We start from the raw sequence: 141,814 nt of genomic DNA, 5'->3' as shown, positions 1-141,814 counted from the left end.
AGCCTGGTCTACAAGAGCTAGTTCCAGAAGAGCTAGGGCTCTTTGTTACACAGAGAAACCAGAAAAAGAGAGAGAGAGAGAGAGAGAGAGAGAGAGAGAGAGAGAGAGAGAGAGAGAGAGAGAATGAATCTCAGAAGGAACTTTAGACTTTAAACATTGTGGAGACTGTGATAAACTGTGGAGACTTTTGAAGTTAGACAAAATCCATGTAATATTATGGTGTTGTCATAAGCTTTTGGGGACCAGGGATTGGAATGTGGTGGTAATAAGCTCATAAGTGTGGCACTATTCCGAGGTATAGTTCTGTTAGAATAGGTATGACTTTGTTGGAAAAAGTATTTCACTGTGGGTGTGAGTATGTGGTCTTCCATATGCACATGCCATGCCCAATTGCTAGGTTTACTTCTTGTTTCCTTGTGATCAAGACATAGACAGCACTATGCCTGCACGCCTGCCTGCTTCCAAGTGCATCACCATGATGATAATGGTCTGAAGTTCTGAACTGTAACCTGCTACCTCAAAAAGATGATTTCCTTTATAGGAGTTGCTGTGGTCATGGTGTCTCGTCACAGCAGTAGAAATACAAAAGAAAACACTACCTAACAAAGTAAGCAGAGTGTAAGCCACATAAATAAAGGACTGAGTTCATTCCTTCTGTTGAGTAAGCAGGAGACAAAACAGAATTACAAAGAAAAAAAGCAGATAACTTCTACCCTTCATCTCTTGAGAGGTTCGTCCTGACTTCATTATTGTCAAAATAACAAGAAATCTATTTTCAAAGTGTAGTAATGATGGAAACAAAGAATTTAATCAGAGGGCAAGGATGGCATGGCTCCATCACATGACACTAGAAATAAAACATTTTGTGTAGAGTTGGTGTAGGAGTTCCTTCTGTTTGTGTGTTGCTTTCATTGGTTAATAAATAACAAAAACTGCTTTGCCCTGATAGGGCAGAACTTAGGTAGGAGGAGAACACAGAACTGAATTCTGGGAGGAAAAAAAGCAGAGTAAGAGAGAAGCCAGGGTTCCTCCAACTGAGACAGATGTCGCCGGTTAGCATCTTTACGGTAAGCCACTGCCACATGGAGATATACAGATTAATAGAAATAGATTAAATCAAAATGTGAGAGATAGCCAATAAGAGGCTAGAGATAATGTGCCAAGCAATGACTTAATTAATACCATTTCTCTGTGATTATTTCAGGCCTAAGATAGCCAGGTAGCTGGGATGAACAAGTGCCCCCCCCTTTACAAGATATAGTACTCTGGAATGACTAGACTTTCTCATTAATATTGTGACAATCAATCACTATTTTATGAGATCTATGGATTCTGATGGGAAATCAGATCAAGGTTGTAGTACTAATAATAAAATCCTAGAGACAGAAATTGGGGTTCAACCTGAAAAGCAGAAAAGCAGGCAACTCACTAAAGAAGTCTTACCTCTACCAAGGCTTGATGGCCACAGACTAAGCAGACCAAGCCTCTCTCTCCTCTCACTTTTATGACCTATACTACTGGGATTAATTATGTGACTCTCTAGTACTCGGATTAAAGGTGTGAGGCACCACTACCTGGAATTGCTTGTGCATTGGTCTTGTGTAGTCCAGGGTAGCAATGAACTCTCAGAGATGTTTTGTCCTCTGAATCCCTAATCCTGGGGTGGGGGGGAGATGTGTTCCAGCATTATTTGAACTTTAGTGGTTTAGCTATGCCTCTGGTCTTCAGGCAAGATTTATTTATTAAAATATAAAAAATATAACTTAATATTGGTTCTTATGATACAATTATGATGAAGCTTCATCCTCTGAGGCCCACAGAGGTTCCTCACATGGCCTTTGTTGCATTGGAAACAGAACATCTTATTAGAGCCTCTCAGTGCCAGTAAGGGACCACATCTTTTAAATCTGTCAGTTTAAGTTGAAAGCAAAAGGAATTGAATACTCTTGATACAGAGATGATGAGGATTGGAAAAACCAAATGTTGATACAGAATTAAAGGTCACAATTCTCAAGGCCATTAAAGAATCCTACATAACTAATCAAAACCAGTCTCCATAACCCAAGGAACCAGAAATCTTCCTGAGTCTATCATTTTCTTTCCCCTTATTTATTATTACCATTGAGGGTAAAAGGTCTTTGTCATGGGTTGAATTTGATATATCCTCTACTGTCTCATATGCTTGATCCCTTGTGCCCCTTAGGCAGTTCTGTTTGAGTAATTAGGAAATTCAGGGATGTGTGGCCTGGCTGGAGGTGATTGGTTTTTAAAATCCCTGGGAAACTATCAATATAGTGGTAACAGCTGCCTCACACTCTTCTGTCAGGGCCAGAAGCTGAACCCAACACTAAGCCAAGCCTGGCAGTCAGAAAGCATAATACAAGACAACCTCTGCCTCTCGAAGTTGTATTTTGACATAGATTTGGGAGGAGCCATGAAAAGAACTAGAAAAGAGTGAAGGATTTTGGCTAGCTGTGATTGGTCCACAGCTTGTATGACCTCACAAGGAGCCACTATGAGGAAAGACTGTCCCCAGCCTATATAAGGGAGCAGCTTGGCCTGGACCTTGTCCTTATACTGCAGCAAAGCTATTTGTAAGCTAAAAAGCAGTGGGACTCAGACTTTTGTTCTGAGAGAATTAGTACTGCATCCGTCTTTGGAATTGAACATCGGTGATCGCCACTGACTGGAACACAGTGAGTTTGTTACCTGGGGCACTGGAGTGGAGGAACAGTTGATATTGCAGTATAGACTTGGGTTTACTGTTTGTAGTTTTGGATTTACTTTGTGAATTTACTTCAGATTTTCTCTTTTTATTACCAACCATTTTCTACTACCTGCCAATTTATCTTAGCCATTTTGTACATTGGTTTATTTCTAAACCTAAAGCTTTTGTCAGTACATATTAGCTTTAGAAAATAGTTTGACTATACCATGCACTTGGACCCAACTCAATAGTTTTGCTCCTTCGCACAGCATTTCATTTGCCTTATGAATTCCCTTATCATTGTAAGACTCATCCTCTGGCACAATCCTACTCATAAAAAATATGAATTTGGACATCTTGACGAACAACACATTTCCTAATGGCATCACAGTGTTTAGGACAGGATACCATATGATTCCCATAACTGGGATTTAATAAAAAAGGACTGTGTATCATGAATAAAGAAACAAGGAGGTCTGCAGCAGTCAGAGTCACTAGAGAATTTGAGGTTCTAGGTGGAAGTAATATTGACAAAGCCCATGTGTCCACTGTCCAGTGAATAACCACATCACTAACTCGGTTCCGCAGGCAGCTCACTAGGTCTATTCTTGGTGTTACTGCTATTGTCCTTATACTCAAAATGTTCTCATTAAAATTTGTAAGACAGAGATTATAACACCATTTCATATCTCTGAATTCCTGGTCTCAGCAAGGGGGTGATATCTGGGAAGGATGTGAAACAGCTGGGTGGTAGAAACCAGAAGGAAAAATTGGGTCATTACAGGAAATGGAACCCAGAACAGCCATGCAAGCATGCTTGAGATCCATCTTCCCAAGTCTCCATTCATGCCTTTCCTATGCATTGTGAGCCAGAGAATGAGTGTAGGACTTATAGAAATGATGTTTCTTCTCAAAAATTTGGTCGCAGCCAGGGAGAAAGAAATGCCATTCTGGGAGATAGAAGGAGGAAAAATTCTTAGGTTCTGAATAGCATGAGTACTTTCTTGCAATGACCTCACTGGATACATTGTGAGGTCTTGCAGTCCCCGCCCATTGAAGGCATTGGCCAGTCTGAGTCTTGTCCTCACACTGCAGAGAAGGTGTTCACTTGTTGGTTTCAGGGAATTTGGACTCAGAATTTGGGTCGTGTTCACAAGGTTATTATTGATCACTTGGAAACAGACATGTTGATCTGTTATTTATTTATTTATTTATTACAGATTTCTACCTCCTTCCCACCACCGCCTCCCTTTTCCCTCCCTTTTCCCTCCCCATCCCCCAATCAAGTCCCCCTCCCTTGTCATCCCAAAGAACAATCAGGGTTCACTGCCCTGTGCGAAGACCAAGGACCACCCACCTCCATCCAGGTCTAGTAAGGTGAGCATCCAAACTGCCTAGGCTCCCACAAAGTCAGTACGTGCAGTAGGATCAAAAACCCATTGCCATTGTGCTTGAGTTCTCAGTAGTCCTCATTGTCCGCTATGTTCTGCGAGTCCGGTTTTATCCCATGAATTTTCATACCCGGGCCAGCTGGCCTTGGTGAGTTCCAGATAGAACATCCCCATTGTCTCCATGTGTGGGTGCACCCCTCATGGTCCGGTCCTGAGTTCATTGCTTGTGCTCTCTCTCCTTCTGCTCCTGATCTGGACCTTGAGATTTCAGTCCGGTGCTCCAATTGTGGGTCTCTGTCTCCTTTCATTGCATGATGAAGGTTAATATTCAGAAGGATGCTTATATGTTTTTCTTTGGCTTCACCTTTTTATTTAGCTTCTCTAGGATCACGAATTATAGGCTCAATGTCCTTTATTTATGGCTAGAAACCAAATATGAGTGAGTACATCCCCTGTTCCTCTTTTTGTGTCTGGCTTACCTCACTCAGGATAGTGGTTTCTATTTCCGTCCATTTGTATGCAAAATTCAAGAAGTCATTGGTTTTTACCGCTGAGTAATACTCTAATATGTATATACTCCATACTTTCTTCATCCATTCTTCCATTGAAGGGCATCTAGGTTGTTTCCAGGTTCTGGCGATTACAAACAATGCTGCTATGAACATAGTTGAGAATATACTTTTGTTGCATGATAGGGCATCTCTTGGGTATATTCCCAAGAGTGGTATTGCTGGGTCCAGGGATAGGTTGATCCCGAATTTTCTGAGAAACTGCCATATTGCTTTCCAAAGTGGTTGCACAAGTTTGCATTCCCACCAGCAATGGATCAGTGTACCCCTTTCTCGACAACCTCTCCAGCAAAGGCTATCATTGGTGTTTTTTTATTTTAGCCATTCTGACAGGTGTAAGATGGTATCTTATAGTTGTCTTGATTTGCATTTCCCTCATCACTAAGGAAGTTGAGCATGCTCTTAAGTGTCTTTTGGCCATTTGAACTTCTTCTGTTGAGAATTTTCTGTTCAGCTCAGTGCCCCATTTTATAATTGTGTTGATTAGCCTTTTACGGTCTAGTTTCTTGACTTCTTTATATATTTTGGAGATCAGACCTTTGTCAGTTGCGGGGTTGGTGAAGATCATCTCCCAGTCAGTGGGTTGCCTTTTTGTCTTAGTGACAGTGTCCTTTGCTTTACAGAATCTTCTCAGTCTCAGGAGGTCCCATTTATTCAATGATGCCCTTAGTGTCTGTGCTGCTGGGGTTATACGTAGCAAGTGATCTCCTGTGCCCATGTGTTGTAGAGTACTTCCCACTTTCTCTTCAATCAGGTTCAGTGTGTTCTGACTGATATTGAGGTCTTTAATCCAGTTGGACTTGATTTTTGTGCATGATAATAGATATGGATCTATTTTCATTCTTCTACAGATTGACATCCAGTTTTGCCAGCATAATTTGTTGAAAATGCTCTCTTTTTTCCATTGTATACTTTTGCTCCTTTATTGAAAATCAGGTGTTCATAGGTTTGTGGTTTAAAGTCAGCGTCTTCTATTCAATTCCATTGGTCGACTTCTCTGTTTTTATGCCAGTACCAAGTTGTTTTCAATAGAGTAGCTCTGTAATAGACTTTGAAGTCAGGGATGGTGATGCCTCCAAACAGTTCTTTATTGTATAAGATTGTCTTGACTATCCTGGTTTTTTTTTTCCATATAAAGTTGATTATTGTCTTCTCCAGATCTGTGAAGAATTTTGATGGGGCATTGATTGGGATTGCATTGAATCTATAGATTGCTTTTGGTAGAATTGCCATTTTTACTATGTTGATCCTCCCAATCCAAGAGAAAGGGATATCCTTGCATTTTCTGGTGTCCTCTTCAATTTCTTTCTTCAATGCCTTAAAGTTCTTGTCAAATAGATCTTTCATTTCCTTGGTCAGAGTTACCCTAAGATATTTTATGCTATTTGTGGCTATCGTGAAAGGTGATGCTTCTCTGATTTCCCTCTTTGCTTCCTTATCCTTTGTGTATAGGAAGGCAACTGATTTTTTGGAGTTGATCTTGTATCCTGCCACATTACCAAAGGTGTTGATCAGCTGTAGGAGTTCTTTGATAGAGTTTTTGGGGTCGCTTAAGTATACTATCATATCATCTGCAAATAACAAAAGTTTAACTTCTTCCTTTCCAATACGAATCCCCTTGATCCCGTTATGTTGTCTTATTGCTATTGCTAGAACATCAGGCACAATATTGAAGAGGTATGGAGAGAGTGGAAATCCTTGTCGTGTTCCTGATTTTAGTGGGATGGCTTTGAGTTTTTCTGCATTTAATTTAATGTTAGGTGTCGGCTTGCTGTAAATAGCTTTTATTATATTTTGGTATGACCCTTATATCCCTAATCTCTCCAAGACCTTTGTCATAAAGGGGTGTTGAATTTTGTAGAATGCTTTTCAGCATCTAATGAAATGATCATATTGTTCTTTTCTTTCAGTTTATTTATTTGGTGGATTACATTGATTTGCATATATTGAACCAGCCCTGCATCTCTGGGATGAAGCCTACTTGATCATAATGGATAATTTTTCTAATGTGTTCTTGGATTCGGTTTGCCAGTATTTTATTGAAAATTTTTGTGTCGTTATTCATGAGTGATATAGGCCTGTAATTCTCTTTCTTGGTTGGGTCTTTGTGTGGTTTTGGTATCAGGGTAATTGTAGCTTCATAAAAGGAATTTGGCAATGACTCTTCTCTTTCTGTATTGTGAATTACATTAAGGAGTATAGGTATAAGGTCTTCTTGGAAGTTCTGGTAGCATTCTGCATTAAAACCATCTGGTCCTGAGCTTTTTTTGGAAGGGAGATTTTTGGTAACAGTTTCTAATTCTTCACGACTAACAGGTCTATTTAGATCGTTCAACTGGTCTTGGTTTAGCTTTGGTATATGGTACTTATCTAAAAAAATGTCCATTTCTTTTGCATTTTCCAGTTTTGTGGCATACAGGCTTTTGTAGTAAGATCTAATGATTCTCTGAATTTCCTCTGTGTCTGTGGTTATGTCCCCCTTTTCATTTCTGATCTTAGTTTTTTGTGTGTTCTCTGTCTGTCGTTTAATTAGTTTGGATAGGGGTTTGTTGATCTTATTGATTTTCTCCAAGAATGAACTTTTTGTTTTATTGATTCTTTGGACTTTTTTCTGAGATTCTATTTTGGTTTTTTTTTTTTTTTTTTGGTTTTTCGAGACAGGGTTTCTCTGTGGTTTTGGAGCCTGTCCTCGAACTAGCTCTTGTAGACCAGGCTGGTCTCAAACTCACAGAGATCCGCCTGCCTCTGCCTCCCAAGTGCTGGGATTAAAGTTGTGCGCCACCACTGCCCAGCTGAGATTCTATTTTGTTGATTTCTGCCCTCAGTTTGATTATTTCCAGTCTTCTACTCCTCCTGGGCGCGTCTGCTTCTTTTTCTTTTCTAGAGCTCTCAGGTGTGCTGTTAAGTCCCCAATGTATGCTTTCTCTGTTTTCTTTAAGTGGGCACTTAGTGCTATGAACTTTCCTCTTAGCACTGCTTTCATCATGTCCCATAGGTTTGAGTATGTTGTCTCTTTATTTTCATTAAATTCAAGGAAGACTTTAATTTCTTTCTTAATTTCTTCCTTGACCCAGGTGTGGTTCATTAGTTGACTGTTCAGTTTCCATGAGTTTGTCGGCTTTCTGGGGTTAGCATTGCTGTTGCCTTCTAGCTTTAATCTGTGGTGATCTGATTAGACACAGGTGGACACTGATTTTTTTTGTATCTGTAGAGGTTTCCTTTGTTTCCTAGTATGTGGTCAATTTTCGAGAAGGTTCCATGAGCTGCAGAGAAGAAGGTGTATTCTTTCCTCTTTGGGTGGAGTATTCTATAGATGTCTGTTAAGTCCATTTGCTTCATTACCTCCAACAATTCTCTTAATGCTCTACTAGGTTTCTGTTTGATTGACCTGTCCATTGGTGAGAGAGGTGTGTTGAAGTCTCCTACTACTAGTGTGTGTGATTTGATGTCTGCCTTGAGTTTAGTAATATTTCTTTTACATAAGTGGGTGCTTTTATATTAGGAGCGTAGATATTCAGGATTGAGACTTCATCCTGATGAATTGTTCCTGGTATGAATATAAAGTGTCGATCTTGATCTCTTCTGAGTGATTTTAGTTTGAAGTCTGTTTTGTTAGAAATTAGTATGGGCACACCTGCTTTTTTCTTAGGACCATTTGCTTGAAAAACCTTTTCCCAATCCTTTATTCTGTGTAGATGCCTGTCTTTGTGGTTGAGATGTGTTTCTTGTAAACAGCAGAATGTTGGATCCTGTTTTCGTATCCAATCTCTTAGCCTATGCCTTTTTATAGGTGAATTGAGACCATTAATATTAAGTGATATTAATGACCAGTGGTTGTTTACTCTGGTTATTCTTGTTGTTTTTGGTAGTAGAGTTTGTGTGTCTCCCTTCTTTGAGTTGTGCTGTTGAAGGGTCGCTAGATGCCTGAGTTATTGTAGGCAGTGTTGGCAATGTTGGATTCCTTGGACTGTGATTTTCCTTCTATTACTTTCTGTAGGGCTGGATTTGTGGCTACGTATTGTTTAAATTTGTTCTTATCCTGGAATGTCTTGTTTTCTCCATTGATATTGAACGATAGCTTGGCTGGGTATAGTAGTTTGGGTTTGCATCCATGGTCTCTTAGTTCCTGCAGTACCTCTATCCAGGACCTTCTGGCTTTCATGGTTTCCATAGAGAAGTCAGGTGTAAGTTTGATTGGTTTACCTTTATAAGTTACTTGCCCTTTTTACTTTGCAGCTCTTAATATTCTTTCTTTAATCTGTGTATTTTATGTTTTGATTATTGTATGGTGAGGGGATGTTTTTCTTTGATCCAGTCTGTTTGGTGTTCTGTATGCTTCTTGAATACTCAAAGGAATATCTTTCTTTATGTTGGGAAAGTTTTCTTCCATAACTTTGTTAAAAATATTTTCTGGGCCTTTGAGCTGTGACTCTTCTCCTTCTTCTATCCCTATTATTCTTATGTTTGGTCTTTTTTATTGTTTCCCATATTTCCAGAATGTTTTGTGATGAGAATTTGTTGTTTGCTGTTTTCTTTGGTCAGTGTGTTTATTTTTTCTATCATGTCTCAGAACCTGAGATTCTTTCTTCTATCTCTTGTATTCTATTGATTATGCTTGTTTCTGGAGTTTCTGCTCATTGACCTAGATTTTCCATATCCAGCTGGTCCTCAGGCCTGCGTCCTGGTGTCTAAGCCGCTTGGGCCTGTGTGCCGGTGTCTCCACCGCTTGGGCCTGCGCGCCACCTGTCCAGACATGTTGATCTGATTAGACCAAAAGAATTTGTGATTCTTTCCTGGATTGTTGGCTTTTATCTATATCTTTTGAATGGTGTTTGAATTAATTTGTGCTTTCAAATTAGTTTCTTGTTTTAAACCATGCTTAATTCTCATCTTAAATGAGCATGATACTTTGACATTTTTAAAATATTCTTTTCTGATTTTAAGTCTTCACTAGATAATTACAGAAAGTAAGCCTCACTATGGTGTGCGCTGTCAACACCCCAGCACGATTCCATTCTCCAAGCTATGTTGAGCCCCACATGTCATCTATTCTCTTGATGACCTTCCTGAATAGCCATGTCCCATTCACCACAAAACAAAACCATGCCATCTCAACTAGAGACAACCCAACACACTGCTATGTTCAATGAGGCCTACCACCTTTTAGATCCATCCATATGAATTTAAGGGAAAAATTGAATATCAGGTGTGGAGAGGTGATGATGTCTATCCTAGTGAGTTCTTAGAGAACTTACAGGCACAGTGAAAAAACCACTGACGCAGTTCCAACCTCAAGACCCAAGTCCCTAGTCTAAGTCAGCCCAGAGTTCCTGAGTCTGTCATTTTTCTAACTTGGGGCTTACCTAAGAGTTGAAAATGTCCTCAAGGTTTGATGTGAAAAGCCTTACAATTCCTCATGTGCCTGAATGCTTGGTCTCTAGGATGGAGTGCTGATTGGTTTGGGAAGTCATAAATCAATAAAGCACTAGAGCATCAAGAGGTATTAGGTGACTGGACGCAACAAGGGATTGCCAAAGCCATGGAACCAGTTACTTCAGCTGCATATTCCCAAGGCCAACTTCCCCATCTCCTCCATCTTCCATGCCTCTGCTGTTCTCAGAAGGCATGAGACAAGGGAGTCCTTATGCCCCTTAAGTTGCATTCTGTTAAAGAAATGTTCACTGCCATGATAAAAATAATGCAGTCGCTCTTATTAGACAGAGAAACTATCTTGGGTTACTCCTTGCTGTTACTGGTCCAACCTTGGCAGTAACATAACTTGTCCTTTGTGAGAAATGATAGGAATTTGTTCCTAAAGGACATTCAGTGCATCCTGCAGCTGCAGAGAAAGTCATGTTGGATAGAGAGCATTTGTATCTAGCATCTGTCCTCATACACTTGGGATTTCCCAGTCTCATGGACCATGACATTGGGAGATTTCTTCTATGTTGCCATGAGGTTCATATTCTGTGCAATCTTTGAAGTCACAGAGTCACTGCTGGTGTCTGAGACATTGATTTCTGCTTGTTCCCATTTGACAGTTTTTTTCTAAATTTGGTCATCCCTTTTCAAAAATTTTGTTTGGCCATGTGATACTATAATTTCTTTTGGGGTTTGTTGTTTTATTTCAAACCTTAACTATGAAAAGTAGAAAATCTGTCTTGAGACATGTATCTATACATATAGTGAGCTGAGCATGGATCATTTTCAGCTGCTGTGTTATATTGCAAAAGCCCCTGGCATGTGCTTACTGCACTCCCCTTTTAAGAATCCACAAACACATCCACAGCTCTAGTTAGCACAAGATATGTCTGGAACTTGCACAGTACATCCGAAGCTGTGTCCATGTGTATTTCAGAAAACTACATTTCATTCGTTGTGAATGAACATGGACTCTTCCCGCTAAACTTGTCTCTTAACTGATGATCAGTTTTTGTGTGGATTAACCCCTAGTACTCATTGCTGAACATACTGAGAACATGAGGTATCTCTAATGTGTTACTGAACAGTGTTGAATAGGGAATCTCACTTCAGATGATGGGCAACAAGTACATAATATTATACATTTTGACTGTGTGTATTTGAGTGTGCATGTAAGTTTGTCTGTGTCTGGGTTTGTGTTTTTGTGTGAGTGTGTAAGCCCACAGTGTGCACAAATTTGTGTGTGTGTGTGAGTGTGTGTGTGTGTGTGTGTGTACATTCACTGTTTTGGCATCAGGGTACTACTGCCATCTTAGAATGTTTAGAACGATCTTTTTGTCTCTGGTAAAGCAGCTTTTGAGGATGAGTGATCTCCATTATACAGAAAGACCTATTCTCTTTCAATCTTGTACTCGTATGGATCTTAGCATATTTTATAAGCTCCTGAATTCCTCATCATACTCAGGTGCAGCAGTGGGAGGCAGCTGCTATTGCATTATAGGTAGCTTCTTATATCTCTGTTTGTGTTGGCTTTGTGAATTAAGTAATCTCTTTGAGGATTGTCAACACAAAGTTTTCTCACAGCTCCTAGAGTTCCCATGGATCTTACTCATCTCTTTCCTGTCTCATATTTCAATAATATGTGTCTTCCTTTGGGGGGTTCATATCGAGGGATGACATTTTGATCATCCTTTCAAAGGACCAGCTCTTTGTTTCAACTGCCAAGTGATCTCTAGCTATGTTCTTTCTTATCCTTTCTCATAACAGTTTTGAGGCTGGAATGTTGTGCTTTGTTTGTTTGCTTTTTGCATCTTTGACCACCAAGATGCGTCATTAGGATGTTTGTGAGACTTTTGATTTCTTGACGTACAAACTGATTGACAGAACTTTGTCTCCTAATGTTGATTTTGCTTTTTTTTTCATTTCTAGCATCTTATTGCAGAGCCAATCCCCACCAGAAAAGGTGGAGGACATGGCAGATGAAGTGTCCTGGGTCCATCTCACTGATGACAGTTTACAGTCTTCCAAACAATCAGCGTCGGAGTACTCTATTTCAAGCCTTGTCAACACAACCTGCTCACTGACTAACATAGTGGCAGAAGAGAACTGTGACACAATTTTGCCAAATAGATTTTATGAGACCTTAGCCAAAAACGACGCCCTTTTTCAGAAAAATCATATCTACAGGTGGAAAAGCAAATATCATCCACAGGTCTGCTACTCCAGGAGGCTCTCTCTTCATCTCACCCTCCCTCACTTTCCACTGAGGAGAAGGTGGAGTGAGCTGGCTCTGCCAACCTTCATGACAGAACCCAAAGTAAAGAAAGGCCAGGAGGTAAATGAAAAAACTAGCAAGGGTTTCTCTAAGTCCAGCTCCCCTGATTTATACATCAGATCTTAACTCACCTGCGAATTCTGCCCCACAGGGTGCTGATATGAAGGCAGAAAATGCTGCAAACAAATCATTTGAGGCCACTAAGATGGAGGACATCACTTATACTAACACAAATTTAGATGTGTTAGAGATCGTGGAAGACATCAACGAACAAAAAGATCTTGAAGGAGATGTTCCTGACATCACACAGAACAATACCACCTGTTCCGACATCAACCACCTGAACACAAGGGATATCCTTTATGCTGTGTCCCCTCCATCCCCTTCCCAGCATGAAAACGACTATGAAATAGTCGAAGACGTTATGAGGAGGGTGTTACCATCAAAATCTCCAGACGAGCAGCTCCAGAAAGCACCCATAGCTGCCAACAAGCACACTAGAAGGGGCTGTAAGTGTGTCAAAGGGAAGATCAAGAACTTGTTTGTAAGGCTTTCTTGCTGCCTTCCTACCCGAAGCAGAGAGTATACAACATCTAGGTAAGGATAACAAGGACTGGGAAATGGAGATCCAAGAAAATGATGTACTTGGATGACAAAATTAACATTTGTCTTTGATATGTTCTTCGCAAGGCACTTTGCCACAGGCAGGCATCAGCCATTTGTAGGATACGAACGTTAAGATATCCGGCAACCTAGAAGTAGCTTTCACAGTGATGCCTGCTCATGAAGAGACTGGGGTGGTTGAGACAGAAGCAGACAGCAGAGTGTGTTGGCAGGGTCTGGGGTGCAGTGAGACAGGAGGAAGGAGCCTTTGTGAAAGGGACAACAGTTTAGGAAGGAAGAATCTTATGGAAAGCTCTGGCACCACAGAGCAGATTTTTCTTTTTTTTCTCTTTCTTTTCTTGTTTTTCTTTACTTTCTACATTTACTTCAACTTTTCTCTTTTCATTACCAACCATTTTCTACTATCTATGCATTTATCTTTGCCATTTTGTACATTGGTTTATTTCTAAACCTTAAAGCTGTTGTCAGTACATATTAGCTGTAAAATTAAAGCATTCAACAACTCACCAGCTTTGTTACTTCCCACAGCATTTCCCTGGTCTGATCAATTCCCTTATAATTGTAAGACTCTTCACCAGCCACCATGCCATACGTGAGACAAAATATGGCTGGGAATCTTGAGGTACAACACATTTTCTATGACATCGCAGTGTCCAGGACAGGCTACGAAGCCTATGATTCCCATAATTGGGAGTTTAATAAGAAGGGAACGGACTGTCACTAGTTTAGAAACCAGGAGGTCTGTGGCAGTCAGATTCACTAGAGAACTTGAGGGTCTAGGTGAAAGCAATATTGACGAAGCCCATGTGTTCACTCTCCAGTGAATAACACATCTCTCACTCAGGTCAGCAGAAAGCTCACTGAGTGCATTCTAGGCATTACTGCTGTTTTCTTTAGAGTCAAAATGTTCTCCTAAACGATCTAATGATAGAGGTCTAACACTATCTCATCATCTCTGAATTCCTGGTCACTACAGGGGGTGCTATCTGGAGAAGTTGTGAAACAGTCAGGTAGTAGAACCCAGAAGGAGAAATTGGGCATTACAGGAAATGGAACCCGGAACAGCCATGCAAGCATGCTTGAGATCCTCATTCCCTGGTCTCCATTCGTGCCTTTCCTGTGCATTGTGACCCAGGGTGTGAGTGGAGGACTTATGGAAGTGATGTTGCTTCTTCTAAGGACTGGGTCACTCTCAGGAAGAAAGAAATGCAGTTCTGGGAGACACAAGGAAAAAAATTCCTTTTGTCCTGAAGAGCATGAATGCAATGGACAGATTGTGAGGTCTTGCAGACCCTGCTCATTGAAGGCACTGGCCAGTCTGGGCTTGCCTTACACTGCAGAGAAGGTATTGCCTTGTTAGCTTTAGGGAATTTGGACTCAGAATTTGGGTCAAGTTCACATGGTTACTTTGATCACTTGGAAACAGACATGTTGATCTGATTTGACCAAAAGGGTTGTGGTTCTTTCCTGAATTGTTGGTTTTTATATATATATTTGAATGGTGTTTGAATTGATTTGTGCTTTCAAATTAGTTTCTTGTTTCAAACCACCTTTATTTTTTTCTCTTAAATGAGTATGATTCATTGACATTTCAAAAATATTCTATTCTAATTTTAAGTCGTCACTAGTAGGAGATAATTGCAGAAAGTAAGCTTTACAATGAGGGGCACTGTGAATATACCCCCAGTTTGATTACATCCTCCAATCTTTTGTTGAGCCCCAAATGTCACATATTCTCTTGATGGCCTTGTTGAATAGCCATGTCCCATCCACCACAAAACAAAATTTCAATTAGGGACCTCCCACCACAATACTATGTTCAATGAGGCCTACCATCTTTTAGAGTACATCCATGTAAGGGTAAGAAAAAAATGAATATCTGGAGTGGAGAGGTGATGACGTTTATCTTAGAGAGTTCTGAGAGAACTTATAGACACGGTGAAAAAAACCACTGAAGCAGTTCCAACCTCAGATAATGCAGACCCAAGACCCTAGTCTAGCTCAACTCAAGAGTTTCTGACTCTATCCTTCTTCTGACTATGGTGCTCACCCAAGACTGGGGGAATACATCCGCAGGGTTTGATGTGAAAGGACTCACACTTCGATATGGGCCTGAATGCTTGATCTCTGGAATGCTGATTGGTTTGGGAAGACAGAAAACATTAAAGTATTGGAAAGAAGCAGGAGGAATTAGGTGACTGAATGCAGCAAGGGCCTGCCAAAGCCATGGAACCAGTTCCTTCATCTTGCCAGGTCAACTTCCCTAGCTCCTCTATCTGCCATGCCTCCCCTGTATTCAGAGGGCATGAGACAAGGGAGACCTTTTGTCCCTTAAGTTGCATTATGTTAAGGATATGTTCACTGCCATGATAAAAATAATGCAGTCCTATTATTAGACAGAGAACCTACCTTGTGTTACTCCTTGCTGTTACTGGTCCAACCTTGCCAGTTACATAACTTGTCCTTTGTGAGAAATGATAGGAATTTGTTCCCAAAGGACATTCAGTGGTTTGGACTTGATTGTGAAGCTGAAGAGAAAGTCATGTTGGATGGAGAGGCTTTGTATGTAGCATTGGTCCTGATACAATTGGGATTTCCCAGTCTCTCGGACATTAACATTGGGAGTCTTCCTCTCGTTGCCATGAGTTTCATGTTTTGTGCAATCTTTGAAGTCACAGAGTCACTGCTGGTGTCTGAGACATTGATTTCTACTTGTGCCCATTTGACTTTTTTTCTAGATTTGATCCCTTTTTTCAATTTTGTTTGGCCATGTGGTACTATAATTTCTTTTGGGGTTTGTTGTTTTATTTCAAACCTTAACTATGAAATGTAGAAAATATGCCTTGAGACATGTATCTATGAGCATGGATCATTTTCATCTGCTGGTTATATTGCAAAATCCCCTGGCATGTGCATATTGCACTCCCCTTTTAAGAATCCACAAACACATCCATGGCTCTAGTTAGCTCAGGATATGTCTGGAACTTGCACAGTACATCCAATGCTGTGTCCGTGTGTATTTCAGAAAACTACAACATTTCATTCTTCATGGAAGAGTATGGACTCTTAGTGCTAAACTTGTCTGTTAACTGATGATCCTTTTTGTGTGGACTAACCCCTAGTACTCCTTGCTGAAGCCCTGAGAACATGAGATATCTCTTAGGTATTCTTAAACAGTGTTGAACAGGGAATCTTATTTCAGATGATGGACATCAAGAACATTACAATATACATTTTGTGAGTGTGTGTAGTAGTGTGTGTGTTTGTGTGTCTGTGTATGTGTGTTTGTGTGTGTGCACCCTCAAATGTGCATGAGTGTGTGTGTGTGTGTGTGTGTGTGTATTCATTGTTTTGGCATCAGGGTACTACTGCCATCTTAGAATGTTTAGAAAGATATTTTTTTTCACTGGTGAAGCAGCTTGAGGATCATTGATCTCCATTGTTTTTAAATACAGCAGGTATGTTCCTTTATGCAATCTTTGGTCCTGGCTCTCCTTATACGGAAAGACTTATATTCTTTCAATCTTGTACTCATATAGATCTTAGCACATTTCATAAGCTCCTCAATTCATCATCATAACCAGGTGCAGCAGTGGAAAGGCAGCTGGTGGTGCATGTTTGGTAACCTTTTACATCTCTGTTTGTGTCTGGTCCATGAATTTAGCAATATCTTTCTTTGAGGATTGTCAACACTTTGGAGTACAAGGTTTTCTCACAGCCCCTAGAGTTCCCATGGATCTTACTCATCTCTTTCCTGTCTCACATTTCAATAATATGTGTCTTCCTCTGGGGGGTTCATGTAAAGTGTTGTCAGATTTGTTCATCCTTTCAAAGGACCAGCTCTTTGTTTCAACTGCCAAGTGATCTCTAGCTATGTTTTTTCTTATCCTTTCTCATAACAGGTTTGAGACTGGAATGTTGTGCTTTGTTTGTTTGCTTTTTGCATCTTTGACCACCAAGATGCATCATTAGGATGTTTGTGAGACTTTTGATTTCTTGACGTACAAACTGATTGTCAGAACTTTGTCTCCTAATGTTGATTTTGCTTTTTTTTTCATTTCTAGCATCTTATTGCAGAGCCAATCCCCACCAGAAAAGGTGGAGGACATGGCAGATGAAGTGTCCTGGGTCCATCTCACTGATGACAGTTTACAGTCTTCCAAACAATCAGCGTCGGAGTACTCTATTTCAAGCCTTGTCAACACAACCTGCTCACTGACTAACATAGTGGCAGAAGAGAACTGTGACACAATTTTGCCAAATAGATTTTATGAGACCTTAGCCAAAAACGACGCCCTTTTTCAGAAAAATCGTATCTACAGGTGGAAAAGCAAATATCATCCACAGGTCTGCTACTCCAGGAGGCTCTCTCTTCATCTCACCCTCCCTCGCTTTCCACTGAGGAGAAGGTGGAGTGAGCTGGCTCTGCCAACCTTCATGACAGAACCCAAAGTAAAGAAAGGCCAGGAGGTAAATGAAAAAACTAGCAAGGGTTTCTCTAAGTCCAGCTCCCCTGATTTATACATCAGATCTTAACTCACCTGCGAATTCTGCCCCACAGGGTGCTGATATGAAGTCATTAGAGACACCCAAGTCAGCAGAAAATGCTGCAAACTTAACATCTGAGGGGACACACAAGGACGCTAAGGTGAAGGCCACCAGAAACCTTTTTCGAAGGTTTTTCTGCTGCCTCTGCATGCCAAGGACAAAAGAGACAACATCCAGGTAAGGAATAACAAAAGAATGGAAATTGCACTTTTAAGGAAATGTGGTGGGTGAGGCCAGTTAATCTCTTATGATTTGAGCTGACTTTTCGAAGGCACTTTGCCCATGGCACTTTGTCTCCTAATGTTGATTTTGCTTTTTTTTTTTCATTTCTAGCATCTTATTGCAGAGCCAATCCCCACCAGAAAAGGTGGAGGACATGGCAGATGAAGTGTCCTGGGTCCATCTCACTGATGACAGTTTACAGTCTTCCAAACAATTAGCGTCGGAGTACTCTATTTCAAGCCTTGTCAACACAACCTGCTCACTGACTAACATAGTGGCAGAAGAGAACTGTGACACAATTTTGCCAAATAGATTTTATGAGACCTTAGCCAAAAACGACGCCCTTTTTCAGAAAAATCGTATCTACAGGTGGAAAAGCAAATATCATCCACAGGTCTGCTACTCCAGGAGGCTCTCTCTTCATCTCACCCTCCCTCGCTTTCCACTGAGGAGAAGGTGGAGTGAGCTGGCTCTGCCAACCTTCATGACAGAACCCAAAGTAAAGAAAGGCCAGGAGGTAAATGAAAAAACTAGCAAGGGTTTCTCTAAGTCCAGCTCCCCTGATTTATACATCAGATCTTAACTCACCTGCGAATTCTGCCCCACAGGGTGCTGATATGAAGTCATTAGAGACACCCAAGTCAGCAGAAAATGCTGCAAACTTAACATCTGAGGGGACACACAAGGACGCTAAGGTGAAGGCCACCAGAAACCTTTTTCGAAGGTTTTTCTGCTGCCTCTGCATGCCAAGGACAAAAGAGACAACATCCAGGTAAGGAATAACAAAAGAATGGAAATTGCACTTTTAAGGAAATGTGGTGGGTGAGGCCAGTTAATCTCTTATGATTTGAGCTGACTTTTCGAAGGCACTTTGCCCATGGCACTTTGTCTCCTAATGTTGATTTTGCTTTTTTTTTTCATTTCTAGCATCTTATTGCAGAGCCAATCCCCACCAGAAAAGGTGGAGGACATGGCAGATGAAGTGTCCTGGGTCCATCTCACTGATGACAGTTTACAGTCTTCCAAACAATTAGCGTCGGAGTACTCTATTTCAAGCCTTGTCAACACAACCTGCTCACTGACTAACATAGTGGCAGAAGAGAACTGTGACACAATTTTGCCAAATAGATTTTATGAGACCTTAGCCAAAAACGACGCCCTTTTTCAGAAAAATCGTATCTACAGGTGGAAAAGCAAATATCATCCACAGGTCTGCTACTCCAGGAGGCTCTCTCTTCATCTCACCCTCCCTCGCTTTCCACTGAGGAGAAGGTGGAGTGAGCTGGCTCTGCCAACCTTCATGACAGAACCCAAAGTAAAGAAAGGCCAGGAGGTAAATGAAAAAACTAGCAAGGGTTTCTCTAAGTCCAGCTCCCCTGATTTATACATCAGATCTTAACTCACCTGCGAATTCTGCCCCACAGGGTGCTGATATGAAGTCATTAGAGACACCCAAGTCAGCAGAAAATGCTGCAAACTTAACATCTGAGGGGACACACAAGGACGCTAAGGTGAAGGCCACCAGAAACCTTTTTCGAAGGTTTTTCTGCTGCCTCTGCATGCCAAGGACAAAAGAGACAACATCCAGGTAAGGAATAACAAAAGAATGGAAATTGCACTTTTAAGGAAATGTGGTGGGTGAGGCCAGTTAATCTCTTATGATTTGAGCTGACTTTTCGAAGGCACTTTGCCCATGGCACTTTGTCTCCTAATGTTGATTTTGCTTTTTTTTTTCATTTCTAGCATCTTATTGCAGAGCCAATCCCCACCAGAAAAGGTGGAGGACATGGCAGATGAAGTGTCCTGGGTCCATCTCACTGATGACAGTTTACAGTCTTCCAAACAATTAGCGTCGGAGTACTCTATTTCAAGCCTTGTCAACACAACCTGCTCACTGACTAACATAGTGGCAGAAGAGAACTGTGACACAATTTTGCCAAATAGATTTTATGAGACCTTAGCCAAAAACGACGCCCTTTTTCAGAAAAATCGTATCTACAGGTGGAAAAGCAAATATCATCCACAGGTCTGCTACTCCAGGAGGCTCTCTCTTCATCTCACCCTCCCTCGCTTTCCACTGAGGAGAAGGTGGAGTGAGCTGGCTCTGCCAACCTTCATGACAGAACCCAAAGTAAAGAAAGGCCAGGAGGTAAATGAAAAAACTAGCAAGGGTTTCTCTAAGTCCAGCTCCCCTGATTTATACATCAGATCTTAACTCACCTGCGAATTCTGCCCCACAGGGTGCTGATATGAAGTCCTTAGAGACACCCAAGTCAGCAGAAAATGCTGCAAACTTAACATCTGAGGGGACACACAAGGACGCTAAGGTGAAGGCCACCAGAAACCTTTTTCGAAGGTTTTTCTGCTGCCTCTGCATGCCAAGGACAAAAGAGACAACATCCAGGTAAGGAATAACAAAAGAATGGAAATTGCACTTTTAAGGAAATGTGGTGGGTGAGGCCAGTTAATCTCTTATGATTTGAGCTGACTTTTCGAAGGCACTTTGCCCATGGCACTTTGTCTCCTAATGTTGATTTTGCTTTTTTTTTTCATTTCTAGCATCTTATTGCAGAGCCAATCCCCACCAGAAAAGGTGGAGGACATGGCAGATGAAGTGTCCTGGGTCCATCTCACTGATGACAGTTTACAGTCTTCCAAACAATTAGCGTCGGAGTACTCTATTTCAAGCCTTGTCAACACAACCTGCTCACTGACTAACATAGTGGCAGAAGAGAACTGTGACACAATTTTGCCAAATAGATTTTATGAGACCTTAGCCAAAAACGACGCCCTTTTTCAGAAAAATCGTATCTACAGGTGGAAAAGCAAATATCATCCACAGGTCTGCTACTCCAGGAGGCTCTCTCTTCATCTCACCCTCCCTCGCTTTCCACTGAGGAGAAGGTGGAGTGAGCTGGCTCTGCCAACCTTCATGACAGAACCCAAAGTAAAGAAAGGCCAGGAGGTAAATGAAAAAACTAGCAAGGGTTTCTCTAAGTCCAGCTCCCCTGATTTATACATCAGATCTTAACTCACCTGCGAATTCTGCCCCACAGGGTGCTGATATGAAGTCATTAGAGACACCCAAGTCAGCAGAAAATGCTGCAAACTTAACATCTGAGGGGACACACAAGGACGCTAAGGTGAAGGCCACCAGAAACCTTTTTCGAAGGTTTTTCTGCTGCCTCTGCATGCCAAGGACAAAAGAGACAACATCCAGGTAAGGAATAACAAAAGAATGGAAATTGCACTTTTAAGGAAATGTGGTGGGTGAGGCCAGTTAATCTCTTATGATTTGAGCTGACTTTTCGAAGGCACTTTGCCATGGGCAGGCTTCAGTCATTTACAGGACTTAAACATTAAGGTTTCTGGAACCCCAAAAGGAGCTTTCACACTGAATCCTATTCATGAAGAGACTAGCATAGTTGAGACAGAAGCAGATAGCAGAGGTTGCTGGCAGGGCTTGCGGATGCAGGGGAACTGGAGGGAGAAGAGCTTTCAAAGGGACAACAGTTTAGGAATGGAAGAAGTATGTGGAGAACTCTGGTTCCTCAGTTCAGCTTTTTGCTAAGTCTTTCTATGTCAATGTCACTAAAACAGTCCTTTGTTCATCTCTTTTCAAGGGCTGACGATGCGGCCCTGACCCGGGATTCCTAAACCCCGGGTCTGTGTTCGGCCTGGTTGGGGCATAACAGTTTCTGGAGCAAGCCAGGCCAGAGCATGAAAGGAGGTGTGCCCCAAACATCTACCTGATAGACAGCTCCAGCCACCAGGGCATGAGCTCTGTACCCCTCCTCTCCTACTGGGTGCAAGGGTGAACTTCATTTGTTCCCAGAAGAAGTAGCTGGACATAGAAGCCTGTCACATCATCATGGGCGATGACGAGGCATCCATCCTGCTTCAAGTCCACATGAGAAAAGTTAAGTGTCCCAGATGACTCTGGGTCCCCATCTCCTCCTCCCCTCACTTCCATCAACAGAATCAATGAGCACCTGTAAAGAAGCGCTTGCACACTTTCCTCTTAGGTGGTAAGGAGGCACAGGAAGAGGAGGGGGAAGGAGGAGTGGGGAAAGTGGGACATGTCAAAGGATAAAAGCAGTGAGAGAGGGCAGAAGAAAGGGCTTGCATCTGGATGGGGAGGAGGTGATTTATCCAGAGGAAATTCCATTCTGAGAGCAGAAAAGTAAGGAATGAATGTGTGGGTGGTGACAGGGTCCACAACCAAGAAGGAGAGGAGCAAAATTCCCCTGAAGAGGAGGTTAGGAGCGAATGGTGCATGTGTACCCCGAGAAGACGACCCTATCTTCTTCATGGGTTCCAGCTTGCTCCAAGCTGCAGCAGGTGAGTGCTGCCTGAGAAATCTGTTCTTGTCCTGAGGTGCTCAGAGAGGGTGTGGCTGCAGAGAAGAGAAGCCACATGTTTTCAGGAGCCTCTTCTTCTTTCTGCTTGACCGAGTTCAAGCCTTCATCTTTCATGCCCTAAGGTGCTGTTGTCTCAGCCAATGATTATTCAGACAGATAAATTTGATGTCCCCATGGGGGATTCCTTGACTTTGAGTAAACAGCAAGATAGGTGTTTGTACTAGAAATAGGTAAACAGTGCTTAAAAGGACTGGGAAACATCACTGCCCAGAAAAAGTCAACAAACTTGGAACATCTTTGAGCCCAGGGCCATCATCAGGCTTTAGTTTAGAAGGAAACCTGATTGCCAAGGAGCTGCAGATGATGGCCAGTGGTATGGTGTGCAGCCTTGTTGAGGGAGCTGCCTGCAGTCTTCTGCCGACCATACATATATGGAGCATCTTCCTGGGTCACCAGGGGCAAGCCAGCTGACAAGCTTTTCAGGGGTCCAATCTTGAGATCAGTCAGGTGTAGTGAATTCGTGTCCAATGTGCATCTCCTTGTGGTAGATGATGAGTTTCTGTATCATGGTCTTGATGTACACCAACCATCCCAATTGTGTGCTCTCCTCTGCAGAGGCCAATGGTCCTGTCCTGGTGAATGGGAGTATGGTTCTTTGTGACAGTTTATCAATTGTCCGGAATCCACTTCATTGGCTACATCATGTAGATGAAATCTTGACCGAGTCCTATATGGTGCCCTGTTCACCCCAGTCATAATAATAGTCAGTGTTAGTACAGTCAGTCATCATTTTATTCTAATAATTCCTGCCATTATATGTTACTTGATTATTTTTATTATACCCTTGAACATTCTTTGTTTTATTGATTTGATTATATTGTGCCAAGTATGATTTGTTTAATGATCTAGTCTATTTGGAGTTCTGTATGCTTCTTTTACCTTAATAGGAAGCTCAATCTTTAGGTTAGGGAAGTTTTCTTCTATGATTTTATTGGAAATAGTTTCTGTTTCTTTGACTTTGCTTTCTTCGCCTTCTATTCCCCTTAATCATGGACTTGGCCTTTACATAATATCCCAATTTTTCTGGTGCTTTGTGGTGGAAATTTTATTAGATTTAACATTGTTATTGACTGGGAAAACAATTTTCTTCTATCTTGTCTTCAATGTCTGCGATTTTTGCTTCTATCTCTTACATTCTGTCAGTAAGTCTTACCTCTAGGATTCTTGCTCCAGTCCCTTACACTGTTTCCAGTTCTCCCTTGGTTCCACTTGTCTTTATTGAATCTTTTTTTTTTCATGTGTACCCTTGACCTGTCTTCTTCATTCAAATCCATTGTTTGTGTTCCAAAGATTTCATTCATGTCCTCCTAAGGTCCTTGACCATTCTCATAATAGCTATTTTGAAGTCCTTGTTCTGTGTGTCAGCTGTTTGCCTTGCTTGGGAACTACTGAAGTCCTACTGATGAGCTCTAATGGAGACACACTGTTGGGCTGTTTTGATTCTGTCCTCATGCTGACATCCAGCCATCTGGGCTTAGAAAAATTTCACTTCCAGTAGTTGATATCTGGTCTTGCCTGTCTGTTGGGTAGGTTTTTCATTCCTTAGTTTCTGTTGCCCTCACAGGATTTCTGGAGGGGGTGTGGTGGCTGTGGGTAGCCTTTAGAGAGTGCTCTGAGTCTCTCCCAGGTGTGGCCACTGGTGGTTGCAGGTGGGCAGTGTTTCTAGTATTGGGAGATTGCAGGAAAGAGTAGGATGAGCTAGATTGGCAAGTGTCTCAGCAGATACATAAGGAGGGAGAAAAGTTTGGTCAGCCATCTGGATCTCTAAAGTCCTTAGGGAGTTGGATTAAGAGGTGAAATCACATCCCTGTCCAGCACGTGGTCTTGTACAGTCTTAGGGATGAGACTGAGTGTTTGAAAATGGAGGACGGAAAGGAGAGGAAATATTGCCTATTTGCTTCCATGGTCAGCATGGGCTGCAGTGACAGACTGTCTCCAGTGAAGGAGACCAAGACAAAGGAATGGGATGAAGAGAAGGCTGAGAGAGAGGATTTGTTTACTCCAGGAATGGGGACAGAAAAAGGAGAGTCCAGAACAGGTGGCCTGCTATAAAGCTGGGAATAAGACTGGGGAACTGGGATTGGAGGATGAGAATGAGATTGAAGTTCACCTACTTGCAAGTGTGTCTAGGGACATAGTGTCTCTGGTGTTGCTGGCTGAGATAAAGTGGTGGGAATTGGATGCAGTGGTGTAGGAGAAGAATGATGGATTTGAAATTTGTACATCGACTAGCGAAACATACAGACACTGGAAGTGAGTGCAGGAATCTCATAAATGAGTGTCTGATCATGTATGGGGCAGACTATTGTATAGGCGAAAAGTTGAGACTGTAGTGCAGTAAATTCATTTGATAGTTACTGGAATATGTTCCCTGAATAATGAATTCTTTGAGGAACCCCAAATATATATATCTTTGTGGTAAATCACATACCAATGAAATAATCTGATGGCATTCTCTGTGGGAAAGTTAACAATGTGTTATTTCCTTTTATTTTTGTAAGAGTGTTAAAGATGTCTTCTGGATGTGGCAATCTTTTCAGAAGATCAAAGGATATGATCTAGTAGAATCCAGCTGGATTCTGATGCCTGTGTTCTGTGGTGACTAATGATCCTGTTAGAGCTCACCCTGTGCTCACTGAGGAGACTCAGCAGTGCTGTCCTTCTGTCCTGTCAGAGCCCAGGGTGAAAGGAGTCAGCCAGAGCTGGTGATTACTGCTATGACTCCCCAAAACTGAAATCCTACCTAGCTACTCCTCAGGCTCCCATGGAAGCTGAGCTTTAGCAGCAGGGCTCACAAGGGTCTTGGCAGCCTCAGTGGAAACATTCCCAAAGGAAGAGCCACTTCTCTGCAGGGGCGGGAAAGGAGGCCTAGGACAACCTGGACTCCCTGAGGAGAACTTTGGTCTTGAACTGCTTCTTTCTCACTGCAGGGCAGGGACAGGCATAAGAGCTCTGCTGTCACCCTGGCTGTATCTGCATCTGAAGCACAGATCACTACTACACTTTACCACAGCATCTCATCTACCATCTGTTCGTCTCTATTACTGCAAGGATCCTTTCCCAGTCCATCCTGCCCTCTGCTTCTTGGCTAACATTGCCTGCACCTTGATCATGGAAATCAGTTCCATTGTCTCTAGGGTACAATGAGGTAAAAAAGTCAAATATCTGTTCCTCATATCTCCTTGGATACCCCTATGAGTCAATAATAACCAGTCCTGTAAGAAATATTAAATGATCATTTTTCTTGTCAAATACTATAAAACAAATGCTGTTTTTCCTTCAACCCTGAACACTCCTGAGCCTTTTAGACTTTCTTCCTCCATTCCCAATGTCCCATTCTAAATGCCCACTTCTCTTCAAGTGTTAGACATGTTCTTCCAGACAGATGGAACCAATTTCCTTTCCTTTTTTAAAAAAGAAAACAGAATATCTATACATCCAGTGACCTCCTCTTCTCTTTGCCTTCTTCACTGTTCATAATTCCTTTTCAGACTAGCTCTACTGTGCATACACTGTGAAGTTGGACCTCAGCTCATCCAAACAACTACTTTCCTTCCTTTGGTCATGGATAATAGTGTTAACAGGGATAAAAAGTACAGCTTACTCTCCAGGTATGCTTGCTCTGCCACTTCTGTGAGCATCTATTCTCCTCATTAGAAGTTGCATCAGTAAGATGCTTTAGTGGGAGTGGTGGTCTCTTTCTTTGTGTTCTCAAGACCACTTTTAACAGACTCCAGCTCTTTCTGTGAATCTAACTATGCATCAGGTAATATAGGCACCGCACACACCTTTGGGTTGTGGCCCGGTGGTGGACCTGGATATTACATTCAAGTCTGGCACAGGTGAGTTTCTCAAGATGACAGAGACAAGAGAAACAGTGCAGGATACTCAAACTCCTGGGCCTCGATCCATCTCCACATCTGCAACAGTATTTGTCTACACTGCTGCCTTTGTACACAGCTTCTGCTTACAGTATCTTCTATTCGTTCACATTCAATGATTCTAAGTGATCATAAAATGCCAATAAAACAGACATCAAGGTTATGATTGGTTTACTAATCCAAGTACTTTCCATTGAACCTATTGTTTAAAGGGAATCCCATGGAGTTGGCATTTTTCTCTTAAATATAGAAATATCAGCCTGTGCTTGGTACATTTTACTAATGGAAAATGATTCTGGAAAGCTCTATGCCTGAATACACTCCTGTTTCCACATTATCTTGTGTCATGTGGTTAATATATCACTAACCCCTAAGTGGGTCCTTGAACCTGCTTTCTTTCCTAAGTCACGGTCTACGACGCATCTTGTACCCTGCACCATCTCCTCTTTTGGCAACGCCTGCTTACTGCATCACTGCTGCACCTTCAAGATCTGTCCCATTTCAGCCTTTCCCTGGTTCTCAGCTGTTGGACTGTATCAGCCTCTGGCAATGCATTCTTCAAGGCCCCTTCTGTGCAAGTTCAGCCCATTACATCTATCAAAGTAGGGTGTCTAATGTCAGAAGAAACAACAGGCAGCATTTTGGTTAAATATCTCTTGAACACATTAACACATTTGCCTGAAAGCCATACATGACATCTTGACATATTGCCTGGTTCTGCACTCTGCCTGCTACCTGCAGACCCTATGTTGGTATTTGATCTGCATTCTAGGCCATGCTGTGTCATCTCCTGTGACATTTATCAAGGCCTACTTCACTGTATGAACCCCTTTTCACCCACAGCATTTTGAACAAGTGCCTCCTCCTCTAAAATAAAGACAGATCTAATCATCCTTGATCCATTAAAGGCAACAGAATTGTTCATATTATCAGACTCATTTGTCTCTGTTCAGGGTTTGTCATCCTCAGTTCCTGGGTGGGTCCCAAGCTCTCCTGTGTTGATTGCCCGTGTGCTGTCCCTGTCCACATTCATCAGGAAATGCATCAGCGATGGCTTTGCTAAGACACATCGCCATGCTCCCTGTAGTTTTCCTTTCATAAGTCTGAAACCCACAGCAGCACTGATACAGTGAACACCTGTGGAAGAGATGGCTGCTCTGCGACTTACAGGAGTGTGCTGAGTCTCTGGAGTTTCTGCAGGACAGGTGCCCACATGCGATAACCCTAACAGACAGCGGGCCATGACTGACTGAGTCCTCCAGTTTGTGAGGAATCAGCAGCTGCTCGCTCTCCTGTGGATCTCAAAGAGGTCTTTGCACACAGGCCTGGGTGTTTTACCATCTACTTTATATTCCATGGAGAAAGTAATTCACTTCACCTGGCTTGCTCTTTCAGGAACCCACACTGAACTAGGAGGAGTTAGTGAGAACTCATTTGCTTGACTAGCACATCTTCCTCTATGGGGTCCAGATGATGAGATAATGAGACAGCCCAGACAGAAGACCCTGGTCTGAGAAGAAGGTGTGCTGAGCCTGCCATTGCTTGGACTCCCCTCATCTTCATTTTTCCATCTCAATGTACAGGTACGGACAGGTCCAAGAGTCCTGGGGAGAACTCCTAAACTCAGTCAATCCCTTCTGGTTCAGATCCCCAAAATGCTGTACCTCAACTCTGCTGTTCACTGTGGTTTCTGCTTTGGCAGGTTCCTTTTCTCAGACTACATTGACAGAAACACCCTCCTCCTCTGTGCCTCTTGGATCAACAGCCAGACTCACCTGCGCCCTGAGGAGTGTAAACGGCATTGGCAATAACATTTACTTGTCCAGCAGATGGAGGGGAGACCTCCCAGAGTTTTCCTGTTCTACTGCAAAGACTCAAACAAGTCACTGAGGCTTAGAATCTCCATTACATTCTCTGGATCCAGAGAAGCCTCAAAAAATGTAAATTTGCACATCTCTGAACTATAGATGAAGGGTGAGGCTCAGCACTGCTGTATTATCTAGGAAAATAGTGTTTCCCACAGTGATACAGGCAGATGGGGAAGTAGCCATCAATAGTAGCTTCTGCCAAAAAACAAATCAGTTCTGGTAGAGTGCATGTAGCAGCCACAGGGAAGGGAGCAAGGAGGCTCCACCAACATCGCCTGCCACAGCACCAGTTCTGAACAGTGCAGAGGCTCATGGTATTGATTTTGGTCACCCAGAAAGATGCCCCCACCACATGGAGGCAAACTGTGTGCAAGCATCGAGAAGGGCGACTACCACAAGGCACACAAGATGTACCTGATGCTCTTCTTCAGATACATGTCTAAAACAAGCATTCAGAATCCTGAGATCTCAGGTACTCAGGAGTATTTCTCTTCTTCGGTCATGGCCAGCAGAGCAGTCCAGGCTGACATGACCATGCCGGTCCTCGAATCCCTGGAGAAGGTAATAGTGTATATAGCTGATGAACTGTTAGAGAATTGTAGAGCCAGCTACAGTGTTCAGTTTGATGGATCTAAATTCTCAAGAGCAAGTAGTGTTGGTGGCCAGAGCTGAAGTGGTCCAGTGGAGGATCTGGGAAACTGGGCCATCCCAGCTTCCACCAGCCCCTCACGCTGTGGGGTCTGCAATACTACTGTAAGTCTCAGTATTACTTCCTGCCCTCCACTGAGGGCAAGGGCTGTACCAACATGACAGACAGGTACTCTATTGCACAAGGCTTCTGAAGCGGGTGGGTGAGTTCATGGCCCAGGCTGTGTACAACTGTTTCTCTGTTTGAAAAACAAGAAAGGTGCCCACGGGATCTTTACAAGGTGCGCACAGAAGGTCCCGTCCATCGAGGGGACTTTCTTTCAATCCCTGCTCAACTTCATCAGGTTTCTGCTGCTGGCTGTGGACAAGATGACTGTGTTCACAGTGAGCACAGCCTGATTACCTACATGGGGACACCATGTACAAAGTGTACCTGGACAGGGGAGCTGCCAAAGCAGACCTCCTCCAAAGAGGGCAACCTGGGAACAAGCTGAGCAGCCTCGTGGACTCCTCAGAGCAGGATGGGGATGAGTACGAGGATGACAGAAGCCTCATCAGCCTGCCTGGAAGCTGCCTGGCCAGCATGGAGACGTGCATGACCAGCACCACTGGGACGGATTCAGTGCCAGTCTGGACATGAGGCCCCTTACACAGTGGGTTCCTGTTCCGGGGCTGGAGGGGCCACCTGTGCAGAGTCTGCCCCTATTTATGTATGGAGGTCAAGGGCTGTGTGGTCAGGACCAAGAACAAAGCCCAGCTGCCCACCCATGTTCCTCATATCTCCCACAATAAAGCACAAGTCCTGCTGCAGCACCCTGTGCCGTCCTTGTCTCTGGTTCCTTGTGGAGGGCTCTAGTGGGACAGGCAGCCTGGTATCAGTAACCGGTTTCCCTTCTTATGTGTCCATTGTTGCCACGGCATGCCAGAGGAGTGGTGCTCACTACTGGGGGCCATGCAGGATCCTGAACCCTGCAGATGAGGGCACTTTCTTGTTTTATTTCTGTTTGGACACAGAGTCATTTTACAATCATGGTGCACTTCTCAGGGAAAGTATATGTTCTGTGGTGGCCAAGATCCTTGGAGGTAGAGATTAGTTATTCAATCTACAGCCCTGCTAATCTCCATAAGCCCCACGCTGCTGTTCTGCAGATGTTTTAAAGGATGTAGTAGGTTTTCATATCTTTCAAGTTGTAGTATTTATTTTTTTCTGGGTGAGTGATTTTGCAATCTAATGTTTAGGACTTAACCATTTTAAGAGTCCAGGAATGAGCAACCAACTCTATTACCACAGATAATGTCCATGCTACCAGTCAGATTGTAAAGGGAGACACCATATTTTTTACAATTAAAATAAATAAAACTTCTGGATTACAACACCTCTAAGCTGCTTAGGAAGGAAGAAGATGTGCCCTATTTTCTATAAAATGGAATTTAAAGGAAGGCTTATGTCAGTTGGTTCTCATTTTTTTCTAAAGGTCTGTTTACGTTTTGAACCTATTTTTGATTTAATTTCTCTTACCCAGAATTTTGATCTCTGATCTAGAATTTTACCCATTTCATTAGGGTTTCCTGGTTCATAGATTTCAGAACTGTCTAGCCTTGTGATTTTTTAGAAAATTATTTCTTGAGATTATACTTACATCATATACCTTTTCCCTTTATTCATCTCAGTCCTTCCCGTGTACTCTGCCTGGTTCTCTTTCAAACCATGGCCTCTTTGCTCACTTTTACACACATTTATATACATATATGTATTTCTATGTACACAAACACAACCTACTCAGACTATATAATCTTTCTTTTTTTTTTTTTTTTTGAAGTGTGAGGATGTTTTTGTTTGGTTGGTTTTGGTCAGGATGTTTTTTAAAGAGCATCATATAGATATTTATATATATAAATTATTAATGTGGGACGGGCAAGGGGCACACATCGCCGAGGGGGGTGCACACAGGGGGATGGGGCAGGGGCAGCAGACAATGCTACGCAAAACAGCCACATCTAACAGATGAAATAATCACACCAATGGGTTAGGGGAGGAGCAGTGGCACCAAGGATTGGGCATGGAGGAGAAGAAAAGCAGGGGATAAGGAAGAGGGACCTGGTCCAAGATACTGTGCACTTTCTGTCCCCACCCTTGCCACTTCCCACCTCTGCACACAACCCTGTGCCTTAACCTTGTCTGTCCCTTCTTCCCTCCCTCCCTCTGCCCAGCTGCAGAAGCTCTGCCAGTGGGCAGCATCCTCTCCTCGGCTCTGGGGGGGTGGGGGTGCGGCAAAAGGGTGGAGTAGTCCTCCAAGGTCTGGGTGAAAGAGCAGTGGGCGCTCTCTGGATTGCAGGTTCTACAGCGGCTTGTCGCTCTCCTTCTTCAGGTGACTGTAGTAGTCCTCCTGGGCGGGCAGTGGTACACTGTGCAATGGGTGATGGGCGTGCAGCCACTGCTGCTGTTCCAGTGCCAAGCGCTGCAGCTCAGCTGACTGGGCGTGCATGGCCTGCAGCTGATGAGCTGCTGACATGGGAGCAGAAAGGGAAGCTGGCAGGTCCCGGTAAGGAGCAGCAAAGAGCTGGTGACGAAGAACTTCGTTCTCGTGCAGAGGGTGAGGAAGAAGGGGATTAGGGAGGGTCCCAGCTGGGTAGGGGATCCGGGTAAGGTGAGACCCTGAGGCCAGGGGGTCAATGAGAGGGTGCACCGAGGCGGAGGCTGCATGAATGGCATCCTGCTGGTGCAGGTGAAGGTGGGAGTGGATGTGGGAGTGCTGGTGGTGATGGGGAGTCACGTTGAGCATCTGCAGTCGGGCCAGAGGGTCATTGCCCAGGGCTGCCACCCTTTCTGCATGCTGCCTTTCAGCTGCCAGCCGCTCAGCGTAAGACATGTCAGGACGCAGGGCTGGCCCAGCTGCCAGCGCTAGCCGTTCTCGCTCTAGAGGCCCCAGGCTCGGATGAAACGGGAAGGGATGCAGGCCAGGTGGCCCAGGCTGTAGAGCCAGGCCCCCATGTCGGGGGAAGGGATCCAGGCCTGGCCCGGGGATCCCATGTAGGGGTTCCAGCTCACTAGGCTTCACCTCAAAGCCAGGCTTGAGCCGGTCACGGAGGTCGCGTTCACGGGCTTCCCGCTCCCTTTCGCGGGCAGCTGGGTCGCTGCTGTACAGGGCTGGGACATTGTAACCCAGAAGCCCCGGGTCCACTGCCCCCAAGGGCACATAGAATGGGTGGTTGCGATTGCCAGGAGACATGACATGAGGTCGGGCGTATTCACTGAGAGTGCGCAGGGCTGGAGTATCAGGACCCAGGTAAGGGGGCACTGTAGCCACAGCGCTGCCAGGCTCAAAGGGAGGCCGATGGGGCACTGGACCCAGAGATGGGCACTCCACTGGAGCACGGCCCTCCTGGGCCAGCTTCACACTGCGCTCCAGCTCGCGCTCTTTCTCGCGCTCGCGCTCCTTCTCGCGCTCCCGTTCGCGCTCGCGCTCCTTTTCTTCGCGTGCGCGCTGCTCGGCCTCGCGCCGCACTTTCTCCACCAGGTCCGCGCGCTTCTTGGCCAGCTTGGATCCCTCCAGCGGCACGAAGTACAGGTCGCTGCGCGCGCACGAGTTGAAGCCACGGTCCAGGTGCTTATTGAACCTGGCTGACTGACTGGCGTGGCTGGGCACGTCCACCACCTTGGGAGGGGGCGAGGGGCTTCGGGCCGGGGGCACCGGACTCTCGGGGGCTTCATACTCTTCAGCTGGCTCCTGTTTGATCTGCGTGGCAGTCAGGGGCGGCCCTGTCGCTGGGGCCGCGGGTGGTGGAGGCAGAGATGACAAACTCGAAGGCCCCGCAGGTGGCAGGGGCCCTGGCCCCACAGTGGGTGAGCCTGGCTTGAAGGTCCCTGGGCCTGCTGGCGGAGAGGTGCCTCGAAAGCCAGGCGGGGTCCCTGTTCTAAAGGAGGGTGGTGACCCCGGTTTGTATCCAGGTGGAGTGGCGGTCTTATAGGACCCAGGGGATGGGGCTCTCTTGCTGTACTGAGGGGGCCCGGGTGGTGAGGCCGTCTTGTAGCCTGCAGGCGAGGAAGCCACGGTAGCGATGACAGTAGAAAGTGTAGCTGAGGAAGTAGTGACTGGAGGAACGGGTGGGAAGGGGTAGGATGCCCCTTGGGAACCCTGGGATGAGGAGGGGTGCGAGCAGGAGTAGGAGGCTTGAGAGGAAGAGCCGGAAGCGTTGGAAGAGGAGGAAACTGGGGGGCCATTGGGACCTGCTTGACTATAGGACACCTGGCCATGAGGAGGAGGCAAGTGTGCTGGCCCCGGTGGGTAGGGCCTCAAAGACCCCAGGGAGGGAGACATGTTGTAAGGGTGTGCATGGTGGGAGCTGCTGCTCTCTAGGGGGTGAGGATATGCCCCGGGTGGAGGGGGCCCGGAGTTTCCAGGATGATGTTGTTGCTGTGGCTGTGGCTGCTGCTGCTGGTGATGGTGATGTGTAGGGGCTGGTGGGTGGGCTGTGGATTGGCCTCCAGCAGGAGGGTAAGGGCCTGGATGGGTGTTGTTGTTGGCCAAGAGGCGGCCATAGGGAGGAGGAGGTGGAGGACCCTGACTCCACACAGCCTGGGATGGGAGGGAAGGCTGGGTATACTTGGGTGGCTGATTAGAGACAGACATACTTGTGGGCTGAGGGAAGGAATGGGGATAACTGGGCAGAGCTTGGGAAGCTGGGTACTGGGAGGCCGAGGAGGAGGAAGAACTAGAAGAAGCTGCTGCAGAGCTACTGGAGGATGAATATGGATACCGCATTGGGGGCCCAGGGGCAGAGGAGGAAGAAGCTGGGGGTAAAGGGTGGGGTGAGGGAGCCAGAGTTGGACCCTTCTCTGGGCCAGGAGGAAGTCCACTCATACCCTGACCCATGGCATGGGGAGAGGGCAGATGCCCAGGGATTGGCTGAGCCCCCATGCCAGGAGGAGAGGCTGAGGCATTGTTGAGGGGTCTTAGGGCAGGTGGAGGAGGCAGGTTTGGGGTCACGTGGGGGAAAGTAGCTGATGGTGGAGCAGAAGGTAAGTTCCCACCACCCCCTGGAGCATTAGGTGGCTTTGTTGGAGGGGGACCACTGGCCCCGGAGCTTGATATTGGAATTGGGGTGGTGGGTGGGGGATGCTGCTTGCCTCCACTAGGGGTACCCACTGAAGAGGCAGCTGCTCCCCCTTTGGGACCCATGGGGGGCCCAGATAAAACACCTCCACCAGCATTCCCAGGGTAGAGCTGTGGGTGTGGGGGAGGGGCTCCAGGAGGCGGGCCCTGGAATAATCGAGATGTGGGTGGCTCCATTGGAGCATGATATCCTGTAGGTGTCACAGAAGGATGGGGTTCAAAGCCGGGCTCTGGCTGTCGGGGAGTGCTGTCTGGTGGTGGAGGGGAAGGAGGAAAGAGTGGAGGTGGGTGGTAGGGGCGGGCCGGGCCCTGAGACAGGCCGGAAGATGAATCGGAGTCATTCTCCACACTTCCAGGGCTGTAGATGCTGGGAGATGTGCTTCGGTTATCCTGATCTATGTCCCTAGGGTCACTGCTGCCATCGTCATTAATGCTGCGCCCATCCAAGCTGTCCAGATCCGAGGGAGACTGTGGTCGAGGGAGCTCCTGCTCAGTTTTGGTCTTTTTGGGTGCACTGGTCTCCTCGCTTTCGCTCTCTGAGATCTCCTCACTGCGGCCCTGCTTGCTGGCCTTTGGGGTAGAGGTCTCCTCTACTCGCACCTTCTTGGCAGTCTGCCTGGACTTCTCAGCTTTGCCATCACTGCCGGACGTGCTGACCCCTCCAGGGGAGGCCCGGCCCCTTGATCTCAGCTCTTCCCGGGGCCCAGGGGCCTCTTTCTTCCGTCCACTCCTCATTGACATTGAGTCTTTATTCTGTCGTGTCTTCATTCTTCAGGCTGTGGAGACCCCATTCTCCTCTGCCTGGGCAGCTTAATACAGAATCTCGTATGCTGTACCCCAAGCTCCCCACAGCTGTGGTCTGGGAAGCTGGAAGCAGTTGTAGGCACGTGGTACTCGCAGGGTTTTCTCTGTGAAACACTGCCGAGCCTCAGTGCCCCCTTCACGAAGTAACTAGGTCTGGGATTAGGAAAACAGGGTCAGAGGTGACCTGTGAGCGGCTCGGGACGGCTGGCTGGCTGCGAGTGCAGTCGGGCTCCGGCGCCTCCCGGGGACGGCGGCGGCCACTCCCCGCCCCTCCTCGCTGCGCGGCTTCAGTCGCTGCTGCCGCGGCGGCGGCGGCGGCGGCCCCGGCGCCCCCGGAGGGTGGCCCCCAGGCCTCTCTCCCCGCGCAGCCCCGATCGGCTTCTCGCACTCCCCGCCCGCCCGGAACGCGCCGCCCGCCCCCGCCGCGCCGCCCGCCTCTGCCCGCACTCGCGGCCCCAGCGAGGCCCGCGACCCCCGACCCTCCCGCCGCTCGTGCCGCGCGCCCCTAGCCCACCCCGAGGCCAGCCGCCCACAAACGCGTCCTGGCCCGAGGCCCCGGCCCGGCGCCGGGCTGCGGGCGGGCGGACAGGCGGACGGGCTGGGCGGCGCGTCCGGCGACTCGCACAGGAAAGCGGACGGCGGAGGGAGGGCGCTCGGGAGAGGGGGATGGGAGCAGGGAGGAAGAGGGAGAAGGAGGGAGCGCGGAGGAACGGAGGAGAGAGGGGCCCGGAGGAGACGCGAGGGAGGGAGCGCGCGGCAGTCGGGGGGCGGAGGATCTATATAATCTTTCTTGTAAGCATGTTTTTAGGTTTGACCATTAGTTTGGGGTCACCAATAGCAAGTGTGTGCTCCTCATGAGGAAGGCTATTTCTCCTACCCTCAACATTCTTTGGTTGAGGTGTTTTTATTTAGACTTGAGTCCTTGGATTTTCATTAGTACATACATGTTGGTGAGACATTATGTTAAATGCTTCTGTTATATGCTACTGGGAGGCACCGTCTCACAGCAAACTCCCTGACTCTCTGTCCCTTACAATCTTTCCACCTCCTCCTACTCAACTTTATCTGGGGTGTGGGAGTGTGAACTACACAACCCTGTGGTTTGATTGATTGTGGTTTTGTGTAGTAGTCTCCATCTGTTGCAAAGGGAAATTCATTGATGAAGGATGATGACTATACTTATCAGTGAGTATAGATTCTTGTTTATAGTTGTTACAGGTTATTCTGGTTTAGTGGCTGTACATTCTCCTATAATAACCATAATTTCTCTAGGACTGAGTAGTTAGGTAGTTTACCCCTACAATGTATGGTATTCCTTTTCACATATGGGTCTTAAAAGCAATTGGAGAGCTTGTGGTCAGCACTAAGGTATGTTTGACAATAGTGCATCTTTAGGGTTATCACAACCTTCTGGTTATCTTTGTGAGTTCAAAGGTATAAAGTTGGGTTAAGATTGTGTAGGTTGGATTTTCCAGCTCCCTATCAGAGAGGCAGCTTCTGTCTCTCCTCTCTCTGTCTCACCTCTCTCTCTCTCTGGTGCCAGAAGAGGGCACCAGATCTCATTACAGATGGTTGTGAGCCACCATGTGGTTGCTGGGAATAGAACTCAGGTCCTCCGGAAGAACAGTCAATGCTCTTAACCACTGAGCCACCACTCCAGCCCCCCATATACCAAAGTTAAATCAGGACCAGGTGAACAATCTAAATAGACCTATTAGTCACGAAGAATTAGAAGTTGTTATAAAAACCTCTCTACCAAAAAAAGCCCAGGTCCAGAAGGCTTCAATGCAGAATTCTACCAGAACTTCTAAGAAGACCTAATACCTATATTCCTTAATGTGTTTCACAATACAGAAACAGAGAAGTCATTGCCAAATTCCTTTTATGAGCTGCAGTTACTCTGATACCAAAACCACACAAAGACCCAACCAAGAAAGAGAACTACAGGACAATCTCACTCATGAACATCGATGCGAAAATCCTCAATAAAATACTGGCAAACCGAATCCAAGAACACATTAGAAAAAGCCTATTATGCATGATCCTAGAGAAGCTAATTAAGAAGGTAAACCCAAAGAAAAACATTTAGGCGATGAAAGGAGACAGAGACAAAGACCCACATTGGAGCACCGGACTGAAATCTCAAGGTCCAAATCAAGAGCAGGAGACAGAGCACGAGCAAGGAACTCAGGACCGTGAGCGGTGCACCCACACACTGAGACAATGGATATGTTCTATCAGGAACTCACCAAGGCCAGCTGGCCTGGGTCTGAAAAAGCATGGGATAAAACCGGACTTGCTGAACATAATAGACAATAAGGACTACTGAGAAGTCAAGAACAATGGCAATGGGTTTTTGATCCTACAGCACATACTGGCTTTGTGGTAGCCTAGGCAGTTTGGATGCTCACCTTACTAGACTTGGATGGAGCTGGGTGGTCCTTGGACTTCCCACAGGGCAGGGAACCCGGATTACTCTTAGGGATGATGAGGGAGGGGGACATGATGGGGGAGGGGGAGGGAAATGGGAAGTGGTGGTGGGGAGAAGGCAGAAATCTTTAATAAATAAATAAATTAATTAAAAAAATTAAAAAAAGGAAAGAAAAATTACCCATTATTATCAAGTAGGCTTCACCCCAGGGATGCAGGGCTGGTTTAACATACATAAATCTTGATATGTAATCCATCATATAAATAAACTGAAAGAAAAAAATGATCATTTCATTAGATGCTGAAAAAGCATTTGACAAAATTCAACATCCCTTCATGATAAAGGTCTTAGAGAGATTAGAGTTACAAGGGTCGTACCTAACTATAATAAAAGCTTTTCATAGCAAGATGACAGCTAACATCAAATTAAACGGAGGGAAACTCAAAGCCATCCCACTAAAATCAGGAACATGACAGGGCTGTCCACTCTCTCCATACCTCTTCAATAGTGCTTGAAGTTCTAGCGATAGCAATAAGACAACATAAAAGGATCAAAGGTATTCAAATTGGAAAGGAAGAAGTTAAACTTTCATTATTTGCAGACGGTATGATAGTGTACATAAGCAACCCCAAAAACTCCAGCAAAGAACTTCTACAGCTGATAAACACCTTTAGTAGTGTGGCAGGATACAAGATCAATTCCAAAATATCAGTTGCCCTTCTATACACAAAGTATAAGGAAGCTTAGAGGGAAATCACACAAGCATCAAACTTCACGATAGTCACAAATAGCATAAAATATCTTGGAGGTAACTCTAACCAAGGAAGTAAAGGATCTGTTTGACGAGAACTTTAAGTCTTTGAAGAAAGAAATTGAGGAGGATACCAGAAAATAGAAAGATATCCCTTTCTCTTGGATTGGGAGGATCAACATAGTAAAAATGGCAATTCTACCAAGGGCAATTTATAGATTCAATGCAATCCCCATCAAAATCCCATCAAAATTCTTCACAGATCTTGAGAGGAAATTAATCAACTTTATATGGAAAAACCAAAAACCCAGGATAGCCAAAACAATCTTATACAATAAAGGAACTCTGGAGGCATTACCATCCCTGACTTCAAACTCTATTACAGAACTTCAGTATTGAAAACAGCTTGGTATTGGCATAAAAACAGAGAAGTTGATCAATGGAATCGAGTAGAAGACCCTGATTTTAACCCACAAACCTATGAACACCTGATTTGTGATAAAGGAGCTAAAAGTATTCAATGGAAGAAAGAAACCATCTTCAACAAATGGTGCTTGCAGAACTGGTTGTGAACCTGTAGAATAATGAAAATATATCCATATCTATCGCCATGCACAAAACTCAAGTCCAAATGGATTAAGGACCTCAATATCAGTCTCAACACCGTGAACCTGATAGAGGAAAAAGTGGGAAGTACTCTACAACATATGGGCACAGGAGATCACTTCTTACGTATGTCCCCAGCAGCACAGACATTAAGGGCAACATTGAATAAATGGGACCTCCTGAAACTGAGAAGCTTCTGTAAAGCAAAGGACACTGTCACTAAGACAAAAAGGCAACCCACTGACTGGGAGAAGATCTTCACCAACCCTGCAACAGACAAAGGTCTGATCTCCAAAATAGATAAAGAACTCAAGAAACTAGACTTTAAAATGCTAATTAACCCAATTAAAAAATGGGGCACTGAACTGAACAGAGAATTCTCAACAGAAGAAATTCAAATGGCCAAAAGACACTTAAGGTCATGCTCAATCTCCTTAGCTATAAGAGAAATGCAAATTAAAACAACTTTGAGATACCATCTTATACCTGTCAGAATGGCTAAAATCAAAAACACCAATGACAGTCTTTGCTGGAGAGGTTGTGGAGTAAGGGGCACTCTCATCCATTGTTGGTGGGAATGCAAACTTGCACAACCACTTTGGAAATCAGTGTGGCAATTTCTCAGGAAATTTGGGATCAACCTTCCGCAAGATCCAGTAATACCACTCTTGGGAATATACCCAAGAGATGCCCTATCATATGACAAAAGCATTTGTTCAACTATGTTCATAGAAGCATTGTTTGTAATAGCCAGATCCTGGAAACAACCTAGATGCCCTTCAATAGAAGAATGGATGAAGAAAGTGTGGAATATATATACATTAGAGTACTACTCTGCGGTAAAAAACAATGACTTCTCATTTAAGGCCAGGGTGGCCTTAAATGTGTAACTATGCTATCTTCAGCCTCACAAGTAGCCGGGGTACAGGAGTGTGTCACTATTTCTGACAAATTCAGCTTTCATGATGGGGCCAGACCTGCATGTTTCTTTTTACTGTGGCCATGTTTGAAATGTCGGGGAGTCGGGCTAAGGACAGGGGAGTCTGGAATAGGGAGGATGAGGTTCAACAAGGGCACCATAGATGATCCTTGCAGGGACATGAATGCCCAGTACCCCGAGTGTGGGGTTGTGAGGACTGCTACAGAAATAACGAAATAGTGCCACTGCACAACAAGTCAAGATCCTGATGCAATATGGCAGTATCACTTCGCAGCCCGGTGTCCACGGCAAAGGGCACATGGGAGCCCTTTGCACCTTGCCTTCTGGCAGAGGTGAGCCTGCGATCACTTCAGGAGTTATTGCTATTTTAATAGAAGGAGTTGAGCGTGCAGGTGCACACCTGCAGTCCCAGCATTTGGGAGGGAAGTCGGGGATCTTGAGTTTGCGGTCAGCCTGGGCTCTGAGGAAAGACTGCCTTGAAATGAACAATAAATTGAGCTGGGCTGGCGAGAAGGCTCAGCAGAAGGACCCGCTGCCAAGGCTGATGCCTGGGCATACCAACTCTGGGATCTGTGTGGGAGAAGGAGAAAACCCACTCCTACAGGTGTGACCACACGTGTGCTGTGGTGTTCACGTGTCCGTGCACACACTGAGAATAATAAACAAACAAGTGTTTTTTAAAAGTTCCTGAGAAGAAAGGAAGGAAGGAGGGAGGAAGAAGGAAAGAGGGAGGGATAGAGGGAAGGAGAAAGGAAGGGAAGAAGGAAGGAGGGAGGAAGGAAAGGAAGGAGGGAAGGAGGGAGGAAAGGAGGAAGGAGGGAGGGAGGGAAGGAAGGAGAGAGGGAGGAGGGAGGGAAGGAAAGAGGGAGGAAGGGAGGAAGGAAAAGAAAGAAAGAATGAAAAAGAAAGAGGAGAAAATGGGGCAGTGAAAGAGGCCAAAGAGAGTGCCCTGGGGAGGGGTTGTAGCCTGGGTTCAGTTGTGATGAATGTGGCTGTCTGGAGGTTTGGGGCGGGTGATTGAGGCCATTAGCTGGCTAACTTCAGAGATACCTTCTCGGTAGGGAAGAGCTGTCCTCAGGCTACATCAAGGACCTGGGATGGTTGCTCCTAGAATGTCCTGAGCAGACATCCAAGGACAGGAGGGGGTGGAGTGGGAGCAGAGCTTTGCTCACTGACATAGGGTACCTTGGAGACAGCCCAGGAGTCCAAAGACCCAGCCACGCAGGGCTGCATGCTTCTGCCGTCCGTCCACGACCGGGTCATCAGCCCAGAGGCTCAGCCAGTAGCCCTGGCAGAAGGACGCCACTTGCTGGCAGAAGAAGAGAAACAGGGTGTAGGTGCACAGGGGTGTGCCCACCGCCTTCAGGTAGCTCAGGTACGTGGTGGTCTTCACCTGTGAGACACACAGAGGAGGAGAGAATGAGTTGGGCCTCGGTCAAGTCAAGTTCCCAAAGGCATCGTTAGCAAAGCCTCACTGGGCATCTTTCTACAGACTCCTGCCTCAGGACCCTTCTGCTGTAGATCCATGTGAGCCGTAGCTACCGGCTGATCTGGGTGGTGAAGGAAGGACAGGTGAGGGATGCACACATGGGTTAAGGATGGGCTGTGGAAAAAGGTAAGGTGGTTTGGGAGAAGAGAAATGATAGTATGTCTTTCAGATTTGGGCTTCCCTAGACTGGAGTGTTGTCATAGAGACAAGGACCAGCTCCTATACACGCTGGATCCTTCATCTTTAAAATAAGGCTATTACTGCCTGGAGGTGGTGGTGTACGCCTTTAAGCCCAGTACTCGGGAGGCAGAGGCAGGTGGATCTCTGTGAGTTCGAGGCCAGCTTGGTCTACAGAGTAAAGGAAGGAAAGGAGGGAGGGAGGGAGGGAGGGAGGACAGAAGGAAGAAAGGGAGGGAGGGGAAGGAAGGAAGGAAGGAAGGAAGGAAGGAAGGAAGGAAGGAAGGAAGACAAAAGAGGCCATTACCGTCTGACTTTTAGGGGAAGGCTTAGGGCGAGATGGGAGATTGTAAGGATTAAGAGAGAGGAAGGTTAGAATCCCATTTGGCCCATAGTAGGTGTTTGGGAAGGGTGAGTGCCGTCCCAGTGTGCAGACTGGAGCAAGGACACTGGTGGTTACCCGGCCATACTGCACGCTGTCCTCTTCTGTTGTCAATCCTGTCCCCTTAGGGTCATCCAGAGAAGGCTCTGTCTGTGCCTCTGAAGTGGTTCTGTCCTTCATAGCGGCTGACTCGATGGGCCTGAGCCTGTCATCCAGAGGAGATCAGGACACGTTAGTGTATCTTCCCATAGGGGACCATGAGTCCCTTCACGGGGTAGCCAGTGAGCTCTGCAGTATTCTTTCTAGCTCTCCTCAGGAGGGGCTGGGGGAAGGTGTGCGTTCACGGATGTGTGGGTGGATGGATAAAAAGAAGGATGGATGGACACATGGGTGGGTGGATATAAAAGGGATGGGAGGATGCATGGGTGGATGCATGGATGGATACATGATCTAGGCACCATACTTCCCTCCTACATGGTACCCAGCTCCATCACTCTAGAGTCAGACAAGTCCCCTGATGCCATTTCTAAACAGGAAACTTTGTCTCCCAAACTTTCACTTTGGCCTAAGCTTTGCTCCAGTTTCCCCTGCTGTTGACCCTTAGACTCAACAGTCCAGCTTGTCTGGATGTCACTTTTTTGCATTCTGATGCTGAAGATATTTGTATTTCTGTCATCTGGAAGTGTGGACAGATTTAGCTGTTCTGTGCTTCCGTTTCCCTAGCTAAAAATGGGCTGCCCATCATTTAGTACCCGTGTCTTGTTTCCCTAGCATTACCAGTCATTTACTGTTTCCCATGAATCAGCCCACCCTTCCTTTTTCCTCTCCATCCAGCCAGGCCTCTTTCCTGCCCTCCCCCCCCACCCATCATTCTTCCATCTGTCCGTTCATCCAGGTAGCCAACCGTTCACCCTCCCATTAATCCATGCCTCTTCTCTTTTTCCTTCTGCTTTTTCGAGACAGGGTTTCTCTGTAGCTTTGGTGCCTGTCCCGGAACTAGCTCTTGTAGACCAGGCTGGCCTCGAACTCACAGAGATCCACCTGCCTCTGCCTCCTGAGTGCTGGGATTAAAGGTGTGCACCACCACGCCTGGCCTCATCCATGCCTCTTTTAATCTTTCCTTCTGTTCCTTCCTTCCTTCATCCCCCATCTGCTTTTATCCTTTCTTCACTCTCCCCATGCACACATCTGTCAGTTCATGCCTGAACATCTCCCTCCTCCCTTCCTCCCTATTAAACATCCATCTCTCCACCCATCCCACATCCACATCTGCCCTTCCACCTCATCGTACTCAGCTTCCTGGGCATCACACTGCCACTAAGGGTCACTCTCAGGGTGCCAGCTGTCACGATGTCAGAGGATCTGTCCCCACCTTCAGTATCCACAAGGTCCAAAGACCCTCAGCCTCCCTTGTACACTCGCCCACCTGCTGCTACAGAAACCCACACTGCCTGGTACATGGTGGCCTGTTGTCAAAGTCCAGCTTCACAGTGAGTCACAGGTGCCCTGGACACAGAGGACTGGTAGGAAGGGAGGCTCCCTCTCGGTGACCCCCATCTGTGTGCTCCGCCAGACTCCAGCCCAGCCTACCCTACAGAATGGGAAGAGTGCAGCCCAGCCCTGTCATTTCCAGCCATGTCGAGAAGTTTTCCCGGGAGCCAGCCTGCCCTGCTCTACTGACTGGCATCACCCGCTTGAAGGACTTGTCTTAGAACTGGCCATGAGGAGCTTAGTGCCTTGTTAACTGGCAGATTGTTTGGGGTGGGTGACTTATCCATCACTGAGCCCATGGGGTATTCAAAGGCAGCCCCAACCGTGAATTTGGCTGCCCCTCTGCCTGAGGTACAGCAGCCATAGCATCCGGTTTGTCCTCAGCCTGGGCCTCTCTTGCTCGGCACCAGAGAACCCACCTTTCTGGTCTGCTCTTGGGCCTCCCACTTCCAAGAAAACCTCCAAGGTCATCACTGGCAGCCTCAGCATGTGTACCTGCAAGGGTCAGGGATATCAGTGAAGGGCATACCAGGGAATCCAGATACTGGCTGGGACACTCACTGCTGCCATGCCCTAGCTTCTCTGGAAAACACTTCCTAGCGTGGCTGCTGCTGCTGCTCTGGCAACCTGTCTCTGCTCTCGACCTTTCCCTGGGGTCATGCAAAAGCATCGTTCATTTATCCTCATTCATTCATTCATCCAGTCATTCATTCAGAAGATACTGAGCACACGCTATGGAGCTGGGAAAATAGCACACTGCCCCTGCATCCTTATCACACTTGCTCAGGCAGTTTATTGTGTCTAGCCTGTTCTTTCCTCGCTAACTCAAATGATATCTCAGGTGCCAAATTCCCCAGGAATAACCTCCCATCTGATGTTACCCAGGTTGGACCAGAAATATAAGCAGAAATATAATAGCTTAGCCCCAGATCTGTGAACAAGAAGTAGCCGCTGTTACGAACCACTGAAATGTGGGTAATATTTGTTACACAGCACTGTCACAGCAAAAGCTGTCCAATACAAATACAAATGTGCAAGTTCTGTGCTCAAAGTCCCATCTCCAAGCTCACCATGACACAGCGAGTCAACAGTTAAGTGTTGTGGTGGTTTGAATGAGAATGAACCCCAGAGACTCACACATTTGAAGACGTGGCCACCAGTTGTTAGAACTATTTGGAAAGGATTGGGGAGTGTGGCCTTGGAGGAGATGTGTCGCTGGGGGCAGACTTTGAGAATTTTCAAAGTCTGAGTCTTTTTTAGTCTGTCTGTTTTGTGATTTGTGTCTCAAGATGTGAGCTTTTAGCTACCATGCCCGCCTGCCTGCCGGCATGCTCTCTATCATGATGGTCATGGACTCCAACCCTTTGAACTCTAAGCCCCAAATAAACTCTTTTCTTCTCTAAATTGCCTGGTCCTGGGGTCTTATCACAGCAACAGAAGAAATTAAGACAGTTTTTTGTATTTGTATGTATGTGTGGGTGTGTATATGAGGGTATGTATGTGTGCATGCATGTGTATTTGTATGCATGTGTAGGTGTGTGTATGTGGGTATGTATGTGTAGGTGTGTGTACGTGGGTACGTATGTGTGCATGCATGTGTATTTGTATATATGTGTAGGTGTGTGTATGAGGGTATGTATGTGTGCATGCATGTGTATTTGTATGTATGTATAGGTGTGTGTATGTGGGTATGTATGTGTGCATGCATGTGTATTTGTGTGTGCATGCATGCAGAGGCTAGAGGACGGGAATGTTGTCTACCATGTTTTGTAAAACAGTCTCTCACTGGCCTAGACCTCACTACTCAGGCTAGGCTGATGGGGCAGCAAGTCCTATAGATCCTCCTGTCTCCATCTCGCCAAAGCTGAGACTATGGGCTACCATGCCGAACACTTTACAGGGATGCAGAAGACTGAACTCAGGTCCCCCTGCTTGCAAGGCAAACACTTAGCCAACCGAGCCATCTCCCCAACCTATCATGGAGGGCCAATGCTGAGCAGATGTTTCTAGAAGAGGCAGTGCCCTAGACCAGGGGTAACATTAAAGCAAGGCTTGAGACATGGGGGACAGCAACAGCCAATGAATTCAAAAGAGTGTTCTCTGGCTCCTAGTAGCTTGGCTTCATGGCCCAGCACTGATACTAACAAGCCACACATGAAACTGTGGGCCAGTTTCTTAACTTGCAGGCCTCGGTTTCCCCATCTGTGAGATGGAGACAGGCACCGTGCTGACTCACTGAGCTGTAATGAGTGAAGAGTTTCTCAGTGTGTGTGTGGTGGTTTGAAAGAAAATGGCCCCCAGGGAGTGGCACTGTTAGGAGGTGTGGCCTTGTTGGATGGAGTAGGTGTGGTCTTGTTGGAGGAAGCGTGTCACTGTGGAGGGGGACTTTGAGGTCTCTTATATGCTCAGGTCACGCCCAGTGAGACACCACTTCCTGTTGCCTCCAAGTAAAGATGGAGCCCTCACAGCAACTTCTCCCCCACTGTGTCTGCCTGCACACCACCATGTCTCACCATGATGACAATGGACCAAACCTCTAAAAATGTAAACCTCCTCAATTAAATGATTTCCCTTTACAATAGTCGCCTTGGTCATCGTGTATCTTCATAGCAAGAGAAACCTAAGACAATGTTCATGGCCGATGTTCCTCTGGAAGTTTGTTATTTACCCTCTTGAATACAGAGGGACCCTGGGACCAGATGCTCTTCATAACATGTTTAGCATAGACACTGGGTGGGACTCCCTGAATTCTACTCTGACTATAGACACAGGCCTCAGTGCTGTGTACAAGGACAGTACTGGTTCCCCCACTTTAGAGGGCCCTTGTGAGATCAAATGAAATGTTGTCACTTAGGGGCTGAGGAGAGGCTACATTGGTAAAGCTTGTCTCACAGGTATGAAGACCTGAGCTCCCCGCCCCCCAGAACCCACACAAAAAGCCAGGCATGCTAGTACCATGCCTGTAACCCCAGCTCCAGGGACAGAGGATCCCTGGAGCTCACTGGCAGCCAGTCTAGCTGAATCAGTGAACCTGGGTTGCAATTAGGTACCCTGGCTCTAAAAGCCAGGTGACAACTCCTGAGAATGACGGCTGAGAGTGACCTCAGGCCTCCAACGACATATGCATGCACACTGGTGCACACGTGTGCCTACACACATAAATACACAGAGAACCAAAAGTGTGGCAGAGACACTGTGAGCCCCAGGCAGTGTCCTTGGCTCTTTGTGGGGGAGGGGTGGTCTGTCTGCAGGCCCAGAGCAGCAGCAGAGAGGTCCTCAGGATGAGTGAGGTCAGGGCGCTCCAACCCCATCAATGGGACCCTGGTAACCTCCAGAGGGCAGCCAGAGCCAGGCACAGAGATGCAGTGCCGCCCAGTCAATACCTTCTCCTCCTCCTGCGTGCTGTCTGGCTCCATCCAGAAGTCCCACTAGGGCTCCGTTTCTGTTCAGAAGGTCCTGGTAAGAGCCCATCTCTGCGATGGCCCCATTGACCAGCACCAAGATCTGGTCAGCTGGGGCAGGACGTGTAGCGTGTGAGTCACAAGGATCTGAGTCTGGGCAGAGCAGGGGCAGAAGTTACATGAGCTGGAGTGTCCCCGAGTCAGAAAGGGGGAAGAGGTGGCCCTTCCTGTGTACCTGCTCGTGTTCTGCAGAATACCATGTCCAAAGAGAATAGTGGGGTGTCTCAGATCGAGAAGACCTGGGCTTAAAGTGAACCTGAGAGCTTCCCATTCTGATGGGATGGGGCGAGCTGAGAAACCCACCTTAAGATCAAAACAGAACGAGTGGAAATACTTTGTAAAATGTCTTTTGAGACAGGTGTCATGTATACCAGGCTGGCCTCTACTCACTCTGTACCCAAGTGTCCTAACTTCACTGTGACCAAAACACTTTAGGGAGAAAAGGATTTATTTGGCTTACACTTCCAGGTCACAGTCCATCGTTGAGGGAAGTCAGGACAGAGCTGCAGGCAGGATCCCGAAGGCAGGCCTCCTTGCTCTTCCCTGTGGTGTCACCTCCACTCAGGGAACTCCCTCGCAGCCCAGGAAGTACAGCAGGACCCACTGGGATGCTGCTTGCGGGATGGCTCCCCTCACAGAACAAGGCGCACCTGGCTTCACTGCACAACCCAGGTCCCCTGGCCCAGGGATAGTGGGGTGGGACTGCGGGGTGGGCTGGGCCCTCTTACATCAATTAACAGACATGCCCATAGGCCAATCTGATCTAGGAAATTCCCCAGTCAAGGCTTTCCTCCCAGTGGACTGGGCTGTGCTAAGTCAAAAACCAGTTAAAGCTGGCCGAGACACTAAGGATAACCCTGAGTTTCTGATTATCCTGCCTCCACGTCTCTGGTAGGATTACAGGCATTCACCATGGCTGTTCAGGAGGTGTTGGGGATGGTGTTCAAGGCCTTGCACATGTAAAACTACCACCGAGTGGCAACCCTGGTATGGGAATACAGTACACTTAATACACCAAGCACTAGAACTCAGCCATGAAGTGCTCCTCAGAGCTTGCTTTTTCCTCCTCAAGATTACACAGCAGAAGCAGCCACAGTTCATGAACACCAACTAGCACTAGGAGAAAGAATTGCTACCCAGGAAAAGATCAAAACCCTTTAAATTTCTTTTAAAAAGTTAAATATGTACCACTTTGAGATCGTCATAAAACTGAAACATTATAAATAGTTTAACCACAAACCCCCTAAGAAAGAAGTAAGGGTAAGCCACTGAGATTTGGGAAGCTGTTTGTTACACAGTATTGTTGCAGGAAAAGCTGACAGATACAAAGAAGAAAACTGGACTGGAGAAGGGTTGGTTAGGACAGAACTCTCAGGACTTCCTCAGCTTTGCTCTGACACACACTTACCGTACCCTGGAGGAGTCCACCGGGTCCAATGACCTGTTTGAAGACACGCTGGCTGACATGGGCATCCAGGGCCGCCAGGGGATCATCCAGAAGGTACACAGCAGGCTTTCTGTACACAGCCCGAGCCAAGCTCAGTCGCTGCTTCTGGCCCCCAGAAAGATTCATGCCCTGGGAACATGAGACAGGGACTCATATATACATCTGCTGGTGACATCAGAATGACTGGGTGGCCAGGGAGGCAGAGGCAGGCGGATCTCTGTGAGTTCAAAGCCAGCCTGGTCTACAGAGTGAGTTCCAGGACAGCCAGGGCTACACAGAGAAACCCTGTCTCAAAAAACAAAACAAAACAAACAAACAAAAAACCCAGCACGACATCAGTGAGGGACAGGCCTGCTCATTCGGAGACAGCGCAGGGCACCTGCTCTTGGGTCTTGCTTGTCTCTAAACACTGGGCCAGAACCCTTGCTGGCCTGAGCCTGCTTCTCCCCTTCCCAGTGTCCCTTCTGGAGATGCTGGTTTTTTTTGCACTCTGTCTCCTCCCTCTCTGCCCAGTATTTCTTCCCTTTCCTCAACTGCTGACATGTTCCCTGAGGACGCCACTCGCCCCCTTGTCTAACTAACTTATTTTCATTCATTTACTGACTGCCCTTGGCTGAGGGGATCTCGCAGCGAGCGTCCCACTCTCCTGACCCTTTCATCCAATGAACACGTGATGGGAAAGGGGACAAGAGCAGGCCTGCCTCAAAGGTGACGCAGGATGTGAGCCCTGTGTGTTCTATGCGGACAGCTTTCCAGCTGGGGTCCTGCAGGAAGAGTATGCTTGGGAGATCGGGTGAGCATGGGGGGGGGTGTCCCTGTAGCTGGAGAGAGCAGGAAGTATGACGGGAGATGAGGTAGAGGGAGAAATGGGGTCACACCGGGGCTTTCTGGGGCTGCTCAAAACTTTGGCTCTGACTGAAGGCAATGGGAATCCCTGAGAGTTCTGAAAGAGGGAGGGGGGGGGACTTGAACTCTTGGCACGACCCTCTGTCTGCTGGGCTCCGAAGGGAGAAAGGATGGAAAGTAGGGGCCTGAGCCAGCTGTGGTGGATCATGCCCATCGTCTCAGCACTCAAGTGGCTGAGGCTGTCTCAAACCAAAACAAGAGGCTATAGTTCAGAGGTGAAGCAGTTGCTCAGAATCTGCAAAGCTTGATCCCAGCAGTGATTCCCAGTTCCCTAATCCAGGGGCTACTCCACATTTTCTAGGATGGGACAGAGAATAACTTTTGTAAAGTTTGAGGGCCATTTGATGTCTGTCCCAATTTCCTAGCTCTGAAGTAGTCATAGATCACAGGCAGTGAATAGATGACTGTGTCTCAATAAAATTTTATTTACAAAAACAAATAGGGGGCCGGCACTTAGCACATAGTTTTCTGATTCTGTGTGTTCAGTAGCTTCAGATGTCTGTGTCCTGTGTGGGGACCATCTCAGCTTAGATACTTTGGTAAGTCAAAGAAAGGGGAAACAATCTGGCTAACATTACTCAGCAGGGCATTCTGCTCTCCTTTTGTCTCTGTTTTAATTTTTAAAACCAATTTCTCCTTAATAACGGAGCAGCTGCTATATGTTTGGCTTTGAGCTGGGGCCTCCTTCACAACACCCTTTCTGTCCCTATTGTCCCTCATCATACTATCCCCAGGTCAGGGAGGTATTTGGACCCAGGGGCTCTTCACCTGCTCCCCTATTGGGCTGTGGACTCCTGCAGGGAAGCTGGCCACATCAGACTCCAGAGCACAGGCTTCCAGAACTTTCTGCAACCAGGGCAGGTCCAGCTCCTGCCTGAAGCACACATTCTCCACCACTGAGGTATTCTGGACTCAGGCCTCCTGGGGCACATAGGCCACGGAACCCTGAAACACGCTTCGCAGTTGGTAGCTCATATGAGAGTAGGGGATTGGGTGCTCAGAGGGCAGGAGGCTGACAGTGGTTGACAGGACCTGGACTGTGAGAGAAGATATGAGGGATCTCTGAGGATACATCTCAGTGGCCAGGGCAGGGAGGAACAGGGTGGTCTTACCTCAATGCTCACAGACCCTTCTACCTTCAACAGCTCCCGGAGCAGGGCAGACAGCAGGGAGGACTTCCCAGCCCCCACTGGGCCCACAACAGCCAGCAGACAGCCCTGGGGCACGGTGAGGTTGATCCTGACAACCCAGGGGAAATACAGCTCTGAAAGGTCAGCTTGGGTGTGTACAGAAGCAGGGAACCCCAAACACACCCGCCCCATCCTGCTGTTCAGGCCTGGGGAGACCATTAAGAGGATACACAGGGCCGTTCCTCCCCGATCCTTGTCTGAGTATCTGAACCCTCTTCCCTCTCACAACTGAGCACGTCATGTGTACACTGTGCCTGCCACACAAGCACTTACAGACATGCCACAAACATTGGTGTACAGAGTCACATGCACAGGCAGTACACAGATGTAAGCGCATGCGTGTGCCCATGTGTACTACTGTGTGCCTATCCACGCACACGCGCACATGCACACACAGAGAGGACATGATGTGATTGCTTGGCTGTAGTAGCCTTGCTCAGGCCTCTGCCTCTGCCCTGCCTGCTCCTGTCCACTCCCTGCTGTCAGCCACCACAGGCTGGAGTTCCTCTGTGCTTAGTTCTGCTAAACACCCTACAAGGCCCAGGACAGTCCACAATGAGGAATTCTCAGCCCTAAATGCCGACAGTGCAAGACTGAGAACCTGGGCATGCTCCTGCCTCGGGGTCTTTGTTCTTGGCCTTTTCACTGCTCAAGAAGCCTTCCCCTGACCTCTGGACCCTCAGCTGGGATGCCAGCCTTTCCATACTGTGGGCTTTGTCGCTTCCTGGGCCTCCCTCTGTCCCCAGCATCCAGGATAGAGTACATGGCAGGTGCATGCCCAGTGGACACTCGTGGGTGTGTGGGCAGAGGCAGAGAGAGATGGCCAGGTTTCCTTTCTCTTTGTGGGGAACAACGACCTTGGAATTGATGCAAGAGGCATAAAAGGAGGTCACAGCTGATGAGGCTGGGCCTCAGGCCTGTGTCAGCCAGGCGGGGAGCAGAGCAGTATATCGTGCCTGATGGGGGAGGCTCAGGTACACTTTTCCCTCTGTAGGACTGTAGCATGCAAGAACCCTTGCCTCAGGCTGGAGAGATGGCTCAGAGGTTAAGAGCATTGCCTGCTCTTCCAAAGGTCCTGAGTTCAATTCCCAGCAACCACATGGTGGCTCACAACCATCTGTAATGGGGTCTGGTGCCCTCTTCTGGCCTGCAGGCATTCACACAGACAGAATATTGTATACATAATAAATAAATATATATATATATATATATTTAAAAAAAAGAACCCTTGTCTCTCTGCATAGAAACCAAGCCTAGCCTAGCCTAGCCTCCAGCCCCAGGTGAGACACCATTTCTCAGAAGTCAAGAGCATTTCTTGATGGGATTTCATACCCGTGCAGGCAGGGAGGGCTCTCCTGGGACCAAGCAAAAGTGCCGTTGTGTACAGAGATTCGATCTTTTGAGGCTGCAGGACATAAGAAAACGGTTACAGGGGCTGATCCTGCCCTCCTGGCATCCAGTGTCCCGTGTTCAGGACCTTAGGCCTTTATTCTACTCCTAAGCATCGGGTTTCAGCTAGAATCCTCACAATCCTGCCCTGCTACCTGCTGACTTGGCAGTGACCCTGCCTTAGTAGCGTTGTAATTCTGGGACAGGCAAATCTCAGTCAGTGGTTTAAATCCTGCTTGCTGCCTTTTTTTAAAAAAAATAAAGTTTGAACTAGGCAGACGGTTTATGCCTGTAATCTCAGTACCTGGGATGTTGAGACAGGAAGGTAATGAGTTGGAGGCTAACCTGGGCTACAGGGCAAATATGACGCCAGTTTGGGTTATATAGTGACGATCTCTAATAAAGGTATTTATTATAAATAATCTCAGTGTGCCTCTAGTTCTGATATTTGGGAGGTGGAGGCAGAAGGATTATGAGTTCAAGTCCAGCCCTGGCTACACAGCAAGTCCAAGTCCAGTCTGGGCTACAATACCCTGTCACAGAAAGCCAGAAAAGGGAGCACCAGAGGAACGAGTCATGGTTAAGCGCACTGGCTGCTCTTCTAGAGGACCCAGAATCAATTCCCGGCATCCACATGGCAGCTCACATGTACCTCCAGTTCCAGGGGATTCAACACCCTTTTCTGGCCTCTCTGGGCATCAGGCACTCACAAGTGCACAGACACAGAAGTCAAACACCTACACATATAAAATAAAAATAAACAATCCCCTGCCCCAATTTTAAGACAAAATTTAAATAAATAAATAAATAAATAAATAAAATGCATTAATTTTGCATATGTTCTATTTGAATTGTGGTACTTAAATTAATGTAATCCCCGGGACAATGACCTGCAGGACGTCAGATACCCTGGAACTGGAGTTACAAACAGGTGTGAGCTGCCAGGTGGGTGCTGGGAATTGAACCTTGGTCTTCTGGAAGAGCAGCCAGCACTCTTAACTGCTGAGTCATCTCTCCAGTCCCTGATTTGAGTCTTTAGCTTAATAACATGTCCATGGTTCCCTTCCTAGACTTCTGCATAAGGGCAAGGACTTGGCACCCACTTTTGAGTGCCTAGGTGGCATCCCACAGTGCTCCACTGGTTGCCACTGTACAGGTGGTAGGAGCAGGAGCTTCACAACGTTGGGTAGAGTGACATGATTGGTGGTGGGACCTTCATTGCAGGTGTTCTCTTTGTCCCCCCCCCATCTCAGCACTCACAGCATCTGGAGGGACTTGAGTCTATGCCATTGGGGTCTATTTCTTCCAGACATAGGAAGGCAGCCAGCCGGTCGAAGGACACTCGAGCCTGGAGACACAAGAGTGGGCTGGTCACAGGGTCAGAAGGCCTTTGGGTGGGTCCCTGGAAATGCCTGGGGAGGGTTTCCTGAGGACCTAGCACAAAACTTTGCATTTTCTTGGTGCTAGGATAGAGTTTTGTAGGTCACAGAAAAGCAATGGCCTTGCCAGGAATGGGGACTTCTCTCTGCTCCTCACTCTAAAACAGAGAGACTGGAAGAAACCAGCTGCCTCCAACTAAGGCCTGGGAAGAGGACAGCACCTTTTCCAACAGCACCCAGTAGCAATGTGGTGTAACTTCCAACTCTGTCCATTGGGGGCACCCTCTTGAGCACCCTTTGCACACCTATCTAGGTGATTAGAGGTGACTGTTAAAATAGAGGTGGCCTGGGGGAGGGGATAGCACAGTGGGGTGAAGTTCTTGCTGTGCAAGTGTGAAGACCTGAGTTCAAAATCCCAGAGCCCACGGAAAAGCTTGGCATGGCAGTTCATATCTGTCATCCTAACATTCGGAGAGCGAAGACAGGGAGATCTCTGGAACGCTCTGACCAGCGGTCTAGTTAAATGGATAAGCTCTGGGTGCAGTGAGAGACCCTATCTCAAAATTAAAGTGGGATAGAGAGAGAGAGGATTGTTTAAAAAGTCATATGGAAACCTGCTATTCTAGAAGCTTCCATATGTGTGTATGCATATATGAATATATATGCATTTCATTGGAGATGTGTGTATGCATGTATTTCATTGGAGCTACCCTACACAAGGGATAAAGCTTCTCTCATAAAACATGCATTACCCAATAAAATGCCTACTGTCAGATACAGTAATATCTCACCTCTGACCTAGAGAGGCCCCTAAAAGCACAGTTGCTCTCGACACCCACCAGAACTTGAGGATACAATCCTATTGCTGAAGGCACAGCATGCTTTGGTCACAGGGCATGGAGAAACCAAGCTGGTACTGACTGCTAGCCAGCTGTTACGGCATCAGAAGGTGCTCTGCAGGCTGCTAGAGGAGAAGGTGACCAACTCTCTTACCTAGCTGCATCCTGTGAGCTACAGACGATTGTCACGGAAAGACATGCTCACGGATGCAATACTGCTGTTAACGTTACGGGGTAACCAACGTTTCCTGATTGGATTTAAGGCCTGCTCCACAGGTGGAAATGCACATCTGGTACTATAAATCTGGCCGATAACCCATGGCTGGTGAGCTTATGTGTTTGGTGTGAACCTCCAGCTCGCCCCTGCACAGTCTGGGGAGCCTCATTCCTGTCTCTCCCCAAAGCCTGCCTGCTCAGAGAGTCTCCTAACAAAGGAAAGATGTCAAAAAACCCAGTTCTGCATCTTGGTGGTTACTGCAGCTTCTGCCCCTGAAGTTGCCAGCTGCCAAAGTCCCCTCCTAAGCACTCAGCTGTTGCTCATTTTGGGAACCAAATCCAGCTTGTGGTGTACACGCCATCATCCCTCACCTTTGACCTATCAAGTCTCCCTGCCTTTGTTTGGGGGCACAACTCCTCTGGCCCCATCTCTGGGATTGGAGGACCTGCCAAGGAGTTGCTTTGCTCAAATCAACCTGTTGTTACACTGTTTCAGTTTGGCTTGATCTGGCTTGCTTGGTTGGCAGAGAGACTTATTATGGGAGAAGTGCAGAAAACCTATTAATAGGCATCAGGAGTGAACGTACGACGATTATATTGCCAAATGGACGTCATATAGAGCTCTACTCTAAATGTGTATCTATTCCTTATATCAGTGCTGCTCTCAGACCTGGTCAGAGTGTCTGCAGAAAGCCCACCTGCAAATGTGCCTTCTATATCTTACCCCCTTTCTCCAACGCTCAGGGAACACCAGAGAAGAGGGAGTAGAAAGATTGTAAGAGCCAGAGGTCAGGATTTGAGAGAAACAGTGTCTCTGGACACAGCAGGGTCACCACACTCTGCCTGGACAGGGTCATGCCAGTCACCCCTCTAAGAGGATGAGGGAGGAGCTCAGGCGCCCCCACACCTTGCTAAGCAGCTATGGATGGTTTAGGCTTCTGAGGGCGAGTGAATGAGTCATAGGGAAGAGGGCCTCTCAGTTGTGACAACATCATGAAATCAGAAGCCTACAAGCAAACCTGCGGAACATTTTCTTGATTAATGGTTGATGTGGGAGGGCCCAGCCCATTGTGGGCGGTGCTGCCCCAGGTGGGTAATTCCTGGGGTATGTACAAAAGCAGGCTGAGCAAACCAGTGAGCTCCTCCAGGGGCCTCGGCGGCAGGTCCTGGTTTGACTTCCTGTCCTGACTTCCCCAGACAACGGACTTAGAAGCCATCAGCTGAAATAAATCCTTTAATTCCCAGGTTGCTTTTGGTCTTGGTGTTTGTCACAGCAGCAGAGAGCCTACTAAGACAGTCAGTTGTGTTTAAGGGTGTGACGTCGGGTAGGTCATCAGCTTCAGTTGATGGCTCCGCACTCAGGGGCATATCATCTATACAAATTGGACTCGGTATAAAATGATATAAAAACAATGAGAGAAATCACCAAGTTGGGAGAGGATAGGGAATGGATTTGGGAGGCATTAGGGAAAGAGTGGGGTGAAGATGAACAAAATATATTAATTGAAATTCTCAAAGAATACAAACGTTAATACTGAAGGAAAGGCGGACAGAGATAGAAGGGACACCTGTGTGGACCTCTGGACAATGTCATATGTGTGGTCACACACACACACCCCTGAGGACAAATGAGGAGGAGGAAGGAGCCGGTCAATTATGCAATCTTCCTCTGCTTTAGCATCCCAGGACAGGTGAGGGGAAAGATAGGAAAGGCAGAGAGAGAGAAGGCCCTGCTCAAGGAGGAAATCCAGGATGAATTTTTGAACGTAAAAGTGACACATTCTCCAGGGCTAGTGGCTGAGATTTCCCTGTACCCTCTGATTGACATCTCCCGCGGTCTTGCTGACTGCTAGACTTTCCCTCCCCTCACTCTGCCAGCAGTGGCCCAGGGGTGCTGAGATCCTTTGCCCTTCCCCTTACCTGAACAATGCAGTGTACAGAGAAGGGCAGGAAGGCCTGGGCTTTGTTAAGGATGCTGAGCACTGTGAGGGTCACAAAAGCCTTCTCTGCATCCATGGCATTGTCCTCTGCCACCAGGGTGTGGACAGCAAACACAACCAGCGCCACCTGTCAAAGCACATGGTTGGCACTGAGCCTGCCGTCCTTTCTGGTCCACAGAGCCTGCTGAGGTGTCTCCAGGGTCTGTATGTCTAAGCTGCAATGCTACTGGCACAGGCTGTCCATCCCAAGCCTGCCCTCTCCCAGGCCCCTCTCAGCATTGAGGCCAGAATGACGTCACCAGAAATGTAGACACTTGGAAGGACACGAGAGACACAGAGAAGAGGAGGGTGAAAATCTTCAGGGCGCCTAGTTCCTGGCCCCGGATATGGAGGAGTCTCTCAAGGAAGGCTTGCTCCCAGTCATGGGACTTGATGGTTCTTACAGTTCTGAGTATGGAGCTGGTGAGCCATGCTCGGGAGGCTTTCTGCCTCACCTGTTCTTCCTGAGACAGGAGAGAAGAGGCAAGAGAGGGACCAGCCTGGAATTCTCCATTCCTGTGGCCCCAGCCGCTCTGCCGCAAATCCTGCAGAATCTTTCTCCAACGCACACACACCAACCCAGCACCTCGGCCAGGGTCCTGAGCCACACCACCCTTACCCTGGGCTTTCCTCACTCCCAAGAGCTGCCTCAGCCTCCGGAGACTGCTTCCACTGTGCTAATAAGAAGCCACCTGTGAGTGGTGTGGTGCTGCCAGGAAGGGTCTGGGGAGGCAAGGGTGTCGCCTGAAGTACATCTTAAATGAGGAGCGTGAGAGGATGCAGGTACTACGTGCACAGTAAATGCACAGCGGAGTGCATGGGGTAGGAGAGGGGGACAGTGAGCTGGATTCCTCAGAGAGAGGGGCAACCGCAGTGGGCTTGAAGGTCAGGCGGAAGTGCCTGGGGTTTCATGTCCCATGCCAGAGACCACAGAACAGCTGTGTGAAGAGTGTCTTTGAGGCCACCCAGGGACTGGTCAGCCTGGTTAGCAAGGAGAGGGACGGGGCTTGGGCCATCTGCTGGGAGGGTGTCCAGGTATCTGCAGAAGCAAAGACAGGGAGGTAGAGTGCCAGCCTACAGAGGTCAGGAAGGCTGGGGAACTGTGGAGCGAGGCCAGGTGACAGTGGAGGGTGGCTGGGACAGAGAGGTGAGTTCAGCTACCCCACTTTCCTGCAGTTCATACCTTTACTAAACACTTCCTCCCCTTCCATGAACACAGGGTCTGCCGTGTGGTCCAGGCTGGCCTCAGACTATCTTCCTGCCACTGCCTACCCTACCTACCGGGACGACAAGTCTGTGCCACCACTACAAGCTTACTGAGAGCGTGCTGTTTATTTATCTATCTGTTTGTTTCTGAGTATATAGTCAAAAGATAAATAGTCACTATATAGTTCAGCTGGCCTGGAACTTGCTACGTAGACCAGGCTGGCCTCAGACTCACAAAGATCCCCTATATGCGTGCCCTCCCCCCATGCTGAGATGAGAGGTGTTCATCACTGTACCCAGCTCAAGCACTTTGGTTTTCACATTTATAAATTAATTAAATAAATACATGTTTGAGGTGTGCATGTCACAGTGAGCATGTGGAGGTCAGGGGACAACTTGCAGGACTTGGTTCTGTCCTCTCACCGTGTGGGTCCTGGGATCACAGCCAGGAGGCCAGGTGGTTGGCATTTTTCTGCTGAGCCATCTTACCAGCCCGTACGGTGTACTAAGCACCACCTACTGCCCCAGATGCTGGGTCTGCCTCGGTCTTCAGTGCTTGGAAGCTTCTAGTCTTATGTCTGTGGGCTCTGTACCAGAAGTGCTATAGAAATAAAAACGTCAGGCAAAGGAGACCTGGCTTGCAAGGCTGGGGGCGTGGCTATGTGAGGAAGCAGATTGGGCAGAGGGGTAGAGGGAGGAAGTGAGGAAAGTGTGCCACTGTGGGCTCTCAGACTTTGACACTGAGGACATCAGTAGCCGAGGTGTGGTTGCTTTGTCTGCCACACCTCCCTTCTGGGTGGTGAATGGGGATGAGGGGCAGGATCAGGAGTCAGTGAGGGACAACTTGGGGCCATTGTGAGAAAGGCCACATTCTAGAAGGAACTCACCCAGGAGACCACAGGCCTGAACACAGGAAGGACAAGGCCAGGACTATAACCTCTTCTTGCCTCTCCCTATCTCTGCCACCAACCAGAATCCCCATGACTGTCCCCTGCCCCGGGATGTCTCCATTCCCAAACGCCAAACCTGATGGTAGCTCCTTTTCTTGGTAATGAAGAAATTCAGAGGGAGGAGGCTCAGGAAGACGGCAATGGCTGTGAGGGCAGAGGGTCCAAGGAGCTAGGGACAGAGGGGCGAGACACGGGAAGTCTGGTCACATCACCTCCCGGGCTGGGAGTTCAGCCTATGCCGCTGTGCCCTGTTTTCATATAGGTTATGGGAACGTCAACACCGGTCCTCATGTTTACACAGTAAGCGCCTTGTTGGCTCCCGGCCTCGAGCTTTTTAAATGTTTATTTATTATTACCGAGGTGGCCTGGCTGCGGCACACTGGTGGAAGTCAGGAGACGACACTGTAGTCTGTTCCCTCCTTCCAACTGTATACATCCCCAGCATCCAGCGAGTCCTCAGGCTTGCGTCATCAGACAGCAAGCACCCTAATTTACCCCCGAGCCATTTTGCCAGCTCCCTTTTGTTTGGTTTCTCTAGAGACCAAGTCTTAATCCAGGCCAGTCTCAAATTTAAGATGTTGCCAAGGCCGACCCATCCTGTTGCCCCTACCTCCCAATGCAGGTGTTACAGGCATGAGCCGCCACACCACCCTTCAGGCGCTCTATTAACTTGGCCTCCATCTCACCTCTTAGTAGGGAGTCACCAATTAACAAATAAGCACACAAGTTTGTGGTTTCTGATATGTGTGTAATAAAAGTTTCTAGCATAAGCATGCACCGTGCCATATTGGAGACGTAATTACACTGAGTAACTTCTCGGTTTATCTGAAATTCACGTTTCTGGACACTAACTGGATCCGTTTTGTTTGCCAACTTCCTCTCGCTCAGGTTTGAAACTTTTGGGGCCTTTGGTCTGGGTACCTGGGAGATGTGGTGGTGGACATAGAATAAACAATTTTTATAAAGTTTTTTTGAGTTTTGTGAGATTTCCTCCATCCCAGCCAGGTCCAGTCTGTTTCTTCTCTCAGTGCGGAGGAACGCTAGCCTCTAATCTCAGGATGAAAAATCAGCTTGCTTGTTTTACCAATGCAACAATTCTACCACCTAGTGGCTCAATGGAGATCTGTTCTGAAAGCAACTGGCCACCTGGGAAAACACTCACTGGGAAAGCCAGGTCGACCCCAACCCTTTCGGCATCTCAAATGCTTTCACTTAGCCACAGCACCCACAATGCCCACCATCTCCGTAAGACTAGGACAGCATGGCGGTCCTCTGGGGCCAGGGGAGAGGCGCCATGCAGGGTGGTCTCAGACCGCTGTCAGTTTCGGCTTGCTTCCCAGCTCCTTCCTCCTTCCCTCGCTCTCCTGCTTGAATGCCTGTGTACATTTGCTGACCGCCTTCTGTGTGTAAGCCTTGGATAGTCAAAGGTCAGTGTTTTGCTGACCGCCTTCTGTGTGTAAGCCTTGGATAGTCAAAGGTCAGTGTTCACAGGTAGAATTCTATTTGGGCACGACAGTTCCTGTCAGTACCAGCTGCTACTGAGGCTGAGACTTTCTCTGAAGCAAGGTCAAGGCTGGCCTTAGTGACACTCATCTCAAATTTTTAATTTTCTTTTTAAGGACTGGAGCTGAAGCTCAGTGGAAAATCACTTGTGTGGCGTACCCAAGGCACCACAGGGAAATCATAAGGAAACCCCTGATGGTCTTCAGTGGTCACGATAATGCCTCCCCTCTCCGCCACACTGCAGCAGGTGAGTGCTGGACGCCCTCAGCATCCCTAATCCAAAGTCTGTCATCACAGCTGGCAATCCCACACCTTATCTCTCAGTAGGCCACTGTCAACGTGCAGGGCTGTTAAAGACATGCTGTGTCAATAAGAAACTCATAAAACACATACAATTTTCTTGTTAAACTTGAGTTTAATAAGACCTCAAACATATTACTCGAGATTCTTAAGCTCTCAAGCACATTTCTAACACTCCCGAATCCAAAACCAGAAGGAACCACCCCTGGACCCAAGCGCTTGGACAGGGGCTGCCCAACCACCCCTGGACCCAAGCGCTTAGACGGGGGCTGCCCAACTACCCCTAGACTCAAGCGCTCGGATGGAGGCCACTCAATTGCTGTCAGTTTGTCTGTCTCCCCATACAGGACCAGGAGCCTAGTACTAATTAGCTTCTGTTTTTAGCTGGAAGAATTAGGGCCCAGAGAGGGTGAGTTTACTAGTGGGACGTTTAACAGCAAGTAAGTGGTGAGAGCAAGATTTGAACCCAGGCAGGTTCCACAGAGTCAGAGCCTATCATCATCATCATCACCATCACCACCATCATCATTATAATCATCACCATCCTCCTCCTCTTCCTCCTCCTCCTCATCATCATTATCATCACCATCATCATCATCACTATCATCATCATCACCATCATCACCATCATCATCACCACCACCACCATCATCATCATCACCATCATCATCATCACCGTCATCATCATCATCATCACCATCATCATCACCACCACCACCACCATCACCATCATCATCATCATCATCATCATCATCATCATCATCAAGCAGACACTTTGTTTTTGAGGCAGGGTTTCTCTGTGTAACAGTCCCAGCTGTTGTCCTGGAACTCCCTCTGTAGACCAGGCTGACCTCAAACTCACAGAGATCCGCCTGCCTCTGCCTCCCCAAGTGCTGGGATTAAAGGCGTGCGCCACCACCACCCACCAAGCAGACATTTAGAGGTTCCACAGTTGATGCCATGGCCCTCTCTGCTTTCTGCACATGGTGGCAATTCTTTCCCCTGGCCTATGCTTCAGCGGCACGAATTACTTCAAAACATGGTGGATTTACCTACCGAGGCCTTAGATCACATCCTGATGGGTGTGGTGACACGCTCGGACAACCCAGCACTTGGAAGGTTTCAAGGCCAGCCTCAGCTGGAGTTTGAGGTTAGCCAAGGTCTTGCCTCAAGAAACCCAAACCCTGGGCTGGTGAGATTTAGAGATTAAGAGCATTGCCTGCTCTTCCAGAGGTCCTGAGTTCAATTCCCAGCAACCACATGGTGGCTCACAACCATCTGTAGTGAGATCTGGTGCCCGCTTCTGGCTTGCAGACACCAGAACACTGTATACACAGTAAATCAATCAAAAAACCAAAAATCAAACCCCAAACTGAACCAAACCAAAACACCCGAGTGGGGGATGAGGTCATCAACTTGGTCAGCAGCATCCGTGAGAGGGAACTGAGTCCCAGGGAGAGTTAACCTCTGCTGTCAGTCAAGACAAGGCGGCTCTGCCCCAGACTCTTCCCGTTACCTTAGCTTGCACTGTGCAGATGGAGCCTAGGCTAGAGGAGGAGGAGGACAAAAGGAACAGGAGCCAGAGGAGGAGGAAGAAGAGCGTGAAGGAAGAGGAGATGATTGAAGCTCACATCCACGTCCTCTGCTTCGCACCTGCCACAGGTAGACAAAGCAGATGCTGATCCAGAGGAAGAGCAGCCACAGAGCATTGAGGTAGAGGAAGCTCTCCGTCAGCCGCTGGATGTCCACTGACACCAGGTTGACCACGTCCCCTGCTGCGCTGGACTTTCTGGAACCACTGGACAGAACCAGGACCTGGGAAGATGTGGAGAGGAGGGCATGAGGAAGGAAGGATGGGAGTGGGCATGAGTCCAGGCTCAGCCTTGGTTTACCGTCTGTGCAATTAACCTGTAAACTCCCAGCCTTCCAGGGTGGGCATGAGGATCTGGGATCGGGGAGCACATTAAGGAAAATACAAAAGCTAGACCTGTGACGCTCTGGGTTCATTTGCCCTGTGCTAGGGATGCCCGTGCCCATGCTGAGAGCAGCTTCCTTTCCCCAGATGCCAGGGCTCCTTTCTCCCTCTCTCCCAGACTCTAGAGTTGCTTTGGTGAATGTAACTAGGCCTGTAGGTACCTTGCACCTCAAGGGTTGTTAAAAAGTAAAAAGCGAACCCAAATCAACATGCTCCTTATTTTATAGCTAAGGAAATTGAGGCCCAGAGAAGCAGAGCAATTTGCCCAGAGTCAGAGACCTGTAGGCCAGTGCCTCAGATCCCTAAGGCATGATACAGGCGGGACCGGGTGCTAGGCTCCCCCTGAGCCCCTCTGGCTCCAACACCTTTCTCTGGGAGCTTTGATCTATCTGATCCTGGGGTCCCAGGACCTCTCAGTGTGATGAAAGCTGGCTCTTCCTGTGATTGAGTGTAGAACTCACCACTAGGCAAGGTTTTACTGAGGGCTCGCTGCAGCCCCATCCACCATGACTCTGCCCACTAAAGTCACCCCACTCCCATCACCTGCCCCTGAGAACTTCAGTGGAGACTGGCTGGCTGGCACAACTGGAGTTTGAGTGGCAGAAGCGGAGTTCAAAGGTGTTTATAGTTCATTTCAATGGCAGTTATGCCAAGTGCCAGGAAGGTGTCTCCCTGAAGGTCAGGGAGGGTCAGATCTCCTCTGAGGGTCAAAGCTGTCTTGCTGTGGTAGGTAGTATTTCCTCTTGGGCTCAGGGGAAGTCAGACGTGGAGACTCATGGAGACTCATGGGACATAAGCATGCTCGCAGGAATGCAGATTGTCTTGGGTCTCTCCCTGGGGCTAACATGCTATTGAAACAACAGGCTCCTTGAAACTGACAGTTCCCCTGGGAGAATGAAAACACAGAAGCCTGGCGCCTGAGGAGAACTTGTCTCCGGGGATCTTTCACAGGTTCCTGACAACTTTGCAGAAGAGAAAAGCGGGGTGAGGGCACACCCATGCAGAACTGCTTAGCTACACATACCTCTTACCCTCTCTTTAAATCTAAACCTCACAGTCTTTGCTTCTCTGCCTGACGTGACCACATTGGGTAAACCTCCTCTCTCTGCTTTCCACTGTCACTGTCAGTTTAACTGGCTTTTGGAAAAGGTGCCCTGCCCAGCTTGTTAGGCCTGCAGGCCCAGGTACTGACCCCAACAATTCTAGCAACAATATGTGTCCCTGACTGAGATGCTTCAAGCCAGAGGAGCCACTGTCTTTGTGGCAGTTCCCTGGATGTCACTCCCGAGGAACAAAAGCCAGCGAAGGGGATGAGAGTCGGAAGAGCTCTGACTGGGGAAAGTCTCCAGGTTGGCTCACAGCGCAGTAGCCCGGCAGGTAAGAGCGCAGGGAACGGCGTGTGACGGTCTGAGGATGCAGCATGGGTGCCGCACACTTTCTTTACCCCGGGGGCTCACCTTTCTGTACACCAGACCGGTGATGGCTGTTCGCAGCCTCATCTGCAGGACCTTGACCCTGTACATGTGCTGCTGCTCAAACAGGGTCTGTAGGCAGGCTGACAAGAACATCAGCACAGCCAGGAGCCAGCCCATCCACGCTGAGGAGTCATGATCGCCCATGAACTCCAGGAATAGGCTGTGGCGGGGAAGGGCGGCAGGCAGTGAGGCCAGGCTGTGCCTCCTGGGTTTAGAGTTGGTCAGTGGTGACTGACTGAACAAAAGGCCACACTTATTTCCACCCTGTCCACACTTCTTTCTTGTGACTTTGTTTTCTTTTTGAAACAGGGTAGGGATGAGAGCCATGTAGCCCAGGCTGGCTTTGAACTCATTCTGTACACCATAACCTTGAGTTTCTGCTTCTGCTGTCTCTGCTTCTTGAATGCTAGGATGCAGGCATGTACCATCACTCTTGGTTTATATGGTGTATGCCAGGCAAATACTTTCTCAACTGAGCTACAAACCCAACTGAGGCCCTGGTTTGGCTGTTGTTGGGGACAGGATGTCATTCTGTGGCTCAGGTCTCAAGCCTTAGGCCTTGAGGGTCCATCAGGCCTGGCTTTACTTTCTATTTGGAGACAAGGTATCAATAAGAGTCCTAGGCTGGCCTAGAGCCCTTGCTGTAGCCCAGGCCGGCCTATAACTTGCAATTTTCATCCTTTAACTTCCTGAGTAGGAACAATAGCCCTTCGCCACCAGGCCTGACTCAACACTCCAGCTCTTGAGTCTGGACCAGGTACCAACTTTGGCTGTTTGGACATGAGGAAGTGGTACTGTGCCAACACCAGGCTTTGCCTTGGGTGTGTGTGGCTTTTGCCCCACCTCCCAGGGCCAATAGCACTTGAACAGGTCTGCGTTGGTCTCTTAGAGGAAGGAAATTGCATGGAGCAGAGACAAGTAGCTCACATGAGTGAGCCCACTCAGTGGGAGGCAACCCCAACTGCCCATCCACACATCCCGACCAGCGTGGTGAGTGCCTGGGGCTTTAAGCCTCCTATCTTGGTGAAGACCATTTAGCAGCAAAAGCTAGTTGATACAGTCGGGTGACAGGTTCGGTCCTTTGTCCTTCTGGTCCTTTGACTTTCTCCTCCATGTCTTCCCCACTCCTGCAGCTTTGCTCTCCATGCTCCGGGGTCCCAAGTCCCACCCAGATGTACACAAAGAGGCAGAAAGAGCCCAAATTCTTTATCCTAGAAGGATGTCCTCACCTGAGGAGCTTGGGGACAGCGAACCTGAAGGCGTCACTGATGACCAGGCTGATGGTCCCCAGCAGGAAAGTGGATTGGAACACATGCCAGATAGCCCTGAGCAGCGGGCCCCGCGGGCTCCTCTCTGGCTGCAGGAAGGCCTCTGTCTCAGGGGCTGCAGCAGCACTGAGTCCTTTGCTCTTAAACAACTTGGAGTGCCTGGTAGAGAGGAGACAAGGTGTGGAGCCCACGTGATACTCAGGGGCTGCAGCAGGCTAACAAATTCCCGTTGTTTTATTATTGTTTGAGACAAGACGATTCTGTAGTTCTGGCTGGTCTCGAACTCAGAGCACTGCGGGATCTCTGGGTCTCAGAGGGCCACTGCTTGGGGCCTTTCCACCGTGATGCCCATTTTTAGGGTACTGAAGAGAATCCCCACTTAGAATCTCTGCTGAGATCACACATCGCACCCCTCGAGTCCAATCAGTGATCAGCCGGTGCTTGGTGGGCGCCACGGCCAGGCTGGGCATGTGCTGGGGAAGCAGAAGCAGGACCAGCTGATGAGCCCCGGCTCACCACCCACTCACCCCAGCAGCACACCGCAGTTCCTCCTCCATTCCCTCTCCAGCTGGGAAACGAGTTCCTCTGAAGAGTTTTCTCTTCCAAGTGACCAGAGGTCTTTTGGTCCCAGCAGCTTCCTGTAGCCCCTCCACAGCAGCCTGTGAAAGAGGGTTCACCAGTGCCATCCTCGTGCCCATCTCGGTAGCTATGTGACTCCAAGGAAGCCACCTCTGCTGGGTCCTGAAGGCAGTGAACCTGGGCCCACCCGACCAGGGTGGCCTCCACAGGGGAGCTCATCTCCTGGCCCTTTTCAAAGGCGCTCGGCATGCAGTAGGTGCTTATTAATCTCGCTCTGGCGCTCGGCATGTAGTAGGTACTTGTCAAACACTGGTGGAGCGATGGAAGCTGAGTAGCGGATGTGATTTTACTCAGCACCCGTTGCTGTGTGCAAGAATATGTTCTACTTGTGGAGGCAGAATTGTCCCCATCTTACAGAGGGTAAAACTGGGGCTCTGGTATTTCTACCATGGTTTACTAAGAGGCAGAGCCAGGGTTCAAAGGTTCTCACTTTCTCCAGTGAGTGAACTGGGGCATACTGGAGGGATACCCTGGAGTGAAGCTCAAGGCTGGGCGAAGAGGCCTGGGTAAGCCTGGGAGGACGCTCTGGGGATGAGCAGTGTTGACAAGTGAGAGCAGTAACACAGGTCGGGGGCACCACCCAGCCCTGTACCTCACTCACCCAGAAGCCCACCAGAACATGGCCTTGGAGGGAAACGAGGCCTCCGTCTCTGGACATGGATTCTGGAAAAAACAAAAGGCCAGGGAGGAACCAGTGATCATGTCCACCTGTCGTCCCAGTGCTGAGGAAGCTGAGGCAGAGAAAAGAGAGTTCAGGTCCATCCTGGGTCACATAACAAGGCTCTGTCTCAAAAAGGACAGGCTGACCTTGGTCTCACAGCCCGAAGTCGGCAGATGGTCAAGGTTAGGGAGACAGGGTGAGGTGACCACTAGCTTAGTCCCCCAAAATGTGGTAGATGTGGTGTCTCTTTGCTAGAGAGAGATTTTAGTAAGCTCAGAGCTTCCTGGAAGTCAAGGCAAAAAGAGCTAGAGGGCCAGGCATATCTTTGATTCCAGCAGCAGAGGTAGGCAGACCTCTAGGAGTTCAAGGCCAGCCTGGTTTACAGAGCCAGTTCCAGGTCAGCCAAGGCTACAGAGTGAGACCAAAGGCTAGAGGGCTAAGGAGTCGATAATGAAGAACAGCTAGCACTTTACTGAGGTGAGGAAGTTCTCAAATAGCCTGGTGTGGTAGCTCATGCCTACAATCCCAGCGCTCTGCAAGCAGGAAGATTGCTGTGGGTTCTAGGCTAGCCTGGGCTACCTATTGAATTCCAGGCCACCCCGGGCTTCAGTGTGAGAGTCTGCCTTAACAAAGCAAACAGACTGCAAAGCAAGGACCAAGTTATGAATATGAGATTATGGGGCCTGGTGATAGAATTGTGTGAGGATGTGTGTGCTGGGGAGAGCACGTGTTGAGGGCTACAGCTTCCTGTTCCATCACTGCTTCCTATCCCCCTTTAGCAGGAGGCCTTTCCTCCACATGATTCCGCTCTCCTCACCATGATGGACTAAAAACCTCTACCACTGTGAGCCCAGAAAAGCTCCCCTGCCATTGCTCCTGCCAGACCGTTGTCACAGTGGTGCGACAGTAACTAATCCACCATGCTTAGATGCATCCTGTGACTGCAATCCTCCTGCCTTCCCAGGGCTGGGGTCACAGATGCCTCCAGGATGGGACGAGCAGCTCACATTTTGCTAAATGGCTGAAAGAATAAACAACAGGAAAACACAACTTGCGTTCTAGGCTAACTCCCTAGGCTAACTCCCTAGGCTAACTAACTCCCTAGGCTAACTCCCTAGGCTAACTAACTCACTAGGCTAACTAACTCCCTAGGCTAACTCCCTAGGCTAACTCCCTAGGCTAACTAACTCCCTAGGCTAACTAACTCCCTAGGCTAACTCCCTAGGCTAACTAACTCCCTAGGCTAACTCCCTAGGCTAACTAACTCCCTAGGCTAACTCCCTAGGCTAACTCCCTTTGGATGCACGGGGCTGTTGACCTCAGAAGGGGACCAGAGATAAAGGTGGCAGAAGCTCTGAGTTCAGTAGGCGGTGACTGACTTACCAATGGCTGGGAGTCTTCTGAGAAGAAGGGGGGCTGGTCCACCAGACAGGACAGCATGAACTCTGCCACCACCAGGAACAAGCACAGGTAGGTGGCCAAGGGGTGGAGGGGCTCATGGTGGAAGTTCTGTGGGGACAGAGGACCCCACTGAGCCCAGGAGTGGCAGTCACAAACAGTGAAGGGGTTCCAGAGGTCGAGGTTGAGAGTGGACATGGGTCCTGAGCATGGACATGGAGCAATTTCTAGATAGGTACCAAGCCCTGGTGCAAGAAGCATGGTCCTAGCATTCCTAGTCATCCCGGCTCACACACATGTGGCTTACCATGAGTGAGTAACAGCCCCTGGGGCACTGGATCTCTTCCTTTCTCCTTTCTAGCCCAGTGGTGGTTTGAATAAGATTCACCCCATGGGCTCCTGTATTTGAATGCTTAGTTACCAGGGAAGGACACTATTTGAAAGGATTAGAAGGATTAAGAGTTGTGACCTTACTGGAGAAAGTGTGTCACTGGGGTGGGCTTTGACGTTTAACAAGCCCATGTCAAGCCCAGAGTCTCTCTCTCTGCATATTGATCAGGACGAACTCTCAGCTATCTCTTCAATATCATGTCTGTCTGTACACCACCACACTCCCCACCATGACGATAACGGACTAAACCTCTGAAACTGTAAGCCAGCCCCAATTAAATGCTTTTTTTTAAGAGTTGCCTTGGGTGGGGCTGTGGTGGTGCATGCCTTGAATCCCAGCACTCAGGGAGGCAGAGACAGGCAGATCTCTGTGAGTTCAAGGCCAGTCTAGGGAATTCCAAGACAGGATCCAAAGATACAGAGAAACCCTGAGCTACCTTGGTCTTTTCACAGCAATAGAATGGTGGCTGAGACAAGCCCCAACCTCTCTTTTAGCTGGTTTTGCTAGCATCTATTCAGTACTGGGTTCTCCATGTCCACCCTGCCCTGATCACCTGGGCACCAACTGGATTTAATGGTTCACACCCAAACTTCCCATATGCAGGAGGAGGAACATGAGTTTAAGGTCAGCCTGGACTAGAGTGTGAGATCAATCTCAAAGTAAAACAATATCAACCAAAGAGAATAAGGCAGAGAGTGGAAGATCAAGACAGAACATGCCTGGCCTCTGCACACATACACACATAGCACATGGTCACACACATCCACACATGCCCATAGCACATCCTCGTGCACAGCAACACATGCCCATAGTGCATCCTCGTGCACACCCACACATGCACATAGCGCATCCTCGTGCACACCCACACATGCACATAGCACATCCTCATGCACACCCCATATGCACATAGCACATCTTCCTGCACACCCACACATGCACATAGCATATCTCGTGCACACCCCATGTGCACATAGCACATCCTCGTGCACATCCACACACGCACAGAGCACACTGCATCCTACACTGGAGGAGAGGTACTTGTTGGGGAAGCTGTCATGTATGGACAAAGGGACAGAAAAGCGGCCTGACACCCACCAGGGCCCCACTCACCCCTGCAGTGGCCTGCTGGGCCGCATTGATAGCTGGCAAGAGACAGCAGAGCAGCCAGTATCCAAATAACACCCCGGAAGCCCGAACTCCCTTCTTTCTCTCCATGTGAATCAGGAAGGTGGCAAAGCTCTAGACAAGAAAGGGTGGAGGAGGTCAGAAGGGGAAGCTCCCAAGCCCCTCCCTCCCCACGCTCTCCATACTAGAAGAAAGCAGAAGTTGGGGGCAAGCTGGGCTCCTGCATAGGCAGTGATTACCATGGTGGTGAGCCACACGGTAGGGTGAATGAGAAGCTCTGGTGCCTGGGGCATCCCCTGGTGGATCCTCCACAGGGGCATGGCCACGTTGAAGGTGTGTAGGAGTATGAGGGCGAAGCCAAGCACCTGGAGAAACAGACTCATAAGACTGTCGGAGGGAAAAGAAAAACAGAGGCAGACTGGAGAAGACACTCTTTGCAGTGCCTGACGGGGGCTCTGTCAGTGACGTCATTGATGTGGCATCCCTCCTCGGGAGGCATTGAGACCCGTCCTGATCTTCAACTCTCATGTCAAAAATGCTCAGCAATAAATGGCACCTTGCACCTATCCAGTGTTACCCAAGCCACCGAAGAGGCTGGAAGGTTGCGTGTTGGGGTGACTTAGGATGTAAAGCGAGGGTTACTCGCTAGGTGAAGACTTGTCTTCTAGAAGGAATGGTCCTGCTGGGCTGTTTCTGCTTGAGGCAGGGGATCAAAACTGCTTAAAAGCTAGGCTGTTGCTAACCGCAAGCCCCAACTTCAATTGCTCTCAGGAAGGTGATGTTGAAACCCACCTGACCACCTCAGTAGACCCCACCAATTAAAGCATCTCTGCGATACTTTCCAGGGCCAGCCAGCTGCAGCTGTGCCACGGTGCGGCCAATGGTCCTGGTGATTCTTTCATCACTGTATCTGTATTGTCGCCCCTCCCCACTGGAACCTCTCTCCACTCTTGGCTCCGCCTCTTTTCTCTCTTATTTGTGTTGGTCAGCTGATCAACCCACCAGTGACTGCAGGTCACTGGCTGGGACATTTTCCGGTGAGACTGGAGGCCTGCAAGCTGTGACTTCAGAGCACGGTCACCTGCCATGGTACAGACTAAAAAGATCCTTCTGGTTCCTATGGAGAGCCTTACTTCCTGTTTGCAATGGATGGACCCTGGCCAAGGGTACACTTTGGTGGAAACGGAAGGTGGCAGGAAAAGGAAGGTGTCCAGCTAGAATCTGGGGGGATGGTGGTCGCTCTTCCTCCTGGGAGCCTCCTCGGCTCTTCCCAGGTTAATCTGCACACACCGGGAGAGTCCTCTTAATTCTTACTGTCTCATTCCATCCTGCCTCTCAGTGACGGCCATCCCGGAACAAGCCTCTGGTCCTGAGTTTGCTCTGCTAGACTGTCTGCCTCGTGTGTGGTAAGTGGAATCTCTTCTGTATGAACCTAGACTGGGCATCGGAATAATTTGCCTTCAAGCTGTAGATTGGCCTGGTGCCTGTAGACAGTCTGGCCGTGGGTCAATGGCCTTGTGTAAGAGATGTCCCTGCAGAGAGGTGCCTCAGGTCCCCCATGAGAGGTTTACTGTCCACAAAGGAATCTCAGGAACACCCGCCCTTAGACCCAGACAGTCATGGCTGTCCCTCCCAACTCCTCACTTTGTTGAATTCCTGACAAGTGCCACAAATTTTACCCTTAGACTCTACAGAAAAGACAGTAAACCTTCTAGTGTAATGTCACCTTGCCGCAGCGTGGCTATTAGCAGACTGAGGCCCCCGTGGCACTCTAGGCCGTCATACATTCTGCAGCTTGACCTGAAGTAAATATACTGTAAAGAAGACAAATGTCCTGGGCCCAACAGCCAGTGCCCTGCCCAGCCTGCACCAAAGCACTGCTGGCCTTTTTCTTTCTCTTCCTCCAAAAGCTGTAGCCATTTGCTGGCACTTCCAGTCCTTTCTGGGGACAGGTGCCCTGTGTTTCCCAAGCTATAGCCTCCGGGTTAACATACAAAGTTTTGCAGTTGTCTGTTTTTTCTCTTTCTCTATGATTATACTGACGAGATTCACTGTCCATGGTCATCTGCTATCTTAACTAATTTTTGCAAAAAAGCAACACTCTGAAACTCTCAGACTCTTGCAAGGTGAAGAAGAAAAGGTGTTTGTTTTTCTTTTTTCTTTTTTTAAAAAAGCCTTTAAAAAATTCCAAGCACCAATAAAGTCCTCCTGAGCCCCACGATCAGCAAGAACCCTAAAGTTCAGTAATGTGAACTGGGAGTGGGATTGGGGATATACCCATAATATAAGCACTGAGAGGTGAAGGCAGACAGAGCAGTTCAACGTTAGCCTGACCTACCTAGCAACTTCCAGACCAGCCTGGGCTACATGAGAACCTATCTTAAAAAAAGAAAGCAAAAAAGATAAAAGGGTTTCTATTGCTGGGAGAGACTCCAGGACCACAGCAACTCTTATAAAGGAAAACATTTAGCTGGGGCTGGCTTACAGCTTCAGAGGTTTAGCCCATCATCGTCATGGCAGAAAGCATGACACACACAGGCAGACATGGTGCCGGAGAGGCAGCTGAGAGTTCCACGTCTGGATCTGCAGGCAGCAGGAAGAGACTGCCACTCTGGGCCTGGCTTGAACATCTGAGACCTCAAAGCCTGCCCTCCACTTCCTCCAGCGATGTCACCTACTCCAATAAGACCATACCTCCTGATAGTGCCAGTCTCTATGGACCTATGGGGGGTCCGTTTTCTTTCAAACTACCACAAGCAGGTAATTTTAATTTGTTACATTATGTCATAAATGTAATTTAGATCCAACCTCCTTTTACTAAGTTAGTAAATTTCTTATGCTGCTCTGATTTATAGTATTAAAAAAAGGGAATAAAGCAATAAAAAAGAAAACCAATAAGTAGAGGAGAAAAAGAAGACAGAGAATGTAGTTGTGGTGGCTTAAAGAGGAAGTACCCTCATAGACACGCGAGTTTGAATGCTTAGCCCATAGGGAGTGGCACTGTTGGGAGGCGTGGCCTTGTTGGAGGAAGTGAGTCACTGAGGGGCGGGCTTTGAGGTTTCCCATGCTCAAGCTACACTCAGCCTGGCACACAGTTGCTCCTGCTGCCTGCAGATAAAGATGGAGCACTCTCAGCTACCTCTCCAGCACCATGCCTGCCTGCACCGAGCCTGCCTGCCTGCACCACGACTGCCTGCACCAGAAACTGGCAGGGGAGGCGGGGGATCAGGAGCTCAGGGTCATCCTTAGCTACATAGCGAAAGCCAGACTGGGCTACATGGGACCCTGTCCTAAAAATAGCCAAAACACAAATACCTGCCGAAGTTAAAAAAGGATTCGTCCTTGGATGGCTTTAAATTGACTGTTTGTACCCCAGTGTGTACCCACAGTAAATGAGAAATGCCAGGTCACTGTAGCTACGTGCTTCTCTCGGTGTGAGAGCGTGCAGATTTGCTCAATCTGTTTGTGAGAACTTTGACCATGGGTTTATCTCTGTCCCCTCTTCACTATTGACCTGTTTGGCTAGTGGCTTCCCTTCTTGCCTCTGTCCTGTGTTCTTGATGGGAGGTGGGGAGTCTCTCTGCCAGGTTCCAACCTGCTCCCAACACAGCTGCCCCCCCCCCCTGGTCCCAGGCTCCCTGGTCCCAGGCTCCGTGGCTACCATTTTGACTTTGAAGAGGTAGGACATCGGAGGTAGCACCTGCCATGGCGATGAATGTAGAAAAGGTAGATGGGGCCGAGGACCCAGAGGTACATGGGGGGCGCCCAGCTCCCAGTTGTTCTCAGGAAGCACAGGCTGAGCAAGTGATGGGCCACAGGTTCCTGCTGTGTCTGGTTCCAGACCTGAATGGAACACCGAGGACACTGTTAGGATGGTAGCCACCTGGGTCCCAATCTCACCTGCCTATGGGACAGACATTGCATGAAAATATTTCAAGCCCTCTGTGGTGTGCTTTTCGTTTTTCACCGTAATATCAACTCCATAAGGCAGATGAAGGCTAGCTTATGGGGGCCCAGATAAGGTAAGGAACTTGCCTAGTCAGCTGGGAGGCAGTGGGGCTGGCTTTGAACTTGTGATTCTCTGGTCTCAGCTTCCCAAGTGTTGGGCTTACAGATGAGTTGCACCCGTTACTTTATAAGAACTCTGGTTGGTAGTTGCTACTGTACCCATTTCATAGACTGAGGTACCAAAAGGGAACTGTCCCGTTTGCACCACACAGACAGGAAGGGGCCGAGCTGACTGTGCTTCTCTGACAAGGAGGCATACTGAAATCTCGCTGTACGGGCTGCCTAAAGCAGCCTAACGCGGTGGACTCACAGCACCGGGCATGGAACAAGCCCTCGGTGAACACGAGCTCTGGCCCTTACCTGCTGGACTCCAGGCCCTAGAGTAGGGTGTAGATGAGGAAGGTAGGCACAGAGGACAGGCTGGCTCATTAGTTTTATGTAAATAAGAATCAAAGTCCCCAGTCTTAAACCCTGCTGGGGCCCGGGTTTAGTGAAGGGATCTGGATCTGTCGCTCCGCCACTCACTGGCCTTATTGCTTCCCGAGGTCAAGTATTTGAGGCTGGAGTACCGCCTTTCCCAACAGCTCGATGGGACTCACCCGCAGGTCGGTGCAGGGTTGTCCCGGTGAGGCCATTGGGAGCCCTCAGTCCATCAGCCCTCGGTCTGTCGGTCTGTCAGTCCCAGAGCAGCTTTCAGAGCCCTGCTGAAGGCTGGGAAAGAGGCGGGGCGGGGCGGGTTTGACCGGGATTGGAGCTGGGAAGCAGAGGGCCCGGGGCAAGGTCCAGTTGTGGTGTGTGGAGGTGGAGTTGTTGTTTGGTAAAGTGATTCTGGTACCCAGAAGAGCCAGAGCCGGTACTCTGTGGGAAGTCCCTCCCAAATTTCCTGCACACTTTGCCCCCTCCCCCCCCTCATCGCAGGAGGGTGTCCCGAGGAAAGACAACAGACCTAAGCGGACAGCAACTGGGGACGAATGCGGTTTAGATGTGGGTGCTGGGATGAATGTAAAATGTCTTAGTTTTAAAAGTATTTATGCTGGGCGGTGGTGACTCACTCCTTCAATCCCAACACTCAGGAAGCAGAGGCCGGGGATCTCAGTGAGTTTGAGGCTAGCCAGGGCTACCTAGTTAGATGCTGTCTCAAAACAGCAACAACAACATCATTTTTTTTTTTTTTTTTTTTGGTTTTTCGAGACAGGGTTTCTCTGTAGCTTTGGAGCCTGTCCTGGAACTAGCTCTTGTAGACCAGGCTGGTCTCGAACTCACAGAGATCCACCTGCCTCTGCCTCCCGAGTGCTGGGATTAAAGGCGTGCGCCACCATCGCCCGGCAACAACATCATTTCTAATAGAAAAGCCATGCCACAAAATAATCCTTTCTAATAAAGAAGCCAAATCACAGATTTTATCTTGTTATGTGCATATGTTGACAAAACCCACAGCTCTTACCTTCTTTTTTTTTTTTCCTTCTTCTGAGACAGGGTTTCTCTGTAGCTTTGGAGCCTGTCCTGGAACTCGCTCTGTAGACCAGGCTGGCTTTGAACTCACAGAGATTCGCCTGCCTCTGCCTCCCAAGCACCAACACCGCCCAGCTATGCAGGTATTATCTTAAAGGGAATAAGAGGAAGTTTATTCTGGAGCCATTTTGAGCCACGGCTCAGGAACACGGATTTGGGTCACCCAAATTCCATCTTCTGTCAGTGTTCTGAGTCACGTGGGACAGCTGAAGAAAGAGGGTCACTCCAAGATGAATTTAGGCCTTACAGTCAGCAGGGAGGGACAGCCTAGGTGAACTGTACCACAGACAGCCCTGCAGGAGCGAAGTTACTGGTTGCTACACAAAAGTCACTTTCTGGGTAAAACATTCCTCGTGCCAAAGCCCTGAGCTAATCTCTGTGTTTCATGAAGGAAAACATCACACACCTGCCACTGTAGTCCTGGTTGTGTGCTGCGTGCAGCACCCAATAACGGCAGATGCTCCAGGTGTGCCAGGACCCTCTGTGTCCAGGGTCATGCAGAGGCCGTAGAGCCCTTCAGACAAACAGCCCTGCAGATGACAGAACACAACCACTCTTTTCGACAGCGACTTCTTCAAGGTCTAAACGCCTCCAACAAGCAGCTGTTTTGTTCTGCTGTTTCCCCTAGATGCAGCGACTCTGCTCGATTTTCACCACAGCCTTCCAGCATGGGTGCAGTTTCACGAAGTTTTATAGTTTTACAGAACAGAGGAAGTCATAAATCGAGGCAAGTTAAGAATACATTGACGAGTACATCAGAGAGGCAGATACGGCAAGGTGGAGGCTGCTTTCCTATAGGCCCGAGATGTTCTCCAATGATGTTCTTAGCTTTCGGATTGGTAGAAGCTAGTTCTCTACTTCTATCAATTTTAGAGTCTGTAGATTCTAAAAGTTTTCTCTATTGTCGTAAGATGTTAGCTTCAACACAGGGAGGAGGAGGGCCAGAACCAGCCAGGATAAGGCCAGCAGCCTCTGGGCTCGCAGCATTCCAGTCTCGCCACTACTGAAGTTCTAACTAGCCAGGTTCTTTTCAGGAGCTGCCGTTCAGAGGTGTGCGCCCGCATGTCGAGATCAGAATACAGCTTTGAGGGTCATCCTCAGGAAGGCAGCCCGCAGCCTCTCATGGTTCTGAAGCTCACCTTTCCCATCAGACTAGACAGTAAAGCCTCTTGTCTCCACCTCCTATTGCTGGCCACCACATCTGGCATGGTTTGGGGATCAAACTCAGATCCTCAGGTTGCAAGGCAAACACTTTACTGACTGCCATGGACCCAGGACCACCCCTGCACCCCGTCCCTTACTCTCTGGTTGCACTGGTACTTCCTATGTAACTCAAGCAGGGTGTTAACTCATGGAAGTCCTCCTGCCTCAGCCCCATGAGTTCAGGGTTTGGTTATAAGTCACATTCAACGTGTATGCCTATACTAGGGAGCAAATTTAGGGCCTTGCTAGTCATGCACTGAGCTATTTTCCCAGTCCTTTTAAATATTTTATTTTCAGAGAGTGTCTAAAGATGTCCAGGTTGATTTTGAACTTGTTCTGTAGTTCAGACAGGCCTTGAACCTGTCTGGTTAAAATAAGATTTTATTATAGGATTTAGTGCTGGTGGGGGGTGTAGGAAGGAGAGCCAAATAACAAATTTCTAAAGGGCTTTTTAAAATTACATCTGACTTGTGAAATATGTGCATAAAAAGGATTTGGGACTTATTGACTACGTCAGTGCATAAAAAAGCTCTTAATCGGGACACTGAATCTGAGGCTACTCGTTTCAGAGGCTGCGCGGAGTCCTCCCGGACGCCAGAGGCGCAAGCGGCCGCGGTTCCTGGCGGAGCAGGTGTCCTAGCGGTCTTTCTTGGGGGCGTGACGCAGGGCCCCGGCGCGCCTGCGCGGTGCGGCGCCTGGGCGGGGCCTGGGCTTGTCAGCCGAGCGGGGAGGAAGGAGCCGGCTGCGTGCGGTGTGAGGGGCGGGACCGGGCGGGCTGCGGAGGGTAGGCACGCGGAGGCCGGGCCATGCGTGCGGGCCGGGGTGTCGTGGAGCTGCTGCTGCTGCTGCTGCTGCTGAGCAGCGCGGGGCGGGCGGGCGGCTCCGAGGACATCGTGGTCGGCTGCGGGGGCTTCGTGAAGTCGGACGTGGAGATCAACTACTCGCTCATCGAGGTGAGCCGCGCCGCGCGTGGCCGGGGGCGGGCTGTGCGACCTCGGGCCAGGCTCTCTGCGGCTCCGCACCCTTCCCTAGCAGCGCCGAGGGCCGGGCGGAGGGCGGAGAGGGCCTACTAGACCCTGGCTCCCCCAGACCGAGACTCCTGAACTCAGATCTGCCCAACCCATATTGCAGAACCTGGAAACCACACGTGTCACTCTCCATACTGCAAACCCCGAGGTTCGGACCCATGGTTCCTCCATCCTTCCTGGGGTGCCTTTAAAGAGATCGATCCCCATCGCTAAGTTCGGACGTGGAGCAGTATAGCTACCTCTGGGGCTGTGAAGCCGCCGCTCTGTCCCCACTACTCCTTTGCTTTTCAAAGTGCAGAGTTTCCAGCCACCCTGCATAGTCGCTGCAATTCCGCTAGAGATTTGTGAAGCAGTTTCTTCCTGAGTCGAAAGTTCCGTGAAATGATTATCAGCCCAGTGGGATTCTGACCCAGAAAGCCCGCGAGAAGAAGGGGGATGGGCAGGAATAGACTCGAGGGACTGGAGAGAGATCTGGGCCTGGTTTTCCCAAGGAGGCTGGTAGCCAGAGAAGGGGGTGGGGTAGGAGGTAGACAGGGGCCCAGTAGGAGAAATGTGGAGTGCCAAAGAGAAGGGTATCCGAAGCCCCTTTGAGCTGCTCCAGTGCTGGCAGTGGCCTCCTTTAGCATGTCCCTTAGGACTGGGGGAAAAGGTGAGGAGAAGGCGTCCCCACCCTGATTTCCCTTTGCCCTTTCTCCAAACCCCAGCCTGTACGTGTAAGACGGCGTTAGACGAGGTAGAACCTAGAAGCGTGGTTTCCTAAGGCAGAGAATCAGCTGTTATCTTCCAGACTTTCTGTGTGGTTGGCTGACTTATATTTTATTTTATAATTTTTTTGAGACAAGGTTCTTATGTAGCCCAAGCTGGCCTTAAGCTCAGTATACCCAAGGCTGGCTTTGAACTCTGGACTCTCTTTCCTCCAAAGGACTGGATAGCAGGGGTATGCCCTGGGTCCTTCTACACAGGACTCCTGGGAATTGCTGGGGACATGTTACTAGGTACAAGTGCCACCTCCTGGTTTTGCAGCATTGGGTGTAAGAAACTGCCTTGGAAGGGCTTTTCAACTTAAGCTTCCTCCAGCTTTGGGAGAAGGGAGAGGGCAGTTGGGTGCTCTCACCCCATGCACTAACAGGGATTGATAGAGCAGAAAGTGGATTTTGTGGCCCATTGTGAACTGTGTTTCTCGAGCCCTAGGTTCCTTGTCCACATGTCTGGAGCAACCGATCCTTTTGTAATGGCTGCTTACGACATCAGACATTTCTTGTATTTAATTCCCCACTTAGAGATATGTTGCCCTTTTCTGATATGTACTTTACAGAAGATGTACTATATGGGCCAAAGAGTGAAGTGTGGCAGCCATACTTTTGATTTTGAATGAACAGGCTTCCTAACTACATAGCAAGCCAGAGTTAAAACATAACTAGAAACCGGCAGATGCACAGACAACAGTGCATCCATCATTAAACAGAGCGCTCAGCATCCAGCAGAAATTGACTGAGGAAGTCACCCGGAGTCCTCAGTGTAGTGAAAGAACATTACACCATGTTAGAGATGACGCCATCAAATCAGGTGCTTACAGCGTCCATCAGAAACGGACTGGGGAAGTTGAGGCACCAGCTGGAGTCCTGCTTGAGCTTTCTCTCCATGTCTGAGTTTCCCACAGCCCAATCTGTGGCTTCTCTAGGCACTTTTCTATCACAGATGGACAGTAGTGACATGTGTTGGGAATGGCTCACCCTCCAGCGGTGCTGCTCTCTTCCCTCCCTGCCACAGTGATGGGGCCAGTCCTTGGAAGACACTTTTAGACAGCCATGTTTAGGTCTGAAATGGAGACGGGGCAACAGTGCTCCAGAGCCAGCTTCTCAGTGAGTTCAAACTGCATGTGACAGTTTGCCCATACAGTGTATTTTATAACATGTAAGTAATCTAGGTGATCAGTCTTCCCTTCTCCTTCCCTTTCTCTTTTGAGACTTGCCCAGGCAGTCTGGAGCTTCCGATCCTCCTGCCCTCGCCTCTCAGATGCTAGGCCTGCAGGGGTTGTGCAACCATACCTGGCTGCCATTTCAGCCTTCTTCCCTCTGTTTCTGCTCGAGGTGCCTTCTGAGGTTCATGCACTGAAGGATTGTCTCGGGGGAATCTCAGTGCAGAGAACGTCTGTCCTTCAGCAGTAGCCTGTACAGCTAAAAAGAAGAATCACAGGGGCCGGAGAGATGGCTCGGTGGTTAGAAGTACTTGCTGGTCTTGCGGAAGACCAGGGTCAGTTTTCAGCATTCACACCATGGTCTGCAACTATCTGTGACTCCAGTCCCAGGGGATCCAACACCCTCTCAGGCCTCTGGGTATCGGGTACCCACAGACATCTATGCAAAACACTCATGCATAAAAATAAATACATCTGTAAAAAATTATAGGTTCTAGTGGTTTAACAGTCAGAATTCACATCAAAACAGGGTTCTTGGACTTGGGGTGGAAGCTTCAGTCAGCATGAGACCTGAGTTCCATCCCCAGAACCCTCGTGATTTATAAAAAAAAAAAAGTCAGCCTAGCCTGCTTGGTGAGTTCCAGGCCTTTGAGAGACCCTGCCTGAACAACAAGGTGGGTAGTTCCTACAGAGTGGCAGCTGAAGTTATCTTTTGGCTTGCACACACACACACACACACACACACACACACACACACACACTCCCCACTCCCCACTCTGTTTTTCCTGATAAGCAGCCGTCTTCAGTCGCAGGACATGACTTGGGTAGAGCAGCAGCTGGTGACTCCCTGGGTGCTGCCTCCTGGTCCTCCAGGCCAGTGCATATGCAGTGCATGCATCTGAATTTCTTTATGGTCTGGAACAAATTCGTTTTTACCCTTGACTGAATAACTGGACTCCACAGTCAGTAAGTCGTTGTCTGGGCTGTGTGGATCCTGCCCATGAGCACTACAGACCATGCCCTACTTCACACTGCCCCTTTCAAGTGCGCACTGGGCCTGACTGCTTCTGTGTTTCCTAGGACTCCACTGGATCATGCCTGTATTTTTGCTACAGAATTTTTTTTTTTTTAAAGTGTGCTTATATGTATCTATATATGGTTATGTGCACATGAGCTCAGTGCCCTTAGAGGACAGAGGCGGGCATTGGATCCTAGAGCTGGGGATGAACTCTGCAAGAGCTGCAAGTGCTCTTAATTGCTGAGCAGTTCTCCAGCCCCAACATTCATATTTTAGAGGTCAGGCTGATGTCGTCTGACCCAAATGTGTTTTTACAGATTGGGACACAGGTTCAGAGTCATTGAGCCATGCAGGCCGGCTGAGGGATTTGCCTCTAACCCTCTGGTGCTTCTCTGCCTGATGGTTCCCAGTGGCATTCCTTCAGAGAGTGTTAAATAGAACACTCTTCTTTTTGAGTGTGTACCCTGTGACTGCTGCTTGCCACACCACTGTGAGTAAGTGCAGGTATCCTGAAGCAAGGTGTCTCTGTTTTTACTGTGAGGAAGCTTGGCCTCTGGAGGTGCCATGACTTTGTTAAGGACACCCAGTGTAGGGAGACCCTGATATGGCTTTGCACCTTGCAGCTTAGAGGTTTGTGTCCACAGAGGTTTAGGGTGCAGCAGTTGTAGCCACGCCTTAAGGAGGGCGAATGCATTGGATGTCTCTCACATCAGTCTTTGTCCTGGTGGTGGCGGTGGAGGGCTTTAAGCGAATACTCCTCTAAGCATCTAGAATCATTTGGGACGCTAATAGTTCAGCCCCCAGTGCTTACCCTAGACCGTCTTGTTAAAGCCTTGGGGGCAGCCCAGGAATCTGCCTCCTGACTTGCCTTTCTGTCTGAACTGCAGTGCTGGAGTAGAACTGAGGGCCAGGCAATCATGGATTTAAACACATTATTGTGTGTGTCCATGCGTACTGTGTGTGAGGTCAAAGGATGACCTTGTGGAATTGGGTCCCTCCGTCAGCCTTGATGTGGGGTCCTGGACTTGATCAGGTCTCCAGGCTTGTGCAGTAGGTGCCTTCGCCTGTTGAGTTCCTGCTGGCCTGGGAACCTGGGTTTTCACAAGTGCCTTGCTAATATAGTCTTAAACTCGGAAATTTACACAAACAAAAGTTACTACAGCTACTTAAGCAAACTTCAGTTTTTCAGCATTGAAAAACAAGACTTTGGGGATAGGCTGAAAAGAAACATAAATAGCATTAATTTGGGGTGCCCTGTCTTCTTTCCCTCTGTCCCCAAAGCTGTTGTAGCAGCTAGCTCAGCTAACACTGGCCGACAAGACTGCATGCAGGCATCACATGCTAACTGGTTCTCTAAGACACTTGGTCTTTAGTTTTCTTTCCTTGCTTTGCAGATAAAGTTGTACACCAAGCATGGGACTTTGAAATACCAGACAGACTGTGCTCCTAACAACGGCTACTTTATGATCCCCTTGTATGATAAGGTAAGAGGCGGAGGGACTTCAGTCTTCACCCAGTGACTCTTATAAAGGAAGTAATCAATTAACATTCCCAAATGACTGGTGAGGGAGCTGGCCTCCCCGCGTGCAGACACTTGTATTGTAATGAGCAGTGGGATGCAGATTTCCCACAGCTGAGTGCATACAGTGGGGCACATGTGGCAATATCTCCTGGCATTCTAGCCCCCACAGCCTCACGGGATGCTGCAGGCATCTTAGCGGTGGGAGGAGTGAGGGATCAGCTCTCAGGGCTGCCGTTTATTCCAGCTGTCACTCGCCAGGATTGACACACTCAGACTGCATAGCTGTGCTCAGGTGTTCACCAGGATTGACACACTCAGACTGCATAGCTGTGCTCAGGTGTTCACCTTTAAGAAATACTTGTTTATGTTGTATGTAGGGTGGGAGTGGGCACTGGCTTGCCTGCACGGTGTGTGTCAGGCAGCACTCTCCTGCTACCTTGTTGTGGGTCTCTGGACCTGAACGCAGGTTATCGGGCTGGCACAGCGAGCCCTTTATGCACTGTATTAACTGGCCAGCGCACAGATGGGCTTCCACATGGCACTCTCCCTGCTGCTAGGTGGGAGTTTCTGGGTGTCTAGCTTGGACCTGGAAAGGAGTCCAACTGGCACCCTCAAGAAGACCCAGGCGTAGGATTTTATTTCAGATGGGGTTGTTTGGGGTAAAGTAATCCCATTGCCCTCCATCTGCCCTGGCCTTCAGGGCTCCTGCCTTCACCTTTCATGGTTTTCCTTGTAGGGAGATTTCATTCTGAAGATTGAGCCTCCGCTGGGCTGGAGTTTTGGTAAGTGAGCTGAGTGACAGAGCACTTTGCGGGGCCCACACTGTGCTGTCATTTTCTTAAAAGAGCATCCTTCGTGGTCTGTGCCTCTTTCTGGGAAAGCTGCCGTGGCAGCTTCAGTTCATTACACAGTCTAGACACGAACTGGGGCCTTCTTTCTGTCGAAGGCCGGAGCTGTTTCTGTTTTGGGTCTCGCTGTGCAGCCTGAGCTAGCCTCATACTCGGTGTCTTCCTGCGTCAGCCTTCTGCAGTTGAGGTTACAGATGTGTGCTACCATGTCTCGCTCCCCTTCCTGCCCACCCCCCCATAAGGGAGTGTTTAAACGTTGTAAAATTTGCCCACTGCAGAATCCAGATGTACATGGACTGGGGATGATGGCTCTTTGGAGGGAGACTCGTCTTCAGGCAGTGGAGGATCCTGAGGGATTCCTTACCTTAACAAAAGGCCACCTGTAACTCATTTTCCCAGAGAAACCCTATTTCAGTAAAGTTGAGGCATCCCAGGACACTGGAGGGGGCCAGCCAGCCAGACCATGGAGCAGAGGTCACTTTCATGGCCTCGGAGGCTTGTTTCTGCTCCCTCCAGTCTAGGCTTCTTATTGAACTGTTCTTCCAGATTTGAACACTGAATGTAGCGGAGTCACTCAGATTTTCTTCTCTCTCTCACTCTGTAGACCAGGCTGGCTGTGAACTCAGAGAACCATCTGCCCCTGCCTCCCAAGTGCTGGGATTAAAGATGTGCCAACTCTTCTCATTTTTAATGGAGGGAATTTTTGCAGAGTACACACACTGCCTAGTTTCCAGATAACACGATAGAATTCATGCTGCGGTGTTCACTGACCTGTTGCACTTACAGGTGACCCTGTCCTCACCTTCTAGAATGACAGGTGCTCTGTTTCTTTCTGTGTTAAGGATTGAACCCAGGGGTCTTGTGTATGTGGTGTCTCTAGCCCTTGTGACAGCTTTGCTGTGTGTGTGTTCTCATTTCGCTACGGGGTGATACAGTTGTACAGACTGGCCTTGAACTCTTTGTAGCCCAGGCAGACCCTTGATCCTGTAATCCTTTTGCTTCAGCCTCCAAGTAGCTGGGATTAGAGTCTGAGCCACCACACTCCATTTAGGTCATTTTGTTTTGAACTTGAGCAAAATGAAATCATACAGGCTGCTTTTTGTGTCTGGCTTCTTCCAGTCTTGTTTATGATACTTTATTGTGTGTGTCTAGGTCATGTCCTCTGCTGTGTGTAGGTTAGGGTTTCTGCTGTTGTGCTAAAGCACCCTAACCAAAGGCAGCCTGGGGAGCACAGTGTTTATTTCAGCTCACATTCTCAGGTCAGCACCAACGCTGAGGAAGCTGAGGCAGGAACTAAGCAGAGCCCATGGAGGAAATCTACAAAATAGCTTGTCCTCCATAGTGGGCTGAGCCTCCCACATTAATCAAGAAAATGCTCCATAGACCATCCTGATGGAGGCATTTTCTCAAGATTCTCTCTTCCCAGGTTTGTCTAGGTTTCTGTCAAGTTGACCAAAACCAACCAGCCCCCCGCCCCCCCAGTCCAGATGTTGACATCAGGCGTCTTCTTCAATCACTTCTCCCCACTGAGCCTGGAGCTCACTGATTTGGCTAGTGGGCTGGCCAGTGAGCCCTAGGAACCCTGTGTCTGCCTCCTCAGCGCTGGGCACAGATGTGTACTTCTGTGCTGGGGACCAGACCTGGGTCTGACTGAGCCATCTCCCCAGCCCTTTCCTTGTGTTTTAAAAGCTCAACTTTCTACTATGAACCTTCTGGTTTTCTAAAGAAAATGCATCGTGTTGATATTAAAGGATCAGATGGTTGCCCTCAGCAGCCACATTTGTGAGGGATTGGAAGCTGGGCGGTGTGACGATTAGTAGTCAGACTGAGTCAGCCTGCTCTGCTCATGTCCTCCTGTGGGGCTCCTGTTGCCATGGAGCTGATGGTCCTCTTTAGGTCGGGAGCCAGCATGTGAGATTTGTCACACACTCTGTGGAAAGATCCTTTAACCTTTTCATGACTCAGTTTACTTCTTGGTAAATTCTTGTGTCCCTTGAAGAATGCACTGGGCATGGTTCCTGGTCCAGAGTGAGTCCTTTGGCACTGGAGACTGTCCAGGTGGTGAAGTGCTTCCTGTGTAAGTCCAAAGCCAAGCGTGGTGGCGTGCGTCTGCAACTGTAGAGCTGGAGCTAGGGACAAGAGGATCCCTGGGCTGCTGACCAGTCAGCCAAGGCAAATGGACAGGTCCAGATTCAGTGAGAGACCCTGCTTTAAAAGCACGGTAGAGAGCTATAGAGGAAGACAGCCGCCACTGATAGCTAGCCTCCACATGCCTGTGCCACACCCATCCGAGCATGGACCACAAGCACACACATGCACCAGCAATACAGCTACAGTGTGGAACTCAGGGAGCCCATTCCTTCTGCGGGGTGGGAGGAGACTCGTGCCTTCACTTTAGTTCTGATTACGTGAGGGCATTACATCTAGAAATACTATGAAGAGTCTGGCTGGGAAGTATGTTCCTTGCATTACATCTAGAAATACTATGAAGAGTCTGGCTGGGAAGTATGTTCCTTGCATTACATCTAGAAATACTATGAAGAGTCTGGCTGGGATGTATGTTCCTTGCATGCATGCTGCCTTTTGTCTCTTGCCCCTACCTCTCCTTTCTTGATTTTTCCCCAGAACCAACCAGTGTGGAGCTGCACGTGGATGGTGTGAGCGACATCTGCACGAAGGGCGGGGACGTCAACTTTGTGTTCACTGGCTTCTCTGTGAATGGAAAGGTTTGGCTCTAGGCTCTGTCTGCTCTTCTCTACATTGCTCTGTTGTGTGCCACCTCCTGTCACCCTTACAGAAGTGGGGCTCTTGCGCTCTTAGGTCACCCACAGTGAGCTCCAGGGGTCTGTGCTTTGTGGTAACCTGGGGTCTGCTTGATTGTGGGGCATGGCCTGTGGTGGGGTGCAGAAAGGGAAGGGCACATGCCCAGGACCTGAGTCGTTGCGCTTGCTGTGTGAGAGCGAGGTGCACTTCCTCCGGGGAAGCTCCTTCCACCCCTTCTCTCGGAGCTGCTCTGGGGAGCTGCTGGCGCCCTGGGCAGTGAGTGCTGCTTCGTGTGTGTGTGTGTGTGTGTGTGTGTGTGTGTGTGTGTGTGTCTGCTCCCAGCTCCATTCTCAGTGGAGCCCTCGTTCTTCCTCCCGCCGACCCCCAAGTAGAGATGAGGGCTCTGCTGGCGAGGGTCCAGTGTGTAGACCTAGAAGTGCTCTTTTGTGCTGGAAGTGAGGCCCTCAAATGTCTCCTGTGGGTTGCTTACTGCAAGAGGGGATCTTGGGTATTTTTCTTTCTTAGAGATTTGTAAAATAATGTTACATTTTAAAAAAGAATTTTAATTATGTGTGGATATGTATATTTGAATGTGGATGTCCTTGAGGGCCAGAGGCATCGGATCACCCTAGACCTGGAGTTAAAACAGTTCCAGGCTGCCTGATGTGGGTGCTGGGAACTGAACCCCAGGCCCCTGCAAGAGCAGTGCTCACTGTTAACCACTGAGCAACCTGCAGCCCCACTGTGGTACACATGCTGTCTTACATTCAGTGTTGCAGCATTTTACTGTCCTTGTCCCCTCTTCACCAGTCCTGACTACATCCTCCTCAGAGAGGCCCTTGACATAAAGAAAAATGTTTTAGGTGCCACTTTGTGTGCAGGAGCTTGAAACAGGGGCCTTGGCTCCTTGGCTGGCTGAGCTGCCCATTGGGTCCTGACGTCCTCCTTCTCACAGGTCCTCAGCAAAGGGCAGCCCCTGGGGCCTGCAGGAGTTCAGGTGTCCCTGAGAAGCACAGGCACTGACGCGAAGATCCAGTCCACAGTCACGCAGCCTGGCGGAAAGTGAGTGGCGTCCTGGAGTCTAGTGTGGTTGCTTGGGTTGAGGGGGTGGGTGGGCTCAGACCCTGATTTGGCTCTTAAGCAAGTTCATGCTTTCAGAAGCCACATTCCCTGAAGTGGGAGTCATCTGACCCACTGTGCAGGTGGGTGATTAATTACCAGCCACTGTCTGTAAAGGCTGTGCCCCAGCCTGGGTTTGAATGGGCTCCTCCATTTGCCTTTGGCTTGGGATAGCCACTTTACCCCACTGCTTTGCTTTTCTAATTTACGGATGAAGGTAAAGAGAGGTTCCTGGGAAGACAAGTGTGATTGTTTCAGATTGGCCAGGTGGTGCTAATGAGCTTGTGCTGACCACAGACTAACACAGTTAGGGTTCAGAGACAGCGTTTTATCATTTACATGGAAACCATTTTGTAGTTGGATCTGGTGGCTGCTTAGTTAACCTGGCGGAATGAAACGTAAAGAGCTGTTTACTGCGCTGTGCAGTGGGGCGAGCACGGCTGTAACTGTGAGCAGATGTGCTGGATTAACACCAGAGTAATCGGAGCTGATACTTATGCAAACATTTAGAGCATTGCTACTTCAGCATGCAAAACCCAACCAACATGGTAACTGCAGCTAATAGTCAGCTTCTAGTGTGTTATCCAACTTCAAAGTCGCCATTGATCGGCTGTCCCTGATCAGTGCCTGGTCTTGGTCTGGAGTAACACCCAGCTGTGCTTCTTTCTGGCCCAGCCTAGACTGAGTGTCCTTCAGCCAAGTTCTTGGGACCAGAAGGGCCTCGGTTTTCCAGAATTTGGAATGTTTTTCATACATACAATGTGTTAGTTTCTCAGTGCTAATAATCACAGCTGACAGGAGGGAGGCTCTATCTGACTCATGGTTTCAGACCATGGGCATTTAGCTTTCATGTGTCTGGGCCCCCTGCCCCAGTGACACACTTCCTGCACCGAGGCCCCACCCCCTACCTAGTGACACTCCTATAGTGACAACTTCTTCTCTGAGGCCTGTCCTTCTGTGTTCCCCACCACCTCCCAATGGTTCATCCTGTCCCGAATCCATCAACAGCTGCTCTGTTGGTTAGGCAAACCCCTCTAACCCTGTACTGGGAACCGAGACCACAGCACACGTGCCTTCAGGGACATGTGAACATGGACTTCATTTCGTCTGTGCGTGTCTTAAGCATGCAGGCTGAAGTTCCCATCCAAAATTTTAAATAATTACTAAACAATTCAGTTGTATAGAATTTTCTACCTTTTTTTTTTTTTTTTTTTTTTTTTTGTTTTTGGTTTTTCGAAACAGGGTTTCTCTGTGGCTTTGGAGCCTGTCCTGGAACTAGTTCTTGTAGACCAGGCTGGTCTCGAACTCACAGAGATCCGCCTGCCTCTGCCTCCCAAGTGCTGGGATTAAAGGCATGCACCACCACCGCCCGGCCCGAATTTTCTACTTTTGTGGTATAGTATTGGTACTCAAAAAGTTCTGGATCTTGGATTTCTGATGTTCAAACGAAGGATGCCCCAGCTGTAGTTTGTTGCAGACCTGACCAGGAGGTGTCTTAAGCTCCTTTGCCATGAACTGTCTTAAGCAGTGCTCAGAGCGCATGTTGGGACCTGGGGAGTAGAAAGGCTAAATTAACAGTGCCAGAAAACAGTGGCCTCTTTAGCTTTATTGTAGCAAAGTAATTCTCAAGCCCTGTCCGGACGGCGGCGTTTCATAGACCACGGGAGAGTGCAATTACTGCCTGTAGTAAGTTCCTTGTGGCAAAATTAGCTTCTGATTGGCAGGTGCCTTGTTCAGATGGAGCCTGGTATGGCTCTGGCTGTAGCCTTTGCAGTCCCGTCTCAACTGGCCGTGGCCTTAGCTCATCTGGAGTTTCTAGAAGTCCGCTTATTGGCCGATGGCTTCGTCACAGTTGTCTGCGAGAGAGGTCACTGACCTTGTTCAAAAGAGGGCATTGCATCCTCTGGACCTGGGGTCACCTGCACTCAGAACCAAACCTGGGTCCTCTGGAAGAGCAGCCAGTGCTCTTAGCCATGAGACAGCTCTCTGGCGCCTACCTTGAATTTTCAGCTTTCCTGTCTCGGCCTCCTAAATATCGGAATTACAGGTGCATGTCACTATGCCTGGCTTTAGGGCCACTCTGTATTAGCTATCTGCCCCAGCCTGGGGCACAGCTCCTCCCTTCCCACTCCTTAGCTTTTAGCTATTTTTTTCTCCTCCCCATCCCTGTTTGTGTCAATCAAGCCTGCTGATTATTGTGAGCTTACGCCAGGACTCCTGGAGCCGCTGGGAGTGTTGGCTCACTGTGTGCTAGCAGTGTGCAGAGTGGCTTTCCTTGCTTCCTGGCACACGGGGAGTGTTCAGTGAGTGAGTTTGGACAGAACTGGATTGAGTAGCTCTTGGAAGCCTACAGTAATTCCCGCATAGTCCCTGTCTAAAACCTGGGTTAAGTGATGTGCTATTCTGTGTTTCTCAGGTTTGCATTTTTTAAAGTTCTTCCTGGAGATTATGAAATCCTTGCAACCCATCCGACCTGGGCTCTGAAGGAGGTAAGCTTCGTCCCGTGTCTGTGGGTGTGCTATTTGGAAGCAATTGTGGGGATGAGTTTGGGATATGAAATAAGTCATAGTTTTCTCCAGATACCTTGAAAGAACCGGGTGCTGAAGATGTAGGTGTTACGAGAGAAAACTCCCCTGCCACAGTGGGTGCCTCTGCTTTTGGCTTCTTCTTTAGGTGACAGTTGTGACATTCTCTGCCATCCACTGTCACTGTATTGAGCTAAGTCAACACCAGAAATTCCCAGTGAAGTTTGTTCTTTTTCTGTCTAAAACAGAAATCGATAATATGCTAATATTCTAGAGGCCTATTGTCCACGTTCCCGGGGAGAGGGAGATCTCAAACAGCCTATGATTGTTCAGGGAGAATGGGTTGCGTGTCGTCATATCTGAGTGGCAGCGTCATATCTGAGTGTCAGCAGCAGCAGTGAGCGTGCAAGCCAGAGAAAACTTCTTGTTTCAAGGAAAGAAACAACAGTGCTTTCCTTTTTGGTTGAAATTTTCAACTTTATTCTGCTTGGTATTTGAAAATTTAATCAGACATGACTGAGTAGTAGCAGTGTTCATTGAAAGAGTGTCTAAGCAATGTGTGATAGCTTGTGCCTGTAATTCTAGTACCTGGGACACTGAAGCAGAAGGATTACAGTGAGCTTTGTAGTCTGGGCTCCATCGTGAATTTTAGATCAGCCTTGGCTATAGAGTGAGACCTTAACTCAAAAAAACAACCCAAAAAAAAAAACCCCAAAGACTGTCTAAAAGGTTATAAGTGCTTGAAATGTCATATAAAGGCTGATTCTAAAATATTATAGTAATTGAATGTTTTTGAATACAAATCAATAATAAAGCAAAGCATGATATGATAAGTTTGGCTAACAGTTACTTGGCAGGGTCAGTGCTTCTGGCCCTGGTTCTGTTTTGTCAACATGGGGTGTTGGCTACCCTGAGGGAGCAGGGGCTCTGGCCCTGGGTTTGTCTCTGTCAGATTTTGGTTAGCAAGGGCATTGCACAGTGTCTGGGGATTGCATTCTGTCCGTATGAAGCCGCTCTGCAACAGAAAGGGAAAACCAGCCTGCTCATTAATTGGAGGGGTCAGAGAGATGGCTCAGAGTAAAGGTACATGCTGCCAGGCCTAAAAGCCTAAATTCAGTTCCTGGGACCCACATGGTGAAAGGAGAGATTCCTAGTTGCCCTCCAACTTCCCATGTGTGCTATGGCATGGCCCCACCCCCAACAAATAAATATTTCTATTTTAAGAAGAAGTTGGGTGTGATGGTGGCACATGCCTTTCATCCCAGTACACCAGAGGCGGAGGCAGGTGGATCTCTGTGAGTTCCAGGACAGTCAAGGTGGTTACAGAGACATACCCTGTCTCAAAAAACAAACAAACAAGAAGTTGGACTGTGAGAGGGACGTGAAGGAAGGAAGGGTCCGTCAGTGTGAGGTCACCACCCACATGGGTGGGTGCCCCATCTCACACTTCCTTTCATCCACTTCGCATAGAAAAGAAGAAATTGCAGGGCTCAGTGGGTGGTGCTCGCCATGCAGACCTGACAGCTTGAGTTTCGGTCTCAAAACCCATGTGAAAGATTGTCTGCAATCCCAGTGCTCCTTGGGGAGATGGGAGGAGAATCCCTTAGCTCCCGGGCCTCCCAGACTGGTGCACACAGCTGAAACCACAAGCAGCTCTGCCTCAAGCGAGGTGGAAGGAAGGCTGGGACTGCCACCTCAGGTTGTCCTCTGACCCCCACATGCACTCCATGACATGCGCATCTGCAGTCAACACATGAACACACAGTGGCTGTGTTGTTTTCGGCAGCCAGCCCTCCTTGGCTGAGGGTTAAATATTCATTGCTTCAGCCAGTCTCAGATTCAACCAGCTACCGATTGGATATACGTAGGCATTTTTCTTATTCTTGATTCTCAAATGGTAAATACTGCTTGTTGTGTTGGATGTGGAAACTAATGGAGATTTAGTATTGGGGAGATGTGTATAGCCTCTGTACATGCAGTATGCTGTTATAAAAGGGACTAGGAACTGAGGCTGTCTGAGTTTGGGATGCCCGTGTCTGTAATTTTATTATGAATTCTGTGTTCATACTGCCTTTTTAGTTAAAAATTTAAACATGTCCTTGTGTTGCTGAGTGTTCTGGAAGGACTTATTATTATTTTTGTCTGTTTCCTTTTGAGACTGTCACATTGTATCCCAGGGTGTCCTCAAATTCACAGTCTTCTTCCTACTCCTGTGTTGGGCTGTCAGGGTTTAGCACTGTTGAACTAAGAACTCCTCCTTCTTCTAGGCAAGTACCACGGTGAGGGTGACGAACTCCAATGCTCATGCAGCCGGTCCCCTTGTAGTGGCTGGCTATAACGTGTCTGGCTCTGTCCGCAGTGACGGGGAGCCCATGAAAGGGGTGAAGTTTCTTCTCTTTTCTTCTTTAGTAAACAAAGAGGTAAGCATAGATCGGGGGTGGGGAGTGGCAGGTTGGGGCTTGCTGTTGACCATACCAGTAGTGGTTGGTTTGTGACCTGGATGTTTAAGAACACCATATCTCCATGGACTGTCTGCACCGCGAGGCCGTGGAGCTGGGAGATGCTTGGGTTCTGGCCAGGCTCACACAGTGTCAGGTTCTACTACTTGTTGCTCTGTGGCATCTTGGGTGTGTCACTTTTATTCCTTGGCCAGTTTTCTTATTGTTGGGGAGATGCCTCACCAGTTTTCCTAAGAAGACTGCCCATTTTTAACTTCTGAGGCCGGGTGTAGAGATTTGTGTTCCATTTGCCTGCTTAAATTAACCTCTTGCAAGAAACCCATGCGTTGGCCTCTAGAAGCTGGCCTGGTCTTGTTTGTGGCTGTTGGGTAATCGGAACATGGGAATTTCTTCTTCTCTGACATAGGATGTCCTGGGCTGCAATGTGTCCCCAGTGTCGGGGTTCCAGCATCCAGATGAGAGCCTGGTTTATCTGTGCCATGCGGTCTCCAAAGAAGACGGCTCGTTTTCTTTCTATTCCTTGCCGAGTGGGGGCTACACTGTGGTGAGTGAGTGGGTTTCTCTCTGTACAGGACACTGGCGTGAGAGTGGGCATTGTGCGAGTCAGCTTTCTGTCACCACTTGAGCTGAGCCACCCGAAAGGAGTAAAGGTTTATCTTGGATCATGGTTTCAGTTTCTGGCTGATTACCCTCTTGCTTTTGGGACTGAGGTGAGGCAGTAGGGTGTGGTTGAAGCCTGTGGTAGAGGAAATCTATTCAGTTCCTTCAGGCCCTGCTTCCTACAGGTGCTGCCACGTCCCAGCCCAGGAGCGGCCTTTTCACGTGGCAGCACGGCCCTCCTGCCGCCACATCCACAGTTATCCTGGGACACGTGTGGCACATGGACTGCGTGTTGGATGTGCCTGCTAGTGCATAGGATTTGGGGGCGTTTCAGATCCAAATCAGTAGTAGATATTGAATAGTCAAATAAATGGTGAGCCTGTATCCATGAGTTCTCAGCCAAGCAAGGATAGACTGAGTGTCCCTAAAGCTGAAAACCCATATCTAAAACACTCTAAAATCTGAGTACACTATTGAGTTTGCCATCAGCTTTTGTCTCTTTGTCTGTACCGTGTGTGTGGAATGCAGTGGATCTCAAGTTCAGACTTGGACCTGCCCACAAGATGTCTTATCATGCACTGCAGGCACTCCTGCATCTGAGCAGCTCAGTGGGGGATACCCTGGGGATCACAGCCCGAACTGACACAAGACATGGAGCACAGGGCTCCACTAGACCAGCAGCTGGGATTCACATTCCTCTGGTTGTGTTGGCTGCTAGGCCCAGGTGAATACTGACTGTAGAATTGTGCGGTGCATTCTTCATAATCACCAGACCCCTCCTTCTAGGTGCCCTTCTACAGAGGAGAGAGGATCACCTTCGATGTGGCACCTTCCAGGCTTGACTTCACTGTGGAGCACGACAGCCTGAGACTCGAGGTGAAGCTGCGTCGTGCCCTGGAGGCAGGCGTTTGGGATCCTAGCTCTGGGCGCAGATGTTGCAAACTTGTCCACATCAGCATCCTGCCCAGGATGACTGTTGGAGGACGTGGACTCTGTGCCCTAGCCTGGGGTACACTAGATATCCCACCTCTCTTACACAGTGTCTTCATCTCGCAGAGCTAGCTGGAGTCTGGTCAGCGCTGCTCTTTCAGTGAGGTTGCCCACTGAGTGCCTGGCTTGTGCTTTGGGTTCTGTTCTGTATTGGCCATGCAGTGTGGGCTTAAGTGGCCAATGGTCTTTCTGGAAGTTGCATTTTGTGACGGGAAGAGCCAGTGCCTGTTTAGATAAGCAAGTTAGTCAGTGTGCTAGAGGAAGCACACACTGTCTGGACAGAAGAAGGGCTGTGCAGCTCAGGATGAGGACGCAGGGCTGCATGTGCCATCAAGAGTCCCCTTTGAAAGTGACACCGGGCTACCGCCTAAAGGGGAGTTATCCCTAAAATGTGTGGTGAGTGCAAAGGTCTCAAGGCAGGAGTGCTCCTGAGGAGGTCAGGGGAGCTGTAGTGGAGGGGAGGACGGAGCTTGGAGAGTTGATGGTGTAGACCTTGGTTGGCCACTTCTCTCCAATGCTGCTGGGACTTGGGTATTGCTGAGGAGAGGTGATGAGGAAAGCTGGCCTGGGCAGTAACCATGTGAGCTCAGGAGAGCATGGCCCTCAGGGGATGGTGAGATGTTCAGAAGACATGGTAAGTGTGTTTTCATTGTTCTTCTGTGTCTTTGCTTACAGACATGGAAGTGGTCCCTGCTGGCAGCTTGCAACACAGAGGAAGCGCCCTAAGGGGGGTACTTGGCAGTTGTGCTAGTGAAAAGTTATTCTCGGATTGTTTTATGATGCACTGAGAAGCAGCCCTCTAAAATAGCAGTCAAGGGAGCTGGCCCCGCCGTCTAAGGTTGCATTAGGACACCTAAGTCCAGGAGGCCAGGAGGATGAACACGGAGCCTTATTGCCAGCATTGGCCTTGCAGGAAGGGTGTGACAGGTCCTTGGGCAAAGTACCAGACAGTGGTCAGATGCAGGCTTTAACCCGCAGTGTGTAGAGTTTCAAGTGAGGGCCTAAAATGTTCCATCAGGCTAGGGAAGCTTCCCCATTTCATCTGTGTGCTTCAAGCACCTGGCACGTAGTAAGCGTTGAAAACGTCTGTTGGACTTGTGAGTTGATAAGTGGATAAATAGCCAGCTCAGCTCTTAGCTTCAGAAGATTATCCCTGAATCAAAAGGAAGCCATTTTCTTATTCCTCCTCTCCCCTCTGCACACTCTTCCTGTTTTTGGTTTGAGACAGAACCATTATGATCCTCCTGATTAGCCAGTTGAGTACTGAGATTACAGGCAGGTGCTGCCTGGGTGCCGAGTGCCACCGTGCCCTGCAGTTATACCTAGTGCTTGCAGTCCAAGGGTGTATTGTCGTGCCAGGCTACAGTTTTGCCACTTTGCAGCTCTCTTTCAAATAATACATACTTTGTAGCATGGAGCTGAGGCAGGACGGGCTCCACTGAGCCTAACCAGAGGGGGATGAGATGTAGGGAATCAGTCGGGCCTTTTAGATGCTGAGGAGTTTGAAGATAGACAATTAGGTTGTTGATATCTCACCCAGATAGCTCACCTGAGAAACCAAAGGTGGGGGCTTGGAGCTCAGTGCTACCCAGGAGAGCCCAGTCTTGGTGCTTGGAGCAAACAGGGCACACACAGACAAGGCATGGGGCTGTGTGTTGAGAGACTTTGCAGAGGAAGTGTGGACTGAAGGAACCTGGCCTGGGATCTTAGGTGTGGGCTCTTGGACTTTGAAAGGGGAGGGTAGGTCACTGATCTTAGATAATATTGGTGGAGTAGGTTGGGGTTTCAGGTGATGCTGAAGGGACATGCTATGGGTGAAGGGAAGGGCTGTGGGTCACAAGTAATGTTGGGGGTGACAGGTTGGTGGTCTAGGGAGATGCTGGGGTCCCAGGAGATGCTAGGGGACAAGCTAGGGTCCCAGGGGACAGATAGGCTGGAGTTCCAGGAGATTCTGGGGGAAGGGATGGGGTCCCAGGAGATTCTGGGGGACAGGCTGGGTCCCAGGAGATGCTCTGAGACAAGGTGGCTTGTATTTGAGAGGCTGGAGACAGGTGGGATTCACCAAAGTGGGGACATGTGGATGGGGCTGCGGAGGGAGCAGGAGAGGGCAAAGCTGGGGAAACCCACAAGCCAGAGGCAGCAACCTGGCTTGGGGAGCGAGCCTGGCGGCTGTTTTTATTCCACTCTGGTGACCGTTCACCATCTGAGAGGATAGATGCTGTGAGGGAGAGGGGCCTGGCTGGAACTAGAGCTGCAAGGGCCAACACGTGGAGCCGTGGTGCTGGCCAGGAAGGGGTCTTGGTGACTTGGGCATGTGAACACCTATTCTTCACTTTGCAGCCCGTGTTCCATGTCATGGGCTTCTCTGTCACTGGGCGGGTCTTGAACGGACCTGAAGGAGAAGGTGTTCCAGAGGCTGTGGTCACCCTGAACAACCAGATTAAAGGTTAGTCACCCTGAACAACAGGTTAGAGGTGGGCAGGCATGGTGGTCCTGAGTGTGCTCAAAGGCTCTGTTTGAATCCTGGAACAATAGAGACACAAGGGACAGAATCTCCATGGGACACAAGCTTGGGCTTCTCTTTGATTCACGCGCTTTGGTTTCACAGTCAGAACAAAAGCTGACGGCTCCTTCCGCCTAGAGAACATAACGACAGGGACGTACACCATCCATGCTCAGAAGGAGCATCTCTACTTTGAGATGGTCACCATCAAAATTGCACCCAACACTCCGCAGCTGGCAGACCTCATTGCTACTGGGTAAGTGTTCTGTCTGGTCAGGGTGACTACTGACCGTGACCAAAAGCAACTCGAGGAGGGAAGGGTTTATCTGGCTAACACTTCCATATCACAGTCCATCACTGAGTGAAGTCAGGTAGGGATCTGGAGGCAGGAACAGAAGCAGAGGCCATGGATGGCTGACAACTGGCTTTCTCAGCCTCCTTTTTTATATACGCAGACCACCTGCCTAAGAGTGGCACCGTCCTCAGTGAGCCGGGCTCTCCCACATCAGTTATCAGTCCAGAAAATGAACCACAGGCTTGCCTACAGGCCCATCTGGTTGACCGTTTTCTCAGCTGGGATTCCCTCTTCCCAAATGCTTCCAGCGTGTGTGAAGTGACATAAACTAGCCAACCCACGGCTGTGTGCAGTCTTGGGAGCGTCCCAGCTCCTCTCTTAGCAGTGGTGGAGAAGAAAATGAGCCTCGACCTGACTGTATTTCTGCCCAGGATTCCCTCAGTTCCAGTAGCTCTCGAGAGTCAGCTGGCTTTCTTTTGGAAAGATGAGAGCTGAGTCTTAATAACTGAAGACACTTGCGTGTTGGACACTTAAGATTGATTTCTTTTGCTTTTAAGTTAAAATGGGTTTGTTAAAGTGGAAAAAGAAGGTGAAGGCGAATGTGCCTCCTGCCACACCTAACAACTTCAATCTGATCCCTGGGAGCCACGTGGTAGAAGAAGGGAATAGGCTTGTATAAGTTGTCCTTGACCTCCACATGTATACAAACACAATAAATAATCATATTTCTACCTCTGTCTGTCTGTCTGTCTTAGAAAAATCTCTCTGAAGTGAGCACTTCCCTTGTCTGATCCCAGAGGGCTTTGTTGGCTTCTCTGATGGTGGTGGGTGTGGAGGTGTTCTGGGAGATGTTTCCGGTTGTTGGTAGAGTTAACCATGTAGTCACTGATTACATGCACGTCAAGGACGGAATGGAAAGGTATTTAGGGGTTTGCAGCCTAGAGAGGTGTTGCTGAGATAGGTGATGAGGGTTCAGGTTTGGTGCCGCATGGCCACTAGGTGGCACACTCTCCTGCATCCTGATGATTGGCCTCCTAGGCTGGTCAGCTGGAGGTGGGATACCACCAGCACTGCAGGGGCTGGGGAGCCTGAATAGCTGAGGTCACAGGAACTAAGAAAGTGAGTGTTAGGGACAAGGACAAGGTGGTTGCTGACACCAAAGCTAGGAGCCTAGTCACCAAGGAAGCATTGCAACCCTTCAACTTTGAAGGAAGTCAGTTATCCTTAGAAAATAATTCTTGGGTTCAAGTCCTGTTCCTCTCCCCTCTGCTTTTGTCTTGCTGGAATGACCAGGTTTCTCGTTGCAGGTTCAGCATCTGTGGCCAGATATCCATCATCCGCTCCCCTGATACTGTCAAACAGATGAGTAAATACAAAGTGGTCCTGTCCTCTCAAGACAAGGACAAGGCTTTGGTCACCGTGGAGACGGATGCTCATGGATCATTTTGCTTTAAAGCGAAACCAGGGACCTACAAAGTCCAGGTGCGTGTTTGTCTTAAAATATCTGCGGGTTGGGAAGGTGACCGTCAGGAGAGTGCTTGCCCTGCAAGCATGAGGACCTTTGATCCCTGGAGTCCATTAAAAGGCAGGTGTGCTGGCATTGGCTTGTCATTCCAGTGCTGGGGAGGCAGAGGCAGGCAGATCCCTGAGGCTCACTGGCTGGCCAGGCTTGCCTGCTAGGTAAGCCCCAGGCCAATGAGAGATTTCATCTCCAAAGAACAAGATAATTGGTTTCTGAGGAAACAGCGTCCAAGGTGACATCCAGCCTCCACTCACTCTCACTGCCCCCACCCCAGCTCGGGGAAAAGCAAGGGCTTTCCAGATTGTTATACGCCTTTCAGTTCCCTCTCCTTCCTCCGTGTGAGGGCTGTGGTAGGCCGAGGCTGTCTTCTCTCCCTGGGTATGTGCAGGGCTGGCAGCAAACGTGTGCCCTCCTGTGCCATCCTTGTTTCTGGCTGCTCTAGGGCATCCACGAGGCCAAAGCAGAGCAAAGCCAGTTCTTGCAGTTTTAGAATTTCATGGTGCCAGCTTCTGAGAGCCCAGACTAGAGGAACTACCCCACCCTGACTCCAGGACAACCACAGACCCCAGGGAGCTTGCCCATTCAGGCAGAGGAGCAGGGCAGCCCCTGTCTGGAGTATCCCCACAATGGAGTAGGCCTGAGCACAACTGGGCTACTGGCAAGACAACCAGAGGTCTGCCCGCCTGGGAAAGACCATGTGCCTGGAGCCCACAGGGCTGGCCAGTCAAATCAGCTCTGCTCCCAGCTTTAGTGAGGGAGGCCTGGAAGTGTCTACTAAGCGTGGGTCTTCTAGAGTGGGTTCCTCCTTCTGGAGGGACAAGTGGAGATATTTGGTGGGTGCCCAGCTTATGTGAAGATGGCCACATCGACAGCTCCTGAGGCTCTGTCAGAAGCCCAGAGTTGGGCAGTTCTTTACTGGGAATGCAGCAGGGATGTGTGCCTCCTTCCCCGTCCTTTTCTGAGCTTGGGAAAGGCACACAGGAAAGGAATCGAGTGTGATGGCACATGCCTGCAGTCCCAGCGCTGGGGAGTGGAAGCAGGAGTGTGAGTTTCAGGCTAGCCTGGACTGCAGAGTCTCTGTCTTAAAGTAACACAGAAGAAAATAAGCACATGGAAAAAGAAAAATGACCTAATTCTATGGGTGCCTCTGGGGAGGCACCAGACAGTCTCTCTCTTTGAGAGTTGGTTTTACAACAGCCCAGGTTGACTTGGTCTTGGGGTGTTCTTTCTGCCTCAGACTCCTGAGTGGGAGGTTAGAGGCTGGTGCTGCCATGCCTGGCTTAGGTATTAAACTACTAGTGTGTTACTATGAAAATACCACTTCCTACTGGGCATGCTGGCGCACGCCTTTAATCCCTGTGCTGGGGCCAGAGGCAGGCGGATCTCTGAGTTAGAGGCCAGCCTGGTCTACAGAGTGAGTTCCAGGACAGCCAGGGATACACAGAAACCCTGTCTCGGGGAACAAACAGAATTGTTGTATTTGGTGTGATTACACATCTAGGCTCAGTGTGAACCTTCACCCTTTAGTATCTGCTGAGCCTGAGGCCCTCAGGAAGGCTCTAGTGCTTCCAGCCTCACAGGCTGGGGAAAGCTGTTCTCTGAAGCTTCTAGCACAAGTTCTCAATCTCTGGGTCACAACCCTTTGTGGGGGGGGTCCTATATCAGAATCCTGCGTGTCGGATGTTTATGCTGCAGTGTGGTCCCATGGCAGAATCCTGCGTGTCTGATGTTTATGCTGCAGTGTGGTCCCATGGCAGAATCCTGCGTGTCGGATGTTTATGCTGCAGTGTGGTCCCATGGCAGGATCCTACGTGTCTGATGTTTATGCTGCAGTGTGGTCCCATAGCAGAATCCTGCATGTCGGATGTTTATGCTGCAGTGTGGCCACAGCAGTAGCAGAACTGCAGCTGTGAACTAAATGCTATGTTGGGGCCACCACAGCATAAGGAAGATTGAGAAGCACTGCCATCTCATCTTCTCACAGGTGCTGGTGCCTGAGGCTGAGACCAGAGCTGGGCTGATGCTGAAACCGCAGACGTTCCCTGTCACCGTGACCAACAGGCCTGTGATGGATGTGGCTTTTGTGCAGTTTTTGGCATCTGTTTCTGGAAAAGTCTCCTGCTTAGGTGAAGTGTCCACTGCAAATGAGAGTGGGAGAACTGGACAGTGGGAGGAGATGGGACCAGGTGTCTCTGAAGTGGGGTTACAGTAAAGGCAGTGCCATTCCTGGGGAGACCTGCAGGGTTCTGAGGTTTTTTTATTATTATTATTATTATTTTTTTATTTTTCGAGACAGGGTTTCTCTGTAGCTTTTGGTTCCTGTCCTGGCACTAGCTCTTGTAGACCAGGCTGGCCTCGAACTCACAGAGATCCGCCTGCCTCTGCCTCCCGAGTGCTGGGATTAAAGGCGTGCGCCACCACCGCCCGGCTGAGGTGTTTTTTTATGAATGGTGAGTTCTCAGTAACTGCCTAGTTACCAGGCACCTGGATTGTTTCTACTTTATTTTCCAAAGGTTTCTTTTTAGGCTGAAATCAGATCCTGTGTGTGCGTGCGTATATGATGCGTGTATGCATGCTTGGTACGTGAAAGTGTGTGCACATGAATGTGTGTGTGTGTGTGCATGGTGTGAGTGTGTGTGTAGGTAAGGGCACAGTGTGTGTGGGCACACTTGCGCATGTGTGCCTGTGTGTGGAGGTCAGAGGCAGTATTGAATGTCTTCCCTTGATCTGTCTACACTTTTTTCTATTATTTGGAGACAGGGTCCCTCACTGACCCTGAAGCTGATCGGTTCAGCTAGGCTGGCTGAACCGAGAGCTCTAGGTACTGCTTATCTCTGCCCGCTCCCGGTCTTGGGGCTCCTGGTGCACATTGCCATGCCAGCTCTTTATCTGCATTTATGGGAACCAAACTCAGACCCTCATGTGTGTGTGGCAGGCAGCTCACCACACACACATCTGGATCATCTCCCCAGCCTCCTTTGGTGTTTTTTTGAGTCCGGGTCTCATGTAGTCCAAGACTGCGAATGCTTTTTTTTTAAAAAAATGATTTTTTTTTCTGAAAGGTTCATTTATTATGTACAGTGTTCTGCCTGCATGTGTTCTTGCAGGCCAGAAGAGGGCACCAGATCTTATGGTTGTGAGCTACCATGTGGTTGCTGGGGATCGAACTCAGGACCTCTGGAAGTATACTCTTAACTGCTGAGCCATCGCTCCAGCCATCTTAGAATGATCTTAACTTTCTTGCCTTCAGCTCCCAAATGCTAGGATTGTAGGCGTGCACCACGACCCCCGGGAGGCCTGAGACTTTCACTTTGTAAAATGGACATACTGCCCTTCTTGGAGTCTATAAGGGATTTAAATGCAGTTTCCTCAGTGTTGCTGCTGATTCTGGTTAGATTCCAAGGACTGTGACCTGGAGCAAGTTACTAACCCTCCCCTGTCTTGGGGTGACTGAGAACTGGGTCATTATACTGTCCTGGAGGAAGTGGGCCAGAGCTGCTCTTGGGGGCTCCCAGGCGTTCTGTCTGAACTTGCCTCCAGGGCTTATTGCTCAGGCTAAGCACTCAGAATCTCAGCAGGGTTTGCTGTAGCAGTCATGTGAGGTTCTTGGGTCTTCTCTCTAGATACCTGCGGTGACCTGTTGGTGACCCTGCAGTCACTGAGCCGCCAGGGTGAGAAACGCAGCCTCCAGCTCTCTGTCAAGGTCAACTCCATGACCTTTACCTTTGACAAAGTGCTCCCTGGGAAATACAAAGGTAAGATCAAGCCTGCTCCTGTCGTGAGCTCTCCCAAGCCTGCTCCCCCTTTGTGCTTTCTGTAGACCTTTTCCTGGGAACTCTGTCCTGGGACCTTGACCTGCAAAGGTCCCACCCCACGTGTCTGCTTTGGGGAGGGTGCCCTGACAAATCATTTTATTTCTAAGTGCCAGAACGGTCATGATGATTCCAGTCTCATGTCTGCCGTTTAGCTCTAGAGGGACCTTGGGCAGCCACTCTTTCTCCTCCACAGATGGTTTGCTCATCTGTGAAATGGTACGATAGCCTTTCTCAGGAAGGGACTAAGCAGAACTCAGACCCTGGTCATCAGGGCAGTGGCCCGTGTGGGTGCTGTTCCCGCCCTCACTTTTCAGACAAGACTTCTGGCTAGTGGAAAGTAGGCTTCTCTCTCTGGGGTCTGTGTTCTGTCTCAGAGCTGGCAAACTGCCTGTTTTATAGTTTCTGTGGTATCCTGTCACGCCCATGCGCACATGCTAACTACTCCTCACAGGCCACTGGCAGAGTCCAGAAGTCTAGACCTGCAAGGCTCACAGGAAGGAGTTCAAGGTCTGCCAGAGCCGCATTCCACATAAACAACAACAACAAATTGGACAAAAATCAGCTGAAAATATTTACTGAAAGTCTGGTGACCTCTGGATATTTTGTAGCCTGGCATCTTCAGCCTCCGTGGATTTCTAGTGACAGTTGTAGTGACAGTGACCGCTGGTGTCAGTTTTCTTTGGCAGTGACTTGTCCTAAACATTGTTGACTGCCTAGGTGTTTTTGTATAAAGTGTATTTTCTTTTTAGACAAGGTGTCACCTAGAGCCCAGACTGGCTTTGAACTCATTTCATCCTCCTGCCTCAGCCTTCTGAGTGCTGGTGTTGCAATTGCAAGTGCAGGGCACCATGTTCAGCACACATGCACTCTTGTGCAGATGGTCGGCAGGTCCCAGTGGCCTGGTGGTGTTTTCTTTGCAGTGAGCATCACGCATGAAGACTGGTGCTGGAGGAACAAGAGTCTGGAGCTGGAGGTGCTGGAGGATGACGTGTCTTCCCTGGAGTTCAGGCAGACGGGCTATATGCTGCGGTGTGCACTCTCACACGCCATCACTCTGGTAAGTGCTGCTTTTGAAGGGTCGCAGAGAGAATATCCAGTGGGTTTGGCAAGATGGCTCAGCCTGTAAAGGTGTTTGCTAGCAAGGCTGATGGTCTGAATTTGATACCCGGGACCCACACAATGGAAGGAAAGAATCAGGTCCTGCAAGTTACCCTCTGACCAACACATACATATAGTGCATGCATGCCCTTACACACCACACACACACAGACACACACACACGCACGCACACTCCAAATTAAAAGGAACGTCTGGCATATAGCAGTTGCCAGAGCCTGGCACAGTAAGAATTTGTAATGCCAGTCAAGCCAAGTTCCTTTTCCGCCCTGAGTTCCCGCCTGCTAGGGAAGGCATCCCCATGACTGCAGTGTTGCGGGCAGCAGAGGGGCCGGTGTGGTGTGGTTTGTGCTGTGCTGCTTCTGGAAGTTCCCTTGTTTTTCCTGTAGCGTTGGGATCATGTGCCCACTGCTCAGGCTATAGGGAGGCCCAGCAAGTTGTGTTGTATTTAACGATTCCTTGGTGCCCCCAGTGTCTCTAGGCTGTTGCTTCCCACAGTGGGAAGAACTCACTCACGTATTTTCTATCATTCTGTTTTGATTTGCTTTCGTGCTTCTCAGGACTAAATCCAGGGATTCAAATATACCGACCAAGCACTTACCACGGAGCTGTAGTGCTGGTCCTTAAAATATTTTTAAGTTATTATTATTTTATTGGTTTGTTTATTATATTTTGAGGTCTGATCTTTCTATATAGCCCTGGCTTTCCTGCGACATACTATGTAGACCAGGTGACCTCAAACCATACTGTGTGACCTGATATAGATAAGATCCCAATGCTTATTCCTCCTAAGTGATGGATTAAAGACAGACAGCGTCACACCCAGCCTAAATTATTGTTATTTTATGTTGTATGTATGGGTGTTTTGCCTGTGTATGTCTGTACTACCTGTGTGCAATGTTCATGGAAGCCAGGAGGCAGCATTGGGTTGCCTAGGACTGGAGTTGTAGAGAGTGGTGAATCTCCATGTAAGAACAGAGCCAGGTCTCCTGGGAGAAGAGCAGGTTTGCTCAGTCATCTCCCCAACTCCCTCTTTTTCACTCTCTGATTTTGAAACTGAGTTTTTCTGAGTTGCCCAGGCTGGTCTTGAATTTTGTAACCTCCTGCTTTCCTCCAGGCCAGTGCCTGCCTCCTTGGCTGTGGTCCTGGGGCTCCAGGGAAGGGGTTTCCTCAGGGGTTGTAGCAGATGTCTTTGTCAGACTGCATCCGAGAAGCAATTGGCAGTGGCAGGGCTGCTAACACTCCGGCACCCTTTATTCCGGAGATGGTTGGTGCACAGTCAAGAATAAGCCAGTAGACACTCCTCTCCCTGAGCCCTGCAGTAGACACTCCTCTCCCTGAGCCCTGCAGTAGATACTCCTCTCCCTGAGCCCTGCAGTAGACACTCCTCTCCCTGAGCCCTGCAGTAGACACTCCTCTCCCTGAGCCCTGCAGTAGACACTCCTCTCCCTAAGCCCTGCAGTAGACACTCCTCTCCCCAAGCCCTGCAGTACATTTCTGCTGCCTCTAGATTAAAATCTAAATTTTGTGAGTAAGGTGGGCGACGAACTTGTGCTTGCCTCAGTCACACTGACCTCCTTGTCCACTTCCTTGGCCCCAGCAGCACTTGCGTTCCCAGTTCACCTGAACGTGTCTCGCTGCCCTTAGCCTTTGCACGTGTTCATCCCTCTGCCCAAATAGCTGTGCTTCCTCACCATTGAGGCCTCAGCCAGTTTCCTGTTGAGAGGGTGGTGCTGAGGCCCAGGCCCCAAGAGCTCTAGGGCTCCTCTCCAGAACAGGTGGTCATTCCTCTCCTTGTATTTGTTTCTCTGCTTTATCTCCTCTGACCTGAAACCACTCATTCATTTGTTGATTTTCTGACTTCCTTAGTTAAAGGGTACCCTCTCCTTCCCAGAGCAGGGTCACATGACCTGAGTCTGTCCTGTGGCAGCCACTCAGTAAACAGGCGCTGACTGCTGCAGATAGCACATCTCAGTACGGTTTGGAAGGTTTTCAGTTTTCCCGTGGCACCCAACAGCTCAAATGATTTAATGGGCCAAACTGGTGACTGTCTGAGAAACAGAAATGAAATTAATCACGTGGAGTCTCTGTCTCTCCATAAGTCACTGTGTTGGCTTTGGCTCCACAGGAGTTTCATCAGGATGGAAACGGCCCTGAGAATGTGGGGATTTACAACCTGTCCAGAGGAGTGAACCGCTTCTGCCTGTCCAAGCCAGGTCAGCCTGGGAGGCGGGAGGGTGGGGCCAGGCTGGGCCTGAAGGGCAGTGGCCTTGGGTCCTTTTGCCTCCAGAGTTGCGAGGAGGTTGCTGTTCTCACAGTGCTGTTGCCTTGCCTCTCTCTTAGTTCTAGTGAGATAGATTTTACAGCGTGAAGTTCTCCGGCTTGGGAACTCGGAGGTGGGGCACCAGCAGTGTTCTCTTAGGGCCTGGCCTCATCCCAGTGCCAAACAACACAGTTCGTTCACGTGAGATGTGAATAAGTGGTTTCTAGTACAGTTTGCCAGGCTGTCCAGTCATTACCAGTCCCAGCCCTGCAGCAGCTCAGGCACCTCTGTCCTCTGGGCCTGACCTGGGCTTTGGCTTCTTACCTTTAGCATAATTTGGGAGTTGAGCCACGCTGCAGGGCGTCAGTGTTGAGTTCTTCTTTGTCGTGGATGAACAGTGTTCCACATCCCCTGTGTGTGGTCATCTGTCATTTGCATTTGAGGTGCACTGGGATTTCTCCCATTTTGGGTATTAGGAATTAGAGCTGTGTGCATGGTTTTATGCCTTTGTGTTACAATTCTTACTTAGGATCCTAAGAATGGAACCTCTTAATCATATGGTAAATTTCTGGTGTAACTTGTAAAAGAAACTACCAGTTGGTTTCCAGGGAGACCGTACCATTTGGCATCTATACTCCTCTGCCCAAGGTCTATTTGGGATCTTTCATTGTGTCTTTTGGCTGTTAGGTTTTCTTGAGCCACTAAATACTCTCTCTGTAGATGGCAAGCCCGGTGGCGGTCAGGCCAACCTGCTGCCCTTCCCACTGTGTGTCCACCCAGTATGGTGCTGGGCTGGAGAAGGTGGCCAATCATTGTCTGCTGGCAAATGTGGTGTGGGGAAGCTAATCATGACCCCTGATGCCCACTGCAGTGAGAACAGAAAGGGGCTTGAGTCTTCTGCAGGAGTCTGGTCAAAATACTGATGGTTAAATTGTTAGCTCTGCTTGACTGCATTCCTCCCGCAGGTGGTGAGCTGTGCCCCGACCCAGGTGTCACTCCTCAGGTTTGCTTTGTGCGTTTGCAGGCCTCCTCTGCCCCGTGTCTTTGTCTCTCGGCACACCTAACGTATGCACCCTGTCCACAGCAGTTCTTTTGGTTTCTCTTTGTAGGTGTGTACAAAGTGACCCCGCGTTCCTGCCACCGCTTTGAGCAAGCCTTCTACACCTATGACACGTAAGCCTGGAGACGGTGCTTTGTGGTGTGTGTGTCCTGGGGGAGGACGGGCCTTCCCCTTCCTCTTCTGGTTCTTTGTGTGTTCCGGGGGAAGACGGGCCTTCCCCTTCCTCTTCTGGCTCTTTGTGTGTTCTGGGGGAGGACGGGCCTTCCCCTTCCTCTTCTGGCTCTTTGTGTCTTCCGGGGGAAGATGGGCCTTCCCCTTCCTCTTCTGGCTCTTTGGCTGTTGGGTTTTTTGTTCTTTTGGAAGTGGTAAGATTAGGCATTAAGGTGAATTTCTAGATGCGGGCTTTTTATTTGGATGTTACTGAGGAAATGGAGCAGGCTGTTCTTCCTAAGAATTATGTAAACTCAAGGACCAGCAAGAGGGCTCCCAGGTATAGGTGTGTGCCAAGCCAGACTGGAGACCATAGTTCAAAACCTGGAAGCTATGTTAAGGTGGAAGGAGAAAAATGTACCTCACAGAGCTGTCCTCTGATTGTACTTGTGAGCTTCCCGAGTTTCCTTACCCCAGCCTGTGGACTGTTTCCCAGTGTATCAGGGTGGGGAAGGCCACCGCTGCAGGGAGGCAAATACTGCCATCCCTTGGAGCCTGTCTGGGGTTGCTGCTAGCAGCTTCTCTGTGTTCTGATTATAGGTCTTCACCCAGCATCCTGACACTAACAGCCATTCGCCACCATGTCCTGGGAACCATCACCACCGACAAAATGATGGATGTCACAGTGACTATCAAGTAAGATGGGTGTCCTGCGTGGGCAGGGTAGGGCTGGTGGAGACGCCATGGGAGACCCTAATGGATTCTGAAGATGGTTTTGAGCTCTTGTAAACCCACAGCAGTGAGGTCCCAACTGCTTGCTGCTGACAGCTGGGGTTGTGTCTTAAGTCTGTGTGAATTCTTTATGCTTTTTTAGCTAAGAGAGCAGACTTCCGAGGTTTGTTCATTATAGTTCAAATGTTATAATGACTTAAAAATTCTTTAGATCTTTTCTCGAGGACGTAAGGACTAGAGGTGCTCCTCTGGGTTGGAGGAAGTGCTTGGGAGGCTGGCTTGCTGGGGGTCTTCTGTTCTGGCTGCAGTATGTCTGACACCCCAGCTTTCTCAGGAAGTGTCAGACTTTGGGCAGCATGACTGTCTCACACAGATGGAATATCCAGGAACTTGCTTCCTCCCAACTTCCTGCCCATCTGCCACGGATGCTGAGAACGCTCAAACACAGTCATGTGCACCTAGGTACTCTCTGACCTAGGTACTCCATGGTAATTGTTGCTCGGAAACAGCTTTAACCAACTCTATCCAGTCATTAGGGATAATTCTATTAGGAACTGACCGTGAGTTTAACAATTGCTTCACAAAGTGAATGCATGCCATAGGAGACCATTGCTTCCTTGATCTCCTTAAATCTGACATTGTCACAGGAGTCCAGTTATCTGTAACAGAGCCTCTGCTTTTTGGCAGTTCCTGTAAGGTTACTGGGTATATTAAGATTGTTTGAAAATCGTAGTGTGTTCCTCTCTGTTCTTATAATGAATGCAGTGCTGAAATTGGCCCTCCATTAAATTCTTATGACTGGATTTGAATATCTCTGTGATCTGTTTTACTAGGTCTTTCTAAGGCCTGTATCTTACACTCAGATTAATCAGCTTTTTTAGTGATAAGACAAAAATGATAAAGCTGATAAGGTTTACAATTGACATTACATAAATGCCATTTAAATGTGCTGTCCTCTCATTTGATTGTTCCATTCTCAAACTGTCTGGTATCATCATACAGAGACACAAATCCCGCCAGTATGTTTTCCCCATTTATTAACTGAGAAAAGCTTTTAACTAATTCCTTCCTTCAAGAGTTCCCAGTTGGGGGCTGGAGAGATGGCTCAGAGGTTAAGAGCATTGCCTGCTCTTCCAAAGGTCCTGAGTTCAATTCCCAGCAACCACATGGTGGCTCACAACCATCTGTAATGGGGTCTGGTACCCTCTCTGGCCTGCAGGCATACACACAGACAGAATATTGTATACATAATAAATAAATAAATATTAAAAAAAAAGAGTTCCCAGTTGTCTTACCTGATGATGTCGATGAAGATGTGAGGCTGATTGCTGCTGCATAGAACATTAGAAGCCTGACTAGATTTCAAGGCAGCTACCTAGTTTGAGAGCAGTCCAAGAAGGACGTTCAGGGAGCACCTGCAACCCACAGTGGGGGGGGGGGGGGGGGGAGAGAGCGCGAGAGAGAGCGCCAGCTGTCTAAAAAACACATGGGATTGTTTGGAAAAAGCATGTGTGTTGGCAGCTGCCTGAAAGGTACAGAAGAAAAATTCCAAACTCGCACAGTGGCTTGGAGAAAAAAGAAAAGACAACCTAGCAGGGTGGGGCTGGAGCCCCACACTGTAGCTCCTGCTTGTGCCGGGGTCTATTTTGTGAATTTGTACCTGTTTAATTTTTCTATTTTGGGTAGTACAGTTTTTTTTTTTTTTTGATTTTAGGTTTTTGTTTTGTTTTGTTCTTTTTTAATTTTCATTTGTTTTAAAAAAGAAAGCAAACTATCTTTCCATTATGCATACCAATCCAAGTTTCTACTCCCTCACCTCCTCCCATCCTTCCACCCGCCCCCCCCCCCCCCATTGACTCCCAAGAGAGGGTAAGGCATACTGTTTTGGGGAAGGTTCAAGGCCCTCTCTACTATATCTAAGCTGAGCAAGGTATCCATTCAAAGAGAATAGGATCCCAAAAAGCCAGTACATGCAGTAGGGATAAATCCTGGTGCCACTGCCAGTAGCCCCTCAGTCTGCCCCAGCCACGCAACTGTCAGCTACATTTAGAAGGACTAATTTGGTCCTATGCTTGTTCCTTCCCTGTCCAGCTGGAGTTGGTGAGCTCCCATTAGCTCAGGTAGACTGTTTCCGTGGGTGTCCCCTTCATGGTCTTGACCTCTTTGCTCATATTCTCACTCCTCCTGCTCTTTAACTGGACTTTGGAAGCTCAGTCCAGTGCTCCAATGTGGGTCCCTTCCTCTACTTCCATCAGTTGCTGGATGAAGGTTCTATGGTGATACTTAAGATATTCATCAGTCTGACTATAGGACAGGGCCAGTTCGGGCCCCCTCTCCTCTATTGCTTAGCGTCTTATCTGGGGTCATCCTTGTGGATTCCTGGGAATTCTCTAGAATCAGGTTTCTTGCTAGTTCTATAATGGCTGCCTCAATGAAAATATCTCTTTCCTTGCTCTCATCTCTGTCCTTCCTCCATCTCAACTATTCCATTCCCTCAAGTTCTCCTTGCCCCTCCCCTTCTCCCCTCCTCTTCCCCTTCTACCCTCCTTTTCTCCCCCCACCCCCATGTTCCCAATTTTGTTAGCTGATGTCTATTTCAACTTTCCAGGTGGGTCTATGTATGTTTTTCTTAGGGTTCACCTTGTTACCCAGCTTCTCTAGGATCATGAACTATAGGCTCAATGTCCTTTGTTTATGGCTTGTATCCACTAGTGAGTTCATACTATATTCAACTTTTTGGGTCTGGGTTACCTCATCCAGGATGTTTTCTAGTTCCACCTATTTGCATGCAAATTTTAAGATGTCTTTGTCTTTTATCACTGAGTAGTACTCTAATGTGTAAATGTGCCACGTTTTCTTTATCCATTCTCCAGTTGAGGGGCATCTAGCTTGTTTCCAGGCTCTGGCTATTACAAATAATGCTGCTGTGAACATAGCTGAACAAATGTCTTTGTAGTGTGATTGAGCATCTTGGGTACATGCCCAAGAGTTGTATTGCTGGATCCTGAGGTAGGTTGACTCCCAATTTTCTGAGAAACTGCCACACTGATTTCTAAAGTGGTTGTACAAGTTTGCATTTCCACCAGCAATGGATGAGTCTTCCCCTTACTCCACATCCTCTCCAGCATAAGTGATCATTGGTGTTTTTGATCTTAGCCATCTGACAGGTGTAAGATGCTATCACAGAGTTGATTTGATGTGCATTTCCCTAATGGCTATGGATGTTGAACATTTCCTTAAATGTCTTTTGGCCATTTGAGATTCTTCTGTTGAGAATTCTCTGTTTAGTTCTGTATCCCATTTTCACTTGGGTTATTTGGAATTTTGATGTCTGATTTCTTAAGTTCTTTATGTATTTTGGAGATCAGTCCTTTGTCTGATGTGGGGTTGGTGAAGATCTTTTCCCATTCAGTAGGCTGCCTTTTTGTCTTATTGACTGTGTCCTTTGCTTTACAGAGGCTTCTCAGTTTTAGGAGGTCGCATTTATTTATTGTTGCTCTCAGTGTCTGTGCTACTGGAGTTATATTTAGGATGTGGTTTCCTGTGACCATGCATTGAAGGCTGCTTCCCACTTTCTCTTCTATCAGGTTCAGTGTGGTCGGATTTATATTGAGGTTTTTTAATCCATTTGGACCTGAGTTTTGTGCATGGGGATAGATATGGATTTATCTATATTCTCCTTCAGGTTGACATCCAGATATGCCAGCACCATTTGTTGAAGATGCTTTCTTTTTTCCACTGTATAATTTTAGCTTCTTTGTCAAAATCAGGTGTTCATAGGTTTGTGGATTAATATCTGGGTCTTTGATCTGATTCCATTGGTCAACCTCTCTGTTTTTATGCCAGTATCAAGCTGTTTTCATTACTGTAGCTCTGTAATAGAGCTTGATGTCAGGGATGGTGATGCCTCTGGAAGTTCCTTTACAGAGGAACAGAATTATTTGACTATCCTGGGTTTTTTGCTTTTCCTTATGAAGTTGAATATTATTCTTGCAAGGTCTTTAAGTCTCTGAATTTCCTCAGTGTCTGTTGTTATGTTCCCCTTTTCATTTCTGATTTTGTTAATTTGCATGTTCTCTTTCTGCCTGTTTGTTAATTTGGATTTAAAGGCTTGTCAATCTTGCCGATGTTCTTGAAGAACCAGCTCTTTGTATCATTGATGCTTTGTATTGTTTTCTTTCTTTCTATTTTATTGATTTCTGCCCTCAATTTGATTACTTCCTGGCATCTACTCCTCCTGGGTGAGTCTGCTTCTTTTTGTTCTAGAGCTTTTAGGTGTGCTGTTAAGTAGCTAGTGTGAGATTTGTTTTGGTTTTGGGTTTTTTTTTGTTTTTTTGTTTTTTTTTGCTTTTCGAGACAGGGTTTCTCTGTAGCTTTGGAGCCTGTCCTGGAATTGACTCTTGTAGACCAGGCTGGCCTCAAACTCACAGAGATCCATCTGCCTCCCCCTCCTGAGTCCCGGGATTAAAGGCGTGCGCCACCACCGCCCGGCTTCTCCACTTTCTTTACATAGGCACTTAGTGCTGTGAACTTTCTTTTTAGCACTGCTTTCAAAGTGTCCCACGAGTTTGGGCACGTTGTACATTCACTTTTATTGAATTTTTGGAAGTCTTTAATTTCTTTCTTTATTTCTTCCTTGACCCAGTGGTGATTCAGTTGATTATTTTTCAATTTCCATGTGTTTGTGGGCTTTCTACAATTAGTGTTGCTGTTGAATTCTCACTTTAAGCCGAGGTGATCTCATAAGATACATGGTATTATTCCAAGTTTTTGTAATTGTTGAGGTTTGCTTTGTTACTTAGTATATGTTCAATTTTGAGACGGTTTCATGAGGTGCTGAGAAGAAGGTGTATTATTTTGTGTTTGGGTGGAATGTTCTGTAGATTTCTGTTAAGTCCATTTGAGTCATGACATTTGTTTTCTTTCTCTATTAAGTTTCTGTCTGGCAGTCTTATCCAGTCGTGAGAGTGGGGTGTTGAAGTCTTCTACTGTTAGTGTGTGGGATTTGATGTGAGGTTTAAGCTTTAGTAATATTCCTTTTAGAAATGTGGGTGCTGGGGGCTGGAGTGATGGCTCAGTGGTTAAGAGCATTGCCTGCTCTTCCAAAGGTCCTGAGTTCAATTCCTGGCAATCACATGGTGGCTCACAACCATCTGTAATGAGGTCTGGCGCCCTCTTCTGGTGTGCAGATGTACACACAGATAGAATATTGTACACATAACAAATAAATAAATATAAAAAAAGAAATGTGGGTGCTGTCGTATTTGGGACATAGATGTTCATAATTGAGACTTTGTTTTGATGGATTTTGTGTGTGTGTGTGACAAATGTGAAATGTCCTTCATCTCGTTTGACTGATTGTAGTTTGAAGTCTATTTTGTTAGATATTAGGATAGCTATACCAGCTTGTTTCTTAGGTTCATTTGATTGGAAAATCTTTTCCCAACCCTGTACTCTGAGGCGATGTCTGTCTTTGAAGTTGAGGTGTGTTTCTTGTATGCAGCAGAAGGATGGATCTTTTTTTCATAACCAATATGTTAGCTTGTGTCTTTTTTTTTTTTCAAATATTTTTTTTAAATATTTATTTATTTATTATGTATACAATAGTCTGTCTGTGTATATGCCTGCAGGCCAGAAGAGGGCACCAGACCTCATTACAGATGGTTGTGAGCCACCATGTGGTTGCTGGGAATTGAACTCAGGACCTTTGGAAGAGCAGGCAATGCTCTTAACCTCTGAGCCATCTCTCCAGCCCCTCTTTTTTTTTTTTTTTTTTTTAATAGACGAATTGAGTCCACTGATATTATGATGTTCATGATATTCATGACCAGTGATTGTTAGTTCCTGTTATTTTGGTTTTGGTGGTGGTGGTGGGTTGGTATTGTGTATGTTTTCCTTATTTGGATTTTGCTGGTGTGGGATTATCTATTGCCTATGTTTTTGTGGGTGTAGCTAACTTCCTTGGTTGAAGTTTTCCTTCTAGTACTTTCTTTCTGTAGAGCTGGATTTTTAGATATGTATTGTTTAAATGTGGTTTTGTCTTGAAATATCTTATTTTCTCCATCTATGATAATTTAAGGTTTTGCTGGGTATAGTAGTCTGGAGTCTCTTAGTGTCTACAGAATGTCTCTCCAAGGTCTTCTGGCTTTCAGAGTTTGCATTGAGAAGTCAGGTGTAATTCTTTTTTTTTTTTTTTTCCAGATAGGGTTTTTCTGTGGTTTTGGAGCCTGTCCTGGAACTAGCTCTTGTAGACCAGGCTGGTCTCAAACTCACAGAGATCCGCCTGCCTCTGCCTCCCAAGTGCTGGGATTAAAGACGTGCGCCACCACTGCCCGGCCAGTCAGGTGTAATTCTGATAGGTCTGCCTCTATATGTTACTTGGCCTTTTTCCTTTGCAGCTCTTAGTGTTCTTTCTTTATTGTGTGTGTTTAGTGTTTGATTATTGTGTGGCGATGGCACTTTTTTTTTTTTGGTGCAGTCTGTCTGGTGTTCTGTGAGCTTCTTGTACTTTCGTAGGCCTGTCCTTCTTTAGCGTGAGGACGTTTCCTTCTCTGATTTTGTTGAATATATTTTTCTGTTCCTTTGAGCTGGATGACTTCTTCTATCCCTATTATTCTTAGGTTTGGTCTTTTCATGATGTCCCAGATTTCCTGGATATTTTGTGTTAAGAATTTGTTGGAATTAACATTTTCTTTGACCAATGACTATTTCCTCTATTGTATCTTCAGTGCCTGAAATTCTCTCTTCCATATCTTGTATGCTTGCCTTTGTGTTTCCTGATCACTTACCCAGATTTTCCATTTCCAGAATTCCCTCGGTTTGTGTTTTGTTTATTACCTCTATTTTAGTCTTTAAGTCTTGAACTGTTTGCTTCTCCTGTTTGATTGTTTTTTCTTGGCTTTTTTTGTTTTGTTTTTTGCTTTCTTTTATGGTATTCATTAATTTCTTCCAATTTTTTTGTTTGACTTTTCCTCCATTTCTTAAGGGATTTTTCATTTCCTCTTTAAGGTCGTTTTCTCCTGTGTCATCTGTGTTGGGATGTTCAGGGCTTGCTGATATAGAATCTCTAGTTTCTGGTGGTGCCTTATTTCTTTTTGTGCTACTGGATGTGTTCTTAAATGGTCGTCTACCCATCTCTTCCTCCAGTGGGTGCAGGTGGGGCCTGTGGCTTAGGTGGCTGCTCTTCCTCCAGTTGCAGGAGGGTTTGTGCCTCTGGTCGCTGATGCAGCTCTGGGGCTCCACCAGGTGCAGGCAGACCAAGGCCCCAGCAGTTGCACATGCTGTGGGAGCTGGTTGGGTGTCGGGGGAAGCTGTTCCCAGGTCTGGGCTTCAGTGGTGGGGGTGAGGCATGGTGTGTGCCTCCAGGGGTTAGAGCATAGATAGTAGGGCCCTTTGGCTGGGAACCTAGACACTCACCTCTCCAGCTGCGCGCCTGTGCGTTTTGATCTTGCCGTGTCTTGAACACCTAGTGAACTTTCCCCAGAGGACATCACCCTGTTGTCCACTTTCTTGAGCTTCTCCTCACATGACCTTGGTCAAGTATTCTCTCTGCCTGCCACTCTTTGCCCAGTCACCTTCTCAGAAGGACGACAGTGCGCCTCTACTCATCGTGTTTGCCTTCTCTGCTAACACCTGCCCACTGGAGTCTGAGTTCTGGGTCTGGGGTGTGGGCTGTTCCTTCAGTCTGGGGTTCCCACTTCTGCTTTTCTTTATTTTGTCTTTTGTGTTTTTGAGACAGGGTTTCTCTGTAGCTCTGGCTGTCCTGGAACTCGCTGTAGACCAGGCTGGGCAGAGATTCACCTGCTTCTACCTCCCGAGTGCTGGGATTAAAGGTGTGTTAAAGGTGTGTGCCACTATGCCCGACTCCTCATTTCTTCAGAGGCAGAGGTCTAGAGCGTGGGTCCAGGTGCCATATGGAAGCAGCCGGTTTTCATCAAGTTTAGGGGCTTTTTCCAGCCAGTTCTGCTAGCATCTTCTGCTGTGTATACTGCATCAAAATGTTCATTTTTTTGTATTTTATAATTTTGTGTGTACGTGTGTCGAGGTCACAGCAGTAAATCTCAGGAGTTGTTCCTCAGAAGCTATCTCCCTTTTGTTTGAGACAGGGTCTCTTACTGGCTTGGAGCTTTATGATCAGGTTAGGCCACATGGCCAGGGAACACCAGGGGTCCACCTGTCTCAGCTTCTCTAGCACTGGGATTATAATCACATTGCCACCACATCTGGATCTTTCGAAATCGTGTGTTTGGGGGCTCAAACTCAGATCCTCAAGTTACATACATTTTATTTTTGCTTCTGCATATGGTATGTTTTGTCTGCATGTATGTGTGTACCATGTGCATGCAGAGGCCAGAAAAGGGCCTGGAATCAAACCCAGGTCCTCTGGAAGAGCAGCCAGCAGCTGAGCCATCTCTTCAGCCTTCTAATTAGTGTCTTTAAAATGAAAGCTCATGTCACTGTGGTGTCGTTGTAAGGTGTCCCAGTTGTGGAAATGTCAGGTTCCCATTCAGTGCAGGATAAGCACCATGTCCCATCCGTTCCAGGTCTTCCATCGACAGCGAGCCCGCCTTGGTCTTGGGCCCTCTGAAGTCTGCACAGGAGCTGCGGAGGGAACAGCAGCTGGCAGAGATTGAGACCCGCAGGCAGGAGAGGGAGAAGAACAGTAAAGAAGAGGGAGAGGAAGGCAGGGCCAGGCCTCCTGGGCAGGAGATGGTGGACGAGTTACAGGGCCCTTTCTCCTACGACTTCTCCTACTGGGCCCGGTAAATACTTGTGCTCTTCACCATGTTTGCTCCTCCGCGGGATAGAACGAACCCGCCAGCCTGAACCCTTCTGACTCCTTTAGGTCTGGAGAGAAAATCACCGTTACACCTTCCTCCAAAGAGCTCCTCTTTTACCCCCCATCCATGGAAGCCACTGTCAGCGGAGGTACGTGTCCACTCCATGAGCGAGTGTCTTGCCTCTGTTTCTCTGTGTGCATTTAAATGGGTTTTGTGTTGTATTTGCACAGCCATGTCTGTAAGCCACCCAAATGCCTCTTTGGTATTTGGTGTCATGAATAGATGGGCCCAAGGATGGCTGGGTGGATGGATGAAGAAATGAATGGCCCAAGTAAAGATAGCGGTGTCTGTGACTGTAGGGGAGGTGTTTTTTGGGGAAGAACCCGTCTTTCTTTGATCGGATTGTTTCAGAAGGTAAAAGAGAAGCCATATCACTAGTCACCAAACCTGCTTCAGCTTGCTGCTTTGTTATGTTCAAGTTTCTGGTCCCCAAATGAATTCACACAGCTAGATTTCGAATGCAAATAACATGAGGGTTTTTAATTCAAACTTGAGTTTGGACCACACCTGCACCATGCCAACACAGTGGGTGAGGGAAGTGCAGCCCGAACCCGGGAAATGGAGTTGGAGTCCTGTCGTCTTGGGACTGGGTGAGGAGTACATAGGGTAAGGTGGTTTCTGAACCCATCGGTCAGTTTGGGTGTGAAAACCTGACAAAGAGCCCTTAGTAACTGACAAGGTGTCTTCAAGGACAGGATGCCTCCCAAGAGCATCTGCACCTCATTACGTTATAGCCATTTTTAGGACATCTGTTTAAGTTTCTGCTATGGCAGCTCATTTCTGGAGCTGATTCGCAGCTCATTATGTGGCTTAAGATGAAGCCCCTTCTTTAAAATGGAGTTTGCAAAGTCAGGTCCTCACAGCTTCTGAATGGTTTGGATCATTTGGGTCTCCTGGTCCCAGGTGTGGAAGGAAGGTCTCTTCCAGGAATGGGTTATCAGAGTGATGGCCTGTGGGTCATTGTGTGGTGTGTGTTTAGAGTTGAGTAGTTTCTGGTGTGCCCACCCCTTGGGTCTGAGGTGAACAGCACCGCTCAGAAGATTTCTGGTGTCTTGCTCTGTCTCCGCCTTATTCTCTCGAGATAGGGTCTCTCACTAAACCTGGAGGTAGACTGGCTGCCAGTGAGCCCCAGCCGTCTCCTTTCCTTCATCCCTCCCCGCCCCCCCGCCAGGGTTATAGGCATATGGCTGAACCTGGCTTTTTACATGCGTCCTGGGGATGCAAGCTCATGGCCTCACACTTGCAGAACTGCACCATCCCCCAGCAGGCGCTCCTTATCTTTAATGTTACAGGCCTAGGCCCCTTTTCCAGAAAGCATTCTTTTGTTTCCTCCTCTAGAAAGCTGTCCAGGGAAGCTGATTGAGATCCATGGGAAGGCAGGCTTGTTCCTGGAAGGCCAGATCCACCCCGAGCTGGAGGGAGTCGAGATTGTCATCAGTGAGAAGGGGGCGAGTTCGCCCTTGATCACTGTCTTCACTGATGACAAAGGTGCCTACAGGTATGTCCCTAAGGAGAAGACACTGGCCTGGCCCCAGTAGGGAGGCCCTGAGGCAGGTGGGTCTCAGGCTTCCTCTGTAGCTGCCAACAGCCATTGGAGTGTTTGGTTCTCCTTCCTGCAGCGTTGGCCCCCTGCACAGTGACCTGGAGTACACTGTGACCTCCCAGAAGGAGGGCTACGTACTGACTGCCGTGGAAGGAACTGTGGGAGACTTCAAGGCTTACGCCTTGGCCGGTGTCAGCTTCGAGGTAACGTGTTTCAAAGGCCGTTTCACTGAGGGCAATAAACCACTCAGGAAGTGCAGAGTCAGCTTTACACATGTCACACACATTGCAGACACCATCACTGTCAAATAGCGAGTTTCCTGTCCCCATGGTCTTCTACACTGATGGTGATGTCACTGCTTCTGCCAGTCAGTTACCATCTCCAGAGCAGTTCTACAAATGGGATTGTGAGCTGTGGCGTTCTTCACTCGGGTACACTGGGGAGACATGGACTTTCACATGGTTGTGTGTGTTTCAGCTTTCACCCTTTTTTGGAGGCAGGCTGTTTAGCCCAGACTAGTGTCTGAGCCTCTGACTCCCTGCAGTGAAGTGTGTCTTTGAACTCCTAGTCCTCCTGTCTCTGCCACGTTCTGAGATGACAGGCGTGCACGTCCACACCCAGTGTATTTGGGACTGGGGATGGTGCCCAGAACTTTGTGCATGCTGGGCAGGCACTCAGCCACTCGGGCTGTCTCCCTAGGTCCTAGGATGTCACTCTCACGTGCTGTGTGGTTGCGTGCTGTTGCCTCGTGTCTGCCTCTTGTCTCTCGTCTTGGGCGGTGTGTTGTACAGCATGGGCTGTGGCATAGTTGAGTGTGACTGTGTGTAAAGGACACAACAGGCAGACTGAAGAGCCACTGCTGAGTGGCTTTGACCAGAGTAAGGCGGTGCAGATGTGCAAGGACTGTGTGCACCGTGGGTGAAACTCCTAGAATGCCTGAGGGAGGAGAGAACACAGATGGGCTTTCCTGGCAGGAATCTCAGTGACTAGACACACTCTGCTCAGTGCCAGCGAGGTTACCACAGAAATACTCTTTGAGTATTTATTTATTTATGGGGTGACCTTGTTTTGCTGTGAAAAGATAATCTATGGTACTGCCGTGACAAACTGTCTGATACAAACAACCAAAGAAAGAAGAAGGGTAGCTGGGTTCACAGTCCATGGTGGGGAGGTGTGGTGATGCAGGAACAGGTGGCCACTCACTCATGTTGGGAGGAGACAAGCAGGCCTGCTTTTCGTCCCGCCTGGCTTCCACACTGCTAGCTTAGCCCCAGAAATAACACAAATTGTATTCATTTTATCACTGCCTGGCCCGTTATTTCTAGCCTCTTATTTGGCTAACTCTCACATCTTGATTAATCCATTTCTATTAATGTGTGTAACACCATGAGGTGGTGGCTTACCGGGAAGATTCTAACCACTGTCTGTCTTGGGTAGAAGAAGCATGGTGTCTACCTCATTGCCTTCTTCCCAGCATTCTGTTCTGTCTACTCCTCCTATCTAAGCTGCTGTCCTATCAAAAGCAAAGGCAATCTCTTTATTTGACCAATGAAAGTAACACATAGACAGAAGACCCTCCTACATCATTCATGCTCACATCTCCATAGATCAGGAACAGAGGAAATGTCGCAAGTCCCCTCCTGTCATGAGCCACTGCCTGCTACGGGGCTCCTCCTAAAACATCACCTGCCCATTGGGGACCAAGTGTTCAAACGTGAGCCTGTGGTGACATTTGACATTCAGACCATAATGGCAGTCCATTGTGGTCGATTGCTCAGGAGAAGGTACACATTTGGGGACATTTTGATTGCTTCCGTTGTGTGCCACAGAAATGAGCAGCTGGCCCGTGCTCTAGAGCAAACAGCAGCGAGGCGGCACTGAGGAGAACTGGTGAACTAACTGTCGAGAGCAAGCCGCAGAGCTCCGTGCACAGCCCGCCATTGCTGCCTCCCTCCCCAGCATACCACCATTGAGCATGGCCATAGAATGAGTTCTAGAAACTTCCGCGGCATTTTAGCGCTCCTTGTGGGCGGAAGAGCGATGATAGAGGGGAGCACACCTGTGTGGTTCTTAAGTCTGACCTTGCCCCGTTGTTCCTTTCTCCCCAGATAAAAGCTGAAGATGATCAGCCTCTCCCTGGGGTCCTCTTATCCCTCAGTGGTGGTGTGTTTCGTTCCAACCTCCTGACTCAAGACAATGGCATTCTGACGTTCTCAAACCTGGTAAGGCCGTGGTCGATGGCTCCCGAGTGGGACACAGTAGCGGTGTGTGGCGGGACAACGTGAGGACAGACTGTGGTGTGCAGTGGTCTAGGGCTCTAGCCGTGCACTAGGACTCACCACTAACGACCCCGGTCGTCTTAGACTTGTGTTTGTCACCAAGGCAGTGCCATCAGTTGCCTGACACAACAGTTCCTCCCTAGACAGACCTCTCCTTTCCACGGATCCCGCTTTTCTGTTTGGTGGGACAAAGTCCACTCCATGTATAAAGGGGGTAAAGTACCAAGTTTTCGTTCAAGGTGGAGTCCAAGGCCCTGGCCTTGGGTTCATGAAGTGCAGAGGCATTGACTTCACGCCTGGGATTCTTCAGAAAGTTCAGGCACGGCTTGTCTTTGCTGAGGTGCTAACGGTGGTAGAGCAACCCCCTTTCCTTGCTGTGCAGGAATTGGGCTGCCTTCCTGTGTCTGGAGACTCTGATGCTCTGTCCTGGTTGTGCCCCATTGTGACTTTAAGCCATTCACAGTGTGGCAGCCATCTTGATTGTGCCTGTCTCTTGGCAGAGCCCAGGCCAGTACTACTTTAAACCCATGATGAAGGAGTTTCGCTTTGAGCCGTCCTCACAGATGATAGAAGTCCAGGAGGGGCAGAACCTGAGGATCACCATCACTGGCTTTCGGACTGCCTACAGGTATGTGCCCCCTCCAGGCTGTAGGTGGGCCTCACTGGGCTCTGATCTAGACCTGCCGCCCAGACTTCACGTTGACTGAGTTTGAGGAGGAATTTGAGGTAAGGTGGAGACCAGAGAGGCGACTCTGCTCTTCCTTGTGATGCATGGGTGACTGCTGTTCTCCCTCCAGGGTCCCCCACTTCCTGTCCTCCCTCCAGGGTCCCCCACTTCCTACCTTCCAGGGCCCCCCACTTCCTGCCCTCCCTCCAGGGTCCCCCACTTCCTGCCCTCCCTCCAGGGTCCCCCACTTCCTACCTTCCAGGGCCCCCCACTTCCTGTCCTCCCTCCAGGGTCCCCCACTTCCTGTCCTCCCTCCAGGGTCCCCCACTTCCTACATTCCAGGGCCCCCCACTTCCTGCCCTCCCTCCAGGGTCCCCCACTTCCTGCCCTCCCTCCAGGGTCCCCCACTTTCAGTGGCTCACTTGCTGTCGGCTCACCAGCGTGTTGTTTGAAAAGTAGTCTATAGAAACTAGTACCTTGGTTAAAAAAAATTATGTTAACAAATGTTTTAACTATGATTACATTTTTAAAGAGGATGAGCTATAACTCAAGTAGAACTTGCAAATGTTGGAAAAGAGTAGGCAATGGAAAATTACCTTTCTTGGCTGGGCATGGTGGTGCACGCCTTTAATCTGATACACAGGTAGCAGGTAAATCCCTGAGTTTTGAGGATAACCAGGGCTACGTAGAGAGACCCTGCCTCAACCCAATCAAATGGAGCCAAAACAAAACAAAATAAAACAAAAAAATCCCACCAAATTCACTAAGTGAATAAATAAATGACCTTTCTGTTCTTTACTCCTTGATTCCCAACTCACTTTCCCATAGACATGCTCTCAGAGACAGTCTGTGCTATCCTAGCTACAGCTGAGTGGATATGCACTGTATGGATGAGCAGAGGATACGTACAGATTCTGTGCATGCACAGGCTTCTGTGGGTTTGTAAAAGCACTTTGGATAATCAGAAAGATTAGTTGTAGAAAAATGGACCATTATGTGGAAGGAAACCTTGGGAGTTATTTATATTGTTGAGTGCTTCATAATTTGCATTGAAGATCAGGAGGGTGGAGACAGTGTACCCTGTTCTGGCCTCCCGGAGTGGTCTTCCAAATGTTGATACAGCCTGGCCTGCTGCTGGCAAGGTCCCCACAGAGCAGCTGTGCCCTTAGCCCTGGGGGTCGCAGTCTCTGTGCGCAAAGGACTGAAGGTGCCTCGCTCTGCTCTGCTCTTGTCGCACCAGCTGCTATGGCGCAGTGTCTTCTTTAAACGGAGAACCAGAGCAGGGCATCGCAGTGGAAGCTGTGGGCCAGAAGGACTGTAGCATCTATGGAGAAGACACCGTGACAGATGAGGAGGGAAAGTTCCGGTTGCGTGGACTGCTGGTGAGGCTGTGTGTGATGTCCCTGTGGCATAGCGTGGGTCAGCAGGATGGAGGTGGGACTCTAGAATCCCCTATTCTAGCTGATTGGTGTGTGTTTAGCCAATAGGCCTGCTTTGGTCTGTGGGAAAATAAGGCCTGTAAAGGGGGATTGGCATGGCTTTGCCCAGAGTGTTTGTGGTGTATGCCAGGGCTGTGAAACCAAGGGGCACTGTGAGTGAGTGGCTAAGGTGCTGGGGAAACAGCAGGGCGTGGTCGGGACTGGAGGGCATGGCACAGGTAACGTGTGCCTTCACACAGCTCCAGGTTACACGTGTAGTCACGTATAAACGCCATCGCCAAGTGGTTAGGGTTTTAGGGGAGAGTGGAACTCAGACAACGACAGATCCTCAGGCTTATTTTGTTGACAAATTTCTTAACCACTGTCCCTACATAGCCCCAGTTCCTGATTTTTGGATGTTAACTAGTTAAAAAAAAATTTGGCTTCACTGTCTGGCACAAGGAGCCACTTGTTTCTGGGGCCACTGAACCACGACACTTTGGCTTTGGACTGTGGTACCTTCTTTGTGGAGTTGAAGTTGTTTACATATGTGTGTGCTCATTTGATGTTTGCAGAGTCCCCAGCAAGGACTGTGTGTGTGCTCTGTATAGTGAGATGGCTGAGGGCTAACACGGTGCTGCTGTCAGGAAATGGTTAGTGGTGCAGGACTGAGCAGAGCCTTCTCATCCTCCCTGCACTGATCAGCTTCTCTTTCTTCTTGACTGCCCCACCCCCATGCTCTGCTCTCTACCTTCTCCTGGTGTTAGGGTGAAAACTGTGCCACCTTTGTTCCCCCGGGCTCCTGCTGGTCTGCTTTGTTCTAAATTTGCACTTAACACATTTGATTTAATTAAACTGAACATAGCCCCTTTGTGGTGGTTTCTGCTGCCACTCCCACTCCCACCCGTGTCATAGGTCCTCTTTAGTGGCTTCCACATGGAGGCCACACACCAGGTGTGAGTCTTTGGTGGTTTGTCCTTCTCCAGAGTGGGCCAAGCTGGCGGTGCCTTCTTAGATGAAGGATTTCAACTCCACTTGGGCTGCACTTGTTCCTTTCACCTTGCTGGCCAGGGTGCCAGAGATGTGGAGAATTCTCCGGAAAAAGGATGCACCTTTAGACATGACTGCTGTCTCAGTTAGGGCACCTTCATGACCAGAATCAAGCTGAGGAGGGAAGTCAGGGCAGGAGCTGATGCAGAGGTCACCGAGGAATGCTGCCTACTGGCTTGCTTCCCTGACCTTTTTCTGTCGGCTTACTGGCTGTGCCTGAACTGATATTTCACCTACACCTGCGACCCCGTGGACCCACAGTCAGCACCCTGCCAGCCACTTAGTCCTGCGGCCCCGGCTCTGCTGCTGCCATGATATGTAGGTTTAAACCAAGTCTCTATCGTTCTACTTAGCAATAGAGACTTGGAAGTCAGATGTGGGAGTGAAAAGCTGCTACATCAGAGAGGCCAAGAAGCAAACAGCTGACCTTTTTTTTGCTGGAGACCTAGCAAGAGACATGTCTCTCCACTTATCCCAAACCGAAAAGAAAAATGCAAAACTCCAAGTCCCACCCTACACTTTCCTGTGTCTTTCTATCTATTTTTCTGTCTCCTCTGGACTCTCTATGGCTAGTTCCGGTCAACTCCTTGCTGGCTCCACCCCCTGAACCAATGTTGATTTTATTTAATTAATGCAAACACAAACTCTGGGTTCACAGTTTGACAGAATATCCCACAACACTTCCCCCTGGCTTGCTCAGCCTGCTTTCTAAGCATCCAGGACCACTAACCCAGGGATAGCACTACCCACCTCGGGCAGGGCCCTCCCCCTCAATCACTAAGAAAGTGTCCTACAGAATCACCTGCCGGTTCTCTTCCTGAATGACTCTAGCTTATGTCAGCTTGGCGTAGCTAGCCAGCACAGCTGCCAAAGACTGTTGGCAAACCCTTGGGACAACTAGCCGAGAGTCAAGAGGGATTGTAGCCTGGCCCTGTTAGTGGTCACGGTTTCCAGATTTAATAATTCATCCCTCCTCTCTCTGAGCCTCTGCCCCTCAAAGCGCAAATAACTGAGTAGAACTCCCAGGCCTCTGAACACATGTCTAATTGTGCACTCACCTTTAACTGGCTTCACAGTGTTTTATTTATTCTTTGAGTATTTCATATAATATGCTATGATCATATTTTCTCCCAGATCCCCTCTCTCTTCCTGCTCATCCAATTTTATATATTTTTTCTCCTTTCAATGCCCCCACTGCTGAAATAAAGCATGTGGTTCAGTCTGTACTGGCTGACCACTCCTCCCCAGCTGAAATAAAGCATGTGGTTCAGTCTGTACTGGCTGACCACTCCTGGGCACAGGGCCCAACTGGAGTGTGGTTGATGTACCTATCCAATGTTACTTGATTGAAGAAAGCTGGTTTTTCCTTATCCCCAAAACTAGCAATTGCAAAGAACCTCTTGCTTACGGCTGGTCTCTGTTCCCACTTCTCCATGGTGGGTTTTTGTGTGTCTTGAGCTGTGGGTCTTCGGCATCCTGTCACAGTCTCTGAGTGCATATGTGTTTCCTTGAAGTCATACTCTACCTCTGGCTCTTACAGTCTTTCTACCCCTGTCCTACATAGCCCTGGACACCGAGGGGGAGGAAGGGTGTGATATAGAAATCCCATCTAGGGCTGAGCACTCCACTCGTCCAGTTGGGGATTTCCATGTTAATTACCATCTGCAGCAGGAAGAAGCTTTGCAGGTGTGGGGTTAGTGAGGCCTGACCTATGGCTATAGCAGTTTGTCACCAGGAGTCATTTACATTATAATATAGTAGGTTCCCTGTTCTTAGCTGTTTTAGCAGTGTCAGGTCTGGGCTCCATGTTGTGGAACAGGCCTTGGATCCAAAAATAATAAAGTAAAATAGTGAGGTGCTGGGTCACTCCTGTACTGTTGGGGCCACTTTTGTTACTGCAGCTCGCAGGGTTTGTAGCTGGTGAGACTGATGATTACTCTGCACAGCACCTTCCAGCCTTAATAATGCTAGCCAGTAGGGGCGGAGCTTCAGGTCAGTCTCCACGTCCTGTGGCGTGAGTATGTGGTATCTCAGCAATAGGATCTTACCGTCAAGTTCTGGAAGGTAACCAATAGCGTGGGATTATGTTTGGGCATCTAAGTAAAAAGATTCATTGTCTCTCTAAAGATCTCATGTGCTCTTTGTAGAATTCAAGCAACATATAAAAAAAGAACATGACCCTAAAAGGGAAAATGGCCTAGAGGCTGCTGGACACACAGCAATGCTCAGAGCCACATGGCAGTAGGAGAGCAGAGATCCAGTCTGTGCTGGTTTAAAGGTAGCTGTGCACCCTGGTGTTCCCCCTCCTAGAGACACACACCTGAAACTTTAACCCACTGCTTCAGAACTTGACCCTAGAGCTGTGTTGGTGGCTGGAAGTTGATACCAGAGCTTTTCCAATATTTCGGTCCTGTAAAATTGAGTAACAAACAGATATAAACAAGAACATTTATTATAATTGGTAGTAGTATTATTTATTTAAAAGAAAAATGGCCTCAAATCCTGCTTCCCTGGGATCAATCCTGCCTGCCTGAGATCCTGTCCACTGTAAGGATTAGCAGTGTGGGTCCAGTTGTGTAGGTCAATGATGGCTGAGCACAGAGGGAGGAAGAGTCTAGAAGGATAAAGACAAATGCTTGACATCGGGGAACAAGCCACATCTAGTCTTCCGTGAGTCAGAGAAGACATTACAGCCCCAGTGGCGTCTTGTCAGTAACGTGTTTCTAAGAGGTTCTCCTTGGGCGCCACTCTGTTGGTGGAGCTGCTGGCTGGCTGCTTCCCGCCACCCGGCTAGCTTTACCAGAAATAATTACACGGAAACTGTATTTTTTTAAACACTGCTTGGTCCATTAGTTTTAATCTCTTATTGGCTAGCTCTTACATATTGATCTAACCCATTTTTGATATTTTGTGTAGCTCCACGAGGTGGCTTACCAGGGAGATCTTAGCCTGCCTCTGTCTAGAGTGGGAATCATGGCGACTGCCCTGACTCGGCTTTCTTTCTCCCAGAATTTTGTTCAGTCTACTCCGTCTACCTAATTTTCTGTCCTATTAAAGGCCAAGCAGTTTCTTTATTTAACCAATAAAATTAACAGATAGAAAGATGACCCTCCTCCATCAGTGGCCAGGCAGAGATGCACTGTGTGGTGACCACATGTAGCAAAGGCATTCTCAGGTCGTGTGTGATGGACTTTATAGAGAAGTAACAGCTGGTATCTTCATAGCCAGGGTGCATGTACCATGTGCAGCTGAAGGCAGAAGGCAATGACCACATCGAACGGGCACTGCCCCACCATCGGGTAATTGAGGTGAGTAAATGACTGTGCCTTGGCCTCCCTGGTCAGAGACCCATTAGTGCTCCTCCAGGGTAGGGCTGTAAATCCCAGTTCAGGAGTAAGGGGCTTCTTTTTGTTTATGTGTGCGATGTGCATACATGTATACACATGAAGATGTGTGTAGGAGCCACGTGCATACATGTATACACATGAAGATGTGTGTAGGAGCCACAGGTTGATGGACATTCTCCCTGATTGTTCTCTGTTTACTGAGGTAGGGTCTCTTGCAGAACCTGGAACTCACTGACTAAGCTAGCTTGGCCAGCCAGCTTGCCCTGGGGATCTTTGTGTCCCCTTCTTGAGTGCTGGGGTTACAGAGTAGCTACCACACCCACCTGTCTTCCTTCAGTCCTGACACTGCAGCGAGCGTCATCTCTGCTTTTTAAAGCTATGTAATATAGTTTGTTTATTCTTTGAGAATTTCATATGTATATACAATATATTTTAATCATATCCACCCTCTTTCCTTCCCTCCCTCCCTCCCTCCCTTCCTCCTTCCCACCTTCCTTCCAATTCCCCTCCAATTCCTCTCAAACCCCTTGCCAAGCTCCTGTCTTTTATTTCAATGGGCCCTGAGGCAGTGCTGTCCATACATGCACATGGATGTCTGGCCATCCATTGGAGCAGGGCTGCCTGCCCATGGCCACACCCCCAAAGGAAACTGCCAGTAGCTCCTGCACTGGGTCTTGGGCTCCGTCATTCTGTCCTTCCATCTGCTACATGTGCAGCTGAATGCAGCCGCTATGAGCTCATGAGCGCACTGACCATCTCATGCCCAGAGGTAGCGCTTCATGACTGTCCTTCCCACAGTGTCCCCCGAGTCTTACAGTGCTGTTGGGGAGTTGATGCAGATGTCCCATGTGGTCACGAGCACTCACAGTTGCTTGTTCTCGACTTTAATTAGCTATGAGTCTCTGTGCTGACCACTGCCACTGCAAGAGTGAGCTTCTCGGCCCGCAGTAAGAGCAGCGTCGGTCTGTGGCATAGACATGAGTATCCAGAGGCCGTTTGGCCGCATGACTACTTGGTAACACAACAGTAGTGGGTTTTCCTTTAGAGCCTGTAGCCTCCCCACCATGTGCTTTTGAACCAGGTCACCGCAGCAGGTGCTCAGACACTGTTAAAGTGCTGTTCCTCCCTCTGACTAGACTGGAGGGCTTCTGGGCACAGAACTGCCTGGAGAAGCCTGAAGGCACTGGGCATAGAGCGGTGGGCTCTGTGGGACTTGTGACCTGGGAACTGGGTTGATGGTCGGCCATTTTAAACAGTTGGGCCCCTGCTGCTCACACCGGAGTGCTTCATGATCTGCCTGTCACCCTCTGGTGGCTCAGGCCAGGTTCTAGGGTAGCGGTGCAGACTGCAGTCAGGCAGGGCTCCACATGCTTTCACAGTGTGTTGGCGGGCAGTGAAGACTTAGAACATAAGCACACACTTGTGTCGTGCCATGCCGTGTGTGTGGGCAGGTGACCGCAGACAGACAGACCCATTCCTTTCCTGGGATGGGCAGGAGCTCCTGCAGATGCTCAGTGTATCCCTGTCTCTTCAGGTTGGGAACAATGACGTGGATGACGTGAACATCATAGTCTTCCGGCAGATCAACCAGTTTGACTTGAGTGGAAATGTGGTCACTTCTTCTGAGTATCTTTCTACTTTGTGGGTAAGACCAGCACCTTTCAGGTTCAGCAGGAGACATATTTGTCCCAGCTAGGTCTGGCTTTAGCTTGCTACAGAGGGACCTGCCAGACAACTACCACACCTGGATATGGACTGATTACCAAGTGATGGGGAGAGGCCAGTGTGGGGTAACAGAATGTCAGCCCACAATCTGGCCAATGGCAGTAGAGCTCCATGAAGGCTCAGCACAGTGGCGTGCCCACTGAAGGATAACGTTAGACAGCCTCATACAGGCCACTCTGACCGAGTCAGGCAGTCTGGGAGCTGCCCATCGTGCTGTCTTGACCACACATAGCACTCCCATGTCCCCAGAACCTTTCTCGAGCTCCACAGGAAATGTAGAACTTTTATAAAAAGACCTATGATTTCTGGGAGGGTCTGGGCATTACACTTAGAACGCAGTGAAGGTTTGGCCTCTGATTGGCTCTTGGCACTGGATGTAGTCGGGACTGGATGGCATCTGCGTGGGTGGGGAGATAGTGTCAGAATGCTCTGAAGGGAAGTGTGAGCTGAATGGTCACTCCTGCCAGGGAGGGGCTGGTGCCGAGGTGACGATGGCACCACAGCTAATGTCACCTGGTTGTTGCCATGCTAGAATTTTGACTCAGGGTTCAAATCACTTTTCAGGGTTTTAGAAAAGCTAAAATCAGAGTCAGCTGAAATCACATGTTCTTTAAGGTAGCCAGTGAATTAATATTTACCTGCAATACTGAATCCAGCCAAAGAGCACAGACGTGGTCCTGGGCATGGCCTGGGGGCAGGCAAGGACCCAGCGCTCATAGCCTCTGTTGTGGGCCAGGACTGAGTCTCACTCCTGCACCCCAGGGATGGTAGGGAGGATGGCCGCTGTCATTGCAGATGAGTGCAGAACCGAAGGCTACAGCACACACTTGTAGTTAGGTCCCATGGGGAGATAAGTCTGTATGGCCCTGGGTGCCTTCAGCTCTCTGGAGCTCTGGAGGCTTGGGCCTTTGTCCTCAGGACTGGTGGCATTGTTTATAGTGTGCTTTTTGCACACTTGGCATGTGGAAGCCGTTTTATTCATTCTTTGCCATGATGGCATTAATGTCTGTTTAAAATCTGCCTGAACTTGCCTTCTCTGCATGGCTCACACCAGAATCTGTATCCTGAGGCCTGGTTGGTCACATCAATCACATTTTCCCATCCTGCCTGAGAGGTTGTCCCCTTGTGAAGACGCCACCTCAGGGTCATGAGCATCTGCCCTCTCCCTTTCTGTCCCCAGGTGAAGCTGTTCAGAAGCGAGAATCTTGACAACCCCATCCAGACGGTATCCCTGGGCCAGTCGCTTTTCTTCCACTTCCCACCGCTGCTCCGAGATGGCGAGGTAATGCCAGGCCCGGGCACCCAAGCCTTATTAGTGACTCAGTTTAAACACCGCTCTTCAGACATGAACCCTGTTGAGGAACAGGAGGGTGGGATCTGCAGGGGTGAGTCTCTCAGGTCACTGGTTTTCTATTTACGGAAATAATGCGTATTTTAGCAAGAGATTTTGAAATTAAAACCATCAGACATAATCCCAGCATCCAGAAATAAGGAGCGAGAGGGGTTGATTGGTTTCCTTTGGGGTTTTTTTGGTATCTGTATTGTGTGTGTGCGTGTGCATGTGTGTGCGTGTGTGTGTGTGCGCGTGTGCCAAAAAGTACAGGTATTCTGCCAATTCAGAGCTGCCCCTGCTTGGCACATTGTTTGTGATCTGTGCTTTTCAGGGAAGGAACTGCCATCTGTCTGCTCTTTCATTGCACGCTGCCCAGTGGTTGCTTGTGGCTCTGCTGTTGGGAAGTACTGTAATTGAACCAGGGCACCCTCACTCTTAGTGCCCTGGACCCACTGCCCATCTTTCTCTTGGACTCCTTGGTCTCATGATGGTGCTTTTCTCCTGTGTGGCAAGCCACTTACTGCTCTCAGGTTTTCCTCTATTGCTATATATCGGACCAGGGCCTTACACGTGTCTGGCAAGCTCTGTCCCACTGAGTGGCATCCAGGTCTCTGTGTTTGACAATTACAGTGTGTCTCTAAGTCCTATCCATTTGGCATTTTCTGGTCTTTGGTCTGGGTTTCTGTCTTCCACCCCAGAGTTGTCACTTACTGTCTCTGCAAGTTCACTTGAGCGCCTTTGCAGAGAACTTGGTTTTGTGGCTTTAGCTTGGGGCTGTTCTCTGTGAGCCTAGGGTGTGGTGTTCTATCCTGTCGCTCCTTCCTACCCCAGTGGGGCTGCTACATGGTGCCCTTCCGTGTGTATGCTGGTGGCAGCTGTCATGGAACAAAGGTTGTTGCCCACTCTCTCCACACAGTAGTATTCCCTACCTCTGGAATCTCTGAAAATAGGGGTTATCACTCTCGTCTTCCCATTGTCGTGGTCACCATGACCATGGTAGAGATGTCAGTTTTATAGAACTTGCCAGTCATGAGCCAATGAAGTCCCAATCCCAGCTCTCAACCTTGGTTTACGTTACTGCCGGCATCCATGGCTCCATCACACCCCTTTTCATCAGAATCACCTGTAAGAACCTGGGTGCTTCTTGAAGGACTGTGACTTCCCAGGTTGAATATGTTCATAAAAAAGTTGTCAGAAGATGCTGGCTCAGAGCCACTGAGGCCTATGACTCTTAGAGCTTGAAAGTTAGTGACCTTGGGTTGGATGCACAGACTTGGGGCTTCTTTACAAAACGTAAAGTGCAGTGCGTGGCTGCATGTGTCCCCTGCTCTGCCTGAGCTGCCTGTCCTACACCAGCAGAACTACGTTGTGCTTCTGGACTCGACGCTCCCCAGATCCCAGTACGACTACGTCCTTCCACAAGTATCTTTCACTGCAGTGGGCTACCACAAGCACATCACTCTGTTTTTCAGTCCCACGGTAAGTAAGAGTGGCGGGCATGAGCAGTGCTCTCTAGGATTCCTTGGCTCCTCCTAGGTTGTTTTCCCATCTTGGATCCCCCTAGACACCTTTCTTCCATTCCCTGCACTGGTGCCTGTTACGAGAAGCTAGTCGTGGGAGGGGGGAGCAGAATTGCTCACATCAGTGGCCTGGGGTTTGAGGGAGAGAGACACCATTTTCCTATGGCCGGTGTCATTGCATTCCTTCATTAGGACACTCCAATCTGTAGCTTCACAGGTAGTGCAGAGGACACAGTCAGCAGGCATGGATACAGTAGAGCCGGAATAGTTTGACCACTACATGCAAGGAAAACAGCAAACAGGTTGACAAGATGCCCATGGGTAAAGAACCTGGTCAGTTTTCAGCCGCTGTCGTAGGTGGCTTCAGTGTCCAACAAAGCTGGTGTGTGTGCTCTCCATTCAGGAGATCATTGGGTTGGTTTGGGAGCTTGTGTATGGTGGAGTCACTGAATTTAGTAGAGATGTCAGTGGTGGGAGAGATGGGGTCTGAGAGTGGAGCCCCAGAAACTGTTACAAAAGTGAAGTCATGCCATCGAGGCAGGTCAGCAGGTAAGTATTGCGGACGTCGCTGCGTGGGTATAGGTTCATGTGAGTTAGTCAACAGAAGGCTCAGAGACACCTTTAGAATGAACTTAGCCTTTGGTGGCCGCAGGGTCCCCACCCTCAGTGGACTGAAGCACTTTCCCTTCGCCCAGGGCATTTTTATTTCCCCGCATTTACACTTTAACCAGTTGATTTCCATATGCTCAAGACAACCCAACTGAAGCCTCCAAAAATACAGCCAAGTGCAAATTCTCAGTAAATTGTATCACGATTTTCTGGGTTCCTCTGAACCAAGTTTTGCGTAGGGTTTGTATCCTTGGGGAAACTCTCAGACAAGATTCACGTAGGGTGACAAAAGGCATCTGTGACACAGAGAATGGTTAGGGCTGAGTGCTAACTCCTGAGCTAGGCCAGGTGTGGCCCAGCGGGGGTTAGGGCTATAGGGCTAGTTGCTAACTCCCTGGCACCAGGCCAGCAGGAGATTCGGCTATAGGTAAGGGCACTCACCACCATGCTTGATGACCTGAGTTCAGTCCTGGAACTCAGCGGTAGAAGGAGAGCAGCAGCTGTCACAGGTGACCACACATGCATGGCGCATGCAGACACACTCGAGAACACACATACTCCACACTAAATCAATGGGAACATTCTTTACTGCTATGGAGGTGGTCATGGCTTCTGGGGAAAGTAAGAGTTTATGTTTCTTTGAGATGCCTGGGGGTCGCTAGATTTCAGAGCTGCACTGTTCTCCGTGTGTGGAGGCATGGTGTGTCTTAAACTGCTCAGACTACTAAAAAATCCACAGTAGACCAGGGGGCTGGCCAACAGCATCTGCTCCTCATAGCTGTAGAGGTTGGGATGCGCAGTGAGTGCCAGGCCCACTGTGCCTCATACGTGCTGCGTAGATGGGTGAGCCGGTTCATCTCAGCCTGACTTAGGAGGGCGCTGACCCCACTCATGAAGGCTCTTCTCTTAATCACCCCCTGAAATTGGTGTCTCCAGACCTTTCTGTCGGTATGTCACATTGGTTCAGAAGTGGCAGGTCTCAGCAGAGTAATCTGGGGGAGACAGTGTTCATAGCCACAGCAGCCCAGTGTGTCCAGCTCCTCCCCTGGCATGGACGTGCAGCTTGCTGTGGTTGTCTGCTCTGTCATACGTTCTTTGGAGTGTCTGTCAGTCTGTCTTTGGCTGGACAGACTGGAGTTGCTGAGTCAGGGATGTAGCTCCACTGGTAGAGTCCTTGTCTGGCACACACAGAGCTCTGAGTTGGATACCCAGTCGCAGCAAACAGGCGTGCTGGCACAGGCCTTTAATCTTAGCTCTCAGGAGAGGGGCAGGAAGGTCAGAGGTTCAAGGTCATCCTCAGCCAAAGTGAGTACACTTGTGCTAGTAAGAGAGAGTTCCAAATCTGAGTCTCGGGGGTTTGCAGGCTCAGGTGGTTCACACCCACACCCTGGTTAGTTTCTTTTTGGATGCCAAGGAATGATGGGTAATCTTGGGTACCAGTGTGGGTGGTGGCTGAGTGGTTGAAGCTCTGGATGACAGTGTTGATGAGTGTGAGAACTCACAAGGTGTCATGGCTCTCTTGCAGAGGAAGCTACCTGAGCAGGACATTGCACAAGGGTCCTACATCGCCCTGCCCCTAACACTGCTGCTCCTGTTGGCGGGCTACAACCATGACAAGGTAGGGAAGCTGAGCTGCATGAGAAGGCAGGTGTCAGGAGATAGACCACCGGGAGTGTGTCCAGTGTCACAGAAGTTACAGAGGGGACCAGGCAGCTGTGCTGGGGTCCCTATGTCTCCTTCGGGGGTTATTAGCTACAGTGACATCATTTCTAATCCTTAGGCTCAGGCCAGGTGCTGCCCCAGAGAGAGGTAGTACGAGTAAAACATCTGGAGTGAAATATCCCGGCCACCGTTCTGCAGACTCTGGGGTCTCACGGTCTCTTTCCTTCCAGCTCATCCCTTTGCTGCTGCAGCTGACGAGTCGTCTCCAGGGAGTCAGAGCACTTGGCCAGGTGTCCTCTGATAGCAGTGGCCCAGAGGACATGAAGAGACAGACCAAGAAACAGAAGACCAGACGCACGTGAGGAGGACTGAGGCCCGTCCCTGCGGATGGCACAGCCAGGGCTACCACCTGCCTGGGGACAAAGGCACATGCTCACTCTCTGCAGGCAGGCCCTGGGCCCCGTGACTACTCCGTTGGTGTCCTGCCTGTCTGTCCTTTCCTGTGTAGCCCTGTGGTGCAATGCGATGAATGGACCCTCCTGTCACCCTGCTGAACACAATTTATTTTCTGAGTTGAAGATAATTTATTATTATTATTTTTGTCAGAGAAGTATTTAAGCCTAGCTGGTGGCGTGAGACCGTAACTCAAATCTTCCACATTCGTTTGCAAGAAGAGTCCAGTAAACATGGCCTTTGTCTGCATGGTGAAGTACCTGCTGGGCCTTCCCCAAAATCCCCTCTGAACTTGGCCCTCTGGAAGCTGCAACAGCATCTGTCCACACGAGAAGGATCTGTCAAGAGCAGGAATGAATAAAGTCACCCACTCATTTGTGATGTAGCTCATCTCAGATAATCTTCAGGGGCTTGATGTAGTGCTGGGTGCATGCAGAACACATGAGCATTCAGCTCCAGTGACTCCACAGAAGCCATGGGGATTATGGGGATTATGGCACAGCCAGCCTGGCTGAGCTGAGGCTCACTCTTCTTCCCGGGACACATAGTCTAGATTCTAGAGTCTAGAGAAGCCAGGAAGACTTCATAGTGTGAGGCTTTAAAATTCTTTTACTTCTTGGGGTGTGTGTGTGTGTGTGTGTGTGTGTGTGTGTGTGTGTGTCACACAGACCATTGTGTGGGTTTGCTTGCTGCACAGGGCTGCTGAGTCACGCGAGCCTCTGGGACAGACGAGACATATGTTTCCGACTCACTCCCAAGTGGACACAGCAGGGAAGGAACCCCTTAAAGTTTAAGGGGCTTTAAATGTTAGTGGGCTCCGCCCCGCTCCAGAAGGGCCGTTGTGTAGCAGCTTCACTGTGTCACTCGTGGGTCACCATTGATGGTGGTCAGCCTCCTTTCTCTGTCCATTTGAAAGTGGAACTTGGCCTGTTCTCACTTCCTGCATTTGTTGGATCTATGGGACAGAACCCTAGTTTCCCACGGGAAGTAAACATTTCTATCTAGTGGGTGTGGACGGCACAGTCTGTGACTGTTGAGACACTTGGCTGTGTCAAGCTCTTGGAGTTGGTGGAGCACTTGCCTAGCATCCCCACGGCTGGGTTCCACCCTCAGCATTGCCCCAAAGGACCTGGTGGTGCACACCTGTAATCCCAGGACGTGGGATGTGGAGGCAGGAGGATCAGAAATTCAGTGTCATCTTTAGCTCCATAATGAGGTGAAGGCAGCTTGGGCTGCATGAGAAATGCCACGAAAACAGCCTGACACCCGGGTGCGGAGAGTATTGCAGAAAGCTGGTCAGAGCCCTCTAAAGCCATGCTGCACTTTCTCCTCAGGCTTCCTTTTGGTCTTTCCTGGTTTTGTGGGGGGGTGAGGGGGGTGGGCATACTTGTGCTTAACTCCAAGGACCTAATTGTTGGGAGGGAAGATTCATGAAGCCTAACATGGGCTCATTGTGTCCCCAGCAGTAATGAGGCTGAGACAGGAGGACTGAGGGGCACCAATCTAGGTGACTTAGAAAGGTAAAAAGAGGGCAGTGATGCAGCTCAGAGCACTCCCTGTCCAGCGTGCTTGAGGCCCTAGGTTCTTGTGCAGGGCCCTGTTGTATGTCCTTCAACATGGTCCTTGAGTAGCGTCAACCTTGTTCTATGGTTAGCAATTTGAACCTAGATCCAAGAGTCCCTAACCACTGTGTTCTGCCTCTGCCAAATGGAACCTAACAGTGGTGTTGTGTGCCAGTGTTTAGAGAACATGTGTGTGTGTGCAGGTGTAGGCAGTGAGTGACAGGTGGATCACGACAGGTACAGGTGACTGAAGACCTTCCGCTAATCCGTCAGCTTTGCTATGGAGCAGACTCATGGAGCGCCCAAAGACAGGAAGAGGCAGGTCCCTAAAGGCCACAGTAACCCAGGAGAAAGTTAGACAAGTTCAGGGAACAAAGCTGGCTTAGTCACCATGATGGTCCATCTGATTGTCAGCTTGATGAGATTTAGAATCCCATAGAACCAAGCACCCATGTGAGGTTCACAGTCATCTGTAACTTCAGTTCTCTTCAGGGCCAGGCACATAATGTATAGATATATATGCAGGTAAAACACCCGTGCACATAAATATCAAAACAATTCTGGGCTAGAGAGATGGCTTGGCAGTTAATACACACTGCTCTTCAGGAACCTCAAGTTCTACTGTCAGTACCCACTGTGTGTGTGTGTGTGTGTGTGTGTGTGTGTGTGGTGTGCAAACACCATGGCCAGCAGAAGAGGTAAGGAAATTGAGTTCAACACAACTCAGTAGCCAGTGTTGGCTCAAACTTGCAGTCTGACCCCCAGTAGTCTGTTTTAGGCATAGTAAAGCACAGTATATAGGTGGAGTTTTCCTGTCCCGGGAGCCGCTTCCAAACTGCCACACAGAGGCATATATTGTAAATGCTTAGCCAATAGCTCAGGCTTATTACTAACTAGCTCCTACATTTTAAATTAGCCCATATTCCTTCTTTACAGTCTCCCATGTAGTGATACCTTTATTAACGTGGCATTCATCTTGCTTTTTGGCTTTTCTTGACTCTGACTCCTTCCTCCCTTCTCCCTGTATCCTCAGTTTGATCACCCTGCCTATATTTTTTGCCTGGCTATCAGCTTTTATTATCCCATGAGAGTAATACATATTCATAATGTACAAAAGGATTGTTCTATAGCAACACTACAATTTGGTTTAAAAAAAAAAAGCTTCCTGGTGAAAATGAAGTCAACAAAGCTTAAGATATGATATCCATAAAGATGGGTTCTGTTGATTAAGGAAGCATGCACAGGATAAATAGTACTCATAAGTGTCTGAGGGAGAATAGCCCTATAGATCGATGGAGATGAACAGGCTCAAGACCTGGGGAGGGTCTGAGGAAGCTGGTGTGGCCTGGCCACCAGGCTGTTAACCACCTGTTCCCAGCCTTCTGGGTGGAAGACAGGTTGTACATCCCTCCCTTTGAAGAGAAAACTTCGTGTGTTCAACATGCCTAGTTCCCCTCATGCTTCTCTGTGAGCACAAAGGACCTCCCTCCATGCCTCCTCCAAGTACTCGCTCTGTCTGCTCAGCCAGGGAGGGGCCTAAACCTCTGAGGGTACCTGCATGCATGGACACTCACGTAGACACGATTTAAAAAATGAAAGCTGAAAAAAATCTTTAAATTGCTTTTAAAAATTAGTTATTTGAGAACTTCATATATTGTATTTTGATTGTTGGAAAGCCTCACCCTGATAAGCCTCTCCACCGAAGCAGCAATCTAAATCAGATCAAATCAAGCCAGATTCAATGAATAAAAACACTCCTGGATGATTTTTTATTTTCCAGCTGTGTCCCGTCCCCGCCCCCCCCCCCCCCCCCGTGCAGAGAGAAGACGGGAAAGGAAGACTGGAAAACCATGTGTCTGTTTCCTGGGGGGCAGTTTAAATACTCTGTGGGAGTGGTCTTGAGCATCTCTGGGGTATGGGTCATCATGGCCTTTCTGAGATGCAGCAGGGTTTGGAGAGAGATGGGAGAGGAGGCATGGAGTGGAGCTTCCATTGGAACATTCCAGGCGCTTTGAATATATGGATGCCAGTGAATGGGGTGCATCTTCCACCCAAACAATTGTGTGCACTCCCAGCTTCTCCCAGATCTACCCCCACTTCCCTGTCTCCCCAACTCTCTCAAGGTGGGGTTTTACCAGGACAGACTGGTTTAGTTAAGTATGCTGTGCCTACTGCTGAGGCCTTTCCTTCTCCCTGCTCTTCATCTCCACCTGAGGAAGAGGCACTTGTCTTGAAGGCTGAGGAGCTCAGGATCCAGACATTGCATACTGGTGTGCTCCGTGTCAGGACATTGGTGTAAAGCCAAATCCAGCATCCAGCTAGCCTGGGGCTTTCCTAGATATGATAGGCACCTGTTTTACCAACAGTGGGAAGCAGGGTTTTGTAGGTGGAGGCTGCTCATTCGTTTCCCAGCCACCCCGACCTGAAATAATCATACAGAAACTATTAGTTAAAACACTGCTTGACCTATTAGCTCAGGCTTCTTATTAACTTACTCTTACATCTTAACCCATTCCTATTATTTTGTATTTTACCATGAGGCTTGTGGATTACCGGTAAGGTTCTGGCTGGCGTCTAGCATGTCTCCTTCGCCAGCTACATGGCATTTCCCTGACTCCACCTTCTTTTCTTCTCTATCTCTGGAATTCCCACCTTGCTCTATTTTGCACTGCCATAGGCCCAAAGCAGCTTCTTTATTAACCAGTGGCAATAAAACATTCACAGCATACAGAGGGGAACTGCACATCAGGGCTTCTCTATAAAAACAAAACCGCCACAGGAACATCCTGTTATAATTATGCCGGCCTGCCCTGTTCTGGGTACCCTGTCCCTTTAAGAGACAGGCTGCGCCCACTCCCAGTCTCCCCATTTTCACCCAGGCATGCTGGTCTCCATTCTTTCCCTTTCTCTGTGTCCACTCTTCTGAAGAGGCAGCCTCTGCCTCCCTTTTTTCCCCCTCTTTCCTCTCTCTGTGCCCCCTTTCTCTCCCCATACTCCCTACCTTCCCATACTCTCCCAATATCCACTAAATAGACTCTCCATGCCCAAGTTCTCTCTGCATAGTGTATCTGTCTGCCTCTCACCTGTGGTGGCCTCTGCCACTCGCTGTGGGACCTGCCAGGGTCACTCACACTCGGCACCACGAACTTGCAGCTGAGGACTGCTAGAGATCCTGTAACCTTCAACCCTTCTATATGGTTGCTCAACATCAACACTAACAGTAGGTCCCTTCCCCATCTCTGGCCATGCCTCCACGAGTATGGAATCGCCTTGCGGTGGTTCCCCGCATAAAAGACCAGTACCAGTTGACCACTTGCCTATTGAGCTTAAAACCCCTAGCTCAGGCCCCTGACTTCATGTGATGACTTAGGGGTTCATTTTGTGCCAAGCCATTCTCAGGTCTTTGGACCTTGTAAGTGATGACCCAAGGCCAGCCTGAGCCACAGTCCATACTGAACTCCTGGGATGCTGGAGTTCCGTCTCTTGGGCCTTGTTTCCTCACTCATGAAAAAAAAAAAAAAAAAAAAAAAAAAAACCTCACTCCTCAGATATCAAGCAAACAGCTGCTTACAATCTGCCAGTGACCATTAGTTGGAAAGGCGGTCTCTACTCTTTCTCCTTTCTCTGTGTTCGTCTGCACTTCGTTCCAGAGTATAATCACAGCTATACCAAAGTCTGTCTCCCTCTCCCTGCAACTTCCCGCGGCTAAGTCTGTCTGCAGCAGAATCTGTCTCTCTTCCTGTCTCTGCCACCACTGTGTCATGGGTGCTCCAAGGCTTTCCAACTCCGGGTCTACTGGACACTTGGTAACATCGCCCTCCTTCCCGTCACCTCCAGTCAGCTCTTGCTGCTGACAATCACCTCCGGCACTTCCCACGAGCAGGGTTTCAGGCTTTGCCCTACACTGCCCTCGCTGAGCAGTGCATTTGTTTCTTGGGCCCAGGGCCCCAGCACCACCCGAACGGTGCCTTCGCTTCTCGGATCCACGGATCCTTTCTGGGATACGGTCCCCTCTTGGCCTAGTGCCTCTCGGGTGACTGCCCTTTCTCAGTCCCCGTTAACTTGTGGACGAATGGATAATGCCCCGAGCCAGTCCTTTATCTTTCTGCCTCACCCGTGGGAAACAGGCTGACAAAACCATATACATTTCTAACTTCTACTAGTGGACGGTTGGTTAAAAGTAAAGAGTTACAGCGCACGGACAACCACGACTGCCGCTGCTAACGTGTGAGGTTAGGATAGGGAGGAGGCGCAGACTCGGGAGGTTCTGCCGCGAGCCTCACATGGCCTGCTTTAAGCCACTAACTATGCTTTTAAAAATTACTTTTATGCTGTTACATGTGTTTGCATGATGTAACGCCTTTGCAGGGCCGCTGAGGTGTCTGTCACACACAGAGCCCCACCTCTGCAGCACATCGCTCTCCCCAACCCGCAGCCACTCTACTTTCCCATCCGCTGGTGCATGGATTCTCCAGTTACTTTTTCTCTTTCCCTTTAAATGTCCTGACACGAAAGTGTCAATCAAAAACAGAAAAGTCAGCTTTCTCTTGCTCACTTTTCATTCAACTTTGTGTCGCTTATGTTCAACTGCATGCATATATACATGTAGTAATGTGACAGTATGTTTTCAGCAGTCCCAAAGACCTCTGCTCATTGTACCTCATTCCAGACTAAAAATACAGTAAGTCTCAAATATTTTAAATTGATATGTGCTTTTAAGTAATGATAACTTTATGGTTAAAACTGTTATAACATACTGTATATGTGATTCAACTCTGATTTTTAAATTTTTTTTTTAAAAAAATGAACTATCTTTTTTTTCATTATGCCAATCCAAGTTCTCCCTCCTCTCCTCCCATTCTCTCCACATCCTCCTCCACCCCACCCCTATCCACTCCTCAGAGAGGGTAAGGCACATTGTTTGGGGAAGGTCCAAGGCCCTCCCTACTATATCTGGGCTGAGCAAGGTATCCATCCGAAGAGAATACGTTCCCCAAAGCCAGTACATGCAGTAGGGATAAATCCTGGTGCCACTGCCAGTGGCCCCTCAGTCTGCCCCAGCCATGCAACTGTCAACCACATTCAGAGGGCCTAGTTTGGACCTATGCTGGTTCCTTTCCAGTCCAACTGGTGTTGGTGAGCTTCCATTAGCTCAGATTGACTATTTCAGTGGGTGAACCCATCATGGTCTTGATCTCTTTGCTCATATTCTCACTCCTCCCACTCTTCAACTGGACGTGGGGAGCTCAGTGCAGTGCTCTGGTGTCCGGTCTCTGCCTCTGTTTTCATCAGTCGTTGAATGAAGGTTCTATGGTGACATTTAAGATATTCATCAGTCTGACTACAGTTCAGGCACCCTCTCCTCTATTGCTTGGGGTCTTAGCTGGAGTCATCCTTATAGATTTTTGAGAATTTTTCTAGAGCCAGGTTTCTTGCTAACCCTTTAACGGCTCCCTCAATCAAAATATCTCTTTCCTTGCTCTCATCTCTGTCCTCCCCCATCTCAACTGTCCCATTCCCTCGAGTTCTCCTCCTCTTTCCCTTTCAACCCTCCTCACCCACCCCTATGTTCCTAATTTTGTCAGGTGACCTTGTCTATTTCAACTTTCTAGGTAGATCTATGTGTGTTTTTCTTAGGGTTCACTTTATTATTTAGTTTCTCTAGGATTATGAACTATAGGCTTGGCAATTCTTTGTTTATGGGTAGTATTCACTTATGAGTGAGTACATACCACATTCATCTTTTCGGGTCTGGGTTGCCTCGTTCAGCATGGTGTTTTCTAGTTCCATCCATTTGCATGCAAACTTTAAGATGTCGTTGTCTTTTACCACTGAGTAGTACTCTAATGTGTAGAAGTGCCACACTTTCTGTATTCATTCTTCTGTTGAGGGGCATCTAGGTTGTTTCTAGGTTCTGGCTATTACAAATAATGCTGCTATAAACACAACTGAACAAATGTCTTTGTGGTGTGATTGAACATTTTTTGGGTACATGCCCAAGAGTGGTATTGAGGGATCCTGAGGTAGGTTGATTCCCAATTTTCTCAGAAACTACCATACTGATTTCCAAAGTGGTTGTACAAGTTTGCATTCCCACTAGCAATGCATGAGTGTTTCCCTTACTCCACATCCTCTCCAACATAAGCTATCATTAGTGTTTTTGATCTTAGTCATTCTCAGAGTTGTTTTGATTTCCATTTCCCTGATGGCTAACGATGTTGAACATTTCCTTAAATGTCTTTTGGCCATTTGAGATTCTTCTGTTGAGAATTCTCTATTTAGTTCTGTACCCCATTTTTAATTGGGTTGGAATGTTGATGTCTAATTTCTTAAGTTCTTTATATATTTTGGAGATCAGACCTTCATCTGATGTGGGGTTGGTGAAGATTTTTTTCCCATTCAGGAGGCTGCCTTTTTGTCTTAATGACTGAAGCTTCTCAGTTTTAGGCGGCCCCACTTATTGTTGCTCTCAGTGTCTGTGCTACTGGGGTTATATTTAGGAAGTGGTCTCCTGTGACCATGCATTCAAGGCTTCTTCCCACTTTCTCTTCTATCAGGTTCAGTGTAGTCAGATTTATATTGAGGTTTTTAATTCATTTGGACCTGAGTTTTGTGCATGGGGATAGATATGGATTTATCTGTATTCTTTTAAATGTCAACATCCAGTTATGCGAGCACCATTTGTTGAAAATGCTTTCTTTTTTCCACTGTATAATTTTAGCTTCTTTGTCAAAACTCAGATGTTCATAGGTGTATAGATTAATATCTGGGTTTTTGATTTGGTTCCATTGGTCAACCTCTCTGTTTTTATGCCAATACCAAGCTGTTTTCATTACTGTAGCTCTGTAATTGAGCTTAATGTCAGGGATGGTGATGCCTCCGGAAGTTTCTTTATTGTACAGGATTTATAGTTATTTTGTTTTTTTTTTTTCCCCATATGAAGTTGACTATTGTTCTTTCAAGGTCTGTGAAGAATTGTGTTGGGATTTTGATGGGGATTCCTTGAATCTATAGATTGCTTTTGGTAGGATTTCCATTTTTATTACATTGATCCTACCTATACAAGAGCATGAGAGAGCTTTCCATTTTCTGGTGTCTACTTCAATTTCTGTCTTCAAAGACTTAAAGTTCTTGTCAAATAGGTCTTTCACTTTTTTGAGTAGTGTTTCCCCAAGATATTTTATGTTATCTGTGGCTATTGTGAAGGGTGATGTTTCTCTGATTTTTTTCTCAGCTTCTTTATCATTTGTATATAGGATGGTTGCTGATTTTTTTTTTTTTTTAGTTAATCTTGTATTCTGCCACATTACCGAAGGTATTTATAAGCTATAGGAGTTCCCTGGTAGAGTTTTTGGGGTGACTTATATATACTATCATATCATCTGCAAATAATGAAAGTTTGTCTTCTTCCTTTCCAATTTGAATCCCCTTGATCTCCTTTTGTTGTCTTATTGCCCTACCCAGAACTTTAAGAACTATGTTGAAGAGATATGGAGAGAGTGGACAGAATTGTCTTGTTCCTGACTTTGGTGGAATTGCTTTGAGTTTCTCTCCATTTAATTTGATGTTGGTTGCTAGCTTGCTGTATATTGCTTTTATTATGTTTAGATATGTTTCTTGTATTTGTGATCTCTCCAAGACTTTTAATAGTGAAGGGGTGTTGGATTTTGTCGAATTTTTTTTTTTTTTTTTTTTTTTTTTGGTTTTTCGAGACAGGGTTTCTCTGTGGTTTTGGAGCCTGTCCTGGAACTAGCTCTTGTAGACCAGGCTGGTCTCGAACTCACAGAGATCCGCCTGCCTCTGCCTCCCAAGTGCTGGGATTAAAGGCATGCGCCACCACCACCCGGCCGAATGTTTTTTCAGTATCTAATGAGATGATTATATTTTTTCTTTTTGTTTATTTGTGTGATTGATTGCATTGATAGATTTTTGTATGCTGAACCATTCCTGAATCTCTGGGATGAAGCCAACTTGATCATGGTGGATGGATTTTTTTTCTGCATTCTTGGATTCGGTTTGCCAGTATTTTATTGAGTATTTTTTCATCAGTGTTCATGAATGAAATTGGTCTGTAATTCTCTTTCTTGGTTGAGTCTTTGTATGGTTTCAGTATCAGGGTAGCCTCATAAAAGAGTTTGACAATGCTCCTTCTATTTCTATTATGTGGAACACTTTGAGGAGTATAGGTATTAGCTCTTCTTGGAAGTTCTGGTAGAATTCTGCACTACAACCATCTGGCACTGGGCTTTTTTTGGTTGGGAGGTTTTTGATGACAGCTTCTATTTCCTTGCAGAAATAGGTCTATTTAAATAGTCTTGATTTAATTTTGGTATATGGTATTTATCCAGAAATTTGTCCATTTCTTTTACGTTTTCCAATT

At 48.3% G+C, this 141,814-nt stretch overlaps 3 protein-coding genes and 1 pseudogene across 4 annotated transcripts; 2 read left to right on the top strand and 2 right to left on the bottom strand.

Moving 5' to 3' along the window:
- The first annotated feature begins 22,109 nt into the window (after positions 1 to 22,109).
- On the top strand, positions 22,110 to 29,381 carry LOC130865100 (Golgi to ER traffic protein 4 homolog; annotated as a pseudogene).
- A 1,532-nt stretch (positions 29,382 to 30,913) lies between these two features.
- Positions 30,914 to 34,814, bottom strand: LOC130865476 (atrophin-1-like). Its single transcript, XM_057756545.1, has one exon. The coding sequence runs from the start codon at positions 34,455 to 34,457 to the stop codon at positions 30,915 to 30,917; it is 3,543 nt and encodes a 1,180-aa protein (XP_057612528.1). The 5' UTR covers positions 34,458 to 34,814; the 3' UTR covers position 30,914.
- Positions 34,653 to 73,118, bottom strand: LOC130865127 (ATP-binding cassette sub-family C member 6-like). The gene is given in 25 exon segments (XM_057756006.1): positions 34,653 to 35,145; positions 40,394 to 40,614; positions 41,348 to 41,474; positions 43,180 to 43,255; positions 46,144 to 46,272; positions 46,275 to 46,314; positions 47,630 to 47,797; positions 49,343 to 49,519; positions 49,687 to 49,813; positions 51,097 to 51,169; positions 52,414 to 52,501; positions 55,508 to 55,654; positions 55,827 to 56,030; positions 57,799 to 57,891; positions 61,179 to 61,340; positions 62,958 to 63,135; positions 64,205 to 64,402; positions 64,771 to 64,902; positions 65,484 to 65,545; positions 66,927 to 67,052; positions 68,443 to 68,571; positions 68,697 to 68,822; positions 72,119 to 72,147; positions 72,150 to 72,300; positions 73,065 to 73,118. Coding segments are annotated over 25 exon segments (3,510 nt in total).
- A 2,818-nt stretch (positions 73,119 to 75,936) lies between these two features.
- Positions 75,937 to 132,490, top strand: LOC130865175 (BOS complex subunit NOMO1). 2 transcript variants are annotated; one of them, XM_057756045.1, is made up of 31 exons: positions 75,937 to 76,133; positions 80,539 to 80,628; positions 81,403 to 81,448; positions 84,140 to 84,240; positions 85,233 to 85,339; positions 87,813 to 87,885; positions 90,189 to 90,341; positions 90,787 to 90,924; positions 91,767 to 91,856; positions 94,311 to 94,416; positions 94,579 to 94,729; positions 96,076 to 96,250; positions 98,275 to 98,416; positions 99,914 to 100,045; positions 101,026 to 101,162; positions 103,350 to 103,437; positions 104,594 to 104,657; positions 105,295 to 105,390; positions 113,970 to 114,188; positions 114,272 to 114,354; positions 115,605 to 115,764; positions 115,886 to 116,012; positions 117,918 to 118,031; positions 118,589 to 118,716; positions 119,996 to 120,137; positions 124,448 to 124,531; positions 126,105 to 126,215; positions 127,476 to 127,577; positions 128,985 to 129,107; positions 131,283 to 131,375; positions 131,650 to 132,490. In XM_057756045.1, the coding sequence occupies exons 1-31, from the start codon at positions 75,987 to 75,989 to the stop codon at positions 131,779 to 131,781; spliced, it is 3,654 nt and encodes a 1,217-aa protein (XP_057612028.1). In that variant the 5' UTR covers positions 75,937 to 75,986; the 3' UTR covers positions 131,782 to 132,490. The 2 variants fall into 2 exon arrangements, with proteins under 2 accessions (XP_057612028.1, XP_057612029.1); XM_057756046.1 differs by having other exon boundaries at positions 128,988 to 129,107; positions 131,650 to 132,488.
- The last annotated feature ends 9,324 nt before the right edge of the window (positions 132,491 to 141,814 follow it).

Source organism: Chionomys nivalis, chromosome 23, assembly GCF_950005125.1.
Source record: "Chionomys nivalis chromosome 23, mChiNiv1.1, whole genome shotgun sequence".
In the NCBI taxonomy this organism is placed as follows: domain Eukaryota; kingdom Metazoa; phylum Chordata; class Mammalia; order Rodentia; family Cricetidae; genus Chionomys; species Chionomys nivalis.
This window is presented reverse-complemented; position numbering and strand designations above follow the sequence as displayed.

Bases quoted from the DNA above. Each gene is read 5' to 3' on its own strand.
- LOC130865476 (XM_057756545.1), bottom strand. From the start codon at position 34,457: ATGAAGACACGACAGAATAAAGACTCAATGTCAATGAGGAGTGGACGG.
- LOC130865175 (XM_057756045.1), top strand. From the start codon at position 75,987: ATGCGTGCGGGCCGGGGTGTCGTGGAGCTGCTGCTGCTGCTGCTGCTG. The intron at 96,251-98,274 runs GTGCGTGTTTGT...ATCTTCTCACAG, and splicing joins CAGGGACCTACAAAGTCCAG to GTGCTGGTGCCTGAGGCTGA. The intron at 103,438-104,593 runs GTCAGCCTGGGA...TTCTCTTTGTAG, and splicing joins CTTCTGCCTGTCCAAGCCAG to GTGTGTACAAAGTGACCCCG.